The 112,076-nt window shown below is 36.9% G+C and overlaps 6 protein-coding genes across 21 annotated transcripts in view; 3 read left to right on the forward strand and 3 right to left on the reverse strand.

The window, feature by feature from the left end:
• Window positions 1-5,502: 5,502 nt before the first annotated feature.
• On the reverse strand, window positions 5,503-54,103 carry LOC129567981 (zinc finger protein ush). Of its 2 annotated transcripts, none has more exons than XM_055445425.1 (12): window positions 52,629-54,103; window positions 27,750-27,794; window positions 10,349-11,009; window positions 9,935-10,169; window positions 9,615-9,763; window positions 9,281-9,469; window positions 8,968-9,207; window positions 7,907-8,807; window positions 7,629-7,831; window positions 7,296-7,545; window positions 7,112-7,227; window positions 5,503-7,034 (listed from the first exon to the last, which is right to left on the reverse strand). In XM_055445425.1, exons 1-12 carry the CDS (start codon window positions 52,669-52,671, stop codon window positions 6,578-6,580), a joined length of 3,489 nt encoding a protein of 1,162 aa, XP_055301400.1. In that variant the 5' UTR covers window positions 52,672-54,103; the 3' UTR covers window positions 5,503-6,577. The 2 variants fall into 2 exon arrangements, with proteins under 2 accessions (XP_055301400.1, XP_055301401.1); XM_055445426.1 differs by having other exon boundaries at window positions 7,629-7,828; window positions 52,629-54,024.
• Window positions 54,104-56,451: 2,348 nt separating this feature from the next.
• On the forward strand, window positions 56,452-61,057 carry LOC129567984 (Wilms tumor protein homolog A). Its single transcript, XM_055445445.1, has 2 exons — window positions 56,452-57,694; window positions 59,392-61,057. Exons 1-2 carry the CDS (start codon window positions 57,635-57,637, stop codon window positions 60,493-60,495), a joined length of 1,164 nt encoding a protein of 387 aa, XP_055301420.1. The 5' UTR covers window positions 56,452-57,634; the 3' UTR covers window positions 60,496-61,057.
• A 234-nt stretch (window positions 61,058-61,291) lies between these two features.
• Window positions 61,292-64,381, forward strand: LOC129567983 (mediator of RNA polymerase II transcription subunit 15). Its single transcript, XM_055445444.1, has 8 exons — window positions 61,292-61,478; window positions 61,582-61,709; window positions 61,780-61,955; window positions 62,015-62,153; window positions 62,220-62,545; window positions 62,617-62,911; window positions 63,028-63,634; window positions 63,706-64,381. The coding sequence occupies exons 1-8, from the start codon at window positions 61,417-61,419 to the stop codon at window positions 64,169-64,171; spliced, it is 2,199 nt and encodes a 732-aa protein (XP_055301419.1). The 5' UTR covers window positions 61,292-61,416; the 3' UTR covers window positions 64,172-64,381.
• Window positions 64,307-88,495, reverse strand: LOC129567982 (uncharacterized). 15 transcript variants are annotated; one of them, XM_055445441.1, is made up of 6 exons: window positions 88,422-88,495; window positions 86,372-86,615; window positions 73,374-76,181; window positions 71,503-73,299; window positions 67,519-71,430; window positions 64,307-67,446 (listed from the first exon to the last, which is right to left on the reverse strand). In XM_055445441.1, exons 3-6 carry the CDS (start codon window positions 76,159-76,161, stop codon window positions 66,074-66,076), a joined length of 9,870 nt encoding a protein of 3,289 aa, XP_055301416.1. In that variant the 5' UTR covers window positions 76,162-76,181; window positions 86,372-86,615; window positions 88,422-88,495; the 3' UTR covers window positions 64,307-66,073. The 15 variants fall into 15 exon arrangements, with proteins under 15 accessions (XP_055301416.1, XP_055301414.1, XP_055301413.1 ...); XM_055445439.1 differs by having other exon boundaries at window positions 86,372-86,612; window positions 88,422-88,469; XM_055445438.1 differs by lacking the exon at window positions 88,422-88,495 and adding an exon at window positions 87,675-88,277 and having other exon boundaries at window positions 86,372-86,612.
• Window positions 88,496-89,228: 733 nt separating this feature from the next.
• LOC129567947 (UPF0764 protein C16orf89 homolog) lies at window positions 89,229-90,932 on the reverse strand. Its single transcript, XM_055445337.1, has 6 exons — window positions 90,751-90,932; window positions 90,488-90,640; window positions 90,210-90,371; window positions 89,981-90,089; window positions 89,586-89,758; window positions 89,229-89,497 (listed from the first exon to the last, which is right to left on the reverse strand). The coding sequence occupies exons 1-6, from the start codon at window positions 90,908-90,910 to the stop codon at window positions 89,229-89,231; spliced, it is 1,026 nt and encodes a 341-aa protein (XP_055301312.1). The 5' UTR covers window positions 90,911-90,932.
• Window positions 90,933-106,759: 15,827 nt separating this feature from the next.
• Window positions 106,760-112,076, forward strand: part of LOC129567948 (transient receptor potential-gamma protein) — a 22,498-nt gene continuing 17,181 nt past the window's right edge. Inside the window, exons 1-5 of the mRNA XM_055445338.1 lie at window positions 106,760-106,819; window positions 107,535-107,577; window positions 108,421-108,629; window positions 109,575-109,705; window positions 110,078-110,509. Of these exons, the coding sequence (XP_055301313.1) occupies window positions 108,528-108,629; window positions 109,575-109,705; window positions 110,078-110,509 (665 nt within the window). The 5' untranslated portion in view covers window positions 106,760-106,819; window positions 107,535-107,577; window positions 108,421-108,527. The remainder of the gene's footprint in view (window positions 106,820-107,534; window positions 107,578-108,420; window positions 108,630-109,574; window positions 109,706-110,077; window positions 110,510-112,076) is intronic.

A 112,076-nucleotide genomic window follows, 5' to 3' on the forward strand; every position in this document is an offset into this window, starting at 1 on the left:
AAAAACAAAATGGGACATATGTGTCCCAAAGGTCGTCAAAGGGTTAATCAAAACACAAAATTGATTATTATGAAAATGAAATCACATACATACAAAATATGAATTCTATGCACAGTATTTTAATGATAAATATGATATATATTTTACTTCATTTTGTTTACCGCAAACTAGTGAATCTTTTTCATATTCAATAATGGAGAAGACAAAACAAAATAAAAATGTCACGAATTTGCAAAATCGATTTTTGTGAGAGCGTGGCAAGTGATAAACATTAATTTTATAAATAAAAATTTTGTTTTCATTACGGAACATTGTTGATGAGTTCGTTTAGTCGCGTCCATGAGTGACGACTAACGACGTTCACAAATCGAAATGAACTTCACTGAATGCGCTCATCGGAAATTCGTGTTTTACTTCGTTTTGTTAGTGTTATGCATAGGTTGCGACTTCTTCTTACGCTTGTCTGCCAAATATAGTGAAGCATTTTATTTTGTAAGCATTAGAAGTGGAAAATACTATATTTAATTTTTAGTTTTTACAATTATTAGTGTTCCATTTGAGTTTTAGTCGCGTACCTGCATCTAACCTGGTAAAATTGTTTGTGATTAGGAAATTATTGACGATTGTAAATTATTTGAACTCAAAAAATGAGCACACCCAAGGACGTATCAATCATTGTGAAATGGAATGGAAAAGAGTATCCGATAACGGATATCAGCCAACAGGAAACGGTGGCCATGCTCAAGCATAAAATATCCAAACTTACAAATGTTCAGATCAAACGACAAAAACTATTGAATCTGAAGTATAAAGGTATGTTCCGAAGCGTTGAAATATTGGAAATGACAAGGTACGATTTTTTTAAATTAATAAACTTTGAAAATTCCAAAACAATGTTGTAGGCAAAGTAGCTTCCGATGATTTACGATTGAGTTCAATGGAATTAAAGCCGAATTTCAAATTGATGATGGTCGGATCTTGCGAAGCTGATATCCAAGATGTGCAGAACACAGTCAACAGCGATTCAGACGACAACGATGAGCAGGCTGCTTGCAGTTTCCCCAACATGGAGGTTGGTATGCAAAAATGCTTTCGCTTTGAAGAGAAATTCTTGTCAAAAGACCCTAACATTTTATTCATTTCCCATTAATATAGCCAACCACCTCAACAAATAGTTATGAATTGAAACAAATATTTCAACAGCAAACAACTGATTCGAAGGAACAAAAAATGTTTGGATATAAAAAAGTACTAAAAGGAATCGGCGATATATGTGACGACGTAATTGATTCAATTCTGTATCGTTTGGAACTGGAAGATTTGGCAAACGTCTCCGACACAAACAAAAGACTTCGAAATATTGCTGGATCCGTATTTTTTCGAAAATATGGAAATCGTTTAATATCAATTGTTCACTTTCCAAAGAATGACTCGAATTACAAACCCCGAATTCTCTTCCCGATTTGTTATAAAAAAAACTGATTGTCAGAATTGGAGACGCTAAAGCTTGGTTTAAATTATTGCGAAATTTCGGAGAATCCATCAAATATATTCGCCTCCAATACGGAATAGAATATGATATGAGAACTAATTTGTCTATTTTCAGCTGAAAACATGTGCTGGAATACGTTTCCGAATATTGTGCTGATTCAGTGGAAGTTATGGAAGTGTTTGCTGAAAAGAGTTTCCTGTTTTCGTTGAATAAGCCATTGATAAAATTACAGAAATTCTTCGTTAGTTCGGGCGGCATAGAAGCATTGGAATTTAATCAAAACCTATCTACATTGAAACTGCCGTGTTGGATGAAAACCATAGAAAAACACTTCCCAAAATTGGAAAATGCTTCGTTGAAATTGACAGCAGCAAACGTACATTCTTTTATTTCCTTTTTACGCATAAACCGACAAATCAAAAAATTATCCCTGTCTATAATTACACCTGAACATAATTACAATGATCTTATATATTCCGCAATCTATGAAAATCTGATACAACTGGAAAAGTTGAGATTTAATATAGTTTCCATTCGCGAAAGAGATGTGACGAGACCAATTCCAATAAATCGTCTGTTCAAAACAATCGATACATTTGGGCTTGTAGGTTTACAGGAACCTTTTATTCCTTTTATGCAGTTCGAATTATTTGAGTTTAATGATCTCAAAAAATTGACTATAGGACACAGAATCTACAGCGTAGAGGATACATTCCATTTCATAATGCGCCATAAAAAATTGAAAATATTAAAATTGTATTGTTTTCTAAATTTTGAAGTCGATCAACATTTTCGAACAATGTTGAGTGAATCACGCGACTTGGTAAAAGTCACTATTCGTCCTGTTTTAAAACGTGAAGCAGTAAATTGGAAGTCAGCCTTCGGAACCGAATGGAAATGTATGGAATACGAAAGTTTCCACCCTAAACTTCTTATATTGAAATTTCTTAAAAACAACTGAAAAATAGTAATAGACTTTTTTGTATTCTTTTCTCGTTCCGTTTAATTCTTCCACAAAATGTTTATTTAGAATTTAACTACAAATTATCTGAAAATGGACTACAACCCACTACAAAAATTACTCCATGTGCAAGTTCATGTGCAGTTTTTTTTGTTACTTTGAAATTTACAGCATTCAAACTACATATATGTTGACGGAACCGTTACCTTATGATTGACTCTAGTGTAGATGATTAATTCGAACACTTCGATGTTGAATGTCATCCCAACCTTTTATTCGTTTAAAGTATCAAAGTTAAATCAGGTCATCCATATGAAAGAAGAAAATTCAAAGTATTTTTTCATTATCAAATTTTGTTTCTATTTAGTTTTGTCCATATTGTAATGAGTTCGGATAGATTTATTTTGATTTTCCTGAATTATTAGATATATATAGACCTCCCATTGGATTTTCACGAAATATCCGGAATTTTTATACGGAATTCGAAAAAATGTCCGGAGTTTGGGAGCAGAATATCCGGAAAAATCCGGATTTCTTTAAATATTGAAAAATAAGGATTAGAAATGTGCAGTTTGCACATGAAAAAGTGCACATGAAAGTTTTTTTTGTTACTTTGAAATTTACAGCATTCAAACTACATATATGTTGACGGAACCGTTACCTTATGATTGACTCTAGTGTAGGTGATTACTTCGAACACTTTGATGTTGAATGCCATCCCAATCTGTTATTCGTTAAAGTTTAGTTTTATCCATATTGTAATGAGTTCGGATAGATTTATCTTGATTCTCCTGAATTATTAGATATTATAGTTATCGAATTCAAATCAAGTGCTATTTTAAATTTTACAAGAATTAAAAGGCACCGAACGTTGTTTATAGTGCTAATTCCAATATAATTTTGATGTGACAATAAAGAAATTTCAATGAATAAGTGTTATGAATTCGCTACTTTTATTTTCGTTTTTCTCGCCCAAAAATTATACAATTTTTTTCATCAGACAAAAAATTGATTTATGGAATTTAAATAACATTTGCCTACTAAAATGATTCAAAGCTATCGCTGTCTGAACGATAAAGAAAGGGTTTCAGGATTAGACTGTCGCTTTTTAATGTGTGAGGACGTTTGAGTGACAGTCAAGTAGCGAAGGTGAAAATGAAACAATGTTTTGGTAGAGCTTTAAGATTAACAATGATATTTGAAAATAAGGAGAAACCTAATCCAATCTTCATTCGTCAAAAGAGAAAAAAAAAATGAGTATTGGCTTGTATGTAAATATGTGATTTTTGTGAGTGTTTAATTCCATACAATAGAAGTGAATGTTTCAAAATAGCAGATTGGTAAACAAAAATTGTATGGTTTTACTATCGGTGATGTGCTGTTCTTGCCAAATTCTTCGTAAGGTAATCTTTGTTCCTTTGGCACAACATATTTAGCCGATTTCAACAGTGAATCTTCATAGCCCAACAACAGTTGATCAACTGATATTTCAACGAACGGTTTAATCTTCAAAATATCCATGATACTTGCCAATCGCAAGAACCTTTTCCTAATTATCAAATCAACTAAGTACCAGTACCCAGAGGCCTGAGAAAAATTGTTGCAATATACTAATTAGACGAGAAATACAGTACGTTTAACAGAAAAAAAAATCTCGTTTCAAAGCACTTGTGTCGGTTCCCAAAGGCTGTCGCGTCTGGCATTCGATGGAAAGGTACATTATGCACAGAAATAGTCATGTCCAATATATGTCAATGTTTCTACAGGAAACAGATTTGTAAAAAATGAATTTGTGTTTGAAGGAAAAACCTTCTTCTGTCAACCAATCTGTAAAAAACGTTCTTTTTCACACTAGAAGTTAAACGAACATTAATCCTGCATTAATAATCTTTTGACGCCAGACGTTTAACCAAATCTCTACTTGCAACTGTAATATGTAAATCAGATGAAAATCCTCTAGGCAAGGTTAAAATCAGACGTATCGTTTTGTATATGGCTTTAGTTCGTGCTATTAGTAGTTGCTGTTTACAGGCAATAGCTATTTCTATTTTAAAACAGCAGCTACTGAGCTCGCAGTACAAAATTCAATTCCATTCCAGATATGCTAAGTCAAATTCGAGACTGATTCGAGTGGAATTCGAAAAAAAAAGTTGATCCACTGTCTCGAAGAGACCAAGTGTAAATTCTATGAAATAATGAACCTGAACCAATCAACAAACTAAAGCGGATACCAATTTTTTTGCAATATAAATTGTGAGATCGAAATTTAAAATACGTCAATAGTTCAATGTGGTATATTAAATTATTTATTGTCAAATTCTTTTTGCATTTTCAAAATTATGATTTAAATACATATATATGTTAATAATAATAATAATCTTGGTGATCTTTGTTATATGATCATATCTCTCGCTCACTCTCGTTTCTTTTGCAAATAATGACATAAAAAACACCATTCCCATTTAAGCCTACTGTCTGTATTGTACCCGTTACTATCTAATTCGTCGGTCCAATTCGGTTATATCTATATATGTGTGAGATTGCCTTGAATATTGACCCTCTTCGCGGTTGTTTTCTATCAGATGACAAATGCATTTATTTTCTAATTTTATTGGAAATAATTTTAGCTCTGCTGCAACGAGAGACACATGCACGCCTCAGATATTCACGGGATCCATCGTAAATAGATTCAATGCTTAGCTTGTTTATTGATTTGAAGGCAAGGCAGAGTCCCGAGACACTACTGAGTATACTCACTGAGTATTACTTAGTATACGCTATGGCTCTCTTAATCAGACAGAGGGGGTAACATCGAAATACTCCCCTCCCCCTGTACACATATATCCTTCTGCAGCAATAGTGTATTCATTAGGGTGTTTTCGGCATCGTTTAATCAAAAAATGGTATGCCTCATTCGATAGATCTCAGGATTCTTAGTCGATTGATAATATTTTTGTCGCGGATGGACTTGTGATGACACTTCCCGAAGCTGAAAACAAAAACAGTTTTATTCTGAATTTCCATAGTAACCTGTGACAACCAGATTTGATTTGAAATTTGTAAGCAAAAATTTGACAAAAAAACATAAAATTGAATCTAGTTGTCACACGTTAATATAGAAATTCAGAAGAAAACATTTTTTTTCGTAGTTTCGGAAAGTGTCACCACAAGTCCATCCGCGACAAAAATATTATCAATCGACTCAGAATTCTGAGATCTATCGAATGAGACTTACCATTTTTCGATTGAACGATGCCGAAAAAACCCTAGTGTTCATAGTTTTGGAATCATTATAAATATGGCAAAAAGATTATGAATATTTCAATTTCATTGGAAAAACTTTTCAACGATCTCATGGCTTTGCTATTGGTCATGATGTTCAAAACACGCAGATTATTATTTTAAGTAGTAGAGGTTGTTGGCATAGCATTTCATTTTAGTTAGTTATTGTACCGGTTCAATTTCGTTCTCATGGCCAAAATTTTGAATTGAGATCGATGTACTAGATTAATTAGATTGGAAATTCGGGGATCTAAAACGAAAATGGAAAGCTTTGTGTATCTTGGCATACACACAATGGGATCAAGTAGGTTAGTATTCCTTAAATTGTTAATTATTATTTAAATGTGTTACGTTTCTCAGTCCGTTGCATTCGATATATCGTTTTACATGTTAATTCATTGCGTCAAGTGACTCTATTTAAATGTATCAATTCGTATTTGTTATTTAGGATCACATGTGACTATGTTTTTTTTTTCTTGAAATTGCCTTAATTCGTACATAATGTTTGATTTGTAATGCTATCGATTTGTAACGCTAACGAGCATGCGTTCGAGTGTTTGTGTGGGCCGATACATAGATCAAGCGTATTGAATACATTTCATGTTTAATAACGATTAAATTATATTTAGAATGCATAAATGGCATTCTTTGTTCCTGTAAACGTCATGTATTTGTTGAATATTTTCTTAGTATGTCATGCATATTTTTGTTAAATTTAAACTTATCCATTAATTATTCTTACTACGAAAAAGAAACAATTGTCGTTTTTTCTTAATTGTTTGTAAAGTAACGATTTTTCGGTAAACAAATTTGTATGAAAAGAAAACAGTGATGCACACCGTTTATGTAACAACTGACGCCTGATTTGGTGACGAACGAGTGCTGGCAATCACACTCGATACTGGACTCGACGTAACAACCGGTCCTATATCCAATCCACTTTCCATATTTCTGCAGTACGACTTTTTGTGAGCAATGTACGAGCTCATGTATTTGAATTTAATGTCGCAAATGCGACAGTATTTATTATCCACTTCAGATGTTGATGCATTCAATGAAATTGAACCGGGTGCTGGGACACCGCTCAACAGAGATGTTCGCACCAATGAATTTTCGGGGAGGAATCGTTGTACCGAATCTGAATCGGCAACATCAGAGTTCTTCTCGTCGTCTTCGTTGTCCGAGATATCGACATTCTCAATTTTTATGTTATTCGCGACAGCATCATTTGTTTCTTGTATAACACTTGGTGGCCGTTCCAATGATTTCGATTCTGGTGGCTCCGATTTTACAATCACTCTGTAAATGGATTTGAAAAATCTAAATTGATCTTTTCATTCTACATCTTGTTCATCTTGATATGAAAGGTAACATACCTAGCCGAGTTTGGTCGTTCAGCTTCGGTTTCACACAATAAACTCTCGTCACCTTCTCCAATCAATGACGGTGGAACTGGTTCACCAGTTGAATGCGCGATTTTCATGTGTCGAATCTAAGAGAGGCTCATTTTACTAAAACGTTGAATATTTGAATCTATTTAGCATAAAAAATAAAACATACCAAGTTTCCTTTAAATGACGAAGAATAGCTGCACTTATCACAGTGATGTGTTTGTGCGGCGGTACTAGGAGCTGCCGACTGAGCATATTCCGGTGATGATGCTTGATTCGTCGATACAGAGGAGGACAATGTCGCCGTTTGAGCATGAGCTTCGGAATTTTCCTCGTCTAATGTGCAAGATATGTAGCTCTCTTCGTTGAAATCGTTTGTCTTTTTATCGAAATGCATCCGGATGTGTGTACGCATTCCACTGGAAAATAATTAAAAATTATATTATTAATTAAATTAGAACTTAATCGGAACTAGGTCGGTGAAATTTGAATCAATGCTCACCGGAGTGTATTGCCTTTATATCCGCAAATGCTGCACCTGAACGCCTTAGCGCCAGCGTGTGTTTCTAGGTGTTTACGAGATTCGGTTGCGTTTGCACTGACCACATCACAAATTGGGCATTTGTAGATATTTTGATTCGTAGCGCAAGGCTGGGCTGCATCGTGTATGGTTTTGCATTTGGCGCACTTGTCCCTCACCACCTGCTGCAAATGGAAGCGTAAAAATCATTCTATCCATTTATCCAACATTATGAAATTCGACAAAACATTACAACTTACCGCTGGAGCTTCCATCCGTTTTGGACAGTAGTACATTTGATGCGCTTGCAAATTATCGAGTGATGTGAATTTGATGCCACAAGCCGCACAAATCAGTTGTTGATAGGCACCGTGTACAGCCGATGCATTGGTTGAATTGGCTGGAGCTAGTGGCGAAGTAGGCGGGCTCGGTTTTGTTTTTCCGTCCGAATTTTCCTCAATATTTCTCGACGAGCAGTAATGCTTTTTGTGAGCCAAATAGTTTTCGTATTTACAAAATACGATATTGCATTCTTTGCATTTCGACACTCCTTGTTTTACGAATATCTGTGGTTGGACCAACGGCAAAGTAGCCGATGCACTGATTATCGGTTTCTTTGTAACATTGGCCACAGCTGAGATGGGAGACGTTGTTTTTGCTATCGGCAACGGAACGTTATTAGCATTTGCCGCAATATTCAACGCCAATTCGAAATTTTGACTATCAAGTAAATGCTGGGCTGATGAATTTAGTACCGCAGCCACGGAATTTGGTTCTGCCAAACGTGCGGTTAGTTCGTTTACCAAAAGTGGTCGAAGAATAGTTGATGCTGCCTGCGAATTTGGTTGATTCAAGTGAAGACTAGACGCAAGAGAGCTTGGTGATAGCGTTAGAATACCGCGCGGACTGCTCGAGCTTCGTTTTGGTGAGGGTGTTAATGGTGGTGAGCCTGGTAATGATGGTGCACAAACGATTTGTTCCGGTGACGCTGAGTTGCTACTGTTCAGCAACAGATTCTCCTTTCCATCATTCAGGGCGTCCATGTTTATTCGCTGTAAGTCACCCGATATGGAAGATGAGATTGATGCTGAACGCTCTCTATACGAACGGTCAATAGATAACCGCCGCACTGATAAGTCTAATGGCGTTGTATTTCCCTCTCTGGTGATAAATGAAATCAGGTTTAGATTAAATGCATAAAAATAACGACTTACATATATGTACAATGAACGTTCAGAACTTCGAATCGTCCAGAGAACTCAAGTGAATTTCAGATGAAAAATAAAATGATGGGACGAGTTCTTCAATCATTTGTGCCTACCGATTATGTGTTTCTCTTCGTTTAGAATTTTTCGTTGTGTCCAGATGATTCGGACTAACTTCGGAATCGCTTGGTTGAGACGATGTTTTGGCGACGGGCGTTTGTGCTCGTGTCGACGATGGTTTAGTTGCTCTTTCGCTTATGCTCGGCATCGAAATGGCCTGGGCAATTGGTTGCAAAGATCCATTTTGTAGGACGTAGCAATTCAAATCGGGATTCACTACTCCAGCCGATACACTCCTAGATGGATAAGAAAATAAATTAAACAATTGAACGAAGCAATCATTTAATCGTCGTTATGTTGGAAACTTACAAAGGTCCTGGCAATACGTTTGCACCACGGATTAACGAGTACGGTATTATGATAATGGGCGTGGTGGGTAGTGCCAAAAATGGTTGCGTGGGTCCAATCGATTCTGGAAATTTGCTATTTTCCTCCGTACTTTTCGGTTGAACGGTTTTTTGGGCGACTGTTTTTGCGGCAGAAGTGGGTGGACCAGAACTGAACACGATAAAAAAAAATATCAGAAAAAAATGCGATAAAAAACGGCATAAACTATTAATCGATTATGAATAAACATATATGCTGATGCTGATAAGTCAAAAGGCTTAGATTAGAGTAGCAAAATGGTTCAACTCGGACTTACTCATCATGTCGGCTGTGTCGACCGCGGCAGTAAAATTCTTTGTGGGCGCGAAATGTTTTTGTATTTGAAAATCGAATGTCACAATCGGTACAGTATCGGTCCACTTGATGCAACTGGATTGGCTGTTGCTGCTGTAGAGGTTGTTGAATCTGAATACCATTTAAAAAACGAGAGAAAGACGATAAAAGCAAATCTATAAATGTTTTTTTCCTTCCACATAAGCTATGTGATGTCGATATATGTGATTAAAAGTTATGCAAAATGAATGTGAAAAAAACAACATGCAAAAAAAGGAATTGTCAATAAAAAATAGTTTTTACTTGACTAGAACAATCGTCACCATTGGATGTGACCGAACTGTTTGTTGGTGATGTTTGATGCATTCGCATGTGACGATTTAATGAAACTTTCTTATCAGCGCTGTACGAGCATTGATTACATCCATATTGTTTGGTGGTACGAACGGTTGTTTTTGTTGCTGATGATTCTGTGCTGCTGCCGTCGTCGACTAATATCACTTTCAGTGGATTATTCGAGTCTTCGGTATCTTTTTTGCTGTAACGCATGGGAGAGAAGAATATAAATATGAAAATGAAAAAAAACAGCGATTCGATTATTCGAACGAGTAGAATTGTCCAAATTGATTTTCCATTTTGAAGCTTCCACTGGATTTATCAACGTGAGTCAATCAGACATACACACACATACACAAACAATGCTTGCGTACTATTTACCTGTGAGTACAGTAGAATGTTTGGTGAGCCTCGAGTGTTGACATGGATGAAAATTTGATGCCACAAGGTGCACAAATAAATGCGGGCACCCTGGGAATGATATCGTTTGGGTTAACATTCGATTGTTGCAAATTAACAACAAATTTATTTCCTGACGACCGGAACGTGGAATCATGCCGTTTTCGAATCTTTTCAGGCGGTGGTCCATTATCATCGTGCACGAGTATGGGTGACGATGCTGAATCATCTCGCATTTCATCATCACAATTTGATTCGGTTTCGTAATTTTCAACCGCGCTGGCTCGTATACTTTGTATATCTTTTGCTTCTGGTTGCAATGCCGGATCCGATGCAAGTGTAATGTTCAATCGCAATTTTGGTAGCTCGCTATTGGTATGCAATTGATTCAGCTGCTCCGCAGCAGCAGCGGCCTTCTTCTCACATTTTATATCGATCGGTAAGGTTGGCGATGCAATGGGTGTAGTCGATGTGACAGGAGTGCTGCTGTGCGAACTCGTTTCTAATGATAATGGCGATGCATCATTCGCAGGCGTATCTTTTTTATCACTTTCGCTAATTGATTGTGACCGCGCTAATGTGTTATCGTCGCTGGCCACTGTACTCTGTTCGTCGTCTATTTCGGTTGAAATGCTCTCTGGATCTGTAATGGTAGCAAAAAGAAGAGAAAAAAGAAAATATAGAGACACAGTCCATTTTACATTATTCACTGTTTTCCACACCATCGTCGTTACGCTACACTATAGATTATTATTTGAAACGTTTATGGAAGCCGTAAAACTTTGTGTCGTAATAAAAATGTGTACGAGAGTGCAATTTAACCATCTTTAAAGGAAAATGCAACGTAATAACACATCAACTAGATCAGATTTGAGCGCTATCAGACACTCTGTAAAAATTTCAGGAACTGCTTGAGTGTTTTAAATCACCCACTCCCCTATTAATACACTCAAGTTCCATTTCAGACAAAAAGAATCAATCTAAAATTTTCAAACGATTGTTTTGAATAACGCAAAATTGCTGTCTTTTCAAAATCCTTTAATTTTTGTATCGATTCCATTTGATTGAACACTTTATTCGCTCAAATTTACAGTTTTATTTGGAAATGCATAAAAAATCATTCTATTTTATGTGAACGATTCTCTCGAGCACTAGTGTCGTCAGCTCAGTGAATGTGCTGGAGACTCAACCATCTTTTGTTGTCGCCGAGTAGATTATGTTCGAACGAAATTGCTCCATCGATGAGTTTGCACACAAGAGTGGAAATGGGTGAGAAAACGCAATGTTTACGAGAATGCAATAGATTATGTCATGATTTTAATTCGCCTCATATCGAAAATTTACATAAAACATAGAACGAGCTGAAGCTCCAATTTATAAACATATTTTGCATTCATCCGCCGATATCGAGAGCTCAAAATCTTTAAATTATTTTCTGGCTCGCATAAATTTCAAAGATTATTTTTCTATCGCTTTCTCCATACCGCACATACACATACACACACACACACACTCTCTCTCTCTCTCTCTCTCTCTCTCTCTCTCGCTCTATTGCACTAGCAATCGTTGGCATTTGCCACCCCTTGTGCCAATCGAGACGATAGAAAAAGGCCATCCATAAAGAGAAAACCCGAAGAGAGAGATCAGCCAGCAAGTTGCAATCCAGAATGAAAATGTAATTTTTACACGAACAACAAAACCGATACACATTTTAAATCTATTGGCATGTCATGGAGCTTGCCGTATGCAAATTGTTGATACAGAGAGCGAGAATGTGTGCATGGCGAACAGAAACGAAAGGAAACGAAACGGCGAGAAAAAATATTGATGGAATGAGATGAACGAGACGTATATGTCCTAAGTCTATGGTAAAATACCAGAACTTTTTGCATATCGGATTTTAAATAATTTCTTCTTTTATGGAAGCGGGCGAGAGCTGGAGAAAAAGAGGTTATGAGGGACAAGCAGATGGAATGCGACGATGAATGCATGAAAGTATGTTGTGAAATTGAATGTATACTCGGAGAAAATTTAGTTCCATTCTGAATCGGGTTCGTTTTTGCTCTCTCTCTCTCTCGCTCTCGCTCCTTCTCGTTCAACTCACAAAGTCGAGACGATATAAATTGAAGGGGAGGAAATTAGGATGGTTTGGTGTGTACACAATTTATAAGCACTTACACAACATCACAAAGAACTGGAACGGAGATCAATTTTAGATTTTCGCTTAGAATTTATCGTTTCCGGTTGTCATTTTTTTCTCTCTCACTCGCTCTCTCTCCGTCTCACTTAAGCACATGCACCCAGAGCAAGAGTAAAATTTTCTGTGCACTCTCAGTTCACATTTGAATTTAAACAAGCTAATGGTATTTTTCAATATTCGTCGTATTTGCATACGCCTTCATTATTAGAATTTGATGCATATGCAATGTGCATTGTGCACTCCACTATTTAAGATAACAAATATTGATTTGTTTCCATCGAAAGTGGTATGCGATTTTCCTTTTTTTTCGTTTTTTCTTATCGTGTTCAGTGAAGCCATCCTGTGTGCCCGTTAACTCAAATGACATAACCAAAAAGCCAATCAGAGGAAATCAGTAAGCTTAACCGCGTCGAAGAAACGCTAATCCATTGAAATGAATGTCTTAATTAAGCCTATAAACGGCAGTGTGTCGTTGCTAATTTATGTTCCTAGAATCGAACGAAGAGAAGAAAAAAACCACCAGACAAACTGATCGAAATAACACGAATGGCGTGTACTTCATTGGACACGATTCCTTTCACATTTACATTCTGGTTGATGCAATATGATGTCACCGATCTCTGAACTTTATGCATCACTCCGTGTTGTGCTGGTGTCTCAATGTGTGAGATTGAGCAACTGAAATATGCAGAATATTCAAATTTATTTTTCCAAGTGAGTTGCGATTCGTTGAGGAGTTTTTTTTTTCAAAGGCCAAACTATTGGCCATGCAAACAAAAGTCACTCGTAGCCAATTTCAATGCAATCGAAACGGTGCTGTCTTCACGCAAAATGTGTCATCGGAAGAGAGAAACCTCTATGGTTTTTCGAATATGTGCTTTAAATGAATTTGTGGTACGAAGGAATAGCGTTTGTCACTTTTGTGATCAATCGACAGCATTGCAAAGCATGAAGCCTATCGCGTTTATCGCGTGTACCAAGTTAGTTTTTTTTTCTCTGCTCATTTGTGAGGCATTGAGAAACAAGTACAATGTTAACATGATCGGAATGTTTTTTTTTCCATTCGTTCGTTCGTTCGTCTTGCTTGTTCGTTTATGTATTTCTGTAACTTGATAAGATCTCTAATAGCACAGTTTAGCAGTGGAAAATGAGAAGACACGACTTGTGTCAATTTACTTGAAAGCATTAAATCGATTGCAGCCAAGTAAAAATTCGTTTTCCATGGAAAAAAAAATAGGTATAAGCACACGATTACATCGATACTTGTAATTGGATTGGCTGTGGCAATAATGACCAGTTTTTTTGAATATTATATTCTTCATGTTTTATTCCGACGATCGATTTCTTCTGAAATGCTTAGAAGAAAAAAAACTCTTCTAGTAGATTCATTATCTATCAAATATTATTTACGAAGCGCATATTCTCATGCCGACCCCGAAAAAACGAACGAGCGCGCGCGTCCAAGAACAGAACAAAGCGGAAGCAGAAAAAAATCTGTAAAATGCAAATTGTTCGATCGATACAAATTGAACACAATTGACATTATTTGTTTTATATTTTTTCTCTTGCTTCATATAATTTGCATGCGTGTTTGCGTGCGCTTCTTCTTGGTGGTGCCTTTTAACATTCACATTCTCGCTGCACTTCACTTGACATTTTTTGCCGCACACAATTCGCCGCAGATTCGATTGCAAGATTATTTTACAGTTTGTAGAAGAAAGCAATGAGCGCTGAAAGCGCATCATGGTGTCTTGAGTGTTTATTTGCTGGTTGGATGGCCGCGCTGGTTTTGTATCGTATCGCATACGCTATCGAATCAATGCTAATTGTCGGTGCGTCAAAAAGAACTTTTTTTTGATGATGATTCACACAAAACAAAGCGTAAAAACCAGAAGACGAAAGAAACACAACAGCCAAAAAGGCTGCAAAGCCGCTGCTCTTTTCCATTCTTGTGCGATGCATACAATGGATTAAATTGACATTTCAATAGATGCAAACTGACTGCCTTTTACGCATTTCACACAACAGCACCGAAACTGTGATAACTTCGAACTCTTCGAACACATCCAGCCCAATTGACCGTTTCGCACACTTTGTTTACACATCAGTAGCCGTGCTGTAGTTCAGATTGTCGCATTTTGTGTATTTCTTCTCGAATAATAACGATTGAACGAGTGACAAAGTACAATGTTGAATCAATGTGAAATTCAACGAAACGATACAAAATCGGCACCGATCGGGTCTGCTTAAAAGAACGTGTGTTCATGCATGTATCGGGTTTTTGCAAAACAGATTTTCAAATGCGACTGATTTAAGTATTCCGATCATGTGAATGCGCTTACTCGGATGACAACGCATACATATTGCATTAAAGTGCAAAAGAATGATCAAACGGATTAATACACTATGATTTTTATCATTGAATCGATCAATTAATGTTTAACACACAATTTTATGCAGTGTCCTTTTTCGCAGTCCGCTGTGATTATGCATTTGCGCCAACCCAGTGAGCAATTCTGACTATAAATATATGCATAAACCATAGGCATATAATGTGTATACAAGTATGCCTTATACAGGCCTCACTAACATTGTATTATTATACAGAATTGTGCCTATTTCAGGCATATGGTCCACTTTAGTAATTTTATAATGTGATTGGTCCATTGACTATACATATCTCAGGTCTATTACAGACATACAAATAATGGGCCTGGTCAGGCCTGCGCTGCCATATAAACTACATAGAAAGTGCGTTACAAAATCACCATCCTAACAGGCCTAAATCAAGACATTTTTGCTCATTGGGAATAAAAAAAACTTTTCAATTACTACGTCCAAATGCAGTGCCATTTGAAATGGTTTGGCTGAATATGTTCGATCCTAATGCCATTTGGTCGTATTTGTTTCAATTTTCGTTCGAAGGTTGCGGGCGGGCGGACGGACGGTGGCGGCGGCATTCGTTTAATCAACATCGCAAATATTCGTGCATATCTTTTTAGCTGTGTGCAGCTTTCGACTCAATTCGATTATCTAACATCCCTTCATTTCCATATTTTCTCGCTCGAACGCCGGATATGCTATCAGCTTGCTTGCACACGTATATACACGCATATCGCAAATGCAGACACAAACCTGCAAAATCGTCTGGAGTGGATGTCAAATTCGACTCGTGTTCGCTTAAAGCAGCGCTCATCGCTCGCAGCTCACACAGCTCAAACTCTCACCGCCACCGCTCACACAGTAGATTCAACAATAACAATATTTTTTTTATAGTGATCCCCTATTTAAATATGAACCACTCGCTTATCGCTTGCATACGTATATATTTGTTGGTGTGCAATCTCTTTCTCTCGCTGCTCTCGGTGTGTTATCCATCTCTCGATTTGCACGCCACGTATTCGCTCCAGGAGACAGAAAGAGACAGCGCGAGAGTGAGAGAGAGAGAGAGAAATGGAAAAAAATCGCGCACAACTTGATTCCGTTGACACTGTTGTTTTTCCTAGTGAGCGCACAGGAATGGCAACACCAGCAAATGTTCGTTATCAGTTTTCCTCTTTGCCAGAATGATAATAGCAAAGATAACACGCCATTTATTCTTTATTTTCTGTTTTCTGTTATCCAGTTTTGAGGAACGAGAGGCACCAGTGCCAAGCGATGCCAAAGCCAAAACCAAACCAAAACTGTGTGAGTGTGTGCGATGTGGCTCACGCATTGGACGAGATAACATTATCGCTGTGTGGCAGATGCGCTGTACGCTCACTTTTTTTTCCTCTGTTCCCATCGTACACGGGCAACTCCTAATTGCAAGCATTAATGAAAACGGAATTTCACTGAGTTCAGCAAAAAGAACAAACAAGGAGGCGCGCAATCACAAATGATAAACGATGACTTTTGTTTGAATAATTCGTCGCATAAAATTGTTAGCAATTAGTCTTCGGCGGTTTTTTTTTATCGGATCTCTCAAGTGAAAAATTTATTCGTGAAAATAAAAATTGTATGTAAATCAAATACACAGTTTGTGTGAAAAATTATCTGTGCGGTACGCGTTTTGAATACGATTTAGCAATTGCGTTTTGAGCAATGAAAAGACACTCTCACTATTCGAATATGGGTACGAATTAGTTTTTTTTTTTCAAATCAGAATTTAAATTTAATGTCTAATTGACGGAGACAAAGGATAGATTGTTTGCTTTTATCAGAAAGTGTTCAGTAATGTCATTATGTAAATCCATTTCCGCACTAGCACTCTTGAACATAGCTACACAACGATTTGAAGGTATTCTCTCGGGCCAGAGCCTCGATAAAAGTATATCAGGCCGGCAAAGAAAAAAACCCACTTCCGAAATATTTTTTATATGTGTGTGTTCATTATCAAAATGTCATTTTAATGACTGAATTAATGCAAATGAAATTGTGGGCCATAGTTGTGAAATGGAACTACTCATTATCGCTTCTATCTCTTGGTGCCACACTCGAACATATAGTTCCCAATAATTTAGCATGCTTGTCGCTCGCTCGCGCGCATTCAACGAGAAATGAAAAAAAAACAAACACACGGCCAAATCGAACGAGTGTAAATGCAAAACGAGACCCCCTTCTCGTTCGCTTGCTAGCTCAGCTCACTGATTGTCTCTGTTGCACCACCATTTTCGTTTGAATTTTGATATCGAAGCGACTTTTTAAAAATATATTTTCATTGTTCCAGCAGATTTTTTTTCTTTTATTTGCAACGGGTAAAACTGTAAAGTCAAAACGTGGCGATAATATATGCGCGTAGCTCCTTATCTAGTCTACGTTTGGATAAACGACATTTTTTCTGCTGGTGCGTCGCACTGTGTATAAATATATTTATCGCTCGACATATACCGAACAAAATCAACTGAATTGTGTACAGTGGCACACGAAAAAAAAACACCGAGAATCGCACACACATAGAGAGAGTGAGACGCACACGAAACAAAAAAAAAAACGGTCGAAGTTTATTTATTCTGGAAATGTGTTTGCCTATCTGCAATTCACAGAAGCATTCAAAATCGACTAGTGCATTGTTTTCTCTATTTTTTTAGCCCCGATATGAGAGTAAGCTTAAATAATTTTTCAAAAGTCAACTTCAAATCCAGGACTAGAAAAATCGTTTGAAATGAAAAAAAAAAAACTGAGCGCTTCGATTTAAAATATAAATAAAATCCAACGTGTGTGGCAGTAGTAGTGATGGTAGATTTGTTCACCGTGCACAATTCGCGCAAGCGATCCGGCTGATCCAAAAAATCTAATGCGCGCCAAACTAAATTGAGCAACCGGTGAAGACAATTCACAAAAAGCGGAACCAAAACCGCCGCGCTTTATCACCATTTATGTTGTATACGTAAAATTGCATGCAGCCAAGCTTGAATTGAACAATATACTGGTTTGTTGATAAGAACACCAACCGAGTGCTTCTTTGCTCGTTCACGCATTTTCGCTAATCTCCGTTCGAATGTGATAACATAATGCATATGTTTCATATCGAAAACACTGCAATGCATTTGCCACAAACGGTTTTTTTTTGTCGTTCACTGTGTTCGGCTTTTAAAAGCGTTTTGCCCATTGCACCGTTCTATGCTGGAAGCTTTATGAATATGTATTTTTTTTCTGTTTGGCAACACAAACAAAAAAATCGCCCTTTTTGATAATAATTGGAGCAAATGGAAATCTATCTTGTAAATTTAATTTGTCATGAGCCCATTTAAATGGGGGAAAAAAGTAAAACTATTTGTTTGTCGTTCACATTGTTATCAAATACAAATTTGCATGTGTGCAATTGATATCCGATATGAAGTGCGTGATATTTTTGTGATTTTTGTGTTTGTTGTTCAATTGCGCCGTTAAATTATATCGTCTTTCATTAGTCACTCGAATATACAGCTAATTCATAGAATTCTAGATGAGCCACCATTATTGCTGCAAACACGATTTTCCTGTACAATTTTTTTCTGTTCACCGCTTTATCTGTTTCGTTGATAAAAACAAAACAAGCCACACCGAAAAAAAAAACTAAATTCAGTACGCCAAATGCGTTTCATTCTTTCGTTGGTAGCAACAACACAATTTCACATTACTTTTGCTGTGGTCACGTACTTTTTTGTTTGGATTTTTCTTCGGTTCAGCAAATATACAGACGATAACATTCAAATTAATACGTACAATTTGTTAAATGCCTTTTTTCCGAACCCAAACTGAGTTGTGTAGTAGTCTGATTGAACGATGGAATTTGAAGGTTTTTTTTCGCCGGTTGAATATAAATCAAGGGGGAAGGCTGTTTTTGTGCGGTGTGCGCGTGTGAGTGTGGCTTACAATGAATAAAAATACTAACATTTATCGTTGAAGACAAGAATTAAACAGCATTAAAGGCTTAGCATTCACACTGTAACTCTATCGCTAGCACAATTGTGCCCTTCAAAGGAAATCATTGAATCGATAGAAAAAGGGCGCATTTTTTGTATTGAAATATTGCAAAATGGAACAAGTGGAACCCATTGAGAATAAAAAATCTCACCAAAGATAAAAAAGCGTGTTAAAGAATGCGATTAATTGCATTTAAATAGGTGGCCAATGAATTGACAAAAACGAATGAAAGAAAATATCGAAGTGCATTGTATGAATAGGCATTAAAGGGCTTCAATGAGACATTTGAAATGTATTTTAAGGAAGATTTGTTATGTGCATCAATTAGCAAGTCAACGACGAGATACATGCACTGTGAAACTGGAGAAAAATGTGTATTTAAATGAATTGGCTGTGTGATTAAGAGCCCTGGATTTATAGATCTGAGTCGAGTGTGAAACGTTTGAAAATAAGATCGATGCTTGGTGGGGTCGACCATGTATCCTTTTTTCCCAAATGGGCGCCTCTTCATTCGTTTATCATACATAAATGAATGGTTTGGAGCGAAAATGTAATACAGAAAAGTTGAGCGGAAAAATGTCGATGATGAGTGAACGGAAATGGGATAGCTATATAGTAAACTGTATAGTAAACTATAGTGAACTATATAGCTATCCCTTTTCATTTGACACTTTTCCGCTCAACTTTTCTGTATTACATTTTCGCTCTAAACCATTCAAATAATTACACATTTATGGTAATGCCAGAGAGTAGAGCCAAAATCGTATTGATATGCAAGAAATAAATTGAGCAACCAATAAATTCTTTTGCAAGCACACGAAATGTATGTGTCCATAATTCCTCTGTAGAAAAAAATTCGAGCTAGAATCGTTACATAACAGCAAAAAATACACATTTCAAACGGCTTTTATTGGTCAAATGGTGGTACAGCCATCGTTGAAAAATCAGTCAGCAAAGTCATTGTGCGATTATCATTTCTTATAGACGACAGCCGTTATGCATGAATGGCCCGGAACCGACTCAATGGTTCGGCTCTGTTTGATAATAAAATGGAGATGTGGTTGAAAATAATACTTTATCAATTTTTCAAAAAAAAAACACACACAGAAAGTCTTCCAATCATAAAACTCTCCAGTAAATCGGTTTTTATACTTTATCCGAAAATTTTCTTATCAGCAAACAACAAAAAGAATTACCGCATACTCATACTGCTGCAAGTCGCTTTATCTTTCGTCTTTTTCATGTCTCCTGCACATATTCAATGGCAAATGGAACAACTGTTCTCTGGAGCAGTATGAGAAGGTGTTTTGATGAATATAAATAAGTTCTTATCAGAATCAGGCAGCACACAACACACGCTTGGCATCAATGCCAAACGGAAAGGGTGAGTTTTTCTCAGCTCACCATTCACAACAACACAACCACAAGTACCAAATAATATTAAACAATACGAGAATTAGGTGAAATTGCAAGACTTGCGTTTTATTTAAGCAGAAAGTTGGTGACCATTTTATGATATTGTACTGTATTTGCTTGTGGTTTGGTTACTTGACACAAAATTTTTTTGGGTTTGTCAACGCAAAATTCACCATCGAATCAATAGAGAGTAGTTTCGTTTGGCCCCCAGGAAAAATGATGAAAAACAACTTTTTGTTGGCATCGATGATGGTGAGAATTAATTATTGCCGCACGCAGAGGCGGCCGATATAAGATTTTATACTTTGAGCTATACACTCAATCGTTATATAGATAAATCGTAACTGTCGATTGGCCGATACGATGAGATTAAGGAAATGTGCAAACAAATCACTTTCGATCTTATTCAAAAGCACTGATAGAAAGCGTCTTTCCCTGTCAATGTGAAATTATGAAGAAGTTTTGCCAAACAACCATTTCGATATTACGTACACAGGCAACATCTCTCTCTCTCTCTCTCTCTCGTTCCGAATCGACGATTAATCGACATCAATTTCAGTTATCGATAGGGCAGGCGGCTATATTCTGATTTTCAAAGCATCATTTTATGCAAAAATATATGTTTGCATTGATTTCTGTTTACGAAGCGGGAATACAAAATATCATCATACTCTCTATCCCAGCCCCGCACTCAAATAAGCATCGTGCTAGCGCATTTTAAATAAAATAAATTCCCAGAATATTTCGACACGTTGATGTAAAAAAAAAGAGTCGAATGGGATTGCCATCAACGACGAAACAATCAAGACAAGAATAATAGCAATGGGAAAAGAGATCCCCAAGAATCTATATTGAAAACTTGGACAAATCTTTTCGGATACAAAAACCCATTCATATGTATATAAATATGTACGTATGTGGCCATACATTTTACATAAATTTTGTAAACAAAGTAATAAATCTATCTCTTCATTGAGTGCCGGAGATTCGGCAACCAACCAACCAACCAACTTTTTAACATCAAACACAAACACACATAAACACACACACACAGTTGCACACTCTACTCTCATCAAATCACATCATCGTTATGATTCATAGCCAACGCTCAATGCCTTGGTTTCGCTCACTATTCCATGGATTCAATCCAAGCAAGCAAGCAAGCACAAACGCACACAATTCGCTTTACTTGACACCGGCTTCACATCTTATTATTGTATATCATTTTAGTTTCTTATCAGTGTCGGCCAGCCGCGTTCAAATACATACTTTATACTTTGTAAATTGCGATATGCTTGATGCGATGAGTGAGTGAGCGCGCGCGCGCGTATAAGGATGGAAAAGAGTGTGAGAGAGGTGAACTTGGATGACAATGCAAAGAGTTTGATAGCATAAACGACGCTATGGACGGAACGGTTGAAAAGCCAAATAAAGATTTCCGAATGAGTTTTGTAGTTCATCATTCACCGCATTCACAGGAAAACGAGTTACTTTGTTGCTGGCGATTTTTTTGTCACCGTTTTCTTCACAATATTGGAGTACCGAGTTGATGGCAGTTTGTAAATAAATATATAATACTTTAAAGTGGAAAATCTATAGATATATGCGAACAGCAGCAGCCACTTCATCGAATATTCCTTGGCAATTGGGTAAACATATAAAATTGGATTTTGAGTCCTTGCAATACAGATAAACGGGAATTGATCGAATGGCTTTAATACGTTCGATAAAAACGTTGGATTTTGAATAAATTCAATTCGATAAGGAAAAATGTAATTTCAGTAAAAATGATTCTATTTAAATCCAACCGAATTATCTTCCCTTTCAATATCACCCAAAATATTTGTCTAAAATAATCCAAGCGCAAATATTTTTCATATGAAGTGAAGAGCAAAAAAAACGAAGCAAGAGAAAGAGGAGACACTCTTGGATTGAGTGATAAATAAAGGAATAATGTGCAAGATCTGCGCTTACTGATTGCAATTGATTTTTGTTGCATGCATGCATGCATCCTCTCCATGTGCTGCACATACAAAACGCTGAACATTTTGGGTGCTCTCAATTTTATCGCTGGGAATTTTTGCATATACGATTCCTTACCGTTCCGAATTTAAAACGTAATCTCGACCATTTTAAGATTACTCCTTGTGTGCACACGAACAAGCTTCGTATTTTCCAAATGTCTCTCAAAACCCAAACTCAACGGGACAGGGTGAGTATTATTGTGTTTTTGCATCTCTGGTGGAAATATATATTTGAAAAATGGGATATTTAAAACGGAATGTTAGACTTCTTTCGAAATCAATTGGCCTTTTGTTGGAAATGCTCAATCAAGTGGCAGCTGTGTGTGAGCGGGCTTCGACTCATATCGAAACAAATGAAGGAAAAATACACATACACAACCTGATCACCCTATTCAATCTGCATAAAATGCATAAAGATACAGTTTATCCACCAGAGGGTTGAGCTTTTTCTTATCTGCTCACGGAACAGCAGCAAACCGAAAATAGTGTTGCAAATTCAAAACAAGTATAGTGAAGCCGGGGCTACCGAACTAGGTATATGTGTGCATTGCATATAGACAGAGAGAGAGAAGGAGCTTTCTTTTGGTTATTGGGAGAATATCGCATGTAGCCACTTTCTCCGTACCAAACAAGTTCAAAAGAAAAACAACGGAAAATGTAGAGGAATGAATTAAATGCCCGGTGGAGTGAGTTTAAAATGCCTGCATCATATACCTACGTATGCGACATGACTTTCAGCCGTATCGGTTATCTTTCGCCAGCACGAACAATTGTAAGCATTATCTCTCGTATGTTTAAGCAATTCTTTTATTCGGTTACATTTCTTCTCGTTTTGTTCTTGAATGCAAAAAATGTTGGAAAAAAATCAACTATTTTTTTCGCTCTCTTTTGTTTGCTTATCCCTCGGCGTTTCGTGTGCACAATCTTTGCTTTCGTAACCGTTCCGGTTTTCTACATTCAAAGTGACATTTGTGGAGGAAAGAAAAATTCAAGAAACTGATCTATGCATCAAAATTGGAATGTTTACCACGAAAAGAAGCAACTACGACAATTTAATGAATATCCAAGAGATGGATCGCGTCTTCTACATTCTGATTGAAAATAAAATAGCTATAGGCCAGTAACTGGTCGTCAGTTTTTATGATGTAGCCGAACATATTTAGTGTCATGAAGAAATTTTCAAGAATATAAAGTAAAAATTGAAGACTGATGCCTCCAATCGTGAGTCGTTTGATTTGTGTTCGGAGAATTTTGAAGAAATTCCAAAAGACATAGAGCCGTGTCAACTCCTTGATTACATGATACATGATCGAGGCGCTTTCGTTCAGTTATTTTTATTAGATTCCAATTGGTTTATCAATGGAGCACACATTGCTGACTCAGTGGACATTTTATACGGGCTTATGCTGATAAATAGATCAAACGGCTCATTCACATGAACGGGATGTGTATCAATGTGTCGATAATGCACGTACATATATCAATATCCACACAGAAATCGCATGATACGGTGTAATTTTTTGACACAAAAAAAAGAATAGAATTTCTACAGCAAAGGGCAGATGGTTCTGTGTATATGTGTGTGAGAGCTGGTGCTCGCTCATGGGCAACGAGCAGCACAAACAAACCGTACAAGCATATATTTATAGTTAATAATAAATAGACAACAATGGAATAGTGTGGAAGCTAGTATGAGACTATGGGGCCAATCGAACGTTGAAAGAACAACGGCGAAAAATCGCAATAGAACCATACACACCAGCCAGTACATACATATACACACCAAATATTTTGTACATAAAAAGTCTTATCTGCAACCCGCAGCTACTGAAAACGTTATCGTTGAATTCCACCTACATACAATGGGGTGACATCAAATAAATAAAACCGAGAGAATAGAGTGAAGACTCACACTTGTACATCCACACACATACACACGTAGAAGTTTGAAAAATATTCCGCTTGCTTCTTTGCCTCTTCCATGCAACGATATTCGAAAGCTTCCCGCGCTGTCTGTCCATTATGGACGAGCTCCTGTTTACAATACAATCAATTCATGGATAATTCTTGACACTATCGAAAAAAACCGAAGCACATCCAAGTGCAAAAATGAATGATGTCGGTGTGACGACCGAACGATGGATACTTTAAACTGACGAAGAGCATTCGACACCCAAAAAAACTGTGATTTGAACAACTTTGATACGACTGTCATGGAATCGCCATGAAAATCAAATGGGATTGGATAATGGAACCATTTTTGATGATTCAAAATTGAAATGAAAATTGCGATCTTGCCAATTCTTTTCGACAACAACAACAAAATGTCCGTTGTGAAAAGCGAACACGATTTTTGTGCGAATACTAGATGGAAATACGTTGATCGCGATGAGAGTCCAGAAATCAGTTCTCAATCGAATTTTGTACGCGCAACGCCCATTCCGGCGAAGGTGCGACAGAGATGGAAGTGATTCGTTGTTGCTTCTGCTATTGCTGAACGGTGTAAGAAATGCACTACCTGGTGATCTAGATAAAAGCAATTCAGCACAGTACAATACAAAGGGAACCGATTGCGAATCGGCTATATATATGCAGTCGTAACTAGGTGCATGGCTCGAATCCGAAATGTACGTATCCATTTCGATATTTGACTCTTTTTTCGCTCAATTTTGTTTCTGTTTTGTTCTTGTTTTGTTGCACTGCCGATCGGTGTGACCATGTTGTTGTTTCTGCAACTGATTGTACATGTTGTTCTTCTTATTCCGTCCTGTATGTGTAGCAAAACCTCAAGTTTCCACGTGAAAATTTGCCATTGCACTCACGAAAGTACAAATAGAATAGCAAATGGCAAAGGAAATTTCAGTGTTTGGACCATCGTCGGGTGTTGTGTTGCATTGCTACAGTGCTAAATCGCACTATTTTGATCTCTACCGTTTCTTCTTTTTGTGTTTCAACATACAAATAAAAGTGAAAGATTTTAACATTTTGATAATGTTCTTGAAACAAACGATTGAAAATTGATATCTGTTCGGTGCTTGGCGGTAATAAATATCTCACGAATAATTTTTTTTTTTCATTCGCCGAATCACTCGTTTGCTCGTTGTTGTTTTTTTTTTTCGTTCGTTCTTCCTTTTGTTATCGAAATGGTGAGTATCCGCGCGATTTGAAGAGAGAGAGAGAGAGAGAGAGAACCATGTGCAATGTGCATTTATACAATGGATTTTGTTTTCGAACGCACTTTTCTCGCTCTTGTGTGTTCGATGTGTCTTGGGCAGGTAAGCGACAGAGTGCAATACCATGGCAACCATCAGGCAATAAGTAAAAAAAAATTGCAGTGAAAAACGGCAACACTCACACACATATTTGTGCAACACACAACGGTGAAATCGCAAGACAGAATCAGAGATATAACCACACGGTCGTTCCAACAGCGACCAACACTACAGAAATTAAAAGGAATAAAATGTAAAAAACAATAAAAAAAAACACTACATATATATAACGAAAAGTGTTTTTCGCTTTAAGTTTAACGCTGCTGCACAGCGCGTCTCTCTTTCGCGCTGCTGCAAATGTGTGTTTTGCCGTTTTTCGTTCTAGTTAAACCTTTTGTTACTGAGCTATAGATTTCAGTAGTGATGAAGCATATATATACATATAAGAGGAGCTCTAAGTGTGCAATCGTGATGAGAATACGTTCGAAACGACGGCAAACAACCGCAGAAGAGAAAAAAAAAACACACACACGAGAGAACTGAAATCGAATTTATCGCAAACGGCACAAACGTAAAACGCGAACGAGATCGCATAAACTCACATCATCACACTACACTATGGGCGCATGTGAGGGCCATGATACCAATCCAAGAAGTCCAAACTTAATTTAGGCAATGGATAAAATACGAGCAAATATCCAAGTGAAGAGAGAGAAAAAAAAGCGCAGCACAACCGTTCTTGCTTTGTTTAATAAAAAGTACTGATTAGCGATTCGATTACGAGTTCACCAAAAAAAACAACACTTCGATTGTGCAGAATAATTCCGTTGAGGAATTAAAAAAAAACGTACCAAAATAATAATGTAACAAAGTAAAAGAAAAAAAGCCTTACACACAAAGGAGATAATCAGCAGTCAGTATGTATATTGCAAGTGGCTGTGCAAAAAAAATGCATTGTACCACCACCGAATGCACAAATCCATTCTGAGTCGCAAGAACGAATGCCGTAACGGCAACGATAACGATCGATTTTAAATAAAGCGAAGAAAAAAAAGAAAAGAAAACCAAACGAAATTAATAACGTTGGCTGCTTTTTTATCGCTTTTTTATTCGTTCGAACATTTTATGTGTCACGTTAGAATTCCAGCAACTGATAAAATTTCAACAAAATTGGGATCTTGCTAATTTTTGGACAATTTCACGACCTTTTACGAATTGCGTAATCATTGTTTATGGAATTAGTTCACATCAGTTGTATGTGATCATGTGATTTATTGCATTTGCAATTCCTTTTTTTCCCGAGTAACACATAGACGCACTAAATGCACTTCTCTTTTTCTCTACAGATAAGTGTTGGATTTATTTACATTTTTCTATACCCATGTTTACGTGGGTATCCACAATTGTTATTTTTTTCCACATGCTCTCCAACTTTCTAACAAACAGCAACGTGCTTTATTATTGCGTCGTTCGTATTTTTTTTCATTGCGATTGCCACTTCCAATATGGACATAATAAATATTATGACAAATGTGTACGTATCATTTTCTCTATGATACATGGTACTTAATGCGCCGTTGGTCATAGAATGCACACCAGATCACGCGATAAATAGTGTACGAATTAGCAAACGGAAAAACATATTCATCGTCACACAAATACACACAGACACAAGCCACAAATTCACATACAATCAAAATACGTGCGGTGTTCGAATCAACAGAAGAAAAAAACTCTTGGTTTTCTATGCGGGCACTGTTCTTCTTTCCTTGATAAGAAAGTGGAAAAGATGAAACATTACGATAGAAAAGTTCAAACCCACATACAGTTGTCATTTTAACAGCGCTCTCACACACACATCGTGGACGAAGGAAAAAAACCGAACAAATTCACTCTTCTTATTGATGATTCATGTTCGACGAAGAAAAAAAATCCAAGGAGATATTCGCTGTTGGATGCCCACAATATTAACACTCATGATGTCTTACGAAAATTTCACACAGACACGAGAAAAAAAAATTACGACAAAAAATATGATTTATAACAAACAATCGCAACTATAGGTGCTTCCATAAAAATTAATTCGATATAAGGTAATTTCAACAAATTTATAAGAATTTAAAAAATAATAAAGACAGACTTACCTTGTTGCAAGATTGCCATGTTTCGTACTGGATTTTCGCTTTCGTCTGTTGATAAAAAGAAGAGAGTAAAATTTGAATTTAGAAAAAAAAACTCCATAGCAACAATCAAATCTACAATTAAATTAGAGTTCATAAGAATCAGAGACCTTTTACGCAATAAACCGACTAAAAATCAATGTGAAATCCGTCATTTTTAATTATCCGAATGGATTCTATTTTTTGAATTAGCAACAAGAAAAGCGGTTAAATTTGACGCGAAGCAAGAAAAACAAACTACGAAAATCTAATCCTGTAATCTGAAAGTAATGTTGGGAAAATGTTATACGCATATTTCGTAACAATGAACACAATGGACGTCAATTTATAATCAAATTTGGCGCTTCGAAACGTTCAATCATTTTAATGGCTTTTTGACTGTACATAAGATACAGTGTAGTCGTCGCACACTGTTACGGACGCTGTCGCTGTTGCTGTTTGCATTGGTTTTGATTTTTATCATGATCAAAGATTTTATCGCACATAAAATATATATGTAGAGAGAGAGAGAGGGAGGGAGAGAGACGAAGAGCAGGGACGAAGCGCACCATTTGTAAATACGTGAAAAGTTACTAGAATCCAAAATTTATGAAATGAATGTAGAAGTTTTATTGTAGCCAGCATACGTGCAAGCGCATGCCTTTCGATCGATTAAGCGGAAAACGAATGGAATGATAAAATGGGAAAACGACTCGCAAGATAAAAAAAAAGCATAGCACATTCGTCGCAAGGGAACAAAAACTGAGGAAATAAGGAAGGTGTCCTTATCGATCAGAATCATTTCGAGAGAGGGAGAGAGTGAAGGGATGGTGGAGCGAAGAGAAAAGGACGTTATTTTTAAGCAGATAATGCTGTCATTGGAGGTATCTCATTGAACATCAGAAGTTGTTGTTGTTTTCATGTGGATGGTGTGTCATTTTTGGACGCCAGTTCAATGGAAGTCAGAAGAAAGCAGTAGAGAGAGAGAGAGAGAGAGAGAGAGAGTTCATTACTTCTGAACGATGTTGAGGCGTGTATACAAAAACACCTAACAGTAGGTACCCATTGTGTCAATGGTATAAACTTACAAAACAACACAGAAAACTTTTTTTTTCTTCATTGTGAGGTTTTAATTCTAGTTTGTCGTTCCTCGTCGACGGGATCCAATGAAGTCACTGACGGCAATGTCGCATCAAACACATTTTCCTCCCCATCCCAAAACATATTTCGTCTACTAGTCTTATCGGGAGCATTTTTTTTGAAAAACATTATCTCACTCAAAGATTTATTTCTTATCAGTTGCTTGTGCTTCATTTACAACAAGCAAATGGAATGTAATACGGCATTGCGAAGAATGAAAAAAAGAAACAACACAACAAACGTAACACACTCACACAGCGAGCGAGCGAGCATACAGAAAGCGAAATGGAAACGGAACTTTTCGCCGATGTGATGGTTTTATCTATTCCAACGTTCGTTAAAATGTTTTATAATGCGTGTATGGGTTTGCATGTGTCTTTTTTCTTTGCTTGTTATATTTCGTGTGCTGTGCACATTTTTCTCTCTCTTTCAGTCTAATTCAAGTTTGTCGGTTCGTTATGTTATCAGCAAGAACCAGCAGACACTATTATGTATATCGGGCATGCATTTGCGTTTGTGTGTACGGTGTGTGTGTGTGTGAACAGTACACTGTACATGAATCGATGATGAGTAAGGGTAGGAGAGATCAAGCGCATGTTATCAATCGGTCCGATCAACAATGGTATTTTCTCTCTTGCTCTTTGGGCTGATATGTGTTTGTGTCTGTGCCCGTGTGTCTATGTTTGTGTATATCGATGTGTATGTGTATGCCGGTCGTTCCTATCTATCGGAGCATACATCCAAACAAATGAACGTGGTGCCATACAAACTTGGTGTTCGTGTACTATGCATGCATTTAATGCTGACATGATATATTATATTTCTGTCATACAGATTTACAAACGATAAGCGATAACATTGGCACTGGAGCACATGTAGCCTCAGACATATACATCGGATGCACCGTATACACCATCATCACAAACGTCACCACTGCCACACCAGGAACAACTTATTTATTTTAGAAAATCGAATTTTCGGATTTTCTTCTTCATATTTTTTATTCACTTTTCATAGTTCGAATTACTATTGAAGAAAATGGGCTGCTCTAATTGAAAATTATCCGATAATTTATTTTATTGTGTCGGGTCGATTTTGATGGCCACATTCCAGAACTGATGCTGCTGCTCTTGATGAATCACTGAACATTTCTTATTAACTTATTATCGAGCTGTATGCGTTTTCGAATCTCGAACAAAAGGACACACGTACAAAAACGCCAAATGAATGGATAGAGAATAGCGTTTGCATCAATGAAGTTTTTGAATCACCAACATCAGAACGATTTTTTTATTTTCAGTGTGTAATGCTCTTATCTACTTGCAGTCAAGCCCTTCTCCTGTGCTATCTGGTGCACTTGGCTGCGTGTTTTTGTGTTGATTCAAATAACACACAACAAATAGAATATTTTATCTTCATTCAGCATTCAAACATTCTGTGTGCGATCGTGCAATCGTTTTTGTTGTACTTCAACGCTGGCGAGAGAGCGAGAGCGCTCGGTGGCGGTGGTGGTCGTGGTGGTAGCGGTGATGATGAAAGCATGCAAGTACATAGCAACGGTTCACGCTACACCATCGAGTGGCACAGTCGGTGCAGCAGCAGCAGCAGCAATGTGCGCTCTTCCACCCTTATCGTACTATTTCCGAACGATGGTAAGTGCGATAAGAATCCGAAAAGTTAGCGTTTGCAACGGCGTCGACTATTCACAATTGCTAAGTTCATGAAAAATGTGTGCTAAACTGTTTATACCGGTTAAATTATGTATGAGTGTGGGTACAGTCGGTGCGACAACGAACATTAAATTACCTTTTCATTGAAATGCACAAACACAAACGCAGAGGAAATCGTCGCTATTTTTTTTTCTTTTCGTTTTTTGTTGTTTTTATTTCATTCGGTCCATTATAAATGGAATTTTTCATTTATCGCATAATCTTTTATTTGCTCTCTGGCGATACGAGCACATTGATTGATCATTTTTCTCTCTGTCTCTCTCTTCCATACTCGCCCTTGTGTTTGTTCGTTCGTTCGCTCCGTTTTTTTTTTGCTACGGATTTATATTGGAAGCAATGCTGCTTCACAAAACTAATAGATTCAATGCTAAGATAACGAAAGATAAAAATATTGGGTTTTCAGTTCCCAAACGTAATATCAATGTGACGCATACTGATACGTATGCCGTAATATATATGTTTAAAACAATGCTGAAAATGTCGAACATGACTTTTTGTTTGTGTCTCTCTCTCTCCCTGTGTGCGATTGTGCATGTGTTTGTGTGTGAAAAGTGCTCAAATGCACAGCAAATCATCAATCGATGCTTTGAAAAGTGATTTTAATCTATTGTCTGACGGTTTGGTTGTTCGGGTTGAACAACTCACACACATACACAACGAAATGTGTCGCCGGCTGTAGCATTCACCAATGCTGAACTCTCACACTATCTTAACCATACCAAAGTCAATCTGCATTCGATTTGGTTACTTCTGCGAATCCGAATGCTGCCATATTCACGTTAAATTGTTTCAAAACAACTTATTTACATATATCGCGGAACGGATTCGTGCAAAGCAAGCCGGCTACACTACTATGGGTGCAAATATCTCTTCGGCTGGTGGAAAAATGAAGGAGCGAGATGCATTGTGTATAATGTAATCGTGTATTCAGTAGCTGAGCTGCCAATGAAGTAGTAAAGAGCAGCAAAACCATGACAGAATTTCTGCATGACGAGAAAAAAACAAAATATAATGTGTATAACCGTGGAGAGAGAGAGAGAGAGAGAGAGAGAGCGAGAGATTGAAACGCATACACTCGCCGAGCAGAAATCAGTTTAAAATGGTTAGAGTTATGGCGCTATTATTGCGATCGTGCGGAAGACTGATAATATTTACGTTTCCCCGAAATCTTTTGCTGTTGCATTTGATGAAAATACATGCGGAGAACACACAGAAAAACGGAATCGCGCACAGCATCAAAATGCATACCATACATCTCCCAATATAATAATATGCCCCGGAAAATGGGAATCGCTATGAGTGTATGTGAGCGCGCGCGGTGCGGGTGAACTAGCTAGCGAACACTAGCTCAACATCGGGAACAACACACAAGAAATTTTTCGTTGAGCTTTTCAAAATGTTTATCATCAAAATGTTTATCATCAAAATGTTTGTACTTTTGCTCGTTGCATTTTGTTTATCTCATAAGTAAAATTTCGTAAAACATGCTACATGGTAGCATGGCTGCATGGATTCATATGATTATAAATAAATATTTACAAAAGTTCATTTAGGCCCCCGAGGAGGAAGTGGCATAAGAAGTCGTGACAATGTATTTATTTGATTTTATTTCAATTCGACGCGCACTCGCTGGTGTTCAAATGCAACGCCGAACGCGCGCGCGCGCACTTCGACGCATTAATAATAATGGGTTTGAAATGTGTTTTTTGTTTTCTTGACTTCGGTCATATCGCTCGCTCGCTCGTTCGTTCTTATTCTTCAGCGATGCGTGCTGAACCCGTTTATAAATCTTTCCAAGTCTCTTGTTTCGCTTATCAACTATAAAAATGATTTTTCGCATTGATTTATTTTATTTAAAGTTAATTATGTAAGAAGATATGGTTGTGCTCATATATTTGCATACTTTCAGGCATCTAAAATTCATACTGGGATGAAGCAACAAAAATGCGCGCCAAATAAACAACAACAATAACAACAACAAGGCAACGGCAGTCAGATAGCTGTATCATCAGTCACCACTCAGCAGAGTGTGTGTGTCTGTGCATGGGTGTGCTATATGTTCACGATTATCGCATTTGGGATGCCATTAATGCGCGTTGAACGGGTTCGCTTTTTTTGTGCTTCCATTTCGTTGGTTATGTGTTACGCGCGCGGTTGTTCTCCTTTTATTCTCATCAAATCTGATAAAAATCAAATGGTAAAAATCTATTTTTCATTGAAGTTGTGCGAGAGGACGTAGGAGCTATGCGTTGCACTGTAAATCATTTAAGAAATTGTTATTCACTGAATATGATTCATAAATTTCTCAAGATGATGTCGATTGCAAACGATCCGAACGCATTGTACTACAGTGCACAATGGAATGGCATCATATTTTGTTTATCAATAAACAACATTTAGTTTAACAACCTGAAAAATATAGTTATTGTTTCTTGTGCTGTCTTCACACACCAAACTTGCAAATATATTCAGATATTCTAATTGATCGAATCAACGAGCCTATAACGACTAACTGCTATTGATTTGGAAATCAGATTCATGAAAAAGAAATGGGAAATCATAAAACGAATCCTGGCCCGAACAATCAGCCAGCCGACGAAGAATCAACTTTATGCTGAATAATAACACGAAGAAGTGTTATCATCAACATCATTGTTGTTGCATTACGACAGCTGCCGTTGAATGGATTTTCCACAAATGAAAAACTTTGCATTTGCACTGTACTGATAAACGCGGTTAAAATAGCTCGAATATCTCTTTTTTTGCATGTTATCACATTTTTCCACATTGTGCCTTCTCTTCAATCACAAAGGACTAGATGATGTTGGACGTCGGTTGATGGAACGAACACACATGAATTTGTGTGTATCAGTGTGTGCGGTGGTTGATGAATCCTGATTTCAAATACGATGGATATTCATTTTTTTGTTTTTTTTTGCTCTCTCTCTCTCTCTCTCTCTCTCTCTCTCTCTCTCTCCGTGGTCTCTGCATGTGTCATTATTTCGTAAGCGTATTCACACTGTGCGAGATTGGAGAGACAAGCAACGTGAAAGCATTTGTAAGTGTATCCGGTGATAAAATCAAAACGAATAAAGATGAACGCTTATATTTTCGCATTTTTCTCTGTTGCCAATTGAATATTTGAAATTGCACTTAATTTTTTGAACACAAAGCAAACGCCATATCGTGCCAGACGATAAAATTCATCTCTTTTACCGTTCGGCGTATTTGTATTAGCAAACATTTCCGATTTCGTCTGCGGTGTATATATGTGAAAATCAAAATCGAGTAATGCCAAACACCGAACAAAAGACTGTCAATTGAAAAATATGATTATTGTGTCAAAAATTGTGCCCGATAAAGGATGGTGTAGTAGATGTTTAATAATATGCATACAGACGCACACAGACACATCATCATACGAGTGAAACGCTGCGAAGTGGATTTAAAAGTGCTTACACTTGTATTCGAATAAAGTCACATGAATGAATGCACAATCTCTCATTTCATCTAACATTCAATTGCACGAAACGATACAAGTATTCATTACAAACGACACCACTCTCTCTCTCTCTCTCCCAATTTGTGTATGAAAAGAAGGGCAACACGATGGGAGGATGGAACACAGAGAAACACACTCATACATCGCAGAGGAATTGTAAAGTTTAAACCATTGTGTGGTTTGTGTAATAATCCACAATGCTGCAAAAATTCTGTTAAAACAAAACATGTTTGCGAAGAGTATTTGTTTGAAACACAATCAAGTTTTTCTGTCCCTTGTTCGAGCGCAAGAGAGAGAGGAAGAGAGAGAAAGAGAGCATTTAGCACAAGCTATCACCATCGTCGCCACTTTCATTGGTTGTATCATTTCTTCACTGTGTGTGCCTCTCCGGTTGCCGTTTGCTTCTAATTTATTGGGATTGGAATCTGCATATTGTGTGATTTTTTGGGCAACACATGTGAGAAAATGTCAGATTCCCCGTTTGTGATACGAAGCGAGCCCATGTCGAACGAAACGTATAAAATTGAATATAAATCTCCATCTTCCGATCGATGTGGGGAGAGGAAAAAAAAAAAGAAAACATCCAACCAAATGCTGACTGACGATCGTTTAACAATAAAATCTACTTCGTAAACACATTGTAGACATGAGTAAATGAAAGCAAAATCATTGTGCTACTGCCGCTGTTGCTGCACACTTTGATTGGGAAATTGAATAAAACATTTTCGTTCGTTTGACATGAGTCGCATTTCATCCCCGTACCGTATTCCTGACATATCTTTGTTTGTCTCTCTCTCGCCCTCTCTCTCGCTCTCTCTGCGTGCATATACTGTCGAGCCGAAATAATGATCGTTTATAGATGCGTTTCCGAGATATTTTCATGTACTCTGCACTCTTTTTCTTGTGCATTGCAATGCGAGCGCATTCAAATTACATTTGACCATGTCTGACTGTGTGTTGGTGGTGCTGGTCCTGGTGCAGCAGCGATGCCAGAAATCTCATTTTCAAAACTACCCTTTTTCAATTCATTTATTCAGTCGCTCGTTCGTTCATTCAAACATCATTATTATCATCGACACTCGACGGCGGTGACTCACTCATTTCGAACAGTGCCAGTAGGAATTCGATTGCCCATTCTGGTTTCAATGCAAGTGTGTACATGTTCTCTGTGATCTGAGCGAGCAAGCGAGAGTGTGTGTTTATGTGTGGCATTGCTGCTGGCAGTTTAGCATAAATGCTCGACACGACAACCAACATGCATCCATTCAATAGACTTGAAATGGTTTTCGATAGCTGGAGATACAGCAGATACAGCGTGGCCCAAATGAGATACGTTGCATATTTTTGCATATATACATATAGCGTGAGTGTGTGTGGTATTGGAAGCAGAAATATTTCGAATGTGTCAACTTGAGCGCACAAACCAATGTTATTTCACCGGCAAAATGCGATAGGCATGAAGACGGTGACTGGGTATGTATATGTGTGTGTGTGTGTGTATATCAATTGAAAATAGAGAGATGAGGCATTGAAACTGTTTTATGACTATTGTTGCTACAACACGTCTACTTATGTCCGATCGAATACCGATACTGTACAACTCAACTCATATTCGAATTCCATATCCAATGCGCTTATTATCCTCTCCTCGAGTATACATACTGTGTTTGTACTACACCATTGTATGTCCCATGCAACGGATGGCTTCTGTTTGCGTTGTATGCGCCACATACGAATTTAGAAATAACACTTTATTTCTAGTTCATCGCATTTTTCCCTCTCTCTCTTTTAGCTCTATCAGAAAGAATGAAAGCGATAATGAAAGGCAGGCACATCGACGAGTTCAATGGAACAATGTTCAGAGTAATGTACACCAATTGAATGTTTTGCTTTTTTCCCTCTTTTCTTTTGATTAACGGTGAAACAAATGCTTGCATCATCATTCATCTCGCCTTTTTTCACTCGGTTCAGAGTCGCCGATGTCATTGCAAGTTTTATTAAAATCAAAAATGGAAAACATTTGGCATCATTATGTTTCGATACAAATGTATCATGTTCGCCATTGTTCTTCGTTTGTCGTGTTGACCATTTCGCATCAATGTCTCTATCCTAAGACACAATTGACAGCGTTTGTTTAACCTACGCTTCCCAGCAACATTTCCATTGATGGCTTATCAACACCAGAATAAGTTTGTATTGCAATTTCAATTAGAAAAGAGACACCATTCTGTCGCAGTGCCATGCAACCAAGTGGGTTTCTTTGCATTTCATTCAGCAAAAAATATACCGTGTGTCTGTCATTATGGATCTAACAGCAAATCCATTTACATATTTTATAAATTCCTCTCAATTTCAGAATTTATCACGTGTGCACCTCAACGGGCCTTCGATTGAGTTGTAGAAAACCTTCAGAAAATATTTGAAATGTGTAGAACAGTTGTTACAATGTTTTAAAAACGAGCAAAAATCGAACGCGCGCGCACGCGGCCACATGTTGTTAATTGCATTTATAAGTACCCGGTTCCCCGCTCAAAATCGTTACGCCGCCAATGAATGTGTATTATGTACACTGTGTGCATGATAATACCGGCCTGACTATGAGATATGAATAAGCGATAATATTTGTGTTATTTGTTTCTTTTTCGCATTTCAGAGGCGACCATAAGCGCTGAAGAAATCGAATCGAATCATGATGAGAAGAGAAAAAATACAATGTGCAGAAAACCAGATATGGGCGGTGCTAGCTGTTTGTACACCGCATCCAATGAGATGACGCTAAATCAAAGAACTTTAAATAACACGATCTGCTGTGGTATTTTACGGTATTGTTGTTGCTTTTATAGTTTCGTCTCACCAACGACTGCTCATATGGGCAAAACGAGACGCGATAGCGAGTAAAATAAGATAGATTCGATTATATGGTGTGTGTGTGTTCGTTTTTTTCCCGGTTATTCTCTCCGTTCATAAGAAGACGTATGTACAGAAAAAAACCAGTTGCGCGCCACTCACATCTCGATGTTAATTTCGGACGTGTGTAGGAAAAATGAAGTTGTGCTTGATTTGGTTGGCGCACACCGTTGATAAATGGTCTGAATGAAATTCATGGTCTCGAAATAGATCAAACATACACACATCGGGGCATTGAATAAGGTGTGTGGATGCCGTCGTCGTCGTCGTCGAAAATTTGATATCCCAAAATGCACGCATCTGTGCGCATTTGCAAAAAGTCGTACGTAATGAATTCGTTGAACGATGACGATCGGAAATTAGCTTCTCAAAATTTCGATTTAACCGCTCGATTAGTGACGAGTTTTCGCAGCGAAAAAAGAAGTTTGATTTTGACCACATGACTCGGTACTATTTTCTTGTTGTTGCGAAACGAATGCGTGTTTCGCTTGAAAATTAGCAGTTGGCCGTTGGATTTTTGCATAGTGGAATGAAAGTTGATGAACACTTCGGTTCGTTATTTTAATTTATGTAACACTTGATGAGCGACGACAAAAAGTCTGTTAAAAAAAACTATTCCACTTCAAAAAGAATGAAGCCCACTTGTTGTTCACTCATTCAATGTACATTTATTTTAGTTATTGTTCGAATCACTTGAATAAATAGATCAAAAAGTGCATTCATTCGTGACGCAAAGTCTTTGTTCGTCATCGAGCAAATTTTATCATTTTTAGACAAGCATTTGTTCCTCTTTTTTTCCAACGTCGGAATCAAAGCATGTCACATCGTGTGATCGGTGTTGAAAAGGAGTGACAGAGAATGTCGTGTTTTTGCTTGAGTGCAGTGCAGAAATGGTGTGGTTGTTCAAAGTGTTTGCATTTTCGGTGTCTTGCACAAATTATCAACAAACTATTCAATGCTTTTGTTAAGCAATTTTAATTTGTTGGTGACATTTCATTCAACATGAAAACTACAAATATGCATGGCATACGGCACACAACACAGTTATAATCAAAATGGGAAAAAGACGAACGAAAATGATATTCGTTTGAATTCGACCGAAAAAAAGAAACAAACAGAAGTGTGATTCAAATCTTGATATGATTTATACAAGGCGAAAATACATATTCATAATATTTGTATTGAATCAGACCATACGGAGGACGGAGAGTCATTGAGACGTGCGAGAGGGAACGGGACGTGTGACTAAGTGAGCACATTTTTCATATAAGTTCCCAAAAAATTATAATTTATTCAGAACATTGTTTGTAATTTCCTTTTATGTGACGATGACGGTAACGAGAGAATGAATGAAGAAACGGAAAAAAAAGAACTGAAGAGTCAACGGAAAAGGGTTGACTGTAACGGATGACAATGGTTCGCATTCGGAATAACTAAACTCATATTAACTCATAGATTTTTGGTGAATGAGTTTGAATACTTCGGTCGATGCACACTTTCGATTAAAATATAGCCGAAAGTGTTTGGTTAATCGACAAAGAAAAATCACATCGCTTGTATTGTCAGCACATAGCAACTCGGAATAGACGTATTTCAAAGCGAAGAATATGAAGATTTATGTTTATTTTGGGCAGCTGAAATATTGACTAAAAAAACAAGTAATCTGAATCATGATTTGAATTGGATTTACATCGAATATATATGATGTTGAACAATATTTCACATCTTCCGCGTACGGTTCTCGAGATTTAATACGAAATGGCCATTAAAAAGTGATACATTTTAGCAAAAATCATTCGATAAATGTCACATCTGCTGACATGAGATATTAATGGGCAGCCAATTTGATTTCAAGAATTCAAAGATTTCATATGACGATCTATGGCATTTTTGCAGACCATTTTATGAGGTTTTATGTGTGTTCCACTTTATACAACATTTACATCTTTATTAGCACCGCATTGTGTTCTTTTAGTATAAATCACGTTTTTGTGTCTCCATCACCATCAAAAGGAGAGAGGGGGGAGGAGAGAGAGAGCAAATAAATGCAACAAACGTCGTCAATTTCACGTCCGTTTTTTCGAGAAATTTATGCATTGGCGTTCCACGAGCCATGAATAAGTTTACGTTATTTTGTTATTGTCGCAAAACAATAAATAAGACTTCCGAATGGTTGTTGACGACAACGTCGAAACGGTAGATGGTGTGTTTTCTGCAATTGAGTTGTTACAATATTATATTTTGAAACATTTTCGATTTGACTTTATTGACACTCTAGCTCATATATAGTTCAGGGCAATCTAAATGAAACACACCATTTGAAAAGTGACTTTTTGTTACGGCTTTTAAACACACTCAAATGCCACTGAAACAAAACACACATATACTGATTTCCACATCAACGGTTAGTTTTTCCAACCGATCCAATGACATAAAACATATCCTCTTACGAAAAGGAAATGTTCTGGGCTTGTTTATGACAACAGCAATGCGTTTTCCTTTTTTTGCTTGATGTCTTTTATTGTATTGTTCTAACAATGCAACCACAAAAACTGGTAGCAATCGTTGCAGTGGCAAAATGAGGGAAAGAATAATTATGACCATAAAAATGCATAAATTTGAACTTCCGTACATAAAACATTCGCAAACCGTGTGCGATTATTGTGATTTTTTTGTTGCTCCGACAACAAATACACACGTATGTTCGTTTCTCGATTTTTGTTTTTCAATTTTACCGCAAAAATACAACATCCTAATGAGAAAAGAAGAAGACGAAGAAGAAAAAGAAGAAAAACCCATCTCGATTCGTGTAAAATTGAAAAAATCCCATTAATAATAATAAAATTTAATTAAAATAAGCGTTTATTTGGCTTAAAACCCATAAATATTGGGTAATTTCTGTCATTTGGATTATTTCCACAGCAACAACAGCAAGCACTAATGGAAGAAAAAGTTCACATTTCCAGCACACGAAAGAAAAATGGTGCGAGAAGAAAACATAAGTCACAATTTAAATAAATTTGCTGTGGGCGTTGATAGTTGCGACTAGTATGAGTGTTGTAGCTAGTGATTTTCTGTTTGGTTTTTAGTTTCGGTTCGGTTTGGGTTTTTTTTGTATAAAAATCACAGTAAAGATTTCCAGGGAAACAAAAATCCGCACCGCGTAGTGATTTGGGCACTTGGATTTACATTTGATTTAAACTGCAAGCAACAGCAATTCAAGCGCGTGAAATCCACGACTAATAATACTTATTTCACTTTTTCACCTTCTTTTATTCGTTCGTGCATTTCCATTGCGGGGAGCGCGCGCGCACGCTGTCGCTTGCACTCTTTCTTCTCTCTGCTGCTCTGTGGTTTGTCTTTGATTATTATTGTTTCTCTGTTTGTTGCCATTTTAGTTGTCTCTTATCTGCCAGGCACACACACACACACTGCAACACACATACACCAATTGTTCGAATTGCCGTTCAATTTAGCTGTTGAGTGCACGTTGTGTTGATGCTAAATGTTTCTTATTTGCTGCTTGATCATTTCGGTGCTTTTTTCCATTATTCTTACTCTGTGCCACTTTTTTTTAGTGTTTTTCGTATACATTATGGAAGAATACGATTAAAATGAAAGATTTCGTTGAAATTCGAATTTAAATCGCACTGTTGATGTATTGCCACGATAAAGCTTACTTAAGCAAAAGACAACACAACGAGAGAGAGGACGAAGCGAGACGGATCGAGGGAGAGAAAAGGAGAAACAAACGGCAAAAGAGTAATATACACATGCCTTTATCATTTATTCATTTTGTTTAAATGAGTAAAAGGAACGAGGAATCGAATTACGGAGAAGAGCGAAAACAGCATTCACGATAAGTAAGACATAGAAATTGGAAGGAAAAATGCGACGAAAAATTGGCCGATATGATGCAAATTTCAGACGCATATTGGGGAGGTTTGCAGCATTTCAGTTTTAATGAAAAAAGAAATATTGAAGTTTTAGCAAATGATTTATGCAATTAACGTTGGATTGTGTTATCCTTGTGACAGAAACTGTCATTTCATTTCGATTTTCGTGTTATCAAGATCGTTTTTTTTTGCTCGTGCTTCAGCCGTGCAATTTAAACTTATCGACTTTTCTTGGAAAGTTTCCATACCGATATCTTTGCATCAGTTGAAAATAAGTCCCTAACTACACCCACCGGTTTCAGTTGCTCGAACACTTTACGACTTTGTATGCTAATTCAAAGCCCGTCAAGTCAATTGGAAGTCAACACTTTCAATATGATATCAACTCCCTCTGCTACTCTCTCAAGCCAGTTTGTTGTAGGCTCAAATAAACTGCCAAATGATGAATCGATTCGTTTGCAGCAATTCACAGAAGACAGACAAAAAATTGCATCGAGCGAGAGAGACAGAATGGAATCAGGTAAATTGCATCAAGTAAGAGGTGTTTTCCATTTCACACTTTGCAATTGCTCATGTTCACTTCATTCTCGCATTGAATAGAAATTTTGTTTTTTGAGGCATTTGTTGAATATTTTCCCCTGATATTCGCTTGCTCATTTTGGATCGGACTGTTCTTTTTGCCATGTTTTACAAATCGTTTTGTTTCGAGATCGATCGTGTTGGGTCAAAGGTGGTTACAAATTTCTTAAGTTGCTAGTTACAACAACACGCTTGTGTGCTGTGGTGCGCGCGATATGGCCCTGTGAGAGCGCGGCGCAGCTTGCTTGCGGTCAGTCTATCGTTTGGCATCGGGATATATGCATGTTAGATGCTTAATTACGAATATTGTTAGCACATTTAAATAGCTTCAGCTAATTTTCTGTGGTATTTTTCGCGCGCGCGATTCACTATTGCGATACTGTGCGCTGCACTCTCGGTGTACGTTTGTTTTTTTTTTATTCCTTCACCGTTTTTTTCTCCATTGCGCACACTGCAACTAAAGAAAACAATCGCAGAACTCAAAGAACATCGAACATGATGAGATGATGTCTTACAATCGGCTGCTTTTCTCTGCTTTGTTTCGCTGTTGTGGTGTTTTTTTTCTTTTCTTCTTCGTTGTGTTTTTTTCTCTCCTCCTTATTTTGATTCGTGCTCAAATCTGATCGCACCAAACATTCCACAACATCCGAGTGTAAAATCTTCACGCTAACACTTAAAATTCACCGCATCCAAGGATTCTAGTTGATGATATTGCTGCGAATCTTTTCTCACTCGATGAATTCGTGTTGAAGTAAACAGCGACATGCACTTTTATCCATACCATGATTTGCTTCTATTTTTTTCTCTCTGCTGTATCCCGCGCTTTGGTTCATTTTCTTCGCGCAATTTTCTCGGCTTGTTTAATGAAAGGAGAGATCTTATTTATTGATTCCCATTGAACACCCATTGGGAGTACAGGGAAATAAGTTGTGAGTCTTAAGATACGAACTTTTTTTTGTTGTTGTTCGGTTCTCTCGTGTCTTTTTGGTATATATGTATGCATTGGTATAACTGAAGGTGTTAAGATACAGTTTTGCGATTTGAAATATGACTGTGTGCAAAGCTAATTCGCCCATAGACGTGGCAAAAAACAAATCCAATTTTATTCCTAATCAAACGTCAAATCAAAAATACTCAAGCAAAAGTGTGATTTGTGCAGCTGTCTTTCGTTATATTGTTTATTCGTGAATTTTTCGTCTCTGAAATGATTCGGACCAACATATTTCCCTAATGATGTATGTTTGCCAACAGAAAATTAAGCCGAATCATATCTCGTTTTTCTATCGCCACTCTATTTCTTTTATTGTTTTTAGGTAATTCAGAACGAGTTATAAAAATCGTGCTGGTTTTTATTGTTATAGTTATCACTCTAGTGATTCGGCCAATCTAGTGATTTATATTATCTCGGCCAAATGAAATTTTTGCGATTTCAGCCATTTTTTTTGCTTTGTTTCGCCAAAAAAAAATTATTGGTATCTAATAAACCACCTTCTTGCATAAATCGAGTTAAATTGGGTTCCATAGGACGCGTGAATTGCAATAAAAAACAATTTGCATAATTTCTTCCCAACGATACGCACGCATGATTTCTGTAAAATACCCAAGTCACAAACACAACACTTAATAATCAACGTGCGCAGTGTGCACTCCAACATCGTTGGCTGCACATACGAACGAACGATCAAGAGTAATTTGTTGTTGTCCATGTTCGAACATAAGCAGTAGGTAGACTTGTTTGTACGGGCGTTCACAGTTCGTTAACAGCCAATAAAATTATTACCTCGGTTGCCGATCTCCTTTTCGGTCTTAATAATGTGTTAATATGATCGCTGTTAATAAATAATAAGAAACAACATGTATTTAATGTGTATACATACTCACTCGGGCCGATCGATGGTCGCATACGTGATTCATCAATATACGTAAAACGAAGCGTTGAAATTTTTGAAATGAACCGATAATTGTGCGAAAAATGCAAATAGACATACATCGATTAGTTTTCGTTCGTGTTACGATTCGAAAATGTTTCTTTTTTTTTCAAAATGAAACATGCTTGACAAGATGCCGATGCTCAAAAGCACACACAAACAAAACATCAAGGACATTTGAATGTAATTTTACTTCATTTTATATCGAAATTGAATCATATAAATTCGTACCATTCTCGGTACAGGCATTTTGTTCGGATGGCATGCATTTTAAACATACAACATTGTTTCGATAACAAACGAAATGAGAGAGAGAGAAAAATTGAGCTGCATATTTTTCACGCCGGTGGTATAAGCCGCACTGTGACGATCACATACGAATTTATTGAATACAAAACAAGAGCCATACAATTCACATTCATGTAGTTATATGCGAACGCCGCTGCCGCCGCCGTCGTCGTCGTCGCTGCCACAGTCTCTCTTGTACTCTCCGGGCTGCCAGTTGAAATGCATATGAGAAAAAAACAACGACACACACGCATATCTCGTATGCGATAAACCACACTAACATCAATGACTGGCTCATACGTACACAACGTATAAGCCTTGCCATCAGCGAGCGCGCTCGCGCGCACAGAGAGAGAGAGAAATCTGTACGACTATACACGAGGATATAACATGAATTTCGGAGTTAAGAACTTTTCATATCTTCATATCATAATGGAAATAGAGACTGTAAGACTGGCATGCAGATAACACATGTACGGTACAAATTCAATAATGTTGTGTTGATACAGGGTGCATCGGTATGGCATATGGCAGGCCACTTCACCGAACGTTGTCGTCATCGTCATTGTCGGGTGTGTTGCATCGATCTCTCTCTTGCCTCGATCAGTGTATTGCATCTTAAAAAGCGAGCAATAAAATCATGGAATTCCGATTTATTGACTTTTGATCACCTTCTGTTCCGTTTTGTACACTTCTTGTGTTTTCGATTCGTAAGTTTTAACATTGTTTTCTCCTTTTTTTCGCCGTATTCATGACGCGCGCACGAGATAAAACTCACAGTCGGCATATATTAAAGCCAAGAACCATATAATAAGAGCCCAAACAAATGAAGCAAATGATTGAAAATGAACATTTGGAAACGAAAAATAAAAGGAAACGAGAATTGAAATAAAATGAAATATCGAATCGTGTGTGTATACAAATGATCGTTGGTGACTTGTGATTTTGCGACTGGACGCAATGACCATTTTTTTCGGTTGGCCCCTGTACAAAATTTTTCATCTGCTTGAGCGAAAAGCGAACGAGATGTTGCTTTTTTTATATTAAGTACACCGAGATGAAGAATCTGCTTGATGCCTTCATCCGTGTGTGCACTGCGTGCTTGTGTTTTAAGCGTAAGTCTGTGCGCTCATATCGTACGTAGCCATTTACACAGAAAGTTCAACAAACAAAAACGACTGACAGAGAGAGAATAAAATAACAACAACAGCAACGGCAACAGCAGAGAAAAAAAAACACACATCAACCCATCATGCCCATATTATATTTGGTCCAGTATTTGCCAGACACGAGATAAAATTCTACAGATTAGCTGAGTGCAGTTCAAGAGATAACACTCATTCCGCCTATCATAATGAAAAACCAAAAATTACGTTGAAATATTACTGTACACTCCGTGCACACAAACAACAGCAGCACCAGCAATAGCACCGGCATAATCGTCACAAGGCACCAGCGCATGTGTTTCGCCGCTGTACAAGTGCATATATCATTTTGTACAAGAAAACTTTTATTGTGTATGTAAAATTGTATGATAAGTACAAATCGGATACATTCATTTGCTCTCCCTCTCTCTTCAATCATTTGACTACTCATACTGTGTGTATTGGGTTGAACAACAATCATCGAAATGAAATGCGATGAATCTATGAGCTCATAGATTTCGGTGTGCTCCTGCTCATACACACACTTTTGACATATTCGTAAGCCGCATTGTGTGCGTGTTTGTCTGCCGACAAAAGCGCTTGAAGAATCGTCTCTTTTTGTTCCTTTTCTGTTTTTATTTTCGATTAAAATACAAACACATGCCAATGATTGGATTTATATCTTCATCTCGAGATATTTTAAGAGCGAACAATGTTCCAAAAATGACAAACATTTTAGAGTGGCTCACAGAGTGTTCCATTCAAAAAAAAAATTCATTCATCATCCAGTGGGAGCGATACTCTTTTAAGAATATTCTTTATTATTACAAACTAGATAGATATGAAGCTTGTCTGTGACTTATACGCTATCGGAAAAATGGTAACGAATTACGCAGTGTTCAAAGTACGAAGAAAAATTTTTGTCAACCGAAGACTTCTGTTATTTGTGTTGGAACCAATCGTCGTGAACTCAATTTGCACAATCGAAATTTCCCGATGGTTTTTTTGTGCATTATTCATTGGTTGTTTTCGAAAGAGACATTTTTTTGTGTGTTGCTGTTGCGCCAAGTGATAATGATATTTTATTTGTTCACTACACAATATCAACGATCATTTGGTTTATCAGCATCAAAGCCGGGTTTTTTTTCTGTTCAGTTCAGTCCATTTTTTCTTTCTTTCTCTCTCTCTCCGTGTTCTTTTCTCCGGGCTCTTCTACACATTTGTTCGATTCGAATGGAATTTTATCCGCACACAATTTGATTAAGTGAAGATGACTAGTGCCATATCATGCTGAAAAACGTAATGTTTTAACTCCATTAACTAGAGGCATACCGAAAGAAGTTCCTTTTTTACGGTGTCGTTTTGTAAATGTATCAAGGCGACGGCGCAACAACCGTTTGATGATTCGTTTGTTGTTGTTGATGTTGTTTGGTAAATCGTGTGCGACTTACGATATGAATCATCCTTAAATTTCCGTTACATCTGAAATATACCATGCATAAGACACACGGGGTTGGAAGAGTAAGCACTTAAAATGTCTTCGTGTGGTTTAGATTAAACCATTGCAGCATCCCTTTTTTTTCAACGTTTCCATATATTCAACTGATAAACAGTTTTGAGATCTGTTGAACGGCGTTGAATGAAAAGAAGAACGCTCATTATTATCGTTGAAAATAATAAACGCGCTTATCGCATTCCATGGAAAACAAAACATTAAACCGGGAGACATACGCAATTATAAAATCAAGTCTTTTTTTTATTCTTACTTCCATCCACCACACAATACACACACTATTATCAAAATCAGAATTTATTTATAAAATGTTTTTGAAGCGATTTCACATTGCGCGCCATTCGTAGATTGAATGCGAATAAAATCTCTGAAAGCCGAACGGCTATAGATGACACCGAACACACAAACAAAACAAAAGCAAAAAAAACAGACGAATCCGTTCATATTCATCCGATGAGCGGAAATGGATCAAGATTTCTCGAAGCCAATTGTGGATGATGATAAGACTTGCCGAGCAGTCAGCATTTCTGGTATGAAGCATCGTCAAGATAACGGAAAAAGAGTTGAAACTGCATCCAAACAGCCAGCCAGCCAGCCTGCGCACTCATTCACCTCGATTTGGATCGGACTGATAGAGTGTGCGCTGCACTGCAATGCATTTTAAATGCGATTTGTATATCAGTTCAAGGAACTAGTTATCTATCTTTAGCTTAATTATAGTTTTTCGATGATGAGTGTCTCGAGCAAATGACCGATAGAATTTAATGCAAGAAGAAAATGTTATCGCCAATGTCGTTCGATGGCGTCGCGCGCACGCTCTAATCGTCTAAATTATATAACAAATATGACAATAAAGTATTTTTTTTCTCGTTCTTTTTCTTCTCTGTCCAGCCATTGATAAGTAATGGAGACGCACGGCTCTGTGGCGCGTTCGAAAAAATAAATGACATACCACGCATATTGGAACAAATGCAATAATGTTTCTCTGGCTGCCAACGTTTCGTCGGAATGGAATAAAATTCGATAAATCCGATAAAATTGAAGAAGCTGTTGTCAGGCCATAAAAGGCGCACAAACACAACACACACAGACACAGACCGAGAGAGAGAGAGAACGAGAAACATTCTGGTTCTTATTTATTTTCCTTTGTTAATTCTTCACACAAAGTTGCGACTTTTAAATATTTTTGGGGCGATAATTTGTTCGTTTCGTCTGAGGTGTATATCCACTATAGATAATCAAGTTAAGTGTATGGAAGAAGTAATTTGTGTAATAATAATTGTAAAACTAGCGACAACATTTATCTTATATTGAGGCTCAAGCGATTTGATGTCGCGCCAGCGCCTTCGAACCATTCATCCGCCACAAATGGCAGTTATCACTTCGGAGATAGCAACTGAATTTATTGATAACATCGAAAAGCATTAAAAACGTTTTCTTCAACGATTGACATCAATTTCAAAAACTTCAACCGAATTTCGAAAAAAAAAAGCGACACAAACACATTTTGTCCGAGGACAAAAAGCATACAATTGTTTTTCATAGCATCGATGATTATTATGATTGAAGTTGAGACGAATCATGCAAATGAGGCAATGAGCCAGCCACAGAGAGGGATAACAACATAATAAAAGGAATATATAGCACCATGCTGGTAGATAGGCAATGGAGCACTGAGTCTTTTCAGTCGTTCAGACATAGATCATCTTATCGCGTTATTTTTGTCGAATGTTTGATAAATCTTAATCTGTAAAAGCGAAAACGGTCGCGTCTTTTAGTCGACATTCACAAAAAAGGTCGAATGTTTGTGTTTTTTTCGTGAAGATTCCAAGTATTCGCTTTTACTCTTGTACTGCAACCAGTACGCTCTTTCCTTATACGACGAGAAAAAAGAGAATTACAAAAAAACGACAAATTATAGTTTCCGACGAAAGAACACAAGCCGTCCAAGCGAGAATGAAAGGGAAGCGATATGAGAATGTTCAACGAACAAAATGATGAGTCGCCGATTACAAAGTCTAACTTTGGTTAGATTCGCTGATTTTGAAACGGGCGAAAATAACAACAAATTGCGATAACGTCCAACAGAACAGAACAGAAACGAAGCGCACAGAATTGAAATGGAGAACAAAAATCGAAACAACAATCGGAACGTCGAGAGTAAGGGAGCGCGAGTAAAAAAAATTGATTATACATTCATCATGACATTTTTAAACTGATCCACAATCGAAATTATCAAACAGTCGGAAGAACTTAGTCGCGTACTCACTGTAGGTTCTTGACATTCGATTCGATATCAGCTCAGTCATTCTATTTGCCGTATTCTTCTAATAATAATCATCATTCCGCATGCACTTTATGATCTCTCTACTGCAGTCATCAACTTGTGTACATATTTTATCAGTGCAAAGAAAATTGATCACTTTCATTCATTCTACTCTATCCGCCCGAGTTAATTAAACTAACTCAATATTCCATTGCTTTTATAACTTTATTATACGACGTAAATTGCACTTTTTCGTGTGTTTCTTTTGTCTCTCATGGGAGCAGCAAGAAATCGGTCATTATTTTTTTTTGATTTCTTTCAAAACAAAGAAGTGAAATAAACAACAAATTGGAAATTGAACTCCTGAAATCAGAGAAATTCATAATCAAGCCGAGATTTGATAGACTGTTGCCGGTAGGAGGAGCACTTTAGTTGAAAACAAAATTTAACGAGCAAAAATCATTCAATTTAATGCTTTTGATGATGAGCGGTTCTTTTACGACTAAATCCAGTGTAGACAAACGGGCTTTTTATGGCGTAGCCGACGAATACAATTTGATATAAACAATATCTTAAGTAAATCTTACTTTTTTTTCATTTAGGATGTATTTTGTTTGCCTAACAGAAGCGATAACCCAGAGTCGATTGAATCTGTCAATCAAAAGTTTATTTTCAAACATTTTATCACAATTGGAAAGTAAATCTAAGCCAATTGGCTTCTGGCTATTGAATGTGACAAACAGCGGGAATTCAAATTGGGCTCATTTTGAGCAAAAAATGAGAGAGGAAAGGGAAACGGATATACTGCTCAAACTTGAATACGAATTCGTAACAATTTGATCAACACTGTGTGATTCAATTTCTGTTATCAATATAAGTCCTCAATTAAAAACTTGAACGATATCAATCAATCGGAACCAGTTTTTGACACATTCATTGTCTATAATAAATCATAATTTCTGGCATCGTCTTCATTTCTACATATCGAGTGGCACTCACTTTTTAGTTCATTTTCCGCTTTTTGAATTCGAATCGAATAAAGCAGCGCGTTTTGTAATCATACATGTGATTAGAAATAGATGGTTTTTTATCAACAGCTGATAAACATTAAAAAGCGTGGTAAAATCCTATATCATGCATGCGTGTTCCGGCTTCGTTTAGATTTGGTTTTTGTTTGTTTGTTTTTTTTTTCTGCCATGAAAATTGTAATTGTGTGAAATCGTCTTCGTTTCGTGCAACGCAGAAAGCACACTAAAACAAGCCGCTGTGTCGCTGGGAAATAAGAATAGAACTTATGAATAAAACTAAAGTTGGTGATATCTTGATCTTGTTCGTTTTCAGCAGGAAAAAGCATGTGACAAGCACACATTGCCACAGAGTCGCGTAATCGCAAAGTGCTTTTTTTTATCGGTACTGTTGGGTCAAGTGAGTTTTGATTTTCGATTACGTTTTTCGTATTATTATTTGTTGGTACGGTTACGTGTTTACGTTTTTTTTCTCGTGCACTTATCTGCTGTCTAATCGCAAAAGTAGCTTTGATTTTCGAACTCAAATATGGAATATATGGCATTTTGATTTCTTTTTTAGATTTGTTTCTGCTAATAAATGTTTATCATCGATTCTGTCTCCTGTCTTCGTTTTTTTTTTCGTCTTCGGCGTGTGTGTGAATTTCAATTGACGCGTCAAAGTCATTTCCAGTCATGGTTTAGTAGGCCGCAGAAGATTAATTGTACGAATCCATATAATGATGATTCCATTTGCTAAAAGAAAAAATCGTAAAAATCGAAAACATTGTGTGGCCATCGAAATGGTCTCCGGCAGATGATGATTAGCATGTGCGCTCGGCATGTTTATACTCTTAATCTCGCCTCAACATCGAAATTCAATTCATTTCATTTTCGAATGCCATTTCGGAATTTGATTAAGGTGCGATAAGTTAGTGCCAAAAAAAAGTTCTACTAGCCACCGAAAATGAATATGAAATGAGTGACAATGACACCGACCGAATGAAATCAGCCGAAGATATTCAAGTTTGAGATACTCCGTGTGCTTGTGCTCGTTTATTTTTCGTTCGTTTTTGCGACAAAATAAATGATCAGATTAGACGATGTGAATTCGTTTGGAAATGACTTTTGTGGTTCTAGCTGTCTCGCTTTCGCCCTCTTCGTAATGTGCTTTTTCCACACATTTTACCTCGTACTGCGGTGTTTCTGTTTCGATCATTGTCTTCAAATTCAGTACGATTTTTTTTGTCTTCTTCTTCTTCTTCGTAACTTTTAACTGATTTTCTATAGATAAAATTTTTGATGTGTGTGTGTGTGTGTGTATGTGAGTGCTTTCTGAACATGATTCGGGGCAAAAAGAGTACACAGATACTATCGAAGTGTTTTATTTTGCATCGTCCTGATAAAATCACTAATATAACGTCGTCTTTGCCGCCGCTGTCGTCGTCGTCTTCTTCTTCATCGTCGTCGTCATTGCTGTGCTGTCGTTTGCGATACACACAAGTATTATGGCATGAAACATCAGACCAGCCTAGCCATATTTCCATTTAGATCGTAGTCACGATAACAAGATAGTTTTTGTTGTGGTCGCTCTTCGCTTGTATGTGTGTGCTTGGCTGCGTGTGTTCGTGTTTGTGTTTGTGTGTGTGTACATGTACATGTACTAGGGAGCCGTACATATTTCGGCCAAAACTCACATTGTATGCACAGCACATGAACGAGCGAACAAACGTGCGAGCAAGTATGTGTGTATATGCCTCGTTTCGACAGCGATGTTTTTTTATTGATAAGATAATAGCACATAACAACGCATTGTTATTTCGTTTTGAAATTTATTGTTTCTTATCATTTTGTATCAATCACAGATCGCAGAGCGATATTTTACCGAGAAATGTGTGTATGCTTCTCTTTTTATCGTTTACACTGTTGCCTCGACTATATATTCGTATTTAGCTTTTGGACGGTTTTTTTTGTTTCTGTTTCGCTTCTTAGCCACACATATACTTATACAAACACACACTCATCATTCGTGGATCGGATTGCGCGAACAAATTTACGCGTTATGTGTACATGCACGTTTTTTTGTTGTTGTTTCGTAGGCCCAATATGACTTTGTAAACGAACAGAAACAGCGAAAAAAAACCTCACGGTATCAATGAACAAATCAAACTTGTACACATTAAAATGATTATTTCTCTCTTTCGTTTTGTATATTGCTTTTCTCGCTCTCAAAGCTTGTTACATTGCGGGCTAGTGTTGTTGTTGCTCCTTTTTATCGTTGAAAAATGAGAGAGAGAGAGAGAGAGAGAGAGAGCGAAAAAAAGATGAATTTGGCTTGAAGTTTTACTTCAAAAATCTTTGTTGGCATCCTCTCAATGCACAAATATTTATTACAGATATTATTCATATCAACATTAAAATCGTTTTGGATTTCTTTGTACACTTTGTGAGTGCTCTTTAGTGCGATCAGACATAGCGGGCAACATTTTACTCGCTCTCGTATCTGGATGACATGCAACTCGAACACTCTGTGTCGCATACGTAATCATATTTTCAAAATCAAATGCCTTATCAAGATCTTCGGTGCGTTCAATATCAAATGTATTTTTTCGTTGTTGTTGTTACTTCAGACTCTCTGACATCGTTTTCTCGTAAATTCGTTTTTCAAAGTTTTAAGAGAGAGATGGAAGAGATTTTGTGCCCGATAACGTGTTCATTGTAAGTGAACAGAAGAAGAAAAAAACAACGACGACGACGATGAAGAAAAAAAAACACAGATCAAAAAGCCAAAGTGTATGTATTTCAGTTTCTCTGATTCACGAAATACTGTCATTGAAATTAAAGTGTTAAAATGGAAATTTTGATGACTTCGATTTTGACTTATTATTACTACTAATCTCTCGACGAATGAAGAAGAAACACACACACACACACAACGAATTCGATTACAAAATGAATGTACTTACTTTTTAGCAGTGGTTTTGGATTTGATTGTTTCCTTCGGGACATTATGCTGTACACTAGAAAAACTCATCTAAATTTAGAATTGAAATGCGGTTAAATGCTGTCGTGGTGTGTCGTTCATTTCATGGATGTGATCGTGTCGTTTATCTTCTCAGTCTGCTCTCGGGCTCTAGCAGTTAGCGGTTTTATCGCGCGTTTAATTTCAAATCAATAGAAATGCCAACATTCCAGTCTATGAATATGTCTCGAATGTGAATATTTAGAGAGAAAAAACAGCTTGCCACCTTTGGTCATTTAGCTGATTTATTGTGTTTATGTTTGTTTTCATTCGCGTTTAGCGATTCGCAGTTGAAATCGAAGGCGACGTTCAATAACAATGATAACAAATATTTATTACGATTAATTTATCTTGACTTTAAAATCAGTGCACCAAATCACGCTTCGGAAATCTTAGCATCAAACAGAGTCTCTGCAGCTCATGACAACGGCAATTGAACGAGAACAAAAAAACAACAATTGCATTCACCGTTTGTTGGTTGAATAGTTGACGTTAACATTAATTCTTGAATAAATCAGTGCTGCTGTTAATTCTTATGCATGTGCAATTGTGCATATTCACGTTGGTGAGTGTGCTATTGGCTTATTTGAATTTTTAGAACGACGTTAAAAGATATGAGAACGGAATATTATATGCATTTTTGAGTTGTGTGTCAATAAATTTATCGCTTTTTCCATGCAACTGGTTTTTTTTCTCTCTCGCCTCGCTACTTTACTATTGCACACTCCGATTTAAATCACGTTTTCACTATCGCGCGCACACTATTATTGTTTAGTAACAGCTCTAAACAGCATTTGTGTAGAAAATGATTACAATCCAGTTCACTCGATCTCATTTTCAGTTGGATTTCATTACAAACTTCCAAAATGTTTTCAACAAACAACAACAACAAAAAAATTGGAAAAAATATGTATAATTCAATTCTTTTTTACACTTTTTTAGCACCAAAACAAACAATTTTCAAAGTAAGAATTTCCAATTGTGAGAACAATTCAAATAAAATGTGTATTTTTTTCTTCTTTCTCTTCAAATAAAAATATCCAAATTAATTCTGCTTTTTTTCTTCTTCAAAAACTCCAATTAAATTCAATATTTCCGCCAATTCAATTTTCAAATAAATTCCATAATTTATTTATCCGGGTAATTCCGGTTTATTTACAACTGATGAACAAATTTTTTTAATTTGAATCTGTACGTCACACGTGAGTTGAATGAATGAACGATACACAGAGAGACAGAGTAGGAGCAGGACGACTTTCCTGTTACAACTATCGTTGCTGACTAATGGAATTATTGTAAGCATTTAACCGTCTACCGTCTCGTTTGGCTTTCGTATGTTTTGTGTACAGTGTGAGGCTGTTGTTTTGAATATGGCAGTAGACAGACCAACATTTTGCTCCAGCAGTCGCTACACGTCTCGAATGAATTACGGCGGGCATATGTACGATGGATGTGTGCGAACGGAGTATGTGTGTCTGTGTGTATGTGCGAAGTGAATGCATGTTCGTTTGGCTTTTGTTGACATATGCCACCAATGTGACAATACGAGAGTTGCGCAAATGTGTGCTGTCGGCAAAATACACTGTTAATTCAAGCCACACGCTGTCCGCTCGATCCATTCACAATTGATCTCAAGCCTACAAACAATACGACAACCGCTTGGTTTCATAGCCTGGTTCATGCTATTGTGAATGAATTGTTTTTTCATCTGCTTCAAATTCCATAAGAAAATTTTATTCTTCGTACATTTTTACGTTCGACTCATGGTTCAATTCATCAAAAATTTATATAAAAAAACTAACTTTCTGAATATTCTGTAAATACTGATGAAAAATGATTCTTTTCCATTTTTAGAGTCCTTCCTTTGTTTTCTACTTAACGTTCAGCCGCCGGTGTAACACCATCTGTTGGAAATTTCTTGAACGCTCCGGTTAAAAACTGCCATTGCATTGAAATTCAAAAATGCTATGGAACAAGCGAGTGGATAATGTGAACGAATAACTCAATTTGGAGACATATTTTATTTAAATTTCTATTTAATCTGAATTGCATCATTTTTTCTTGGGAACAACAGAAGAATTTCTGGACGGAATATTGAACACTTTCACTTTCTATACGGTTGAAAATACTCAAAGTGCTCAAGAGATTCGAGTGAAAAATTAATAAATGAAAATTGAATGTGACCAATGTCACTTCAAATAAATGTGAATATGAGAAATAAATATGTGACCATGAAAACATTTTTTGACAAAAATATATAATCGACTCGATTACACTTTCTTTGCAGTCTGAAATTCTTTTTTTTTCGATAACGAATGCGCTCATATAATCTGAAGGGAAGAATTTATCATGATAAATTCCATTATTGTGCGTATTTGGCTGCATCTGAAAAGACGTTCGTTAAAATATCATTTGTTTTCAAGCGCTCTGTGCAAAGGCCGCATAACACGCACCGCATGCAATTGATAGCACATTAAAGGTTATTGTGAGTCATCTAAAAATAAACGAAAATAAAAAAAAAGTATGAAGAAATGGGTGATGTATTCGAAAAAGAGGCCACGAATTTTTATTCGCACATGCAAATATATGCGATTGAGTTAGGCCACTTCATCGGCCAAAAATATTTTCAAAATTTCTGCTTCGAACATTCGAAACTATTCGAAAAATTGGATGGGTACAAAGTCTCTTTTCATTCGGATAAAAAAAATTTAGAACGCAAAAAGTTGGTTGAACCCATGAATCAACCGAAGACGGTTAGTTTCATCACTTCATATGCTGTTTGTTGTAACTTCGTAAAACTTAGATTGATAAAAATGACGATTGAAATAATCATTGCAATGCAGTCGGTCAATTCGGACAAGCGATTTTCGTTTAAGTTGAAGGAACTTATGAAAACGTACGAAACGTAATTTAAATGATTGCTGAGAAGAAGAAGAAAAAAAAAACCAACAAAACAAACAAGTTGGGCTGAAAAATCAAAGTCCACCGAGCAGAGGAAGCGTGCGCGAAGGTGTGTAGGCAAATGTTTACATTCGGCGAAAAATCAGTCACTGGCCACATGTTTAATTATTATCAAAACGATAGCAGAAACGGCGTATGTCTAATATGCAGGCGGTTCATTGGTGTCGCATTAAATCCGTTCAAGTATGAAAACAGCACATACTCGATGATAAAAGCGACGACACTTGCAAATAATAATAACACTATACAAAGAGTCTGTCGTCGATGGGAGAAGGGAAATAAAGTGTGTAAACAATTATTAAAACTGATTCGTCTACTCTGAGTAAACTACTCGTACGATGTAAAACGACACGCAAAAAAAGCTATTTCGAGTTTAGTTTGAACGTGCCGACCGGGGTGTAGCTAATGCCGGTTATTTTATTTTATTTCTTCTTTTTTTGCGTTCAACCCGAATATTGATTACGATTATCATGAAAAATGAGCCGCAGATAAAGCAATAATGAGTTAAGTTTTTATTCATTCAACAAACAAACAAACAAAAAGTCGGAACTAAATCCCAGTGCCCGCATCCAGGATCCATCGAACGATGAAAAAAAACACACACACACCTCCTGGAAGATTACTAAGGTTACGTCAGAGATAACATTAACTTGTTCTATAAATACATTTTAATCCATTATATCGAACTACGAATTAGCCGATAGTCGCTTGTCTATCATCGTAGCTCAATAATAATGTGGCATTTAATTTGGTTTCAAGTTTTTTTTCCTTCATGAAGTCAGTTATTTTGCATTTTACGCGATTCGTTTTTGTCAACGTTTACGGCGGTGGCGAGTGTTTCGCTTTCGCGCTATTTAAGTGTCGGTCAAAATCGAATTGTGCGAGTCTCTGTTTTGTTGATACAATTCATACTTGCCTCTAGTCATGCAGCTTGTGTTCACGTGCTACTAAAAGTGAATTCATGAGGTCACTGCATGATACCCTCTGTATGTAGTGCGCACCGCATTTTAAATGGCTTATGAGCGGGAAAAAGGGAAAAAAACACGCACACCATACAAACACGATAACACACCGAGTGAGAATACACATAGAGAAATAGCAACAACCGTCGTGCCTCCGTATTTCATCGGTATTTCATTGGCTCGCTTACGCATTCATTGTGCACGATTTGTGCCAGTGATGATTTCGTGACTTGGTTTTTACGTCGAATTCCTTGTTTTCTTCGTTGTTCGTTGTCGCTTTTGGCATGCACAATAGTCACTGTCTATCTCTATTCTACTTCCATGCCATATACAATTTAGAGGCAGCTATCGCTGTACATGTATATTGCATAGCCTCACAGTTGGTACACACACTACTACCGGCCGTGATCGGGTGTGCCCAAAGACAAACTACTCTCTCAACACCATACGGCGCGTGTTGAAAACGGCTCTTACTTGCTCGTGCACTTGAAAAACTCGGTCGCCGGTGCCTTTGGAATTTCAAAGACGGGTTCGATGATGACATCAACATGGGGAGCACCCTGTGTTAAATGGGGGACATGTATACTATGCGCAAAGTTGTCAGTCATCACACACGGAGAGCGAAATCGCTTGCTTTGTGTGTATGCATGTATGTGGCCGTCTTTTTTTATTTTTATTTTGTTTTGAGTCAGCAAGCGGAATTCAGTGTGTCGTGTATTAGCACCAGAAGAGGTAAAGCATTATTCAAACGTCTGCGGAGGATCAGAACGAATGTACAGTGTTTGTGCTTAGCAAAACTAAACTGTAAAAACAAAGTTTTTAATTTTTTGAATTTCTGATTCGAAAAATTGAGTGAAAATTCAAGACATTACAAATTATCCCAAGAATAATTTGAAAGCGAAATTTAAACAGTTGTCAAACAATTGAAAATAAAAATCAAGAAAAATTGGAGAAAATTCCTAATCGTGTGTGATTTTTGTTTTGCAAAAAAATTGGAATAAACAAAAATACGTAAATAAATCCCAAAATGGAGCAAGAACTAAGTTTATTATCACCGCCAGCTACTCCACCACTTGAACTAAACAAGGTGAGTCAATCAACTTCAAATACCAGTGTAGGCTAAAAATAGACCAAAAAATTGCGAATTTGAAATGCACGACCTAGATGACAAAGGGTATATACCTATATCCTATCAGCACCGAGTAATGCTTGAAGCAAGTGGAGCGATCTGAAATGACCTGAATCGACACAGGGATACATCGTAGAAAACACTTTTAAAATTGCGCTTTCATTACAAATTGCCCGGGTTCTTGCAATCGATTTGATGAATGCCGTAAATAATGTGACAGTGAGACTAGACAAGTCCATCGTATCCATAAAAAACGCAGCAGATAACAATAAAGGTCTCCAACAAATTCAGAAAAGAAGCAAAAAAAATGTAGACGGAAGAAACCATTCCGTACACTTTTTTTCCTTCGTTCGCTCACACACAGCGCGCGACTCGTGCAATTTTCCAAACAAAAACAACCGCTTGCGCGTCTTTCTTCTGTTTGCACTTTAGACCCATGCTTGTATCACGCACTGTTCATTCGCCGATCAGCTGGTGTTCACGTGAACACTTTGTAAACATTTTTACTGATTTTCCATATCGCTATGTCGACGTGCTTATGGCTGGCTGGCGTGCGCGCTCCCATTCAGTGTATGATACATTAACAGAGTCGCGCGTGTGTATACATGAGCGAGCGCTGAGACTTGAGTGTTGTTGTTGTTGTTGACGTACGTACAACAATACGAATAGCGCTAGAGCGATACATGAAATTTCGTCTCATTAGGCCAGGGCATACGCTTTATATTTGTTGTTGTTTTGAATTTTTTTTCTCTCTCTTTTGTTCTTTCGTTCATGATTGTGTCATTTTTGTTTTTAAAGTGTGGTTTTTTTTCGTTCGTCTCTATACAATTTGCCCTCTTGCTTGGGCGATGTTGTTTGTATGACGTATTTATCGACACGGGACTCAAATACAGCGTCTACATCATTCACTACGAACTTCGATGTCGATGTCGATATTTACACTCACTGAATGGGTGACGATTTCAGAATTCAATGATTTTGCGTACTCGTAATCAGTACGGCGATGATGAACGAGAAATAAAACAAAGAAAAAATAAGAAAAAGAAGCAAACGATAGACGAAAAAAACTCAGGTTTTTATTTTCAAACAGTGATAAAAGGTGCGAGTAGCAAACATTCGACAATTCATTGATAACGACTGCACTCCGCTTATGGAAAGTTTTTGTACGCTTTTGAAGAATCACCTACTCAAACAATGTCTGCTTGACTGACGTCATGAATTAGACGCCTTGTGACATTTCAAAAGTGGCTATTTCCCCCTTTCAAATTGTCCCGACGCCTGACGCAATCTATCATCGAACATTTAACTCCCAGCCGAGTGTAATAATAGCGCAGAAAAAAATATCACTCATTGCTAAAGTACTTTCGATTCAAGTCGAAATTTCTGTTTACGTTGCAATGAAAACAGAACCCGTCCGACTAGATTAAGTCATTTACGCCGTAGCTTATATATATATTCAAATTGGTGATAACGGGCGCTGACTGTGCGATACGTAATACTTAAACTAATATCAATTTGTTCTATATTTAGTTCGTCGTGTGTATAAAGTCGAGCAATCATTTTAATTAAATTCCAATGGAGGAAAAAAAATATTGTTGATTCTTTTTTTATGTACTAAAATTTGTTCTTCTGTTTTCTTTTCCTTCTTTCTGTAGAATGACGATGTGAACAATTTGAAACGCAATTTCCTGGAAATTTTCAACTCGCAATCATCTTCAAAGCTTTTGTTCACTCCGAATCCATCCGACTCGGAAGATGAATCAGACTTGCCACCACGCAAGCGGTTGTGCGCTCGTGATCAATTCAATTTGTCGGTCACGAATACACCGCCCCAATCGGAGTCGGACACAGAATCGAATGCATCGTCGACATTTGCATCATTCTCTCCAAAGCAAATCGAATCGCCGTTGGGCTCAAACGCTATATCACATCAAGTTCAATTGCAACAACAAAGGCCCAGTGTTATTATGCGTGCAACATCGACCGGAGTGTACTGTGTCGATCCGCCAAATGAGACAAATCTGTTGCGTAGCGTGAAATATAAGATGGGACGAAAACTCTCCGAAAAAGATATTGAAAACACCGTTTCGAATTGCGAGGAAACCACCGATGCAAAGGCACTCAAGTCAACAAAGAACAAACAGAAGAAAGTTCCAGTCGTGGAAAAAACCAATCAAATGCAATGCATGACCACACCAACTGCAACGGTACAACCACAAATCCGAACAACAACCCATTTACCGGCTATTGCCCCAAAATTACCGCATGGTTTTTACATTGCTGCCAATCCGAGTGAGTTACTATCAAACGGAGGATTCATCATTTTAAACCCTGCAAATCAACAAATCGTCGCTGCCACCCACTTAGTACAAACCGTAGCCGCAAAACCAGTTACAACACCTCCAGTGCCCGAACGTCGGCGAGTGTACGAATGTAACTATCCAAATTGTGGCAAAAATTATTTCAAATCCAGTCATTTAAAAGCCCATCAACGAATTCATACCGGTGAAAAGCCATTCATTTGCAAATGGGAAAACTGCGAACGTCGGTTCAGTCGCAGTGATGAACTGTCACGCCATAAACGTACTCACACTGGCGAGAAGAAATTCGTATGTCCCGTGTGCTCAAAACCATTCATGCGAAGCGATCATCTCAGCAAGCATGTAAAGCGACATACGAAGAAAAACAATTCGGGCGCTCTCCGGCCAATTGTGCCAACCACACAGAAAATTCAAACCGTTAAGATTCTGTTACAATAAAACGAAGGAGAGAGAAGATGATAATGGAAAACAGACCGCCGTTGAATCACAAAGAAGGCATTCCCCAAACTGCGACTTGAATCGTACTTTACACAAATTAAGGACACATTTTAATCTGCATCTCGAGATTTTTAGATGAAACAAAAAAAGAAGAAATGAAAAAAATGAATCATTTTCTAACTATAACTTAATCGATATTAAGCCTAAAAAAATCATACTAAATACTTTTTTCCTATAGAAAATTTTATGACTCTGTTGATTCTCAAACATGTTTTCGTTTATTATTATTATTCTATTGAATAGCAGTTAGATCACATGTATAGGACCAATTTTTTTTTTCGTTTTGCAAATTGATTCACCTAACCTATTCACGTTTATGTACTTGATAAAATAATTAGTGCTTAGATTTTTACGACAACAACAACAAAAAAAAACCGTATTATAATCATGTAATTATTAGATTTCTCGTGTAGTAAGTATCTGTGATAAATTTGATATAATGTTATCAAAATTTTTCTTATAAACAAATGAAATAAAATTTAAAAAAACATTTGAAATTGAACAATTGGTTGTTTTTTTTTTTTGAAATTCATAAAATGACGTAAATGGAAAGAATTCCAGGCAATTGCAACTGATTGCGAATTCATTACGAAATTCACATGATGAAATGAACAACAACTTGAACTTGCTAACGTCTTGAGATGCTGCTTGATTTTCAAATTGGCCGCTATAATCTCTGGTTGAATTTCGTGCAACAGCGCCCTCTCGTGGAATTGTACCATACACACGACGACTGTCACTAATTTGTTGACGTTTGATAGAAGCCAATCGAAAAAAGTCTGTATTTTCATTGCTATCAACAGGAGACAATCAAACTTTCGGTTTTCACTTGTGTTTTGTAAAAATAAAAATACTTTCACTATGGATAATTCATCGAATGATTGGCGTTCGCCAGCCTATAGGCAAAGTGTTGTGGAAAAAATGTAATTCAATTGAAAAAATGGAAAATTTTTTTGGAAATATAGTGTGTTAAAAATACTTAATATACTATAATTGACTGAATTTTCTTTGTTCTATCACGCATAGAAATGAAGCACTGCAAAATGTTGGCATCCCAAGAAATGCAAGCGAAATGGAAAATCAAGTGTTTCAAAAGGTTCAAACACAGGAAGAATACAGAGCAATGGTTGCGAAAATTGTTTTACACATGCAGAGTATGTAGAATATTGTGGCCATCCTCAGCTAGAGTATTTCATTTTGTGGATTTCCCTTTATCTTTTTTAGATCAGAAAAACAAGAAACAGCAAGCAGAAGCCATGGTTGATCCTATTAATGCTCTACAGAACCTTACGAATCAGGGAACACGCAACCAAATGCCCGCACAAATGATGGGAATGGGCAATCAAATGGGAATGGGCAACGCTAACACAAATCCAAATGTCCTGCATAATTTGATCAATGTAAGTTGAGTATCAAGAAAACAAAGCCTGAGCATATTTCAAATATGCAACCTTTTTAGCAACGAGGCGGACAAGGACAAATGCAACCGATGCCTAATATTCGCGGTGCTGTACCAAACGCTATGGGCAATGCAATGGCTAATTCCATGCCCAACGCTATAAATGCCATGAATGCCAACAACATGAACATGAATATGGGTATGTATCGTGCATACTTATGTGTTGGCTATTCGATTTTATACTTACATTTTACCCATTTTATAGGTGGCAACCAGGTTCTAGGTCAACCTGGTGGACCAAATCCAGGAAATCAAATGACAAATAACATGGTCGGTCAAATGAATCAAATGCAAATGAACATGCAGGGTGGACAGATGAATCCGATGGTAAATATGAACATGCCGATGAATATAAATTCGGGACTTCCCCAAAATCAAATGAATGCAGCAAATTTGAATCAGCAAATGAATGCCGGCCAACAGATCAATCCGAATCAGATGTCTCAAATGCTGAATCGCATCAGTAACGTGCAGAATATCGTTCAGCAAAACGCACCGAATGTCGGAAATCAAATGAACCAAGCGCAAATGGTAACAAATGTTTTTATTATTCCAAAAATCGTTTTTTCCCTCAATATTTTCTTCGTTTTCCATTTGCTTAGACACAAATGAATGCTCAAATGATGTCAAATTCGAATTTGCAAGCAAACATAAACCAGCCAAATGTTTCGAACGTTGCAAATATTCAGAATATTCAAAATGTTTCCAATACACCGAATGTGTCTGCTGGACCTAACGTAAGTCTGCCAAATGTGAACGTTCCGAATGTTAGTTTGCCGAATGTCAGTGGGGGGCCAAATCAGTTGCAAGGTGCTGGTCAGTTAAATCCCATGAATCAAATGATGAATATTCCACACATGTCTCGTAATCAACCGGCCAATGTTATATTTCAAAGTAGTAAGTAGCAATGAATTGGTATAATCCCGAGCTCCATTAGGCTCCACCTCAATAGCAACAAACTAAATGGATGTTCAATAATTCGATCATACTAATGTTGTTTATTTTATTTTCAGTTCGAAACCCAACCCCCAATCAATCGTTCTTCAGAAAGAGCCCAAGTCCATCGGTGCCGTCTCCAATGGGAAATAGTTTGCCCAATCAAATGGTACCCAGTCCGTTGGTTCCATCACCACAAGTGACCAATATCATGTCACAAAGGACTGTTATGGCACCATCGCCAAGCAACACCAATTTAAACACACCGGGTCAGGCGAATGCTGCACCAAGCCCATTGAATCCACAAGAGGAGCACTTGTATCGTGAAAAGTATCGACAACTGACTAAATACATTGAGCCATTGAAGAAAATGATGGCGCGTATGGGAAGCGATGATGAAAAGTTACTGAAAATGAACAAATTGTTGGAGATTCTGTGCAATCCGAATCAGCGTATTCCATTGGAAACACTCATCAAGTGTGAAGCGGCTCTGGAAAAGATGGACTTGAAATCATATTCAATGGCATCAACTACGACCAATTTTCCCAGCGGTTCCAAGGAGCATAACGTTAATAATGCACTCCTAGATTCTGTGAGTGCCAACTTGCAAAGCCCCATCGGAAATCATACGTTACAGAGAACATTTCGGCCGTGCATTGAGTCTCTTTTTGGGCCGGACATAAAGTAAAAGATCTAAAATTGATTTGTTTTACATTTTGATGATTCTCAATCTTTTCTTTTCCACTCCTCTTTAGAAACTTACCGCAGAACAAGTATGCACGTATTTCATCAAACGACACCAGTCGCTCCAATAATGTAACGAATGAAATACCACACGTGTTGCAGGGAGAAATCGCTCGACTCGATCGAAAGTTTAAAATTACATTCGACTCATCGGTTCAGTGTGGATCGAAAATTTTAAAATTGATTTGCTACTTGCATGATGATCCATACTTGCCGTGTATACCACCATTGTATGTATCCATTCCAGAGGATTATCCATCGGCTCCGCCCAGTTGTACACTCTTTGAGCATGAAATGAATGCCACCCAATTTCTGGAATCCATTCAGAAGATTTTCTCCGCGCGGATGTTGAAAATGCCATCGCTGTATTCATTGTCGCATGTATTGGACACGTGGGAAATGTCAGTTCGGCAGGCATGCTCTCCGAATAACAATCCAAACTCAATATCAGCAACAAGCGTTGCTCTTGGCGTTTGAGCAAATCAACTATTTGGAATTTTATGATGATATTTTTTTGCATATTGTATCGAAAATAAATTTATACTTTTGCTTTTATTGAAATGAAAATAAAACAAAATTATCCATTTTATAGAAGATGAAAAAAGAGGGCCATTTTGATTAACTTCCAAAAAAATTGTTGATTTATTTACATTTTACATTAAATTTTTCGAAACATTGGTATGAAAATTGTTTGTTGGTCAAATTTACTTAAACGACAAATACACCAGTGACATTTCCTTTCTTTTTCTGCAAAACAAACTGAATCAGCTATATCTTCATCAGGTTTTTCTGTTAGTTTGACCTGAAGATGTAGAACAATTATTTAAAAAAAAATCACAAGAAACCGTTGACAAGGAGAAAAACAACAACCATGAACTTTCTCACAATTTCAAACATCGAATCGATAACGTCAATTTCAACTTCAATTGTTTTATTTAATATTCAAGCATTCCAATTATAAATTGGATGGGCACACGGACACAGTCAAGTTCAAAAAAACCGTTTTAAATAAATGATGACATTCAAATAGGCACTCAATTTCTTCTCACGCTTCCTATATTTATGTCTTTTCAATTTGAAAACGTGGATTTAAATTCTAGTTTCATTCCATTTTTTATGTACAAAATATTACGGCCTTTTACATTGTTTTTTTTTTGAATTCATCTGATTTTGTTTATGTGGTGATTTTAGAAAAGTCTCTATTTAAAAATTTGTACTTTGAGAACACAAACATAAAAAAAACATCCTCGGTTCCGGGCCATTCGATTAATGCACATTATTAGTGAAGAGAAAACACGTTTGTTGATTTCATTTTATGTAAAGCAAACATAGAAACTTTATTTTTCGTTTTTAAGAAATGCGTCAACTTATTACGTATTTAGTGATATTTTGCCTTAGAAATTGCACTTAAATACAAAATAACCCTACTGTTTTTTTTTCATATCGCCCTATCTATTGCTACTCTCTATCTATCTATTCTTAACAATTTTCTTGCAAAATAAAAACACATTCATAAAAACTATTTCGAAGTAAAAATTTATAAATTAAGAATAAATACCTGTTTTTTCTCCTTAAAAGCTGAAGCTAAAGGCAAGTTTGATTGAAGCCAATTTACATAAAAACACTTATCGCTTTATAGTTTGGATATTTATGTTATGTTAGTGGTATAGAACTACACAGGTGACACATTTCTTTCATTCGTTCGTTATCAATTACTTTAATTTCTAACTCGATCATAAAACGTAAGCAATCAATAAATTGTTTGGGCTAAACCTGAACCGTATATTCTCAAAATTTGAAGAAAAAGCGTACTTGTGTTTAACACATGAAAGCACATGCAAAGTCAAATCCTCCCATCAATTTGTGCCTTGCGTGCGTGTTGTGTGTATCTGTGTATGTATGATCGATGATTACATGTGATTCATGCATGAATTGCTTCAAATTTAGTTTGCATTCATAATTTATTGGATTCTAGAACCGATGTAACACGGTCGGAAATGGAATTTTTTTTCGATGATAGCCTTTTTTTTACTTTATTATTTATTTAATTTATTATCATACACACATTCAAAAATGACTTAAAAAAACGAATTGAGAAATTTATTTAGATTTCTTTCAAATGGATTAATCAGATGAATGGAATGCGATATCGACACTAAAGCAACGTATACGTATGCGTATGCGTGCATGTGAATGTGATTGTAATAAACTGCTGTTGTTTTTTTCTGTAATCGCTTGCAAAAAAACATCCCAATTTTTGCGTTTTAATATTCAAATGGCATTTTCTAGTTCAGAATAAATGTCTACTCCATATTTTTGGTATCGAAATGTTGCGTCTCAATACTAAATAAATACACTGAAACGGCTCAGGTCTACTGTTTAGTCGGAGCGTTTTCGCTTATACCTGGTCGAATTGTTGTTCTTATTGTTATTATTGTTGATATGTTGTTCTTGTGCAAAGTTTTCAGCCAAATTATCGATGAAAGTGTTCCGTTGCAATTTTACAAATGGAACTTTTGCTGTGTGGTCAGAATCTGGTGTTGTGTCACCTACAGATCGCAGAGCCGATGTGTTTGGGCTCTGTTGAATGTAGGATGGAGAACGACTCGAAATGTTTGGATATGATGACATTTGATTGAGTTTATTGCGAATAATTTCTTCGTGCAAAACGCAACCCATCAAAGCGTTCTGTTTGATCGTCTCAATATCGAAGATTGGCTTGGGTGTAGCTTTTCCATAGCTTTTCCGATTGCATGGCGTTTTTGTTATTTTTGGTACCGATTTTCGATAATGCTTTGCCCGCTTTGCTCCATGTCTCGATGATGCTGACGATGAGCTGGACGAACTGCTCGATTCTGAGCTGCTGTCATCGGAATTGGAGTTGCGTTTATGTGAGCGCTTCTTTTTGTGATGTCGTCGAGACTTTCGTACACTGCCCGAACTTGTACTGCTGCTACTATCCGACTCACTGGAATCAGAATCAGAACTATCCGACTCACTACTGCTACTGCTGGCCGAACTTGAGCTGGGCGACGGTGGTTTGTTGAAAATAATCTTTTCGATGTCTTCTATCTTCAATTTCTTCTGTTTGATGCTATTTGCGAATTTATTCAGTATATTACGTTGATAGTTACTGATTTCAGCAACGCAAAGACTATTCCGGCGTCGCATTTCGCGTATCTTCCGCTGTTGAGTTACAACACGATCCAGTTCCAGTGGAATAGTGCTCATCTCAGGCGGCATCATTGGGACATTTGCTTTTGGAATGCTGCTTGGTGGTAATATATTCGGCGGTGGCATATTCAGTGGAATCATGTTTGGAGGTGGCATATTCATTGGTGGCAAAATTATGGTATTCGGTGTGTGAACCGAAAGTGTATGAATCGGTGTTCTATTTGCTGGGGGTGGGGTATGCATTGGTGTTATGTTCGCCGAAGACACTGTCGGTGATGCATTTGATGGTGATTCATTTGATTGAAAACTTGTGAGCGCACTTGATAGAATATTCATTGGTATGTTCTTCGGTATGTTGAGCGGTAAACTGATTGACGGACTCCTTGGCGCAACAGCCGGTGAAATGGCGGGCGCAATGGATGGCACGTTGGATGGTAAATGGGCATGTATGATAGGTGACTTTCGTTCAGCATCGTTAACAAGACGTGGATCTGAAATGGTTAGACGAGGTTCGGACATGCAATTATTTTCAGAAATTGTTCCCTTGACCTCAAAATTGCCGATTTCTGGGCTAAATGCTGTAGAACAAAACAAAAAATCTTTATAAATATTGAAGGACAGCTTTGTACGGGCGAATGGGGATTTGTTACCTTTGACTGTTTCCGTGTTTACAATCGTTGGTTTGCTTATTGGCATTGTAGTTAAGGTTACTGGCTTAAGCACCGGTTTCGGTATTGACATTGGCAATGGTAAGCTAAGAGGCGAATTACACAGTGCCGAAGAACGTAGATCAATTGAAGGTATTTCCAATGATTCAGGATCAGGATACGATGACATATCGATTGGTGTTCGCTGAAGCGTTACCGGAGCATTAGTTGAGCCGTTGTTGGTTTTTGGTGAAGAGGTCGTTCTGGGCGGTGACACGGTTTTCAGTATCGGTTTTCGCTTTGGTATTGTGAATGGATTTTCTATTGATTTGTATGGTAAACTCGAACGATACTGATTTTTGGTGGGTTCCTTTGATAGGCCCATTTGCCTTTGATTCCAAGCAAAGTTCGATGAACGCAATTGCATTGGTTCGAAGGTTCGGTGGTATGGTGTCTCTGCGTGAGATATGGTTTGAGCACGTTTAAGACATCGCTTAGCCGGTTTTGGTTGAGGAATTCGCGTGGATGGTAACAGCATTTCTATATCTAAATATGGCTTAATTGTAGCATCCGTATCGGTTATTTTGAACAATGTGCTATTATCCAATGTGTGTGACGCCGTTGTTGCTACTGATACTGGTTTTTCTTGCGAAACTATAACGTCCGCAATTTCATTTCTGACCGAAATGGGCTCTGATTTGGGTTGCAATTTTTCTTCTACCTTCTTGTTGTCGTTTGGTTTGACTTCTGCTTCACTTTGAAGAGAAATTGACCTATTCACCACCTGATTAACATCCTTAGGCAATGGCTTTTCTGACAGACTTTTGAGTCGTTCTAACAATCGTGATGCTTTGTGCACTTCCTTCGTTTCGACAACGTGTTCGTCTGGTGGAGATTCAACAATATTTAAATTTGAGTCATTAAATTGGCCAATTGCCAACGGATCTTTCGCAAGTATTCTCTCCTTATGCGTCATTTGTAAGAAGTCTCGCTTTGGTTCGATGATGATTTTGAGTGGTGATACCATGGTTGAGCATAGGCTTCGTTCCGACAAAGGTTTATCTTGCTTTTTAATCGACAGTTTTAACGGAGGGTTTGTGTTCAGGACGCCTTCATCGTTTTCGGTTGAATTGGCTTTATCGCTAAGGTCATTTTGTTCAACATTATTTTCCTGTGATTTTGATTCATCATGACCCATTGGTTGTAATTTATTTGCAAAGTATGATTGTTTCCATGCATTACTAAAGTCAGTGGCACTTTTCAAAATGACGTCTTCGATAATTATCGCTTTTGCCGCAGATTTTTCAGACAATTCAATTGTCTCAATCGGAGGTGATTCCTTTGCAACTGGCTTCGAAATGAGCAACTCTTTCATTTCACTGTTTTCTTTGATTGCTTGTTTGAGTGGAACTTTAACTTTTTCACATGCATTTTGGGCTTTCTGAGATTGTGTGACTTTTTGTGCTGCTTTAGGCAATTGCTTCAATTCACTAGGTTTTTTAATTTCCGAAACGGTTCCGTTTTTCTCTTTGATTCGTTTTGATTTTTGAACCATTTTTTTCGTCGCAGCCGCATCCACGGTTGTTGTCTTCAACGGTTTCTGTGCTGACACCTTTCCTCTGCGCAATTCTGGCGACTCTGAATTTTGTTTCAATGATTTCATGTGGTTGTACGATCTCTTTGACTCTGCACCGTATCTCATTAATGAGCTGTCAATTGACAGGAAACGCGTTCGTTTTGCGGGGATCACTTCCTTAACCGATGCTTTCGTGGGAAATGCGAGAGTCTTTCCAAGGGATGTATTCTTCTTTTCAGTCTTATTAATAGCATATGCTTCAGTCGGTGGTAATGAACTCTTTTGTGATTTGTCGGTTGCCATCTCTTTCTTTGAATTTTTTTCTTTCGAATGTGATTTTTTCAACTTGCCCTTATCGTCGGTTATTATATGCTTTTTCAGTTTAATTGGTGAGACTTTCTTCTTTTTGCCTTCTTTCATCGCTCGGGTTTCGATGGATGGTTTTTGCGAACGGGACTTTTTTACATTCAACGAATCTGCTCTTGGTTCATCGAAACTGTTGTTTATAAACGAGCTCAACATTTCACTAATTTGCCCATCTTCATGATAACAATAGCCGTCATCGTTGAGGCTAAAGTTTGGCCGTTGACAAATCGACAATTTTCGCTTCAATGTACGTTTTTGCGCAATTAATTTAAGAATATCTCGCGTTATTGTTTCTTTATCAGACTCGGCCATTATTTTCTTATTGCCAGAATTTTGAATCAAATCATTTACGTTCTTAATTTTGCTGAAACGTTTACTTTCCGTTGGCTCAGGTTTAGAATTGTTTTCACCTTTTGTGCTCTTATTGAGTTTTGCCGATTTTGTTGATTCCTTTTCCACTTTCCAATCGAATTCATTTTGCTGTTTGATTTTGCCGGCGATGCGAGCGGAACGTCGTGTGGCCAGTTTTTTGGGCTTGCGACGTTGCTTGGCTTTTTGACGCAACTTCATAATTTTCTTATGCAATTTCTTCTGCACAGTTGATTTCTTATTGCAAAACGACACATGATGCACTTTATATTTTCGTAGCAGCTTATTGATGACAAACATTTTATGATAGCTTAATGGATGTACATATTTCTTTTGGAGATATATTTTAAGCTTTGTAATTGCTATGGTCGGATCTTCGATATTGTTTCCCGAAGGCAGAACTGTTTCCTCATACTGAATACTGTCATGGAATCCATTTGGATCCATATAGTATTCCGTTTCCTCTGATAGTATTTCAATGCGGGCCTTTGGTTGATTATCCTCCGGCGGTGGAGACGATAGGATATTTTGTAAGGCAACACATTGATCGATAAAGCTAGTTTTATCACTGGCACTTTCATCCGTTTCCACTTCTTCGATTCCGACAGACTCATAAAGCCCATTTCCACCACCACTAAACAAACTCGCCAGTTCAGTCTCATCGAATTCACTGTCTAAACACAAATAAACACCTTCATCCTCGTTAGACGGCTGGTCCGTGGTCATATATTCGTATGGTTCCTCTTGAACGAAACAAATCAACGGAATTTCCATTCCATTGCTGGCCAACGTATGTTCACACAAAAATCGCAACGATGGCACCTCATATCGAATTATCATCGATTGAGCCTGAAGCACTTCACGGCAAATATCTTTCAACGCACTGGGATTGTACACTACGGTCACTGCATTTTCATTAACGATGGTCGAACTGTCGATTTCATTTTCAATCGTATTTTCGTCAACCCTTTTTCTCACTTTTAATGAACTGTCTTCACAAATATCTGTGTCCGAGGACCATTCATCGACAATTTGTTGCACATCAATTTTCCTTTTTTTATTTTCTTCGGGATTTATCGGTGGCTCTGTTATTTTAACTGATTCAGCGCTATTATTTTCGTTTTCTTTCTCTTTTACTTTTGCATTTCCATTTTCTTCCACTTCATCGTCATCGTCGTCGTCGTCGTCATCATCATCATCATTACTATCATCTGAATCACTGCTACTAGAATCACTAGAACTTTCGCTACTGGATCCAGTTCCGGATCCGCTTTCACTATAACTTGGCTTTCGAATGCCACCAGTAATGACACCCCGTTGTGAACTTCTTGTCGACGATGCATCGGTTTCGGAATCACTTGAAATATAAATGCTGTCGTCGTTTTCATTCGCAGAACCTATGGCCTGTATTTCCTTCTTATTACATTTCTCTAGCTCATCAACACAAATTTGGGCCAAAATTTTCAACGATTTCACCGGTGTTTCGTCCGTCAAAGAATCATCCATAATTTCAGACATATTATAAGGTGATTGCATCCCATTTGATTGAACTATCTGGATAACTGATTGCTTTTCAATTCGTGCTATTTTCTCAACCGGCACAACTGAAATGGTAAAATGTGCATATTTGCACAAATGTAACGAGTTTTTATAAATAAATTCACATTTGAACTCACCTGTAAATGGATCGGCGATATTGCCTGGTGTATTAGGCTCGGAAATAATACTATTCCTTGAGGCTTCTATATAAACAGTATTGAACTTCTCTATGGCTAATCTACATAATTCCTGAAGTTGTTTAACATTAAATGAATAAATTGTGTTTGCTACCTCACGTGCAAGCTCTTGCAGTGTTGGAACTTTGTTGGTGCAAGTATCGATTGTAGCATCCAAAGCCGCCACTTTTCGCTGTGATTCCATTTCAAAAACGATTTTTAGAGGCTTCAAATTTGATGACAAATTAAATTGATGCATTCGTACAATTGGTGTTGCCAAACTACGAAGGCTGGGTACCATGCGTATGGGTAGCGCTTTTATTACTGGTTGTTCGGTACGCAATTCCTGTTCTTCTTCCTCATCCTCAATCATAATGACTTCGCTTGTATCTGCATCATTGCATTTCATATGGTTGGGCTGTTCAATATCATGGAATGTTGCAATACTTTCCGTTGGACTTGAATTATCGGTTACGATTTCTTCGTCTTTTGTTGAATTGATTACAGTTTCCTTATAATAACTACGAAATTCTTCGGTGTTGAATTTTTTGATACAAAAATTTTTCAATGTGTCGATGGAAGTTTCCAAAGCAATCGAAGTCTCTTTTGCTATAAGTTCCTGTTGTTCCTCTTGTTCCTCTTCCATTTTCTCTTCTTCCTTCGATTCATTTGGTCCTTCCAGTTTTTCACAGACAATTTCAACCAATTCCACTTCTTCAACGACTTCAACTTCCTTTGGTTTTTCAAAATTTTCAGTTCGTTCGATTTTTTCGACTTTTTCAATGTTTTCAACTATTTCAATATCTTCAATACTTTCAGCATTTCCATTTTCTTCAACTACTTTGACTTCGTCTTCTTTCACAATTTCGAGGCTTGTCACCTTTTCAACTACTTCAATGTCTTTCTGAATCATTTCGGTGTTTTCGTCTTTTGGAATGTTTTCATCACTTGCAACATCTTGGACATTTTCGATCGTTTTTGCATCCTCGTCATTTTCTTTGTTTTTGAGACCATTGGCTTCGACTAAGCCATTATTTCGACTTTCCATTTGGTTTTTGCTTGTTTCGCTATCACTGTCACTTTTATCATTGGCCGTCGATGGTCGAGGTTCAGTTAGTTGTAATATTTCGGCTAAAGGACTCGCAATCAAAGCATCATACTCAGATCCACTATCAACATCACTACCCAATGACAAATCATCAATAAATTCGTTAATTTCCTTACTATTTACAGAAATATCATCGATAATTTCCTTGCTGTGCACGGACAAATCAACGGCCGATGCCATTTCGAAATCATGAGCCGGCGATAGCAATGGTGTTGATAAATCACTGTTATGCTCATTTGGTGGCTGTAAATTATCTTGGACATTCGGTGCATTTCTTTGTTTATTGCGTATTTGATCTCGTTTACGATACTTCTTAAGTAATTTTCGAACATTTTGCACAATCGAAAAGTTTTTCGTTTCCACAATGTCTTTCAGATCATCATCGTCATCGTTGACATTAGCGTTCGTTTCAAAATCATCTTTGGCCTGTTGCGTATGCTCTGAATCAGCCTTTTCCACACATTTGACCGGTTCATTGACATTTGGTGCGCCATTTTCATGGCGCAAAGGTGGTGGCGGTGGCAATACAAAATTATCAGGAATTTTATTCACAACGCTAAGGTGTCGGTATTTACTGAGATCAGATTCGGGGATATCGATTTCATTGAGAACGTACAGTTTTTCCGATGATTTTGGAACCTCTTGAATGACTACAAATTAGGGGAAAATTGCAATAAAAACTATAGTAAATACAACATTTAGAGACTAAGTAATGTTCACTCACCATTTGTCCGTTCAAAGCATTCACCTTCACCATTCGGTTTCGTTTTCTCGATGTCAATGATAATATCCGGCAAGTTTTGGCTTCCATTATCAACGCTGATCGCAACATGAATCGGAGCATTCGGCATTGGTAAACCTGGATAAGTTGGTGGCATTAGTGGTGGTGGTACACGACCGATCGGTTGCAAATGACTAGCATGCATTGGAGGAGCATGTGGAATCGGATGGTGGATGGGAATTGGTTGTACGATCACAGGCACATTTTCATTGATTTTATTCGGTCGCTCCAAATGCATGGCTTTGCTGTTTGCTGATTGCAACACTTCTCTTGAACTGTGTTGGCCGTGACCATGACCGTGGCCGTGGCTGTGACCGTGTCCGATGGATGCTTTTTTGGCCGTTACATCGATTTCTTCTTCTTCATCTTCGTTCCATGTGGACAAGAAATCGCGAAGGCTTTGCTTCTTTGGATGCAAATGCAATGTGGTTGACGTAGTTGCTGTTGGCGCGGCCGTTGATGGTGACGACCGTTGCCATTGCTGTTGTGACTGATAGTGACAGTTGCTCCCGTACGGATTGCTATTATAAACATACGGATTTCTATTGCTTTCGATTGCATTTTGACTAGAGCCACTTTTACGTAGTCGCACATTATCCTGTACATGTATCACTGGCATTTTCGGCCCAAAATCATTTGCACGTGCTGCATGATGCTTTGGATTTGGTATCACTGTTCCACCCGGCACTTTGGATATTTTCGAACTATTTATCTGATCCTCGAGATCAATCGAGTATTTGCCGTGATGTTGTGGCAATGCTTTGTCCGCGCTCACTTTCTCATGTCCAACACCGTGCACATCGCTCAAATGTGCTGGAAAGAGTGCAGACTGATTTGATTTCACCGATGAATAGTAGCCACCGTTTTGTAGTGTTGAATACAGAATTTGCGGAGCGTATGGACTTTGCTGATATTGATTCGATGGGCAATACTCTTTGCTGTTGTTATTGAACAGAGACGGTGGCAGTATCGGATGTGGATGCAGTGACGTTGCATCGTAGTTGCTTGAGATCAATTGAGAGGAACTTGGATTTATCGGCACGGGCTGCTGAACGATTGTTGTCGTAGATGTGGTGGGTAGTGATGACGACGATGATGTGGCGTTGACTGATTGTGACGTTTGCTGTGTTGATGATCCATGGGCTGCATTGTTGTTGTACACATTCAGGCCGGCAGCATTGTAATTGTACAGAAGATGTTTTCCCGATGCTTTGGGCGAATAAAGTGGTACGGACACCGAATTGGCCGATGCAAAACCAGAGTATTGCGAATAATCATCAAAACCAGTTGGATCAATGTAACTCGAACCATACATCGAACTGTATTGTCGAAAATTGCTTCTATCGTATGCGCTATCGAAATCAAGAGCCAGCGAATTATACGAATCGTTGGCCGGCTTTTGCGATTGAGGTTTTGGCAGCGTTGAATGACTGTTACTGCTAGAATGATTAGCACCAGAAGAATTGATAATATTACTACTCCGTCCATAGTTGTATGCATTCGGATATTGTAGTTGAGTTTGTTTGTACGGATTTGGTGTTGGTCTCACAACAAGGCCATTCTGTCGGTTATAGTAATTAGCCGATACACTTTCGTCGAGTGATGCCGAGTGGTGGTATGTGGGTGCGGTGAGCAAATTCTTTGACTGATGTGAAACACTGTTTTGGTGTTGCGTCAAATAGTGATGACCATAGTTCAGCGGATAACTGTTTGTAGCGGCTAAATAATGTGAATTTGTGTGACCAGTGCCCGGAGTGTTTAGTCCATAGCCATGGTTTGTATATCGAGCAGCCGAAATCGGTTCCGGGCAATACACATCTGCATTTTTATTCGTCGCATACAAGCGATTTACAGTTGCGGGAGATTTTTCCAAATTGGATGCAGTCTTATTGTTGTTCGCATAACCGGGATACGATGGAACGGGATATTTCGTGGTATAATTGATCGGCATCGTTCCCGACGCACCTGATACCGAAGCGGTCGCATTATACGCATTCAGCGGTTTGATTACGCTCGTTTTTGCCGATGTTTTCCCTTCTGCGTTGCTGTGGCCACGATTCTTCGCAGATGGTTGCACGATATGCTCCATCGGCGTAAACGCTGTCGATGCACTCAGTGAGGTTCGATTCGATGTTGACGACGACGATGACGATGGCCCTATCGAACCATTGTCGGTCGAATAATTTTGACTCAACGTCTTGTGCAGACTGTAATCAGCGTTTTGATACGATCCATAGCCAATGTTCGAGTGATAGACTCGGCTGTGTGAGCTGTTGTTACTTGTCACTGCTATAACGGGAACATGCGCCGAATTTGTCGTATTTTCATATGTTCTACTATTAAACGCACTACCGTATGTGATGTTATTGCAATCGGATGTATTTGTCGAAGCTGATGATATATTTTGTACTGAATTGTCCGATAGGAATGGATAAAGTCTACTGTAAGGCACTGCATTGTACTCATTTGTTGTTGACGAATTTGCAGACAGATTATTATTGTTGGTAGCGGTTCGCGACAAATTGGCGGCCGACGATGTATTGGATGGATCACTACAAGCATTGTTTGTGCCAGTCGATGTGCGGCTGCCATTAAAATTGAAACCGGTCGGGTGATGTAAAGACGGATGCTCCGTATAGCCTGACGCTTGATATTCGGATCCTGAATTGCCAAACATCGGTTGGTAGTTCAGCGATCCGATGTTGTGTTTCCAGTAATTCTGTTGATCCATGCTGCATTATTGGTTATTTTCTATTTGAGAGAGGAAGAAGATGAAGAAGAAGAGAAAACACGCAAAATACGCATTAGAGAATGAAATGTGTAGAAATGTTTTTTTCTTTCGTTTTCTTTCACTTGAATTGACACGCTTTTTTTCGACAAACAAGTGTGTTACAATTTTTTCATGCAAATAAAAAATCTGATCCTAGTGATAAATCTGTTGACGTCTTTTTCAGTGAACTAATCTTATTGACAACCTAAATTTCAACAACCATTGATAACGGTAGTAATTTGTGTGTGGTGATTTATATTGGACCTCATCAAAAATGCTTTGTTCTTCAACATAATCTCGATTCGATCAATCATGTTTCGTGAAAAGTTTGAAACAATTTATCGATGTATTAGGAATTATTGATGGTGTGAGTTTTTCTGTGTGTCGGCCCGATTCAGACCGAATATTTCGTGTGATTAGCCGTTTTCGGGGAACAACATTTGCACTCTTCTCAAAGGAGTCTCTCGAAAGACACTCTCAAAAGAGACTCCTTTGAATGAATCTTCCATAAAATTAACTGTGTTCTAGTGAGTTTGGTCTTTATTATTCAGAGAAAAACGAGTTTTTGTTAAAAATAAATATTAAATTCAATTTATTTATTTATTTTACTCATCAGGACAAAGTAACAGCAACATTTTGAATACAAAATATTGCTATATTTTTCACTAGAGTACAGTTAATTTGAAAGATTCATTCGAACGAGTCTCTTTTGAGAGACTCTTTCGAGCGTTCAATCGAAAAGAGTGAAAACGTTGATCCCTGGCCATTTTGAACGGTTAAACTTTGAATAAAAAGCTGCTATCAAATGAACGATTCGTTTTATAACATGTTTTTAATTTTAAATTTGTTTCAATTTTAGCTTCATTTCAATTTCACTTTATCAACGAATTTCACTTTATTAATGAAAAATTAGAAAAGAAATTAGATAAGCATTCTGCCCTTAGTTTGCTACTGTGATAAGAAATTGCTGATATGAATTAACTTTGAAATAAATAAGTATTTTTCTACAATCGTTCATCGAAATGAATTTAGTTCATCGGCACATTTCACAATGGTTATCAGCAGCAGCATCCAATCCAGCCGATATCTGTCCGTTTGATCATACAATGTTTGTCACATTCGTCGAAACAATTACGCCAGTACAATTCATAAAGTTATTTTATTTTTATAGTTAATTAATTTATTCAAATTTAATGTTTATTGCTCTTTTTGTAATTAATAGACAATTTCTCCTGTGAACAGATACCTATCGCAATTGGAATTGCTCGGGAATAAATTGAAATTTTTAGCATGCTTCATTAACAATGTTAATAATCAATTCCAGATTATTCAAAGACTTCAAATTGGTTTGGAAGGGGGCTGAAAATGATGTGTATTGCTTCTCCCAGGTTTACAAAGAAATTATCGTTTACCATCAGCCACATGTACCGTGCTACGAAATTCAAAACCCATAAGCGTTAATAAGTAATTTGATTGGTCGACGTTGTGTGTACTTTCTCTCTCTCTCTCTCTCTCTCTCTCTCAATTTCTGTGTCCATCATTGTTTATAACCGAAAAAAAAACGAAATGAAAACACACTATAGTTACCTGGGAAAGGACATTTGGTGTGATACCCTTACGAATGAAATGAAATCAATATTTAATGAATTTCTAGCTTCCTAATCGGTGTTAGCTTTCCCTTCATGCAGAAATTATATGCCTTGAAGTTCAATGCGTCGAACTAATTTTTTCATGTGAAAATAATTATAAAGGCTATCAAGTAATATAGAGAGATGTCACGGTGGTATTGCTCGCGTCAACATTCGATTAAAAACTCAAACTGAATTTTTGCTCCATGATTTCTGGCGCGAGCAATGACTAATGGGACAGATTAAATAAATATGAAATGACAGGCACGCAGTGATTGTAATCGAAAGTGATACAGCTGATAAAACGCTACACCAATCAAAAATTGCGTATTAACTGGCATGGATTTCCCGAGAGTATGGCGAGATAATACACAACTGGGCTTACAGTTTAATACAATTTTAAGCTCATTGTTCTTTTATTTGCTGTTTCCCCCTCCACCAAATGGAAAAACAATATTATTGAGCTGAAAACGAAAGCTCATTAGCTCGATCTGCCAAACATACACCGTATATATACTGTGCACAATGCACATAATAAACAAGTGATAAATATCAGTTTATCTAATTTTTTTCCGCTTATTTGACACGACAACTGTCCAATATGCAGCTGAACTCATTTATAACACCATATCAGAATCAGCAATAATTTTAGTTTTTTTTGTTGTTTCTCTGTCAGAACCATTTCTTTGGTAATTTCGCTGAACAATGGCGCAACATTTTTTTTTTTGACTGATTTCTGTGTTTTCGTTTCGCTTGGTCGGGAATGTACAAACTCATCAAGATTTCATGGATGACACAACACTGAATGAGATTGTATAGTGTATTTGATTGTGTGTCGAAGCAATCGCGCATTGACACGTCATCATTATTTTTTTCTACTCCGTTCTGACTCGTTCGTTTTGTGACTCTGGTGTTGGCTTTACTAGAGTTCAAACCTTCACATCAAACGTTTGTCCGTTTATGAATATTGAATGAATGTCGAAATTAAATTAACATTCTTCGCTCTTTTGCACTTCAAAGAATGCCATACCGAAATTCCGATTTTCTTTGTTAATATCACATAAATTGAAAGAGTTCACATTGCGCACGTGGTGTACCGTTTGTTATTGAAATATCGGAAACAAACCGCCTGTAAGCCGTCTGTACTTATTTATAAACGTGGTTCATTTTGATAATTATCAGAATTATAATCTACCCTCTTATCTCTGTGTATGATAATAAAATTCAGTTATTATCATTTTTATCGTTTGATAGAAAATATCGGTTTTTAAAGCATTTTATCGAGCGACGCTAGAAGTCTTAGTTTTCCACCATATTTTACTAATAGCCAGCAAAAAAAAACGATCAATCCAGGAAGAATAATAAGTCAATGACGAAATTCATGTTGTCGTGAATCGTGTTTTGTGTCCAATCATTTTACGTAATGAGTTTTTAACATTAGCCAAATGTTACCTCCACATTGCGCTTTGAAAATTGTGTCAGGGTCTGTGCACAACTCCAAAGCTAAAATAGATATATTTATGTTTTGATTTTGACCATTATCACAATGAATGTACTCTCCAGTGAATTATTTTAATTGCATGCACCTAGATCACGCATGACGAATTGCATGAATAGCTTTGGGAGATTTGTTGTGTTGATAAATCGATCGCTATGAAAACTGTGGAATTGTGCCATATTTTATGATTAAAAAAAATTGTTGTGTAAACTTGGCCAATTTGAAGTTATTTATGAAAAAAATGTCAATATTATCGATGCATCTATAGTGAGAATGGGCAATAGAATCCGCCTCCATTGCATTGAAATAGAACAATAACAGCCACATGTTAGAAATACGAGGTGCAGAGCAGTACTGGAGTAAAAAATCGAATTTAACGCTACGATTAGATGCTTCAAAGTCCCGTCGAAAATCGTTATTTGTTCATTACTAAAATTGAATTTACGATTCAAAGCCCAAAATATAATTCCTTTTGAACTTACTGAACCGAACAAATTTGAAAGAAATATTCAGCCTCAGCATAATCTATTTCACTCGTTGATAAGCGTACATTCGTTACATTGGCCCTATCAACATTTTTGGTCGTATAATCTGAAAACGAATGTCAAAAACAAGTTCAACTAACATTATATTTATGAAGGAAGTACGAAGTGATTTCATAATCGTCCCAAGAATAAGCAGTAGCATACTACTCACCATACATGTAAATGACACATCGAAAATAGCGGAGATTTCAGTATAATTTTGTTTTTCTTTCATGAGTTTATCAAAGTAAAGAAAAGTGATTCGATAGATGCTATCAGCAGAAGTGCAGTGTGTATTGGACACATTGCTACAATTTGAACGAAATTTTGTCGAAGCGTCATTTAAACTTGGAGCGACAATAATAATTTCTGTATGATGTTAATATTAGAATAATGTAATAAAATAATGACGCCGAACATTGGGACATCCGAGCGGTGAAATTTTGTCGATTATCATTCCATAGTTTATTCACAAGCCCTGTGTGAATATGTGTGTATGCCGATGAGCTGAGAATAAACTAATATTAAACAAAGCGTATGGAAAGTGGTGTGAGCACATGCAATCAATATACAGTTTGATATCAGATTCACCTAATGGCATTACCTGTTTCAAAAGTGAAATGACCATTAGGTTCCGTTTTGTGTTGTGTTCCTGAACTAATAATTTATTCAACAATCACCACCACCGATCATAGACTGACCGAACTGACTCATGCGGTACGAGTGCAATTATTGCTGTGTCAGATCCTTCGATAAAGGTGCTGTAGGCCACGTCATTCATGAATACGTCTATACTAAATGGATTTTAAATCGATGGTGAATGATTCAATTTTAGTAGATACGTTTAATTTGGTTTTCGTTCATTCGTTTCTTGTTGTTTTACTTTCTACGGTATGCACACACAGAGAGAAAAATGAAAAAAAAATGTGTGTTTTTTGCGCTGCGCACAATTGTGTCAACAATGCCAGAAAACATTGTCAGACAATAGACTGTTTAATCATGTCGAAGCGAGAACAATCTTCGAATCTCATTACCTCGATCAATCGAATATGAATAATGTTTTGTTTTCGTTTGCTCGCGAGGTGAATACCCATGCTCAACACGTATGTCCAAGTCCATCTCATTCTCGGGTTTCAAAACAGAAGTTTTGTGCTCGGTTGACTCAAAGGTTTTATAATACACACAGAAAATTACTTATCAACATTCATTCGGTCTAGTAAAACCTCAGAACAATTGTGAAATATTATTATCGATTGGTGAATTCGTTCTGTTTTAATATTCATAACAAATTCATTCTCATTGCTGAACAAACTCACATATATCGAGAATCGACGATTCTTTCGTCTTTGTTTGTTTTTTTTTTTGCGAAAATTTCAAGAAAACCGTAAATACGTTAATATTTCAAATTAATAATTGATAGCGGAATCATTTTTTCCACATATCCACGTGTTCCACGCCGATTGTTCAATTCGGTAGCTATCAGGAGTTCACATCGCCCAATTTCTAGCATGAATCGTGGCAAGTACACGCAAGCTATAAAATGAAGCGTGAGGATTTACACATAAACACTGACTCAAACATGAACAATATTCATTATCATCAAACGGAATGAAAGTCACATTTTCGTTCCTGTGCCCGTCGATATGGACATTAAACATGTAGAAAAATGTTTAATAGAATACATTTAATTTAATAACGTTGATTTCTTTTACAGTTTGTTTTCGGAGGAATTTTCCTGAACAACGCTGAGCTCAGTTGAAAATTAGGTCAGAAATAGACGAGAGAGAAAAAAGCGATTAAACGATACATTAGACTGAGCTTGACGGATCGACTCACTGCTGATTACACAATTGAAGCGGCTTTTCGATCATTTCTCAGTTGACTGCCAACTGATCGAGAGCAGTCACGGTTCCATTTTCAGTTTCGGCATTTTCATAATTGCTGAGAATAAGTGTTACATTCGACATGTGTGTTTCCCTTTCGTCGTCGTCGTCATCGCCGAAGTTTTGTATGCATATTCATTTCTTACATCACATTTTTTTCCAGTGTAAATAAATGAACGAAAGATGAGCGAATAAACAAACATTTGAAAAATAAAGAAAAATACACATACAACAAGACGAGAGTCAGCATAATTTCTTGTCCAAGAAAAAAACGTTATGTCGCATTTCGTTTATTGCTACTTGTATACAAGTCTCACTCTCTGTGGCAGTATTATGGCTTCGATACGTAATTGTGCATTTATCATGTGTGCTGCTGCTACACTATTGCTCACCATTCTTAAATTACCTGCATCAGCGCTGTGTGTTGTGCACTATGAGCAACAAAAAAGCATGGCATAGACAATTCTACACTCACACATATTTGCATTTCCAGCGTTTATTATACTCATTCGAACGATGTGATTATTCTGATGCACGATGACGACGAACATGAACTCATCACGAATTCAAGAGTGTGTTTGAATGCATTGCTGCATCACCACCGTACACATGCACAAAGCAAACACACATTTCGGACGGGTTCACTTGACTTGAATCTTATGCATAGCGACACATAATTTAACAATGTCTGGTGAATTGGTTTAATATATTTATTATTTATACGTATCACAAAGAGAAAAAATGTCGAGTGATTGTTGTTTTTTTTTTCTTCGTTGGTAAAAATAGAAACAATATTATCGCCTTTGCTGTCGACAGGCATCCTGTAGCCATATCAAAAATGTTGCGCATTGTGTTATCGCAGAGGTCAATTTTGTGGGAGAAATACATTGCTGATTCAAAAGAAACGCATATCAATACACATTGAAATCTCTGTGCCAGAGTGCAATTCGATACGTAGCGATTATAAATGAAGTAAACAACACTAATGAATTATTTACACGAAAATCCACCAATTGAAATCGGTCGCGCTAATGATTTTCACGATTTTCGGCAGCGATACATTTTTCTAAACAAACAAAAAATGTGGATAACGTGCACCTTTTCATTGGACTTTTCGTGTTAAAATATATATTTTTTTCTCTTTAAATCAATATCGATAATTAAAACGTTCCATACAAATCGTGAACCAACAGCTTTTTTTGAGCAGCTATCGATCTTAATGAGCTGCACGATTTTTGTCCTAGTCTAGTGTGTGAACAATCATTTTTAATCGATTGAAGTCGCTTAAATGTGATTGGCAGATCAAACCAATTCAGCGATAAAATATTTCCAAAATTTACTTGACCATTTGTGTGTTTACGATTGTGTTGAATCATTCGGAGCGTTTAAACTGTGTATAAAATGATGATCATGACGTTTTAAAGTCCATGCACACATGCAATATCGTAAATTTGATTGTTCATGGGCAAAATATGATGGCATATTGTTTGTACTCAAATCAGTTGATATGATAAAACAGAAAATACGATAAAGAAGCAACAAAACTCGTTTCATTTCATCGAAGAAAAAATGAAGGAATTCGAACGTCAAGCGAATGACAAAATCATACACACGGAGATATGTATTTCAACAAAAACAAACTGCGAGTCATTTGAGCGAACGAAAATAGGCACTAAAAAAATAATAATAATACTGTTGCCTTCTTTTTTCCACTGTGAATCAAATTCGTCTTTGTCATTGTCATTCACTTATTTTCGTGATTATCACCGATAATAACCACATTTCGTTTTCCTTGCAATTGCTGTCGTTGTGTTTGTTTGTGTGCGTGCGTGCTGATATGCGTATATGTGTGTTTTTGTTTAGAGCGACGATTATCACTAACATATTTGTCCGGTTCTATCGTATAGATGATTTTTTTTTTTTCAGTTTCGCCAGCTTTGATCATATGAACCATTATATAACATACGCTTTGCTTCTAAGCAAAATGCACCATGGGCCATGTAAACTATATGGTTTCCCCACTAACAAAATCGAGCACACGTATTTGTGTGTGTGCGTACGTGTGTATGTCATGTGCACGGTATCCATACATACGGGCACATTTTTCTGTTGATTTTGCAATACTGAGACACTTTGAATATTCATATCGTCGCGAAAATAAACCGAATATCAACAACGTTCATCTTGTACATACACGGTCGTATCATAATGTGAAGACACAAAAACCAAGCGTGTTAAAATGTGTGAATTTATTTTCTAGCAACACCACGATATATTGCTTCAAAACATCACAAATAAAGAATGAGCAGGGAGAGAGAGTGAAAAAAGCAATATGTTTTTTGCAGTGTATTCAAGCAAACGTAATCAAAGTGTTGGTTTTATCTCAAATTCGTTAAGGCTTAGTGTTTTATCAATAAATTTCACATATATTTCGTTGCAATGGTTGCTCCACAATTTTATTTTTCGTTTCTTCATATTGGCAATACGTCTGATTCCCCTAGGTTCATCGAACAAAATGCATTTTAAGCGCACAAAGTTTAGAGGCGAATTTTTGCTTTGAAATTCCGAGACAACTCCGCACATTTAGATTATGATTGACATGACATCAGAGCCGTAGAAACGTATTCATTGTAATAACAGTACAAACACTAGCACACACTTTGAATGTACACTATTTGATATGGCATAAAAAGATAGTTTTTATTCTATTAGCTTGATGAAAGCAGAGCCATTTATTAATACACATAAATTGAGAAGTAAGAGTTGCACCGAATTCCATGGCATAGAAATGGGCAAACCAGAACTGAATAATTGAATAAAACAAAGTTGGAATGCGTACTTGGACAAAATTAAAGGCAAAGAAGTGACAAACGTTTAAGAGGATCCCAATTTGCAGGGTTTGAAAATGAAATTGGACGGATATAGCAACGAATATCGACATTTATGAACAAGTATGAAATCGACTGACTCAGATTGATAAGCGTTTTATTGGGGAACAGTCTCTAAATTGTATACATATTCCGTTTAGTTGGGCTTTTCCGATTCATGAAATTCATCAAACATTAATTTGAAGCGCGTTATTTATCCACATACGAATATATTCTCAGCCCAAGAGCGGTATTTTGTGTACGATACGCTTTGGATTTGACTCGGTTTGGCTGAAACGAGCACTTTTATTCGACTTATTGTCCACTTTTCCGTAAATTTTCAGACACGGCATTTACCATTAATAGAAGCAACAACGAAGCGGTCACCCGTGAAATGTTGTGTATGTTTCTTTTTGTTTCTATCTCCTTCCCCCCTCCTCTCTCTCTCTATGTCACTCTTTCTCTATCTCTAAGCAAATGACACTTTTCCTTCGGCACCATATAAATACGTGTACTGTGTACTCCAATTTGTTTTCGTTTTCAGCGCATTTCAATGAGGAAGTGGAACAATAATAAATTTTTTTAATATTTTCGTTGTTGTTCGAATAACATGTTGCAGTTGTGTGAAAGGAAAACTGCACACAAATGTTTATAACCATATATTTTAAATTTAAGATTGAATAATGCCAATCAAAATCGATTTTTGTTCTCTCTTTGTCTCACTCACTCACTTTATTTTGCATACGTCAATATGGCGGGGTTTCAACCCGATGAGAATAGACACAAACGGTATGTGTGCTGCACGCTATTGACCGGTAAAATATTTATACATTTTATGAAAACTGAACTGAACACAAAAAAGAGCGAATAACAAGGAACAGACCACCAACAATAATTCTATATTCACGCACAATTTGAATTGTTGCTCGGTTTGATTGTGTACACGAACAAAACTCGAACAAACGTTTGAGAGAAGAAGAAGAAGAAGAAGAAGAAGAAGAAGAAGAAGAAGAAGAAAAAACACACACCAAAAACGAAGCGCTTTGGAGAATGAGAAAAAATAATACACATATGTGTAACCGACAATCGACTACCAAAACATTTGCTATCACATAACCACTTCACCAAGATTTCTTATTGAAATTATAACGCAAAACGAGAACGATTCCATCGACTACATACACACACCGTTCTCAACTTGTCGCTAGCACACATATAATTCAATTATCAATCAAGTTGGAGCCTCGTATCGAACGAGGGAAAAAACGTTTTTTCTTCTTTCTTCTGTGAATCCATTGTGTGAGAATCGAGTGTTCAGAACATTTTGGATAATAAATTATCAACGACGTAGATTTACGAAAAGAATCATTTTCACAAAAACTTTACCTCGCACATATCAACATGTTATAAAACTTGAACTAGAACCATGTTTTTTTTGTTGCTGCTGTTGTTGTTTTCATGAACATTTTGTTTAAATTTTTGTATTTTCTTTCTCGTCTTTAGTTGTTGTTGTTGTTGTTTGCGATAAACAGTTTCAAATGTCCATCATATCGTATGGTCACAAACACTCAAACTCATGATTCACTTCCTTTCGGATGTGAGTTTCCTTTGAAAAAACGTTGCGATATTTGTGTTTCATTGAAAATATAGCGAAAATGCATATATTTTTTATTTTCAAAACATCGATAAAAAAAACACACAGATATTTAAATTTATTTTTGGTGCTGTTGTTGTTGTTATTTTTATGTCTGGCGCTGTTGATGATACTTACATGTGTTTTGTTTTTGTTAACGTAAGACGTGAAAAATTGACACTTGGTACTCCATTAATTTCTTCATTTAAAATCGTCTAAAACACATGCGGATCGAGATATGTTTTGATAATCACGCTTGTGTGATTTTCATTCAGCTTCGCTTTCTTTGGAGCGCCAATTCGTTCGGTTCTCTCTTCGTAAAATCAATTCCCTTTTGGATTTGGCTCTATTCTCAAGTGCACTTTGTTGGATTTTTTCTCTGCTGATAGAATCAATGGTTGTTTATTTGGTACAGTGGATGAAAAAAAAGTATTAAAAACTTTTTAATTGGGGCGAAAAGTTGCAAACCACGTAGACCTAAATACTTAAGTACGACTAAATTCACGTTATATATATTTTTTTTTTCTTCTTCTTCTTTCTTTGTACACGTTATTCCATACGCTTGATAATGATAATTTTTCCGACAACAATTTTTACTTTTCAATATATTTGTTTCTCTTTTCACTTTTCGCCCGTATTTGGTTCTCGTTTTTCGATATTTTCATTATTTTGTTTTGTTTTTCTTTTTATTTCGTATATAGATTGATTTTTTTTCACTGCGAAACTAAAAATCATATCGTACGAATTTGTTTCTTTCTATTTTTTTTCGTTCGTTCCGCTCGTAATTCACTTCATTTTGTGTGTGGGGCTCTGTTGTTCGTTCCGTTTATTTGTCGCTACTGTGGCCGTTACTTTAGCGATTGATTATGTGTAGTTGAACATTGATGTGTAATGTGTATTGTAATGCGTGGCGAACGTTTGTCTCTCTTTACTCCAGCACAGTGCTGTGCGGATATGTATGTCGGTTTCTGTTTTCGTATTATTTCCCAATGGTATATGATGGTGGCGGTGGCGGTGGCGATAGCGATGTGTGCAAGTCGCTGTCGTCGTCGTTGTCGCGCGTTTTGTGACATATACACCAATACAAATGTTCAATTTTTCTATTGTTGTATTCGGTCCTTAATACGTTTCTCATTCCGTTTACGTTTTATTCTTTTTTCATTTAGTTTTATTTTTATTTTCATTTTTTGTTTCGTTTCATTTCAGTTTTATTGTGTGTCTTCGATTAATACGACAATGATTCCAGCGCAAATGCGATCAAACAATATGCATTGAAGGTGCTAACTGCAAGCACATCGTGGTGATGTTTCAAGTGGATGTATACACCATAGTCGGTCGTATTTCATACACAGTCATGCTTTGACAAAGGCACCCAAATATAATGAATATAAATAAATTGTGCATTAATCGAATCGTCAATTTTCTATCAAGCTCTACTCACAATGAGAATCCGAATATATTACACACAGCAGCCCAATTACACATACCACACTTGAACAAATCATTTCAGTTCTTGTCACTCTCGTCATATGCATGTATATAAATGAATATGATCGCCAATATGTGTATGGATCAGCACGGATTTTTTTTTTCTTTCTTTCTTTCTTTCTTTCGTTTCTTTTCAGATAAAACGTTTTCAACTCGTTCTATTTCGTTTTCCTCTTATGCGAAATATGTGACAATGAAATCACATTGACGTAAGTCAGCAAGAAAAAATGAATTTTTCATCAACTGCAAAATGTTAACGAAATCAATTGAAAAAAAAGAAAAATTAAAATAAAATAAAGCTGAAAATGACAGCTCGATACACTTTCAAACACAAAAGAACTGTACTCTGCTATGACCGAAACGACACATGACGAAAATGTAATAGCTCCAAATTTCTGTGCACTACTCGATTCGTAGTGATAACGAATCGTTAGACCGTATGTTTTATCTGGTTCTATTTTGTTTTTTCGTTTATCATTTCATTCGTATGTATATTTGAATACAAAAGAAACAATAGAGAGCAACGAGGCGAGTGTGTGTATAGGGTTTCCTTTGGCTCTCTCACTTCGCGCTATTTGCTACTTTACTTACACACACGTACACGCAATTGCACATGTGTGTGCAGCGAGTATGTGCTCGAAACAACGTTGAATGTGGGTACAAATATATGAAATACACTGTCGTCTATGGAACAACTTACACTGCAACGTATTTGAAATTCGTTTCGCTACTCGGTCGAGTGATAAGAGTCGCTGATGGAAAATATATGTGCGCACTGCTTGAACTGAAATATTAAATAAAAAGCCACTTCGATAATAGCAGCCAGCTATATGGCGAGCGTTATCGTAAATGTTTTTTTTGTTTTTTGGACGTTTTTCCTCTCGCTCTCGCTATGTGTGTATTTTAATTTTTTTTTAGTATGCATCGTATTTTTGTGTCCACTCTTGGCCATTTTTCAAGTGTAATTTTTTCTACATTGAGTCGCCGTTTTTTCAAAAATTTTCCAAAAAATTATTTTCTAAGAAACTTTGACGCAAATTAAAATTTCTTTTGCGTTTAGTTTGAAATGATTCAGATGTTGATAACGCATTTCTAGGGAAAAAATCACATAATTCTGGAATGAGTAACTAACGCATGTTATCAAGTGCCCATGTTCATCTATCGTGTCGAATCCATCTGTTCAGCAGAATCAAAAAACGGTACGAAAAAAACATTCAATGTAACTGCCTAATAAATTATTTAAAGCTATGTTTTTTTTTCTAATTCAACCTTCGTTAATGTAATCATGCTGCAATTTCTTGAGAGCTACAGCAGCGCCATAAACTTTTTCATTGGAAAAAGCACAGCATGGTTTGTGTATAGACTAAAGCGAATCAATTGGTGTGAAATGGAACATTATGCAGCTATCATTTTTATTGACACTTTAATTGTCTTCAAATCGATCAAACAAGTGGGCAAAATGTGTTTTAAATTGAAATTTATTTCATTTTTTGTCTTCAATGAATCTTTAAACAGTTTCATCATGAAAGAAGCTGGAAATTTTAGCAAAGAGTCCAAATGTAGCCGCAGCCAAGCCAGTCATATGATCGGAACAATTGTCTTCTAAAAGGGCAGCAGAGCGTTTTTGCTTTTTTGTGTCCATATCATCGTTGTCATTCGGTAGAGCACCATCAAAGTATTCATAGCAACCGGACTCGGGGACCTGCCATTGAACTATATCTCGAACAGTCGTTTCGTCAATGAATGCAGCATACCCACTTATGCCACAGAGTAGAGCTGAAGAAAAAATCCACAAAAAAAACGTGTTAAACACTCACTCAATCTCTTGGAATACTATTTCCTGATACCGATGACATCAACTTACTTTGTTCGATGAGTAAATCTTTCAATTGGTTCGGAATATCCATTTCAATGATGAGATTCCGTTCGTGCCACACCATAGAGCATAATGTATAAATCATGAAATCAAGTGACATCCCGGTGACAGGTAAACAAGAGCCACAATCATGGTACTTCATCACCATGAAATAGAGTAATCTGTCACATTGCAAAACAGAAATCGAACATGATAATTTTCAATTAAATTCATGCGGTGCATTCTATTGAAAATATGACGATTCTATCACTTGAATTTATATTAAATCGACATGTTTAATATATTCAAATATTGTGTTCCCATCTTCCTATATTGTGTAAACGGTGAATCGATAACATTTATATACACTATCCACATGTTCACACAATCCACATTCCACATACTTGTGTGTTAAATGGTATCCGTGTGATTCGTTGTTGAGTGACATAATTTGTAGACACCGATCACTTATCGTGCATTGTATGGAATTCAATAGTTCGGCTAAACACTCATCTAAAACAAACAAATAAAACCACCCCGAATTTCGATTAAACATATTGTGCATACGTAATGCACACACCTATTGTGTGTGTGTGTGAAATCAGCAATTTGCCCGAATAAATATTGAAAAACCTGATTCGCTTGGCGACGGTGCACCATCATCAATGTGATCGGCGAAATTGTCGAGCGTTAGTGACAGCGGATAGTTGGTTGTTAGATTTCCAAAAAACAGACCATCATTGTTTGATTCAAGTGATGTGACCCACAAACTCAAATTCAATAAGTGTTGAACAACTGCACTCGAGGCGAAATGACGGGAGAGAAAATGCCAATAAACACAATTAATCACCGGTTGCTTTGACAAGGGGGAAATTTTTTTGATGATGATGATGAACTTGATGATGACAAACCAATTGAATTGTGCACATTCAATTCCCATATTGAATGCTCTCGCTCGGCCACTTTATTCTCATATTGCTCACGTACGTGTTTCACATTATCCAACACTTGCTCCAGCTTGTCGTGTGGGCCAGTTCCGTTGAAATGCATTGCCTTCAGTTGCGCTGTGGGAACATATGGAAAATTCATACGCTTTTAAAATGTTCAGAAATCACAGATCAACCACACAAAAGTGCAGTCGGTCTCGGTTTTTCTTTTGCTATGTTTTCGTCACCTTCACACAGATAAATGCCCAGCATAAGGTCCGGTTTTTGTGATTCCGTATGATTTTTGACGTAGTCGATTAAGTGGTACAATCGATCATATAATTCAATCGATTGATGCTCCATTAGGGAAGAATACAAAAATATTAGCAGAAATGTATAACGACACATGTTTTTTTTTTTCGTGAGTGTTCGTTCCACTTGAAAACTTCTGTTTTGCTCGAGATATTCAACACAACTGTCGTCGAAACACTGAGTAAATTTAATGCTACCGCATTTTGAAGTGATGAACTCTCCTCCCGTAACCGCTGAACACATCTGAAAAGTCGGAATTGTCTCTGGGTTTTTATTTTCATACATATTACTGACCAAGCAAAAACGTTTACGAAGTTTCTACACACAGTTCACGCAATTTGCCAGTTATTTGTTTCAATCAAACGATGTTTTTTTCCTGTTTACTGTTGTACGATGCTCTCTGCTGGATAAACCGTACTCAAGCCAACGGCGCTTCTTTGCTGCTGCTGCTGTTGCTGCCAGTGTGTGTTGTAGTACACAGTGTTATTTTCACGCTATTTGTCATGAGAGGTGGGATTAACTTTAATCTTGATTTGCAAACGACGCGAGCGGAAAATTCTTTCAACCATTTGGCAACTATACGCGCTCATTGTCTCAAGTACAGGCTATCGTCATCGTCAATCATTTTCATTATCCCCAGTAATTTTTCTTCGAACGCTACAGCGAATTTATTGCTATTGGCGTCAAGTTAAACTTTGTTTTCCAGAGGATTTTATATGTTTTCCCCAAATAGGATACAAAAAAAAATAATGACTGAAACTGGCCGAAAACATCGGATAACATGAAGATGATCTTGATGAGAAGAAAAACATGAGACAGACAAGTCAACTTCATTCTTGCCGTTCTTCCCGATTTGTTGTCTTTCATTAGAAAAAATGTGTGCACATATTCCGACCAGCGTTTAAACTGACACTAATGTTCTAAGCAACTATGTCGCCGAGTCATTTATTTTAAGTGTTGATTTCAATGAATGAAAGGGTTTACGAGATTAGTTTCACCAGCATTAAATAGCTAAATTGAAGCTATATCCAACAAAGCAAAGGTATTGAAACTAAATGATGAATAATATTTAGAAAGTTTTAAATTTAACCATTTGAAAAGGATATTTTATTTGACTATGAAAAAATTAACTTTGCTGAACAGTTCATAGGGGTAGTGGGGGCGAATCGTTCCACTGGCGATATCTCTACAATATAAACCATGCTCTTAACGTCCCGAACACATCACAAAAAGGAAATGAATATCTTTAGCCAATAGCTCAAACAGTCGGGACAAAATTGGGAAAATATCACTTATTTTCAAACGGCTATAATTAATTTTTGGAACGTAAGAAATACATGGTGAATACTTATAAACCACCCTCTTGAAGTCCCAAACACACCACAAAAAAAGTAATGGAGTATCTCCAGCCAATAGCTCAAACACTCCGAACATATAAAAAGATTGTGCGGCACGTACGACGTACGAAAGACCCACAAAACATCACCCTAAAAACCATTTTTTCGTGTTCTACGGCCTTGAAAATGGATAGAAATCATATTTTTGGGAGGTGTTAAAATTTGAGCCAAAATCAATACTTTGCCTTTAGGACCATCGGGTCCTGCGAAAAAGTAACAACGGAGAAAACACAAGCAAGAGAATGTGCAGTGTGCCTGTGCACCCTACACTCATTCGCTTCTACTCGGTTCGTTCATCGAGCATACATACACAACGCAAACAGTGTCTGTGTATATGAGACAATATTGAACGTGCGCTCGTCCAGTTGAACCTTATTGTCATATCTACACAGAAACCGTTCGCTCGATGAACGAACCGAGTAGAAGGCGAATGAGTGTAGCACGCACATTCTCTTGCTTGTGTTTTCTCCGTTGTTGTGTATTCGTTTGTGCGTTCGTTAGGTAGCTCAGAAGCTTCTACGTATTTATGTCATTCTTATGTTGAAAAATTCTAAGAGTGCGTCTGAAATTGTTGATTTTGACATAAGATGATCAGCTTTCAAAAGTTTGGGACTTGTCCTTTATTTAAAAATTCTTACTGATCTTTTTGATGTATCTTTTTAAATGGTTATAGCCACAATAAATCATAAGGTCAATGAAATGCAGCTCAACAGTTCTTTTCTTTATTCGTTCACTTTTGATATGAAAGAAATGGAATTCCAATTTGGAAATTTATGTACATAACTCCTTAACCGCATTAACTTTCACTCTATTATTCTTGGTTGAAGACACAAGTTTGTTCTAAGTTCTCGCCATGGACAGCTTGTTTAGGTGCATACGTGCATTGATTGGTTATTTTGCTTTGCATCCATACCAAGAAATTGGCAACACGACTATAAACAATTGGCGATCCATGTAAGAAACTGGATCTACGACCAGCGAAGAATTTAAGTGCTATGTGGTCTGAATAAGTTTATTAGTTTATTGGGAATTCGCATTGAAATGTTATAACCGAAGAGAAGGTTCAAGAAACTTTTAAAAAAATTGAAGATCAAAATTTTGTACCATAAGCCTCCGACTGAGGATCTGAAAAACCTTGAAAAATGACACTTTTGTGTGGGAAATACCAAAAAAAAAGCATTTTGCAGGATTTTGGTCGAGGCAAACTGCCATTTTTTTGCAAAAATAATGGGAGTCTTCGAACAACCGAACACCTACTTGCCCATAAATTTGGTCCAAAATCGACATTTCTTGAAATGTTTGAAATTCTGTTCGAGGAAAATGGTCGAATATAAGAGGAAAATGGTCGAAATAGTTATTTTTCAAGCTCAGAAGTGCTATGAAAAAAGTTTTCATTGAAATTTTGGTTGAACATTAAGCGGGAGGTAAACTAAATTGCTGCGGAGCGGAAAAGTTTGGATAACGAATGTAATTCGTTTTATTATTATTGTTCGCATCATGTACTTTGTGTGATCTTAATGAAAATTATAAATTGCCAATCTGATTGTGTTCTATATACCTTCATCTAAAGAATATGTCACATTAGAGGACATGCTAAGAATGTGGAACAACATTCTCTTATGGAATACTTGCACATGCTAAGAACAGAATATTTGTAGCATTGCTTAAGTGTATTGAAATTGAAATTTAAGTGAGAAAAGAACATATCGGCTTATTCTTACCTCATTCATACAATCCAATAGGGTAAGAACAACAAATATCATCAAATCTGCAGTAAGAATTTATGGTAAGAACTGGGTCAAGAACCGTTGTGCCAATGGGACCATACAGTCAATGTAAATACATTGATGTCAGCGTATAAACTTTCTATTAAAACTTTACGAATAAAGCGTGGCGCCACTATCTTTCCCAAATATATCATTGAAGTCAATGGAATACATAAGAGTTCAAAAGCATGGCAACAGATGGCGCCTCTATGAATCCCATACGCAACCTACTTCTCAAATGAGTCTAGATTGCGTTGTGCTAGCTGGGATAAGGTAGTTGCAATTTGAATTTCTGACGAGCCATTTTGAAAAATTTACCTGGTTGAATTAAAAGTAATAGGATTGGATTTCATTTTATTACTTTCACTTCAATTAGGTAAATTTTTCAAAATGGCTCGTCAGAAATGCAAACTGCAACTACCATTCAATTCTTCGCCAAAAACTAAATAAAATTGAGTGTCAGAGATTTTTTAAAAACTTATTCCTGTCGATATATTAGCTGAAATTTACAAACAAGTCCCAAAAGTGATTTTCTTCTATATCCAGGCGTAACTGATATATTTCTCAGTTTTGGTGGAAAATACTTCAATTTAAATGGATTAATAATGATAGTGGATATATAAATGATTGACAGTTTATGACATTTGGGCGGTGTTTCGATTACACAATATATATAATAAAAAAAATTATTTCATCAATTTTTTTTCATTCAACGGTATTTTTAATATTTTTCAGCATTCAGTGTTATTTCTATCCTTTTTCTACGATCAACGTAATGACACCACAATCGGAATTTTAATTCATCAAGCGTCATTCACACATATTGATAAGATGATAACCGTCTATCATGCACGTTCGACTATTGATATCGCATTACACATTCATCATATGACGTTAATTATGCAAAATGCCTTGGATTCTACTTTATATCTGCATTACTGAATGCAAATTCAGCATGCAAACATATTCGCTTCGAGTCGATTGAAATGTGAAGAGTAAACCGTTGAAATTATGTATATGAAATGCCTCACATTTGCGTACAGTTTATGTGCATACAGAAAAATGAAAAATGACTTTGTTCGATAAGAGGAGATGAATTACATGAGAGATTATTCGCATAATATTTGCATCTTAATATTCTCTAACCAGCACCAACCAGCTACATTCACGGTGACAAAAAAGACAGCGTCACGAATGCCGGAAAAATAAATCTATTCGCGAATGAGCCGCAAGCGGCATGAAAATGCCCGAAACTCTCATTATATTCAAAGGTATTAAAGAGTGTGTGACGGTGTGTGATTAAACGAGCTTGAAAAAAGAGACGAGAAGCTGTTGTCTTTTAAATTCTCCTTTCGCTCTCGGTCGCTATGTAACGTGATGTGAATTCAAATGCATTTTTTCTCCATGTTTTGATCTCCTCTTCGAATGGCCGAAGGAGAAAGCGTGCATTTGTCGGAATGGAAATTGCCAAAATCAACATCGTCTATGGCGTGTGGAGTGCGCATGACGTTGACTGTTCGCAACACATTCATCCCGCTTTTTCAATCAAATGATGCACAAACACACGATCACTGCGAATCAATTCGGTGGATCGGCTAGAAGCGTTTCTCCGCTTTCACGTTGCCGCGATTTATTTTATACCGAAATATATCCTATCCACATTCGCACGTATAAAAGTAATTTTCAACTGGATTCGGTTCGTCATTCGGCAGTGAAATGCTATTTCGTTCAGTTCGTTGTGCGTTTTTTGCGTGTTGTGTGCCTTTTTGAAATTCTAACCGTTTCTGTTCACTTCGTGAGTGAATTCAGCTTAGATTCGATGCTTCTATTGGCTTAAGGGTTTACTGATCTGCTTGCCATTGAACTTCTCATTTCATTTCCGTCGAATTTCAATTTTAAAAAGTGAATATTCAAGTGGTGTATGAATGGTGTATGTTTAATAAATCGCACAAATTAGGAAGTTGAGCTAAGTTGTTTTTTTTCTTGTTAAACTCCTACATCAAAATGAAGTGTGCTTTTGTATGTGCAGAAAAATGAAGTCGAATCCAAAATGGAATTAGAATTGTGACGAAAAACGAAGTGAACAACTTATTGGCTGTCGCCTCAAGCATCAACATATTATTCGACGGCGACATTATTATTATTTTCTCTGTTGAATGAATGTGTTTTGTGATATCCATGATAAATGAAAGAAGTCGAAATAAACAGCTAGTCTTTATGGAGTGCGAGCAGAAAAGAATCAGAAATTCATAATCAAGAAGAGAATAAATAAAAAGGAAGCGAAAGAAAAAAGGAAAGTAATTCAAGTGAAAAACGTGCGACGAATATGTGTTAATGTTCACTTCGTACATAACTAAAAAAAAGTTCCTTCAATCGTGAAATTTTGTTTGTTAGCAGATTATGCACGTGTGACTCCATAAATATAAATACGCACAGAAAAAAAAACGGTGGAGATTATCTGTTTGAATTACAAATGATAACCATCAACGGAGCAAAATGAAACTGCAATATGTCTGGTAAATCTACTTAAATCATATTGGTTTTTGTGCAATAAATTAAAATTCTTTTTTTTAAATGAATGACCAGTTTAATTGGAAGTGTCGGAGATGAATATGCATCCACAGTTTGATTTTAATGGAGATTTTTGCTACAGAAAAATTAAATGAATTTAACAAATGGGTTCAAAGCCGAAAGGCACTTTGGATCTACATGTTTCAGGCCAAAAGAAACAAAAATGTTGGTTTCGGGACTCGATTTCGGGCTCGACCGAACCCGAAATTTTTTTTGTTCCTTTTGGTCTGAAACATGTAGATCCAAAGTTTCATCAAATTCTGAGAAAAAAAAATTTGCTCGAGAAAGTCTCGAAAAAGTCCCGTTGCGACCTCTGCTTATACATCGTATCTGTTTTAATGAAGAACGACACTTATCAATGATTTAAACGACTCTTGGAAATCTACACGGTAGATTATGCCATATTCGCAGATGACGTACTAACTATTGCCGCATTATAAATTATCGTTCTACACAGTATAGAATAGTTATGGAAAATTCAAGCTCTATGAAAATTATGCTCACTCTATAACTGACTAAATATCGAATATTTGCTTTTCCAAATACTTAATTCGCTACTCGTTGTTCACAGCTCATTTAAAATATACGGCCGAAATGTTATAGCTTTTGTTTCGCATGGAATTGCGAGCAAAATGTTCGAGCGCGAATACGAAAGCGAAATGGAATCGAAATCAGTTCTTAAAATAATTTGAACAAGAATTTTCATGAAGTACACACACACACACACACACACATTTGTATCCATGTGTGTTTGTATATGATTCAGATTTTGAAACTATTTTCGCATCACAAAACAAGTGCATTTTTATTCATTCTCGTTTATGCAAAATCGCGAAACGAAATCAACAACAACAACCGAAACAGAAACCGAAATAGAAAGAAAGAAAAAAATCGCTGGAAAAATATGAAGGGAATAAGCCGCAGGAAATCCGAGTACGGGAATTCAAAGTATTGCCCGACAATGTGAATTTATAAGTGTGAGTTAATACACATTGGGTGCATTTTTAACCGGATTGTTTTTTTTCGCTTCGTTTTCAATCAATAAAAAGCCTCTTTTAGCTTTCCTTTCGTCGTTTCATCGCGCGATTTGCCTTTCCCTTATACACACACCGAATCCATAAACTCAATTTATCGCGAGAGCCAGTCACCCAGCACAACGCCGTGTGTTGTGTGTATGAATTTGTGTCAGTAAGCTACTACCGCGTTCCTTTTCCTGTTCTTCTATTTCGTCTACAGTTTTTCATTCCATTCTTGCCCCATTTCGTGAGTATAGTTGTGTGTGTGTTTTTTTCGCTTTAACAATCGACGATTGTTCTTCCTTTTTCCTTTCGTTTCTTCTTCATTTTACTGGATATACGAATATGTGTGTACGTATGACTCAAAGTATAACTATGTGCAGTGCTGTGAATGAAAAGCAGCGGGTGAAGAAAAATAGAAAAAAAACGAACGAACGAAATGTACGTGTGTGTCTCGCGTGAGTTAAGTGTTTACCTGTGTTTGTGTACGACACTTGCATAGAAAAATCTGTGCATAAATAAAATCTAGAGCAATAACCTATTGCGTGATATGCACCCATCATTTCATACTCGGTCTTTTTTTATTGTTATCGTGCACTTTTCTCTTTCTCTTTCTCTCCGTGTCGTTTTCCAGTCTTGAAACTTGCATTTTGCTCTCACTCTCTGTCACTCGCTCTCTTTGCAAACAACGACCATTTCAATTGCAAAACTTGGACTACATTTGGGAAGCAATACTTTATTGCTTATGGTCAGATGCAGTTTTCTTTTTGCTTAATTACTCCTGATGACAATCTGCATTTGCGATTCTTCCAACTCTCAAGCTTTATGATCGGAAAATAATTCCGTTGAAAAAACATTGAAATGCCTTCGAATTTCGTTTCGTCACGTTGAATTTAACAAACAAAGTAACAAAAACGAGTCTTCGATTCCATGCAAAATGTTCAAGGATCACAAAGAGCAAAAAAAAGAAACGAACGAAGCCACAGACAAACTGTAACTTTGAATTTGGGACATGTTTTATTCGATTCTATATTCTCTTGGGGCTGTTTTTAGAGGCAAGAAAAAACGCAGAGCTTAAATTTTCCACAAAATGCATTTCCGCAACGAAGAATTTTGTTTTTGTTAAAATTCTAGTTAATACTACTAGTTATAGTTCAAAAGAAACATTTTTTCCCTTACTCATAATGATAACTACGCGCAAGCGATTTTATTCCAATTGTTCATTCATTCCATTCTATTTTGGATGAGATTCAATCGAAAGTTTTATCTATATAGCATTTGGCATATTCCATTAGTGAAATGTGGTTGAAATGATTCTGTTTAACAGAGCGGATGGGGGGGGGGGGGGGGGGCGGAGGTTTTCCCTTATTTACAACACTCATTTCATCATAATTCTTTGGTGCAACTTCCATGGAACTAGTGGCGAAATGGGGTTGTTCAAATAAAACATATCGACGATGAAACTGTGTGTACGTTACGCGCACTCATCGTTCCTCGTAATGAAAGTGTAATAATCCATTCGAATGGTTAGTATCGCACGTTTATTCACACAATCAAATAAAACAAATGAGTTTGCTATTCCGTCCATTACATTTATTTTAAATTTGAGTCAATGGTTTGCACATCTTATCTCTACTCCACGTTACATTCGCATTCGCGATGAAACTTTTCGAATAAAACCAAAGAAATTTGAAACTTCTCTCTCTTAAGCAGTAAGAACCACAAGTGCGGCGCCCGGTAGTATGAAGTAAAACTTCCCGCGCGCGCACTCTTTTAAGTTAATGCAGAGGAAATCTATTTGACGTCGATTATGCGCTTTTTTTTCAAATGGTCTAACTGCCATTTTAGTTGAATCGCTCGGAAGATGCACCACAAGCGTTATACGTAATATACACCAATACAAGCAAACAGGCAAGGGTCATAAGGATTGTTTCACATAAGTGCTATGCTCAAATATTGTAGCCGTATTGATTTCATTGTATCATTTCAAACTGATTTCATTGTGTTCAATCGATTCCTTCTCTCATGAACCTCTTTCACACTCACGTTCATGCACTCGAAACGCGCGAGTGTAACTCGGGACGTACAGGGCTTTATTGATCAGCACAAAAGAAGTATTAAGCGGCAGTCAAAAGGAAAATTTAGTTGATTCTCCAAGAGAATCACGTTTAAAATCAATATCATTCATGGTTCATGAACAAACTGAATAAAAGAGAAAAGAGAGAGAAAAAAGAACTCCTTCTTCGTCTTTGTGCTTTTTATTTGTTCCATTCACAATGAAGTTATCAAAGAAACCATCACCGACTAAAGGGAGTACAATGTTTGGCTTCTGCTCTTGAAACATGCATCCATAAGTTTGAGCTCCTCAATCTTTGTTGAAGCAGCCACTTACGGTACTTGCAAGATTGAACGTGTGTTGTCACAAGCGAAAAACACAGGCTGCAATCGTTCTGGGATATCCAATCTGGGTGCACGAGTTCAAAAGAGAGTTTAACTTATTTTATGTGATGCGGCGAACGACTGTCACATGCCATATTCGAGACGCTTTTTCCTCTTTGATATATAATAAATACACAATCAAGAATCTCTGCGGTCCCCTTCCGTCATGTCAACATTTTATCCACACCACCATATTGATTTCAAAGTTTGCACAAAATGCCCCAAAGCCAACGTATATAAAACATTATGACGTGCGGTTAATGCTCCAGCCTTTTTTTCTCACTCGCTGCTGTGTTGAATCAAAATTTCATTTAATTTGTTTGGAACAACTCTAATCACTTCTCTTTAATTATTATTTTCAAACATACAATCCACGGCTTTTAAGCATTAACTTCAATTGAAGACCCTCGAAAGAATGGAAAAACATTCTTCCATTTGAAGCCAAAGATCTTTTTTTTTCAACAATTTTATTTTCGTTTGAATTGGATGGTGGCAGACTGAAAATCACGCGACCGAAGGAGAGAGAGAAATGAAAAGAAATGAGCGTTCGGCTTCAAGTCTCTGGTGTAATTAGAGGACAATTTGTATAATAAAAAAACGAAGAAAATTCCTATTCATTGAAGTTCAAAAGAAATCTATCACGTTTAGTTGCTATGGAGAAATCTGAACAATAAACTGAGATAAAAGTTATGAAAATTATTGCATCCGATTCATCGTCTGAGTATCCAACGCCAACGTTACTGCTTTCTGTTCAAAAGCTATTTTGCAATATACAAGCTCAGTTGGCGTCTTTCTTCTTCTTGATTTAATGAGTGAACAACGACGAACAGAAAAAAATGTGTCATATCGTTTGTTGTGTACACTTCTCTGGCTGTACAAACTGCAGTGCACTATAGTGATGATAGCAATACATTCTATCATGTTAAAAATATGCTCGTAAACTCGACAGACACACAATGCCAGAAAATCGAATCATACATTTCCAAAGACTACTATCCTTACATATTTATGCCAGCAAACACACATTGTCTCTCTCGCTCTCTCTGTGTTCCTTTATGATCTGTTTCAAGTCTGGTGCACACTGCACACACAGCGCACACCAATTGTGCAATTGTAACGGCAAACTACCGTATCTCGGTATTTGACTGCCGTTCCGTTTCTTTTACTTTTATTAAAGTTACATGCAATCTACCAGAAAATTGTTTGTATTGTTATTATTATTTCAGGTTTGCTGTTTCTGTTTCTTTTCATTCCGTACGTTTTCTCTATTTCGTCCTCTCTGTCAAATTGCATTGTAAACTGATTTATATACTCATGCATATGTATATAGTGTATATTTTTCCCTGTGGCACCCATCACAATTTGTTCTCGATATGGATCCAGTTAAAGCGGCACAAAGAACTCAGTTGAAATATTGGACGAAATGAATGCATTTAACTGACACATATGAAGAGAGTGAAAGAAAGAAAGAAAAAGAAGTGCATCACGTTCGACAACGTTGTGTATGAATGAGTGGCCTCATTTCACCGACACTTTTTCACTCTGTACTGTATTACACATGCAATCCACCGTACAAAATCAATAAATATCCTCGTGCGCCTACAATTCGAAAATTCAATTCAGTGTGTTGAATGCGCCCGTGATATAGCGGCAACCGCACATATTTCATGTCAAAGACCCATGGCAAATAAATTAACGGGCTATGTACTGCGGTTTCGCTATTTTTTTTCCATTTCGTCCTATGTTTGTGTGCGATGTCGGCGACGTCAAACGCTAAATGTTTGAATGAAAATCACATGAAAAATGATTTCATAGTTTAAGTTTAACTATAACTGGATCACAACAATGATAGACAAACAAGTGGGTGTCTGCTATTATCGCTCTCTTTCTCTGTACGTATAGTTTTTCTTTAAAGCCTCGGGCTAGTGCTTGCAACTTTCTCGAACAATGTATTCTTTTTCTCATTTTTTTTTTTCAACAAAAAAAGAAAGCAAAATAATAGCGAAAATAAGAAGAAGACGAACGTTGTGCATTTTTTCCACCAACTCTATGACGGAATTACACCGTCCGTTCAAGATGTGTAAAAAGGATAAAATGACGATGGTCATGTGGTTTTCAGTGGTGAGCACCGAGGAACGGAGTTTGGATCCATTTCACTTGTCTCTTGCAACGAGCTCACACAACAATAAAGATAACGACGTTGATGACTTTGAAATAAGACGAATTTGCGACGAAGAAAAATGTGCATTAAAATGACACAAAGTAAGGGAGAGTGAGTGAGTTATAGAGAGAGTGGGAGAGAGAGAGAAAATGAAGTAAAATGAGAGAAAATCAGCGCAAATTAAAAAATCTAAGGGACATGACAAATGGGTATGACGCTTGAAATGAGCCAAGTGAAACACTAGAATTGCCAATTCCCTTAATTCAGTTCAGCGAAAATTCATTGTTTCAGCTGAAGCGAGAGGGAAAAAAACACACGCAATGCAAATGTTTGTATAAAATTATATCAAACGCGTCAGAGAGAAAAAAACGCTTAAAATTAATGAATTTAATGTTTTTTTTTTACATAAAAAATCCAGCTGGAAATGGAATTTGTTTGTTTTATGTTCTTTTTTGATTAGGGAATACAAATAACGGCATCAGATGAATGGTCCACCCAAAAAAAGCGAAATGAATAATTTGTCGGATAATTAAAGATCTCCCTCTTTTTTTTAAATACTAAATTCTTGAATAGTTTATCACCTGAAAAGAGTAAAGAGCAGAAATTGATTTTCCGTTAGCGTGTGGAAGTGTCGGAAATAATTTCATCCACTCACACATCCTACGGCAAAGTGAATTTATGGTTGAAGCAAGTATGGTTTCAAGCGCATCGTTCCTGTTCTGTATTTTTTTTTCAATAGTTCAATTTTAAATGGAGCGCAGAAATGATTACTTCGTTTTTTTCGTTTAGATATAGTTAGAGACGTTTTTTCCTCGTTCTCTCCATTTTTCCTTGCCGTCAAGATTTTGCTTGTAATGCTCTTGCCACGTGTATCACGGTATTTCGTGTAACGATTTTATGTTTCGAATAAGAAAAATCCTTCAAAAATTGCTTCCAATTTTTAAGCGTCCAATGAATTTGTTATGTTTCGAAAGAATACAATGAAGTTACTGTTTCTCTCATACAAGTAAAGGGTCGCCTGTATGATATATTTGAGCATGTTTGAATTTAAGATTAACATCGAAGTGTGCAGAATACCTAAGCTTTGAGCTATCTTTTATCCGTCGCTTTTTCTTGATGCAGTAGATTCGGGCTGTAAGTAAATGCTGGAATGTGATATCACAATTTATGGGCTCGTGCAAAAATTTAGATGTTTCGATTGATTTATCATAGTGATAGGGCATATAATTTCCAATTGGATTGTGTGCACCATTTTTGCCGCAAACTGTAAACCATATTGTCTGTCTGGGCTTAAAAAATGTTCAACTTTAGTTGGTGACTCTCCAGTTTTAAAGACAATAAGTCGTTGTTTGAGTTTGACATTTGAATTTTTCGCCATAGCCTGAGCTTAGCAGTTTTTCTTCTCTCTCGTTTTTTTTTTGTTTTTTCAACGAGAAGAAGAAAAACAAACAAAGTCGAAAAAATGGAGGAAACATTCATGATGACTTTTCGATGTTTTTAAGGTGTAAAAAGGGACACTCACTTTACTTGTCAAAATATTCATCGCATTGATATGCATACATTGCTACTCTACCATAGAGTACATATAGAGCATGGGGAATAAAGAAAAGTTGACTCAAGTGTGAGCGTTTTCCATGCCACAACACTCAAAGCTCACTTCGAAATGCCTTTAATGCCAGTCTGTACAAAAAAAATGAACCAATAAAACCTAAATAAATATTAAGAAATTGGGGCCATTCTACTCGGCCAGAATTCATTTGCATACCATGACCACATTTTCGGTGTTCGTTATTTCATTTGAACACGTCATATGAATCACAATGAAGAGAATACCGACCCAAATGTAATCTAAAATTCGAAGATACACGATACACAATTTGACATTGACATCAGCATACGTATTATGCATGACACACACAGAGAGAGAGACGTTGAAGTGATTAATTTTCATTTCAATGGGTTGGATCAAAGTTGAGTAAACCAAAAATCTTTTAATCAAATTAAAGTCCATCGTCGACAACAACCTATTCCAGTCGGTGATGCCAAATTTTTTTTAAATAAATAACAGCAAATTGTATAGTGAAATACTTGAGCTGCTTTCCCATGCCGCAAAATATTGCGATTTTGCCAACGAGAAGAGCTAACTATGCCATTCACAATACCTAAGAACTATTTTTTACCACAAGAATTACAAGTATTGAGACATGACATGGTAATAAAATGCCTGGAATTATTGAGATACAGTGAATGCTGTTTTATCGTCTATTCTCTCGGCAGAGAGAAACGTGAATGGAATAATTACGGTTGGTATGCATTCGCCGCCACAAAAACATGAAACTAATCCAAACAACGACCATATTAAATGTCAATAACTACAACGTTTCAGTGCAATCAGTCTTGCGGATACATGTACACTGCATTTGTTCCATACACGATCTCATTATCACACCGAATTGAACGGCAATTACAAAATAAAGCCACAAACTCACGCCATCGCACACCAAATAAACGTTCATTGCGAAAATATTTTAACGGGAAAATACACGATCCATTAAACGAATACGCGGTGTGAATACGGCGAAAACTGAATGACACATAGATAGAAACATACAGAGAGATAGAGGAAGACAAAAGTGAATAAATTCAAGTGGAAAATTTGAATAGCTAAAATCCGAAACGAACATCGAGTGCAAGAATTTTGAGATGGAAATTTATTTGAATATCATCGTCAAACATCATGAATTGCTCATCGCATTTGGAAAAGTCATTTGAGCGAGCCGTATCAAGGACTTATGCCACTTTTATTCAGCCAATGTTCAATGTTTGGCGTTCTTGATTGGAAACGAACTTTACACTCGCTAGGTCCCCATCTCTCTCTTTCCCTATCTCCCTTCATCTTTTTTGGCATATAAACAAAGCTTCAAAAAAACTATGCAAATCGGCGCGGATAAAGTTATAAAATGATGGCCTAGTAATAGGTGTTCACATTGAAAATCTCGTATGTCAATCAACTGCAATAACATGAAGCTTCTTGCCTAATTTCAGTTTTATTAGATATTTGCCGCTCTATTTAAACACATACAGACACATACACACACTCATACACAAACGAGACGAACGAGTATGTGCTTCGGATGCATGGAGTGAGCGAACATAAATACATACTCAAACCGTAAATGATGCAGGCACATTACATTTCAGAGTTTATTGTTGTTATATCGTTGTTGTACTGAAGACGGATATGTTTATAGAAAGAGAAGAAAAGCGAACGGGTTCGGTTGAAACGCTTGAATTCAGCACAGAGTGAATGCGTACGGTTTCGAAGTGAAAATAAACAACCGCATCATCATTAGCTCTATGGTTTTTTGATATTCTATTCTCACTGTACGACACCGAACCGAAAACCAACGAATTCTATTCGAGTGCAACATTTTGAATTGAAACAGTGAGCATTTAAAGAATAGCTATTAAAATTGTCTAAAGAGAACGGATCCACTTAATTTTTCCTTTCCGCTTCGATTCGACTCCTTAAATATTCACGCCATACGTGCAATGGAATCTAATGTGTACGTGGCGCTACTTTCTTTACGGTATTTAACTTTTGTACTACAAAACTTCTTGTTTTGTTGAGACTGCGGTCACAATCTGTTAAAGTCTGGCACGTGTTGAACTTTGTCGTAAAAAGAAACTATACAGCGCCAACCAAACTTATCGGGTGCGTACTTACCTACTGCGTCTAGCTGTCTGCTTGGATTTTCGTATAATCATCGAATTTTAAATTATATATCGAAAAAGCTGTTCAAAATTACATTTCGTACTCGTAATTTATGCTCAGTTCTGCATTGAAATGAAGCGTAATGAGAATAATTCCTCCAAACTATCTGAATAATGATGTTTCCAAGTAGAGAGTATGGGTGTTTCAAACGTCGGGCACGACATTCAACCGGAAGTTGGTAGAGAATAGACACGCGAACTGATAAAGCGTAATGATTGCGATAAGGAAATGGAACGTACAGAACGCAAAACGACCAACGGAATTGAAAATGTTCCATTTACAGAGCAATTTAGAAATGAATTCAGTAAAATTTGCGGTCCAGCACTGGCAATATCTTAATTTTCTTCCCAGCGCACAACTGATTAATGCGTCGCCCAAAATCCATTTATTTTCAAAATGTCACTTTCAAAACACCTTCCACCACAAAATTATCATTTGATACGATATTTCGTGGGAGAACTGCACTGCACAGATTTCAAAATATACACAAACAAACACACACATACACACACACACACACACACCACTTAATTTCGTATAAAACTTTAAAGTGAATTACATTCCGTTTATTTGATTAAAATTTCAGGCGATTTTCATGGAAACGTTTTAACCAATAGAGAGAGATTCTGAGAGGAAGTGGTGAATAAGTCTGTTGGTGAATGAAAGAAAACTGCCAAGTTTGATAGAAAGAAATTTTGACTGAATTTCGAGTGGGAGTAGAGAGAAAGAGTTAGAAAACGGTAACAGTGCATTCGCACATGATTGTGTTATTTAAATGAACAAACGGCGATTGAAATAAATATTGAAAATTCCAAAACAGCTGGAGTCACTTCGTCGACAGTCCCGCTTCATAGCGGCGCAGCGAGAGCGAAAAGTCAAGGTAAGGTGACGAGAGTTGGGTGAAAAAAGAAAAAGTTCAGTGAAAATAGAGAGAAAAAAAACGAAGAAAGAAACAAATAGGAGATGAAAGCGACCTTTAATGACTGATTAGTGTTGGATATTCCATTGGATAAAGGCGATCTCATGCGTATCATTAACTAATAGTCATTTACGTAATTAAATCGGTTAGTGTGAGGCTTTGATGGTGTGCGTCTAGTAAGGTCAAGAATGAACGAACGAACGTCAAAAAAAAATTGGATATGTAATTGGATCTTAAGTGCTCATCTTTCTCCGCATGATTTAATAAAAATAATGGAACAAAACGCCGTCTCTTGGCTAAGCCTATAATATTTTCGCGTTATGTCAAAATGGTTTTTCATCTTCGGGTTTCCATTAAATGCTGTCGATATTTTGACCTTCGAGTGATTATCCAATTCAACAAATTGCTATATATTTAACGAACATCGTCAATGCAAAAACGCTCACCGTAAACGACGCAAAGAGAGAGAGAGAGAGACCGTCCATTTTATTTTTTCCATTCAACATTGCTTCCGTAATCGATGCTAATTAATTTAAAATGGAGAGTCGTATCTAATGCAACTTCTTGCCAAGCCATCACAGTTCGCTCTCTTTCGATTCAACGTTTAGTTTCACAGCCGTAATAATTTATTTCTGGTTTTATTCTATCTTGCACTCACTTCGAACACTGCACATAGTTCTCGCAATGGAAGGCCGATGGCCAGAGCATATCAACAGGAGGTAAGAGTTTCATATCGTTATTATAATGTCGTGTTATTACCGACACAGCAATTGATGCGATGTATTTCATCATTCACCACCACCAACCGTACACATACACACGCATCCATACTACACTCACTCGCCCACAGACACCGGGTGTGTTGTGTGTTTGTGTCCATTTTATATGAATGATACGCTTTCGAAAGAATTGTATCCGCCACAGGACAAATGTTACCAATTATACATTTTATCCTGGACCGTTTGCTATAGACTACTATCAAGCATTTCCATCTTGGTTGTATGACTGTTTTCGTTTTCATGTTCCTACTATTGTGAATACCGCATGATGTACGAAAAGAGCCAGGTTTTTAACGAGGCGAGATTGAAAGTTATGGAAAATTAGTGCTACAATTGTTTATTTTTTTAAATATGTAACAGTCTTGCACTCTTTTCCGGCCAAACCTTAATCAAAACCCATATTATATTCAGCCAAAGTTTGGCGGTGTTTAATAAAATAAAATAAAATATATGTCGTATATACATTTAATTAAAAACAATAGCATGTCATATGTCAGATTGGCTTATCACTTACATTTTATGGATTTGCCTGTCACAAACATTTGCGTTGGCCGTAAAAATGTGATCCTTGTTCAAATTATGTGCACACAAATTGATGCCCGAATGAAAAAAAAAAAATGTTCGCTCATTTTTTACTCTCCCATATTTCGTTCGGCCTCATTGAGAGATAATTTGACATATTTGGTTGTTTATTTATATAAGACGGGTGTCGATTTCAGATTTCGATAGGTAATTTATAATCAAATTCCCTACTTTTTTCCTCTCTCTCTCTCTCTTCCACAGAAAACGAAGAAGACACTCTACACAATCAAGTGGATCAGGACTCGAGTACCATTTTAAATGAATGCAAAAGGGATGCGAGCAAACGAAGACCATCACTGGCCCAAAAAATGACATCGAATTTGCGGCGCCTTTCGGGCGCAACCGAACTCAAAATTGATATCAACGATTCCATAACGGCAAATAACCCGAAATATAATAAAAAAATAAAGGTAAGTAAACACAATCATCGCGCGACGCACATAACCATACACAATAAAATGATGCAAACTCGTGTGAAGATATTTGGGTAAACTGAAACCAAAATGTCAACCCGAACCGGAATGTGTCATGCCATTCATTAGACGATTTCTGCAGAAATATTATTCAAAGAAAACAAATGAGAGAGGCAGTGAGCGAGCAAGCGCGCACGCCAAGCGACAACACCCTTTGTTATCAATTCAGTGGTTTGCTTTGGTGTCGTATCGCGTATCGCGCTCACACAGTAATCAATTGGATCCACAATACTCATATACATACTCTCAAATATACACATGTAATTGCATATCGGCGAAGACAAGACATCATCAACACCGATGATATCAACCGTAACAAAGAAAATGGATCAAATCCATTAAAGCATTTTCCATATCCACATCATTACAGTTATGACTATTTATTATTTGGCGTGTGACACTTTACTTCTCTTTCAATAGATAATGCTATCGAATCGTGTACACACACACATGCTGTGTATGTGTACTTGTATGGGTGTATCTATATATCCATTTATTTGAATATCGATCATGTGTACGCTTCGCAGCATTATTATTTGCAATTTCGCTTTCGTCCGTTCATCCTTCCATTCTTCTTCTTCTTCTTCTTCTTCTTCTTCTTCTTCTTCTTCTTCTATTTTTTTTGTCATCGTTATTTAGTGTGTGCTCTACTTGCACACAACCTTTGACTCTTTACTTTGCCTCTTCCTATCAACACATTCACTACCACTACCACCACCATTGCTCCTCATACATTTCTTGTATCTGATTACATCGATGTTCCCACATTCAATTTGTCTCTGCCGTTCATTTTGTTGTTGTTGTGTTCATTCTCGTATTTTCCTCTTTCAAATTTTCTAATTCACTTGGTTTTTCTTTTTGATTGGGTCATGTTATGTGCAGCGACACAGTATTCATGGCATGATGGAAGAGGAAAACGTAATTCGTCCACATCAAGAGATCCAAGGTTTAACCTATGAAGAGAAAAAGTTTCTGCTGGCGGTGGAACGAGGCGACGTTGCCGGTACCAGAAGGTAATGCACTGCTTATGTCATTCACATGTAGAACAGGATAGATTGAGTCGATGTGTGTGTGTTGTCCAGCACACATAATGAACAAGCTACACGAATATCTTCCGAATGACTTTAACCAATCACGCCCAAAGAACCTGAACGAAATGCTTTTTTTGTGTGCAAAAACTAAAAGTTTCGATAGTTAAGTTGTTCATTAGATTGTTTATCTTCATTCAGAAAATGTTTCTTTAGCACATTTTCGACACTAATTTTTGTCCATTTATTGACATCAAAGATGTAATTGAATTTTATTGTGAATGCATGTTCAAGTTTTGCTGTTATTTTTCCAACAACAAGACAAAAATTAACACATTGAACTTCGGTTTTCTACAGGATACTCCAAGAAAAGGAAACCAAGAATGATAATGATGAATTCAATATAAATTGCGTGGACCCGCTGGGGCGGTCAGCACTTTTGATGGCAATCGACAACGAAAACTTGGACATGGTCGAACTACTCATCAATAGCAATGTGGATACTAAGGATGCATTGTTACATGCCATTTCCGAAGAGTTTGTCGAAGCAGTCGAAATGCTCCTCGACCAGGAAGATTTAAGTCAACAAAAAGAAGGACAACGCGTACGTACATTTTTGTTACTCCAGTTCTCTCCATTAATACGTGTAATGAAACATTGTTCAAATTTGTTCCGGAGAGAAAGCACATTCGAACGGATGTTCCATTCAAAACGGATCGATTTATTTTTGGGGTTTTCAACCACTCGAATCCGGGATCGAATTATCAATGGGATTTTTTGTGTGGTATTGTAAGAGATATATACTATCAATGATGCTCGATTGCAACGGGAAGTCATTATGGAGAATATCAAAATGGTGTATCGCAATTTTCAACAGCATGTGAACATATGAGGCTGTGAGAATGAAAATGGCAATACAGGAATAAACATTCTGAAACACATCGAGAAAAAAAATGCGCAAAAATGAATCATGAGTTCTGAATATGCAAAAGTGAAACATGAATTTACATGGGCAGCATAGGAGGTTCATGGTTCACTTTTGCGTATTCAGAACTCATGATTCATTTTTGCGAATTTTTTTTCTTGATGCGCTTCAGAATGTTCATTCCTGTATTGCCATTTTCATTCTCACAGCCTCATATACGCTATGTACAAGTACATATAGCTACTCGACTATATCCAGCGCACCTGAGGCGTATAATATGATTCAATTGAAAATTATAATTCACTCAAATTATGAAATAATCATTTATGTAATCTGAACATGGTAAAGTTTTGCAACATGATTCTCGAGACGGTTTAAGATCATATCAATGAATGATACTCGATAAGTGATTGCAACATTTCAATAAAATACTCATACCGTAATCGAAATTAACTAATTAGAAGCATCAATCAGTCTGTTATTTTGTTTGCTCAGAACAAATTATTTGATCCATGCAAATCACACCCACAAGCACTTGAATATTGCTATCACTCATAACTATATAGTTGCAAACATACTGAAATCGATAGGTTCGTATACACATTGTAGTACACAGTTCGTACAGTGAACGTACGTACAATATTTAATGCGCAATAAATATAAAGAAAATTCGAATTAGATCTGAAGCATGGAAAATTTGCATGAAAATTGAAAATTCTTGTTCGATTCACACGCCCATGTTTTCTAACGCATCCATCATTCAAATGAATTGAAATCGAAGTGAAATAGCAAATCAAAACACAGTGAAACAAAAAAAACTGGGGTAAAAATCATTGAATAAATGAACTTTCCGATTTATTCGTCAGACATTCCTGTCCCGTCCGTCGTATTATTTACATGTTTATACTCTGTCATATTTACACCATGTCACTGATATTTTTGTTGATCTCTGGCAAACAGTTTCCAGCGCGCACGGCATACATGGAAATCGATGAATTTAATGAAAACAATTTGTTTGTTTTTCGTTTTCTCTGTTTGCCTCCATAAATTGAATGAATTTCGTTTTCAAAAATTCTATTAAAAGCATGCACACGTATATGCTTGCCATCGAATGAAATGAAAACAGATTAAGGCGAGCGCACAAAGCGAAATGGATTGCAAACGGGCATTTCCTGAACAATTTAACTTTCATCACCATTAGACTGCTTCAAAAAAAAAAAGTTGTCCCTCATCTGAAATGTCCGGCCAGTTTCGAAAAATATGCCTCAAAAAAATAGGTTTGGCGCAAAGATTGCACATGGGTACCATATAAAAAACCATAGCAAGCCCCACATCAAAATTTTCATGACAGCGATTTAGGAAGTCATTTTAGATCGCAACATTTCTACTGATGCCATTATTCTAGCCAATTTTCGGCAAAAACTGATGATG

The sequence above is a fragment of the Sitodiplosis mosellana genome, unplaced genomic scaffold (assembly GCF_009176505.1).
Source record: "Sitodiplosis mosellana isolate CC-2019 unplaced genomic scaffold, AAFC_SMos_1.0 Smas_scaffold_14, whole genome shotgun sequence".
NCBI classification, from domain to species: Eukaryota; Metazoa; Arthropoda; class Insecta; order Diptera; family Cecidomyiidae; genus Sitodiplosis; species Sitodiplosis mosellana.

What these genes read in the sequence shown, in the direction of transcription:
- LOC129567981 (XM_055445425.1), bottom strand. Translation starts at nt 52,671, where the DNA reads ATGTCCCGAAGGAAACAATCAAATCCAAAACCACTGCTAAAAA. An exon ending in TATAAAGGCAATACACTCCG is followed by an intron (nt 7,546 to 7,628) that starts GTGAGCATTGAT and finishes ATTATTTTCCAG; the next exon opens with TGGAATGCGTACACACATCC. An exon ending in GAACGACCAAACTCGGCTAG is followed by an intron (nt 7,035 to 7,111) that starts GTATGTTACCTT and finishes ATCCATTTACAG; the next exon opens with AGTGATTGTAAAATCGGAGC.
- LOC129567984 (XM_055445445.1), top strand. Translation starts at nt 57,635, where the DNA reads ATGGAGCAAGAACTAAGTTTATTATCACCGCCAGCTACTCCACCACTT. An exon ending in CACCACTTGAACTAAACAAG is followed by an intron (nt 57,695 to 59,391) that starts GTGAGTCAATCA and finishes TTCTTTCTGTAG; the next exon opens with AATGACGATGTGAACAATTT.
- LOC129567983 (XM_055445444.1), top strand. Translation starts at nt 61,417, where the DNA reads ATGGATAATTCATCGAATGATTGGCGTTCGCCAGCCTATAGGCAAAGT. An exon ending in TCCTGCATAATTTGATCAAT is followed by an intron (nt 61,956 to 62,014) that starts GTAAGTTGAGTA and finishes CAACCTTTTTAG; the next exon opens with CAACGAGGCGGACAAGGACA. An exon ending in CTTTTTGGGCCGGACATAAA is followed by an intron (nt 63,635 to 63,705) that starts GTAAAAGATCTA and finishes ACTCCTCTTTAG; the next exon opens with AAACTTACCGCAGAACAAGT.
- LOC129567982 (XM_055445433.1), bottom strand. Translation starts at nt 76,161, where the DNA reads ATGGATCAACAGAATTACTGGAAACACAACATCGGATCGCTGAACTAC. An exon ending in ATGCTTTGAACGGACAAATG is followed by an intron (nt 73,300 to 73,373) that starts GTGAGTGAACAT and finishes CCTAATTTGTAG; the next exon opens with TCATTCAAGAGGTTCCAAAA. An exon ending in AAACACGGAAACAGTCAAAG is followed by an intron (nt 67,447 to 67,518) that starts GTAACAAATCCC and finishes TTTGTTCTACAG; the next exon opens with CATTTAGCCCAGAAATCGGC.
- LOC129567947 (XM_055445337.1), bottom strand. Translation starts at nt 90,910, where the DNA reads ATGTGTCGTTATACATTTCTGCTAATATTTTTGTATTCTTCCCTAATG. An exon ending in GAATGTGCACAATTCAATTG is followed by an intron (nt 90,372 to 90,487) that starts GTTTGTCATCAT and finishes CCTCGAGTGCAG; the next exon opens with TTGTTCAACACTTATTGAAT. An exon ending in GGATACCATTTAACACACAA is followed by an intron (nt 89,759 to 89,980) that starts GTATGTGGAATG and finishes GCAATGTGACAG; the next exon opens with ATTACTCTATTTCATGGTGA.